This window comes from Ranitomeya imitator, chromosome 3 (assembly GCF_032444005.1).
Source record: "Ranitomeya imitator isolate aRanImi1 chromosome 3, aRanImi1.pri, whole genome shotgun sequence".
Taxonomy (NCBI): domain Eukaryota; kingdom Metazoa; phylum Chordata; class Amphibia; order Anura; family Dendrobatidae; genus Ranitomeya; species Ranitomeya imitator.
The window spans coordinates 736,444,366-736,588,544 of record NC_091284.1 but is presented as its reverse complement, the minus strand read 5'-3'; the positions used below and the strand labels follow the sequence as shown (position 1 = coordinate 736,588,544).

At 44.5% G+C, this 144,179-nt stretch overlaps 1 protein-coding gene across 2 annotated transcripts; it reads left to right on the top strand.

Moving 5' to 3' along the window:
• The first annotated feature begins 41,016 nt into the window (after positions 1–41,016).
• LIMA1 (LIM domain and actin binding 1) lies at positions 41,017–115,601 on the top strand. Of its 2 annotated transcripts, XM_069758836.1 has the most exons (11): positions 41,019–41,156; positions 48,125–48,250; positions 71,066–71,111; positions 89,898–90,296; positions 96,493–96,586; positions 97,951–98,108; positions 108,130–108,231; positions 108,330–108,384; positions 109,099–109,202; positions 111,094–111,227; positions 112,591–115,601. In XM_069758836.1, the coding sequence occupies exons 2-11, from the start codon at positions 48,135–48,137 to the stop codon at positions 113,558–113,560; spliced, it is 2,178 nt and encodes a 725-aa protein (XP_069614937.1). In that variant the 5' UTR covers positions 41,019–41,156; positions 48,125–48,134; the 3' UTR covers positions 113,561–115,601. The 2 variants fall into 2 exon arrangements, with proteins under 2 accessions (XP_069614938.1, XP_069614937.1); XM_069758837.1 differs by lacking the exon at positions 89,898–90,296 and having other exon boundaries at positions 41,017–41,156.
• The last annotated feature ends 28,578 nt before the right edge of the window (positions 115,602–144,179 follow it).

The window sequence follows — 144,179 nt, the reverse complement described above, 5'->3', positions numbered from 1 at the left end:
AGAATGGTTGTAGATGACGAGGAAAAAGCTAACATATTAAACACCTTCTTCTCCATGGTATTCACGGTGGAAAATGAAATGCTAGGTGAAATCCCAAGAAACAATGAAAACCCTATATTAAGGGTCACCAATCCAACCCAAGAAGAGGTGCGAAACCGGCTAAATAAGATTAAAATAGATAAATCTCCGGGTCCGGATGGCATACACCCACGAGTACTAAGAGAACTAAGTAATGTAATAGATAAACCATTATTTCTTATTTTTAGGGACTCTATAGCGACGGGGTCTGTTCAAAAAGGGCTCTAAAAGTGAACCTGGAAATTATAGGCCAGTAAGTCTAACCTCTATTGTTGGTAAAATATTTGAAGGGTTTCTGAAGGATGTTATTCTGGATTATCCTGCAGACTGTGAGCCCTCGCGGGCAGGGTCCTCCCTCCTTATGTACTCGTGTGCCTTGTTATCTGCTCATGTTTAATGTATTTGTCTATATTTGCCCCGTATTCACATGTAAAGCGCCATGGAATAAATGGCGCTATAAAAATGTATAATAATAATAATAATAAAATAATTATCTCAATGAGAATAACTGTTTAACTCCATATCAGCATGGGTTTATGAGAAATTGCTCCTGTCAAACTAATCTAATCAGTTTTTATGAAGAGGTAAGCTATAGGCTGGACCACGGTGAGTCATTGGACGTGGTATATCTCGATTTTTCCAAAGCGTTTGATACCGTGCCGCACAAGAGGTTGGTACACAAAATGAGAATGCTTGGTCTGGGGGAAAATGTGTGTAAATGGGTTAGTAACTGGCTTAGTGATAGAAAGCAGAGAGTGGTTATAAATGTTATAGTCTCTAACTGGGTCGCTGTGACCAGTGGGGTACCACAGGGGTCGGTATTGGGACCTGTTCTCTTCAACATATTCATTAATGATCTGGTAGAAGGTTTACACAGTAAAATATCGATATTTGCAGATGATACAAAACTATGTAAAGCAGTTAATACAAGAGAAGATAGTATTCTGCTACAGATGGATCTGGATAAGTTGGAAACTTGGGCTGAAAGGTGGCAGATGAGGTTTAACAATGATAAATGTAAGGTTATACACATGGGAAGAAGGAATCAATATCACCATTACACACTGAACGGGAAACCACTGGGTAAATCTGACAGGGAGAAGGACTTGGGGATCCTAGTTAATGATAAACTTACCTGGAGCAGCCAGTGCCAGGCAGCAGCTGCCAAGGCAAACAGGATCATGGGGTGCATTAAAAGAGGTCTGGATACACATGATGAGAGCATTATACTGCCTCTGTACAAATCCCTAGTTAGACCGCACATGGAGTACTGTGTCCAGTTTTGGGCACCGGTGCTCAGGAAGGATATAATGGAACTAGAGAGAGTACAAAGGAGGCAACAACATTAATAAAGGGGATGGGAGAACTACAATACCTAGATAGATTAGCGAAATTAGGATTATTTAGTCTAGAAAAAAGACGACTGAGGGGCGATCTGAGGGGCGATCTAATAACCATGTATAAGTATATAAGGGGACAATACAAATATCTTGCTGAGGATCTGTTTATACCAAGGAAGGTGACGGGCACAAGAAGGCATTCTTTGCGTCTGGAGGAGAGACGGTTTTTCCACCAACATAGAAGAGGATTCTTTACTGTTAGGGCAGTGAGAATCTGGAATTGCTTGCCTGAGGAGGTGGTGATGGTGAAATCAGTCGAGGGGTTCAAGAGAGGCCTGGATGTCTTCCTGGAGCAGAACAATATTGTATCATACAATTATTAGGTTCTGTAGAAGGACGTAGATCTGGGGATTTATTATGATGGAATATAGGCTGAACTGGATGGACAAATGTCTTTTTTCGGCCTTACTAACCATGTTACTATGTTACTATTCTAAATTGTAAGTTGGGGTGCAGTACCACATGTGAGCCCAGACTACACACCTATCCAATTGTTCTGGAATCCTGGGTATTAACAGGTAATTGGCGGTTTTATTGAGGCAAGTGAGTAGGCAAAGATATCGTGAGTATAGTTAGCACATATTACACAGCGCCACACTGCTCAGCACAAGGGTCTCAGCCTCCTGGCTGATTGTTTGTGGGCTTCTTTGAATGTTTCTCCTCTTTCTGGTTATGCTTATCCACATATTTAAGTAAAGTAATTTCGGAGGTTGAACTGGTGTTAGAGTCATTATTTTCGTTCGTGGTTTCTCTGTGTCCTGGGGAGCCAGCTCAGTACAAGGCTTACGGTATTACATGGTGGCCATTTAGTATTAGGGTCGACAATGGGGCATATGGATAATGGTTGTTTTCATGAGATAACCCCTTTTGTGGAAATTGCAGTTGACCAAATAAGCTGGCATCTTTTACTTTTCCATGCCCACCTGTCCAGTGATGTCCAACTAGTGGCCTTGTGCCAAAATGAAACCTTCATATTTCTGATGTGTGATAAAGTTGTATGATGCATCTACATTTCCCATGATAATGATTAGACATAATGCTCTACATGTTGAGTGATCTACCAGCTACAGTCGAAACCAGATACTGGGAGATCGTTGATTAAGTCCATTGCAATATGCTTCCATGGTGCAGAAGGCACAAGGAAAGGAAGTAATCAACCAGAGGGAAGCTGTTTCAGGGTTTTGTTCTGGGCACAAGAGGGACAGGCAGAGACAAAATCTACAATATTCTTGCTCATGGTAGGCCACCAATGTCAGGAGATGAGAAGACCCATTTTCTTCTGCCCAGCATGGCCAGCCACCTTAGACAAGTGACCCTACAGAAGAACCCGCTTTCTATCGGGTTCAGCCACATATGTCTTACCAGAAGGGAGCCAAGACAAATCCAACGAAGCAACCACAATAATTTTGGATGGCTTAATGATGTGTTGGGGCTCCTCCTGCTGATCAGACCTGTGCGTAGGTAGAATAGGATTTAATCCTGTTGGTTCTTCTGGAGGAAAACCTCCTGTTATAGATCAGAGATGGAGGAAACCTGAGAACCAGCGGATTCCATGGCTGTGCAAACTGTAATGGGCTAGGTGGAGGAACCAGTGCACTATGATTCGAAGAGAGCCTCTAGGGGCATGATTATGTGACTCCCCAATTCCAACCTCAGATGCACGATACCGTGATCCGAAGATGGATGAGGGAAGCGGGACCAGGTGCTACACCAGAACTGACCTCTGGTAGAAGGCAGCTGATCTCCAAGGGACACGAGGTAGGAAAGACCCGGAATGGTAGGCAGGCCTGGTCTTGAACTAGTTAAATGGACTGAATAAAAACAAACTTTTTGGTGTGTGTGTGTTTTTTTTTTATTGGTGGGGGTTCTGCTTCTTTTCTTTCCATGGTCAAATTTGGAGCTCGTTTTCAGGCAGAAAAGCCTTGTGTTGCTTTTCTTTTTACTGAAACACACAAAAAAGTATGAGAACATGGAAATAAAAAGTACAATGTGCCCTATAGAGGTGTTTTCCGCTTTTTCAAAAATAATTTTAAGTGTTTTTTTCATGTAGATTTTGAAGCAGAATCCTCTGTGTGAACACATACTATTGATTTCAATAGGGAAGCTCACATACAGCTCACACCGCTGTTTTTTTCATGTGTATTTTTAAGCATGGAATAAAACCTAAAACTAAATCCAAAGTTGCATATTTTGTACTTCATTTAATAATTGATTCACTTAGGGGGTAAGTTTGAATCCTGTTTTTCGAGAGTCACAAACTTGTCGCCAAAGCATGATGTGATCCAATGCTATGCAGAAAATGCTATGATAGTTTAATTCAATTCTAATGATCAATGAACATGCTCAAATAAGGTGATATCCGAGCATGCTCAGGTCATAACAGAGTGACGTTGACGTGCTTGAATAATGTGTCCGAGTCCCTGCTCCTGCTTGTCTCATGGCTATTCAACAGCCACAACACATACATGGATTGCCTATTTGTTTGGCAATCCCTTCAAGTGTTGCTGCTGTCGAACAGCCATTCGACATGCTGTCGCTTGGACTCGAACATATTAGTCTAGCATGCCGAAGACACTCGGTTAGCACCCTAGCATTCTCAGATAACACCTCGGCAGAGCAGTGGGTCACAGGAGGCAAGAGCCGGCTGCTGCGGCTAAAGCCTGTGCCCGCTGCTAAAGAGAAATGAATATGCATTGCGCTGGCAATGAATATTCATTTCTCTTATCGTGCACACAGTTACAGCCGCAGCAGGTGGCTCCTGCAGCTGCTGGGCTATCACGGGAGCGCGCTACTTAAGAATTATGAATATTCACATCTCTCCACTCCCATAGGCGTGGAGAGAGGTGAATATTCATTATCTTAATGAGTGGGGACACATGATCGCTCAGCCGCAGGAGCTGCTGGCACTGGAACAGGATGCTGCGAGGGCGCGATGGAAATGTAAGTTGTATTTTTTTTTATGCTTTTCTCATGGGGGCCATGCATACAAGGATACTGATGAGGAGCCATGCATACCAGGACAGGGATGAGGAGCCATGCATGCAAGGCTAGGGATAAGGAGCCATGCAGACAAGGATGGGGATAAGGAGCCATGCAGACAAGGATGAGCATAAGGAGCCATGCAGACATGGATAAGGAGCCATGCAGACAAGAATGGGGATGAGGAGCCATGCATACAAGGATGGGGATAAGGAGCCGTGCAGACCAGGATAGGGATGAGGGGCCATGCATACAAGGATGGGCATAAGGAGCCATGCAGACAAGGATGGGGATAAGGAGCCATGCATTCCAGGATAGAGATAAGGAGCCATGCATTCAAGATGAGGATAAGGAGCCATGCAGACAAGGATGGGGATAAGGAGCCATGCTGACAAGGATGGAGATAAGGAGCCATGCATACAAGGATGGGGATAAGGAGCCATGCAGACAAGGATGGGGATGTGGGGACAATGCATGCCCGGCTTATACTTGCGTCAATAAGTTTTCCCAGTTTTCCGTGGCAAAATTAGGTGCCTTGGCTTATACTCGTGTCGGTTTATATGCAAGATTATTCAGTATTTCACTTTGTCTATAATGTAGCTTATGGAAGAGTGGTTTTTTCATGTAGATTTTGAAGCAGAATCCTCTGTGTGAACACATACTATTGATTTCAATAGGGAAGCTCACATACAGCTCACACTGCTGTTTTTTCATGTGTATTTTTAAGCATGGAATAAAACCTAAAACTGAATCCAAAGTTGCTTATTTTGTACTTCATTTAATAATTGATTCACTTAGGGGGTAAGTTTGAATCCTGTTTTTCGAGAGTCACAAACTTGTCGCCAAAGCATGATGTGATCCATTGCTATGCAGAAAATGCTATGATAGTTTAATTCAATTCTAATGATCAATGAACATGCTCAAATAAGGTGATATCCGAGCATGCTCGGGTCATAACAGAGTGACGTTGACGTGCTTGAATAATGTGTCCGAGTCCCTGCTCCTGCTTGTCTCATGGCTATTTAACAGCCACAACACATACATGGATTGCCTATTTGTTTGGCAATCCCTTCAAGTGTTGCTGCTGTCGAACAGCCGTTCGACATGCTGTCGCTTGGACTCGAACATATTAGTCTAGCATGCCGAAGACACTCGGTTAGCACCCTAGCATTCTCAGATAACACCTCGGCAGAGCAGTGGGTCACAGGAGGCAAGAGCCGGCTGCTGCGGCTAAAGCCTGTGCCCGCTGCTAAAGAGAAATGAATATGCATTGCGCTGGCAATGAATATTCATTTCTCTTATCGTGCACACAGTTACAGCTGCAGCAGGCGGCTCCTGCAGCTGCTGGGCTATCACGGGAGCGCGCTACTTAAGAATTACGAATATTCACATCTCTCCACTCCCATAGGCGTGCAGAGAGGTGAATATTCATTATCTTAATGAGTGGGGACACATGATCGCTCAGCCGCAGGAGCTGCTGGCACTGGAACAGGATGCTGCGAGGGCGCGATGGGAATGTAAGTTGTATTTTTTTTATGCTTTTCTCATGGGGGCCATGCATACAAGGATACTGATGAGGAGCCATGCATACCAGGACAGGGATGAGGAGCCATGCATGCAAGGATAGGGATAAGGAGCCATGCAGACAAGGATGGGGATAAGGAGCCATGCAGACAAGGATGAGCATAAGGAGCCATGCAGATATGGATAAGGAGCCATGCTGACAAGAATGGGGATAAGGAGCCATGCAGACCAGGATAGGGCTGAGGGGCCATGAATGCAAGGATGGGCATAAAGAGCCATGCAGGCAAGGATGGGGATAAGGAGCCATGCATACCATGATAGGGATAACGAGCCATGCATACCAGGATAGAGATAAGGAGCCATGCATTCAAGATGAGGATAAGGAGCCATGCAGACAAGGATGGGGATAAGGAGCCATGCATACCAGGATAGGGATAACGAGCCATGCATACCAGGATAGGGATAATGAGCCATGCATTCAAGATGAGGATAAGGAGCCATGCAGACAAGGATGGGGATAAGGAGCCATGCATACCAGGATAGGGATAACGAGCCATGCATACCAGGATAGGGATAATGAGCCATGCATTCAAGATGAGGATAAGGAGCCATGCAGACAAGGATGGGGATAAGGAGCCATGCTGACAAGGATGGGGATAACGAGCCATGCATACAAGGATGGGGATAAGGAGCCATGCAGGCAAGGATGGAGATGCGGGGACAGTGCATGCCCAGCTTATACATGCGTCAATAAGTTTCCCAGTTTTTTGTGGCAAAATTAGGTGCATCGGCTTATACTCGTGTCGGTTTATACATAAGATTATTCAGTATTTCACTTTATCTATAATGTAGCTTATGGAAGAGTAGAAACATTTACTTATTTTAGAGATTTGTCTTGTTGGTCAATTGAATCATAGCTTATATTACAATATTTAATTTCCCTGTCTGTAGATTATCCTAGGAAATTTAATTTAACTACTTTTTATGTATTTATAGTAAATCTTTTTTTTCAGACTGAATCTCCTTGAAGTACATAAATATAATTATAGGATCATTTATTACAAGATCGCTCAATCTAATTTACTATACTGATGAGAATAATTTGTTTTGTCTGACATAATGTTTGTGGAGCTCATGTATATAATATATCTGTTTTTCTTAAATTATAGTGTTGACTTACAAACAACTCATTTATTAGACAGAAAGCACATCAACAAGGTTAGAGGAAATCTATCTGCCATTGGTTTTGAGAATCCTAAACCACTACTATGCATAATGGTTAGAGAGACAGCTTAGGAATTATCTATATATGGCCACCCTTGTTATCTAAACCTGATAGACATCTCTTTGCAGGGAACAATGGATGAGCATCAGTGAGGTGACAATGGGAGGTGATTCTACCTAAAATAATTGCCCAGTGGACACTTGCAAAATAATTTGCATACATTTTTAATATATTCTTTATAACTGCATACAAATATTTCCAAAGCTTCGTTTAGGAAGCTGTGGAGACCATCATGCTATATTGATCATATTTGTTTATATGTGGGCATTATTACTTTTATGGGCTTGCTGAAAAATAAGAAGGAATCAAAATTGATAAAAACATTGCTAGAAACAAGCTTAGATGGAATGAAAGACTTATTACGGAGTGTCAAGATGGAAAACTCGAACATGGGACTGCTACTCAACACAAAGAAGATAAATATCTACTACTGTCGGGTTCGACTGGGACACATTTGAGATGGACAGTGACGAAGTTGTAGGACTTCAACCTACTTGGATCGATAATCTCTCAAAATGCAGTGACAACACTAGAAGTCAATAGGAGAATAGCTTTGGGCAAATCAACAATGAAGTCACTGGACATGGTCTTCAATTCAAGGAACATGTCACTGGCAATAAAGAAACGGCTCGTACATAGTTTGGTATTTTCTGTTGTAACATATGGATGTGAAACCTGGACGATAAAGAAACAAGACAGAAGACGAATCGAGAACAAACAAATCAATTTTGGAACAAATCAAGCCAGACATGTGACTTGAAGCAAGGATCACCAAGTCTACTTTGGACACATCAACGAAGACAGCAATCACTGTAGAAGGACATCATGGTCGGAAGAATAGAAGGAAAAAGGCTAAGAGGAAAACCAGCAACCCGATTACTTGATACTATTAAGATAACAGAAGAGAAGATCCTGGTGGACCTATTTACGTTTTCACAAGATTGTTCTTCTTACAGATTGTTAATCTATAAAGTCGCTATAGCTCAAGATCAAGCTGAAGGCCTTTTTAAAAAAGGGCATTATTAATTTTCACAGGGCCACTGGGGGAATATACCTTTTAAAGTGACAATTTGAACATTACTACCTTTTATTGGGACATATGTTTACTTTAAAGGGAATCTGTCACCCCATTTTAGGCCTATAAGCTAAACCCACCACCATCAGAAGCTTATCTACAGCATTCTATAATGCTGTAGATAAGCCCCCAGTGTAACCTGAAAGATAAGAAAAACAAGTTAGATTATACTCACCTAGGGGCGGTTCTGGTGTGGTCCGGTCTGATGGGCGTCGCGGTCTGGGTCCGATGCCTCCCATCTTCATACGATGACGTCCTCTTCTTTGCTTCCTGTCTCGGCTCCTGCACAGGCGTACTTTGTCTGCCCTGTTCAGGGCAGAGCAAAGTACTGCAGTGCGCAGGCACTGGGCCTCTCTGACCTTTCCCGGCCCCTGCAAGTACGCATGCGCAGGAGCCGCAACAGGAAGCAAAGAAGAGGACATCATCGTATGACAATAGGAGGCGCCGAACCCGGACCGCGACGCCCATCAGACCGGACCACACTGGGACCGCCCCTGGATGAGTATAATCTAACTTGTTTTTTTAATCTTGGAACAGTTTAGCGCAGTTTAGTCACTATGCGGATGTATGGTGACATTGTTGGTAATATTGGTCTTTGTGTAGTGTATTGTTCTGTAGAGGGATGGCAATAATATGTATTCCCTGTTTAGTTGTAAATGTAGAGGTCATTGCATAATTTTATTTGTTGGGCCTTGCACAGTGGTAATTTTAGGGACATTGGTGTTTGTTTAGTGTGGTTTTAATACGTCGCTAATATTTAGTTATTGTATAGCAGCAACGGGGGAATACAATAGCTATATCGGTATAGATTTGTTTTTAAGTGACGGGAGTGCTCATATGTGGCAACAGATATGTTGGCGCTTGGTCCCTTGATCTTTTAATACTCTATCAACGCCCCTGCATGTCACCCCTGTAGCCCTAGCTTTAGATGCAATGCCCCAATGCAACGCTGCAATTTCAGTGTTAGGCGGCACATGTCGTCGTGTAGGCCCAGCCTAAATGTTGCATAAATATATGGTATGCAGTACAATTCTGCCTTCTGATGTGTAAAGAGGATTTATAAATAATGAGTAAAGCAAGCTTTATGTTAATTGCTTTTTAAGGCTGGGTGAGAACAGCTGTTTTATACATGAGCCAGAGGCAACTGATGACAAAGGTTTCTGCACTGGCACAAATTTCATAGCCACATTAAAAAAAATCCAGCTCTGGCACAAATGTAGTATGGCGCGGCACTCGTCTCCTTTCACGCCCCGGCAAAAGTGTGGGTCCTGGCTGGGTGTGTAGACTCATAGTGTGAAGGCATCATGTCCATGCAGGCCACATGTAATGGAGGTGTGGGCTGGCCAGGACCTCTGTTTTACAGTTCAATGAGGGAGACTTCCGTTCCAACCCAAGCTCTTTACTGGGTGATAACTTAGTATGGATTATACACAAGCGATAGCGGGTACAAAGTCTTATGGACATTTCCTTTACAGCATCTCTCAATATTCTTCCCCTGTAGTTTACTCTAGGGCTAGTGAGGCACACTGTTTCATCTTACTCCGCCACAACCCAGCTTTAATGCTATAGTCCTGATCAGCATGTCTCCTTACTTGCTTGTTCCACATCCGATTTCTTCCACTACTGGCACCCTGGAACCACTGAACTGAGGAACCCTAGTACTTTGCACTCAGTCTGTTACCTTCTGCGTTACAAACTTCAGGGTACGTAACTCAGCATCTCGTCAGTAACTTCTCTTCAGGATCACACTATTCTTTGCCCTTAGTCTCCTCTCACTTGGGGTCACCCTTTCATACAGCTCTGCTCGCTTTACTCTCCAAACCATATCTAACTAACTAATAAGAACTCTGTCGCTTTCCTTAGCACTGAGACCCTCCCACTATGAGCTAGTCCCAAACACTAACTCTATCTATGTATCCATGGCCAGCATTATTCATAGGTATGATTTCATTATGACGGATTCTTATCAGGCACAATTTTGGAAGGTCTCTTTCCAGGCACATTACTAAGAAGTCATGTGGTTGTTATCAGGGCGTAAATGCCAGCACATTATCATTTTGTATTTACACTTATTCCTCATAGGAATTAAAGCACCACTCTAATTTTTTTTTTTTTTAGTTCAGCATTGGAGTGGTATCACTAATCAATGTTCCCTGCCCTAATAATATATAAATCAGCCACCATCCTCAGCTGTTCTGGGCGCAGCTCTGGTCCTGATCAGTCATCTTATGACCACACCTTCTGCCTGACTGGAAGTCAGAGGTAACACTCATAGACTCTCAATGTAAGTCTGTAAGACCCTACTTTTGGCTCTCATATACGTACATACTTGTACATTTGCAACATATTTTTGTACCATAAACACTTTAATGAATGTTCGCCTAAATGCAATCTTATGTGTAATTGCTAATTTCACATGTCCAGTTTTTATGTATGTTGAATTAGGCTAGGTTCACATTGCGTCAAGTACATGGCGTCAAACGGATGCGTTAAACGCATGTACAGAAACGGAGCAAAAATATGTGAAATTCGTCGTCACGGTAACGCTAGCGTTAACGCATGTGATCGCGTTTTTTCATTTTGATGTCCGTTTACGAAGTATCCGTTTGTCTGCGTTTGTCACTGTCAATAAAGTTGTTCTTTTTTTTTTGTTGGTAAATATTGGATAGAATATTTCTATTTTATATTTACCACTGGCAGTTGTGGCGACGACAGACGGCTAGGGACCTTTTTTCTTTTTTTGTCCTCCTTGTGCCACAACCTATTGTGTATGTAAAATGTAAAAAAAAATATTTTAACATTAAATAATGTTAACATTCATTCTACGGCAAAACACTCTGTCACGTGCAGGAGACTTTGTGTGAGTGGGATATTTTAATGGCCGAAGTCACATTTCCTGTCACATGACCACATGTGACCACCTTCAAAAGCTATTAAAACGTGTGGTTCTATTTGGAAATTTTTCATGATTTGCGTCTGACTGCGTTTGCCATAGCCTTCTATGGCAGAATGAACGCTTCCGTTAGTAGTGCGTTAGCTTGGCCGGACCCGAAAACGCTGCAAGCCGCGTTGAAGGTCCGTCAGAAAAAAAACGTTATGTGACAAACGCATACCAATTTAGGGATGCGTCACGATGCGTCAGACAATGCAAGTCTATGGGCGCGTTAGTATGTGCGTTACATTGCGTTTTTACTACTTAAAAACGAGTCCGTTAGACGGACACACCTAGCGCAATGTGAACCCAGCCTTAAAGATGATCCGCAGCTGAAGACACCAACAAGTGCAACTCTCGACAGACGTCCAAAACCATCTTGATTACATCAGAGACAGATAACAGTCTTGTTTGGAGTCTATTATGGCTGTTGATGTCCAAAACATTTCTCAGCAGTTCAAAAAAAATCTACCAGTGTCTATGTGAATCTGAAAGTTGCCCATACAAGCATTGATCTGGCTGCCTCGGCTTTTACCTTTTTTGTTGACAATGACACATATGACAAATAGAGGGCAGTTCAGACATGTCTCCACTCCCTTGTCAGAGCACAATAGAAACTGTAATTCGGGAACCTAATTCATACCTTCCATCTCATTAACATGATGTTTAAGTGGTTAAGTATCTGGCAACCAAGTCTCCAAATGAGGGATATCGGTACAGAAGTAACTGACAGAGAAAGTGGAGGTTCAATCATTTACTTGTTTGTCATCAGCAATTGAAAGGTAAAAGCACAAGTCAGAACCTGAAGTGACTTACATAGTAAATTGGCAGCAAATGTTGAGTTCTACATCATTCACCTCTCTCATAAATAGCAACCAACAAGAGGGAGGGTGATACAAAAATATGAAAAAGTTTTAGGAAGGTGTGGAAAAACTTTTTGCACATAGGGCTAAGAAGTAACAGTCAGGTAGCTGCTACCAACTCGTTCTAATGTTTCGGCCCATGGCAGGGCTCAGATAGGAAAGATTTTTAGTGCTCAACTTTGGCTACTATACATGGTGGATTCCATATTGAATATTCAGATCCCCGGATGTCCTAAACAACCAAAGCACCCAATCAGGTGATCCCATTTTGGAAACTAGACCTAATCTAAGGGTCTGTTGAACATTATGTACCCATAGGGGCTTCACACAGTTTTATAATATTTGGATGTGAAAGGAAAAAAATACTTATTTTTCAGTAAAAAGTAGGTTTAGCCCCAAATTTGTAATTTTCACAAAGGGTAACAGAAGAAAATGGACCCCAGAATTTATTATGTAATTCTTCCTGAATGCAGAGATACCCCATGCAGGGCCGTATTTAGAGTTTCTGCTGCCCTAGGCACTTTTAGTGCTGCCTCCCCCATTGTTGAGTATGACACTATCGGCAGTGACTTTGGCAAAAATTGCTGATGTGAAAGTCGCCTTTTGCAGCAGATCCGGCAGTTTTTCTGCATCTGCCGCATAACGGATCACTTACGGCAATACTGCGTTCGGCCTCATTCATTCCCTATGGGACTTGGGGACATGTGCGGCACTTGCTGTTTTGCCGCGGTACTTGCAGCAATGGGAAAAAACGCTGCCAGCAGTATTTTTGTCTCACCGCAAGTGCAAAACCACAAGTGCCGCACATGACCGCAAGTAGCCATCACTACCTGTCCCTGCATTTTGCTAGCTCATCCCTAACCATTCCTCCCTGACCTAAAACTACACTATAAAGCTTTATAAAAACAGTATATTAAAGGGAGTCTGTCACCCCAAAAATCGTATATGAGATAAGGCCACCAGCATCAGGGGCTTATCTACAGCATTCTGCAATGCTGTAGATAAGCCCCGATGTATCCTGAAAGTTAAGAAAAACTGGTTAGGTTATACTCACCCAGGGGCGGTCCCGGTCCGGTTCGGGTCCGATGGGCGTCGCGGTTCGGTCTGGTGCCTCCTATCTTTATATGATGACGTTCTCTTCTGGTCTTCACGCCGCGGCTCCGGCGCAGGCGTACTTTGTCTGCCCTGTTGAGGGGAGAGCAAAGTACTGCAGTGCGCAGGTGCCGGGAAAGGTCAGAGAGCCCCAGAGCCTGTGCACTGCAGTACTTTGCTCTGCCCTCAACAGGGAATATACGTACGCTTGTGCCGGAGTAGGAAGACAAGAAGAGGACGTCTTCGTATGAAGATAGGAGGCGCTGGACCCGGACCGCGACACCCATCGGACTGGACCGCAGCAGAACCGCCCCTGGGTGAGTAAAATCTAACCTCTTTTTCTCATCTCTCAGGTTACATCAGGGGCTTATCTACAGCACTACAGAATGCATTGCAGAATGCTGTAGATAAGCCCCTGATGCCGGTGGCCTTATCTCATATACGATTTTTGGGGTGACAGGTTCCCTTTAACTGCCATATTCCTATGATAATGAGGCTCCAGGATACGGCGTAGACTGAGAAAGGCAGTCTCCGGGTCTCCATTCTTTCTGTGCACACCCTCAGTCCCTGCCTCACTGCCTGTGCTGCACTGTGCACAGACCTCCCCCCACCGGACCCGGTAATCACCGCTCACAGTAGCATACCGGCAGAGGTGTATGTCGGTATTCTGGCACCCGGGGAAATAATTCATTTTGGCGCCCCCCAGCACATATGCGATTTGCACACTTAGTCATGTACACATGAGCCGCTCTCTCTAATGCTCTCAATGTTCAGTGAAAAACAGAGAAGCGGGAAGAGAAGCTCGATGTTACAGAACCACAAGTATGAAAATCGCATGTGTGTGAAGTGTCCATGTGATGACTACTGGAACCTGCAGAGATGAATCCTGACATCGCAGCTTCTGAATTCTCACAACTCATGCACTGCACACTTTTAGGATTCTCCCTGGCCGGTGAACAGTCATGTCAGCACAAGCATGTGATTTGTATACGTCTGACCACATTCCGACTAGACGTGCCCGGCCTCGCTCAGTTCATTTTCATAGAGTGAGGCCACACATGTCTAGTCAGCACATGACTGCATGTATGTAAATCGCCAGCACGAGAGAATCCTGACAGCGTGCAGTTCGCACTGTGAGAAGTCAGAAGTCTGCAGTCACAAAGAATGACTGCAGACTCATCACAAACCTGGACATCCCCTTTAATGCTGCTAACATAAATAAAAACATGAGAGTTAGTTAGTATCACAAATAACATTTACATCCAGGTACCTTATAGATGACGTCGCCTCTGGAGTCATTCTTCTTTTCTTTATCTTGTCCAGACCCCAGGATGAGTTTTCTCATCCACAGCTCGTCTCTGCAGATTTCCATCTTCTCCGCTCTTTTGCAGAAAATCTCCACGATGCCCTTAAATATACAAGTGTCATTATAATGCTCTTGTATAAAAAATTGCCCCTCACTATATTGTCTGCACAAAATATGACCCCACATTGTCCCTCTTATGGTACATGCTCTTCACACTGACCTCTCCTTTCCATACCGACCCCCTCTTCACACTGTCCTCTCACAATGTGTCCCCCCTATTGGGCCCAGTATTTATACTGTACTCTCTCATCACACTCCCCCTCCTTGGTATACTGTCCGCTCCTGGCTGTGCCCTTACACTGTCCCTCCATGCTACGCCCCCACTACTCAGTTTCTATTCTGTGCCCACACAATTTTCTCCCCCATATTGTCTCCCCACACTATTCTCCTCCCTCCTCATACTGTCTCCTCTCACATCCCCCTGTTCAACATACTGTCTCCTCATATATTTAACCCTTCACTTTCTATACTGCCTGCTCACCTGACTCCCCATACTGTCTGCACATATCCCATCACCCTCACTCCCTCCCCGTACTCTGTCCACATACATTTTTCACATCGCTACCCATACTGTGTCCGCATACATTCCCCCGTTCGCTCCCCATACTGTTTCCTCATACATGCCCCCATTACCCCAGCACTGTTTCCCCATCTACCACTTTGCTCTTCATTTTGTGCCCTTAAACCTCACCCCACACATTAAGCACCCCCATCTCCACTCCAATTCTCCCCACACATAATAAATTCCCCCCTCCCGTGCACTTAATCTTCAGTGTCTTCTGCTCCACTGGGGCACTTACCACCAGTGTTTGCCTCTGCAGCGCAAGTGAGCGACGTCAGCAGCGTGATCACATGATCTGATCACGCTGCTCACGTTGCACTGACCCGGCAGTCAGAGCCTCAATTGTACTCACTTCTGTAAGATGCGAGTACAATTGTTACCTGGACAGGGGCGAACACTGACAGCTTGGGGCCCCTGTGCAAGAACTGTGCCTGGTACCGCTCATTAAGGTCATGAATATGCGTCCATATTCATCACCTCAATGAGCGGTACCATGTGAATGCTGAGAACAGGACGAACTGCCAGCGCTGAGACCATGGGAGCTGCAGGCACTGCTGGAGGAGGGTAAGCATGGGCGGGTGGGGGGGGGAGGTGAGCGGGCGGTTGATCCCAGGCCATGTGGTTGTACACTAATGTTTTAGTACCTGGTGGGTTTTGGAAGGGAAGGAGTTCGGTTTGGCTTTTGCTATGCAGATTTTGTTTGAATAGATTGTGGATGCCATTAACCGAGCCCATGAGGTGCCAGATCAGAGTAACCCCATTTTTGATACACAATTTCTCCCGAATGCAGTGACACACCCAAATTTCATCAGAAACTACTGTTTAGCCATCAAACGGCAGGGCTTAGATGGAATGAACGCTATTTGTCTTATGGAGAGCAAATTTAGCTGAAATAGTTTGCAGGTGTCATTTACAGAGCCCATGAAGTGGCAGAATAGATGAAAGCCCCCAAATATGACCCCATATTCGAAATCACGCCTGCCTATGGATTCATCTGGGGCTGCAGTTACTTTTTTGGCCCCACACGTGTTTTTACTCTGCAAAATTCACTCCATGCTATTTTCGGGAAAATTGCAAATATGCCCGCTTAGTGCCCATACATTGTGCACAGATTGTGCTTCTGGCGACAAGCACCTCGTAAATTGTTAAGTGGCCTCTTCCCGCTACAGTAATGTCAAACATGTCTGTGCTTACTGTGGATTAGGCACAGAGTGTTGCTCAGGGGGAGAGGGACATTTTGTTTTGGGAGCACAGATTTCACTGGATTGTATTTTGGGAAAAAAGACCATTTCGCTTTTCCAGAGCTTTTTTCCTAACAGTAATGCGAAACCCCCCCCTACATTTTAATTAATAGATGATATCCCTAATTTAGGGCTAGTTTTTGCAGGATAAGTTGATGTTTTTACAGGTAACATATTGGGATACATGACTGTAATGACACGGGGATAGTGTCACTGGGGTTAAGGTCAGGGGCGCTATTCGGGAACGTGAGCTAATACGCACAGAGTGAGAAGACCGAGATGTGTAGAGCGCACAGGACCTGAGCTAGGCTGGTCACGTGGCCACAGGAGCGGAGCTAAGCCGGTCACATGACCACAGCGGTGGAGCTACCCCACGTTCGGACAGAGAGCCGACCATGGTGCGGAGAACATTGAATAAACAGAATACCGTAGTCAAAGCAAAGCCAAGGGTCAGAAGCCAGACAAGTATGAGGTAACCAGGGGCAAGACAGACGAGTAAACAGGGATGAGCCAAGGGGTCAGAAAACCAGGAGGGACAAAGCAGTACCAAGGGGGAAGACAGAGACAGTAGTAAAGGGACAAACCGGGTCATACACAGCAAAAATCACACGCAGAGGAACAGCGATAACTGATGAGTAATCTGGGTCAGCAATCTCTAACCAAGTAAACAGAAGTATCACCGACACTGGACCCAGGAACTACCAGCATTAAATAGCCACCCCAGAACCAAAGAGAGGCGGACAAACTTAACCCTGACCTAACCAGGATGGAGCCAGAACCGCCTGAGTCATGACAATAACATTCTCTTTATCACTTTCAGTATAAGGCTCGATTCACATTTATCTGTGCAATACACTGTGCACTTATGTTGGCGTTTCTGTATATATTTCCAAAAAATGCGATTCAGAGAAAAGCCGTGACAGAACAATTCACTATAATGAACAGTTCATGCATTGGCTTAGCATCCAGCTTCTTAGATTTTTAGCAAAGCCACACAATCCAGGGGGTATATACACCTCCACACACACACAGAACCATGTGTGAGATAAGCAGGTCCCATTTTACCATGTTAACCACACACAGGGGGTGGAGATCTGGTGAGCAGCAGTCCATCCTTAACACATCAACTGCCTCGTAGTACTATGTGTACTAGAGAATTACTTCAGGTTTATATCACAGAGGACATTTACCTCTGTGATACATATCTCCCATCCACTATGTGTCTGGCAGCCACCTTACAGGGAATTTAAAATTTTTGGGTTGCTTTGCTTTTCAATTAGATTTTTCATATGCAGAAAGAAGAAAAACTAGCAATTTAGTTCTTGTTTTTATTTTTTTTTATGTCGTCCAGTATGGGGTAAAAGTGATAAGACGTTGTTCTCTAGGTCAGTACGGTTACAGTGTTACCAGATTTATATTTTTTTATGCTCTTCTGGTTTTGCACAATAAAACAATATTTTATTTTAAAAAATGTATAAAAATAATTTGCGTTTGCGTTGCCCTATTCAGATAGCTGTAACTATTATATTTTTTCGCTGACAAAGCCATATGAGGACTTTTTTTGAAGGGCAAGTTGACATTTTCAGTGATACCATTTTGCTTACACATGACTTTCTGGTTGATTTTTATACCATTTTTTGTGTGTCAATATGATGAAAAAGCTACATTTTTAGTTTTTTTTTTACTGTGTACGCTGTAGGGGATAACTAACGTGACAGTTTTATTACTTGAGTCCTTCCGTATGGAGTAATGACAATTATGTTTCCTTTTTGTTTTAATTATTTTTGATTTTACACTAAATTTTTGTTTTGAGTAACAAAACAACTTTTTTGGGGGCCTTTTTTTATTTCACACATTTTATTGAACTTTACTTTTTTACTAAGCTGCACTGTGAGACTTCAATACTTTTAACTTTGATTGTTTGCCTTATGCACTGCAATGCATGAGACATGTCAGTTTCACAGTGACATAGGCGATTAAACCTTGCGTAGACCTCAGGTTGCGATAGCAAATATTGGCACACGTAACTGCAATTATGGGGTGCCAATAGGGTTAAAGAGGGAGTACTCTCCCTCTTTTAACCATTTAGATGACACCGTCATGATTCAGTGACATCTTAGGGTGCTTTCACATTGCGTACACTAATGGTGCCGACTGAGTGGACGGACACTCAGATGCCCCAATTACTTGTTTATACAGGAGCTATTGACTTATTCCTCAGCGGCATAAAAAAGTGGTTCTGAGGAATAAGGCCCATAATGACTGTCACTAAAGACATATCAGCGGTATTTAAAACTGCATGTGATACAAAAACCTAACTTAATGTGTGGTCACCTTGGCTGACTTTAGACTGTGAATGCTTTGGTCCATGACCTTTCTTTTCTACTGGTGTTGGAGCTTTTCTGGGAAGTGTCTGAATGCTGCGGATAATCATCACATGCATCTGCGGCGCCCCAGGGTCCTGGTCGTTGCAGTAATGTCGCTTTCCTCCCGGGGAGAGTGATGCTACGTTCAGAGGCAAGGAAGGATAACTGCATCCAGGTATCACAAACATGCGACACATTTCACACTCCAGACCATCGGGGGGAGCTTCTGATCCTAAAAGGATAGGAACACTCCGGCGCTCCCAGGGGAATACACTAGAAAGCTGCTGGTGCCTAGACAGCTACTGTGCTGAATCTGTCATGTGGCAGAAAAAGAAATGTAAATGAATTAGGACACCGCGCTAACCAGATGTACAAACTTACAATGGGCACGTATAATCAGAGGAGTGGATAGACATGTAACTGTGTTATGACCTAGTGGTTAGGACAAGAATGGACCTGATGGTTAAGAGCACACGGAAAGACCTGATAGTTACAAATAATACAGGACGAGCTCTGAGACGTGGGAACTCTGCTGACCGCAATCCCTAATCCTATCACACACACTAGAAATAGCCGTGGATTGCTCCTAACGCTCCCTATGCAACTCGACACAGCCTAAGGAACTAGCTAGCCCTGAAGATAGAAAAATAAAGCCTACCTTGCCTCAGAGAAATTCCCCAAAGGAAAAGGCAGCCCCCCACATATAATGACTGTGAGTAAAGATGAAAATACAAACACAGAGATGAAGTAGATTTAGCAAAGTGAGGCCCGACTTACTGAACAGACTGAGGATAGGAAAGGTAACTTTGCGGTCAGCACAAAAAACTACAAAAAGACCACGCAGAGGACGCAAAAGACCCTCCGCACCGACTCACGGTGCGGAGGCGCTCCCTCTGCGTCCCAGAGCTTCCAGCAAGCAAGACAAAAATCAAAATAGCAAGCTGGACAGAAAAAGAGCAAACTACAGAAAAACAAGCAGGAACTTAGCTTCTGCTGGGAAGACAGGTCACAAGAACGATCCAGGAGTGAACTAGACCAATACTGGAACATTGAAAGGTGGCATGGAGCAATGATCTAAGTGGAGTTAAATAGAGCAGCAAGCTAACGAATTAACCTCGTCACCTGTGGAAGGAAACTCAGAAGCCGCAGCCCCACTCACAACCAACAGAGGAAGCCCATGGACAGAACCAGCCGAAGTACCATTCATGACCACAGGAGGGAGCTTGACAACAGAATTCACAACAGTACCCCCCCCTTGAGGAGGGGTCACCGAACCCTCACCAGAGCCCCCAGGCCGACCAGGACGAGCCAAATGAAAGGCACGAACCAGATCGGCAGCATGAACATCGGAGGCAAAGACCCAGGAATTATCTTCCTGACCATAACCCTTCCACTTGACCAGGTACTGGAGTTTCCATCTCGAAATACGAGAATCCAAAATCTTCTCCACCACATACTCCAACTCCCCCTCAACCAACACCGGGGCAGGAGGATCAACGGATGGAACCACAGGCGCCACGTATCTCCGCAACAACGACCTATGGAATACATTATGGATGGCAAAAGAAGCTGGAAGGGTCAAACGAAACGACACAGGATTGAGAACCTCAGAAATCTTATACGGACCAATGAAACGAGGCTTAAACTTAGGAGAGGAAACCTTCATAGGAACATATCGAGACGACAACCAAACCAAATCCCCAACACGAAGTCGGGGACCCACACAGCGCCGGCGGTTAGCGAAACGTTGAGCCTTCTCCTGGGACAATGTTAAATTGTCCACCACATGAGTCCAAATCTGCTGCAACCTATCCACCACAGTATCTACACCAGGACAGTCCGAAGACTCAACCTGCCCTGAAGAGAAACGAGGATGGAAACCAGAATTGCAGAAAAACGGCGAAACCAAAGTAGCCGAGCTGGCCCGATTATTAAGGACGAACTCAGCCAAAGGCAAAAAGGACACCCAATCATCCTGATCAGCAGAAACAAAGCATCTCAGATATGTTTCCAAAGTCTGATTAGTTCATTCGGTTTGGCCATTAGTCTGAGGATGGAAAGCCGAGGAAAAAGACAAATCAATGCCCATCCTAGCACAAAAGGCTCGCCAAAACCTCGAAACAAACTGGGAACCTCTGTCAGAAACGATGTTCTCTGGAATGCCATGTAAACGAACCACATGCTGGAAAAACAATGGCACCAAATCAGAGGAGGAAGGCAATTTAGACAAGGGTACCAAATGGACCATCTTAGAGAAGCGATCACAAACCACCCAAATGACCGACATCTTTTGAGAGACAGGGAGATCCGAAATAAAATCCATAGAGATATGCGTCCAGGGCCTCTTCGGGACCGGCAAGGGCAAAAGCAACCCACTGGCAGGAGAACAGCAGGGCTTAGCCCGAGCACAAGTCCCACAGGACTGCACAAAAGAACGCACATCCCGCGACAAAGACGGCCACCAAAAGGATCTAGCCACCAAATCTCTGGTACCAAAGATTCCAGGATGACCAGCCAACACCGAACAATGAACCTCAGAGATAACTCTACTAGTCCATTTATCAGGGACAAACAGTTTCTCCGCTGGGCAACGGTCAGGTCTATCAGCCTGAAATTTTTGCAGCACCCGCCGCAAATCAGGTGTCACGCTCACGCCCTGACTGGTGGGCGTGAGCTCGGGGGTTTTGTGGCCCCACTGTGCCACAAACCAGACTACCCTGGAAGGGGCGTGACTATGACAGCTGCCTGGATTTTCACTGGAGCCTCTGATGGTGAGGACAGGCTTGTGCAGCAGGCAGCTGCCAGGTGCTACTCCAGGGTGGTGTCTGGCTGTGGCTGCTGATCCCACTTGGGAGACAGGAACACCTGGATTAGTTCGGGCATTAGGCAGGACTGGCAGAAGAGCACGGCTGGAACACAGACGAGTAGGCTGGCACGGCTGAGACAGGGCTGGCAGAGACACGGCAGAGAACTCAGAGCTGGCAGAGACACGGCAGGAAACAGGGCTGGCTAGGACAGCAGGAACACAGGACTGGAAGGCAGGGCAGGAACGGCAGGACTGGCAGGAACACAGGATTGGGAGGCACTGCAGAGAACACAGGACTGGAAGGCAGGGCAGGAACAGCAGGACTGGCAGGAACACAGGACTGGTTGATGTGGTGTATGAATCAGGCTGCACTCTGATGACAGCCAAGTGCAGTCCTATTGTGAGTGTGATGAAGGAACAGGTAGTGACCTGTACACACAGAAGATGCAGGTACGGAAACAAGCCAGAAGGAAAGGAGAATGAAGGAACAGGTAGAGCCAAGAGCGGAGATGCTGGAGGCGGAGCCAAGAGCGGGGATGCTGGAGGCGGAGCCAAGAGCGGAGACGCTGGAGGCGGAGCCAAGAGCGGAGACGCTGGAGGCGGAGCCAAGAGCGGAGACGCTGGAGGCAGAGCCAAGAGCGGAGACGCTGGAGGCGGAGCCAAGAGCGGAGACGGAGCCAAGTGCAGAAATGCAGGAGGCGGAGCCAGGTAGAACCGCAAAGAGCGGAGCCACAGAGCAAAGCCACAGAGCGTGGAGCAAGGTCAGAGTGCAGAGCTGAGAGCAAAGCCACAGAGTGTAAAGCAAGGTCAGAGTGCAGAGTCAAAGTAAGGTCGCAGAGAGCGCAGCCGAAAGCGGAGAAAAGCAAGACACAGAGAATGCACAGCAGAAAAGGCAAACCAAGACAGAGATATAAACAGACACCGGAATAGGACTAGACTAAGACAGAGTCAGGAACGAGACAAGACACAGAGACATAGATACAAGCCAGGGTATGATGCCCCTCTGGGTGGCAGACATAGGCCAGGGTACGAAGCCCCGCTGGGTGGCTACACAAGACAGAGACCAGGGTACAACGCCCCCCTGGGTGGCAGACAAGAGAGAGTAACCGAGACAGGACCTGGCACCCCAGCAGCTAAGAACTGACTGAGGGAGTAAGTTGCACAGGCCCAGACCACAGGGTGGAGCTGCACTATATACAGGAGGCCTGTTGGTAATTGGTCAGTAACTGATTAGACAGATGCACCTGATTCCTATAAAAACCAGAGAGTTCAGGCGCCGGCCCCCTATACACATAGCCATGAAGCATGGACAGAGCAGAGACACAGAACACGGAGCTGGCAAGAAACAGAAACCACATCATGGCCTGGAGCAGTGGGTAAGATTGTGTAAGAGATGTGAGGCCATGCTGTGATGCCAGCAGAGTTGTTACATCAGGGGAGATGGCAGACAAAATTACCCCCTCTTTGAGAATACCCGCCGGCTCAGGAACACCCGGAGAGTCGGGCACAAAACTCCTTGACAGGGCATCAGCCTTCACATTCTTAGGGCCTGGAAGGTACGAAACCACAAAATCAAAGCGGGAGAAAAATAACGACCAACGAGCCTGTCTAGGATTCAACCATTTGGCAGACCCGAGATAAGTCAAATTCTTGTGATCCGTCAAGACCACCACGCGATGCTTGGCTCCTTCAAGCCAATGACGCCACTCCTCGAATGCCCACTTCATGGCCAACAACTCTCGATTGCCAACATCATAATTGCGCTCAGCAGGCGAAAACTTTCTAGAAAAGAAGGCACATGGTTTCATCACCGAGCCATCTGAACTTCTTTGCGACAAAACAGCCCCTGCTCCAATCTCAGAAGCATCAACCTCGACCTGAAACGGGAGCGAAACATCTGGCTGGCACAACACAGGGGCAGAAGAAAAACGACGCTTCAACTCCTGAAAAGCTTCCACAGCAGCAGAAGACCAATTGACCACATCAGCACCCTTCTTGGTCAAATCGGTCAACGGTTTAGCAACACTAGAAAAATTACTGATGAAGCGACGATAAAAATTAGCAAAGCCCAGGAATTTTTGCAGGCTCTTCACAGATGTCGGCTGAGTCCAATCATAAATGGCCTGGACTTTAACAGGGTCCATCTCGATAGTAGAAGGGGAAAAAATGAACCCCAAAAATGAAACCTTCTGAACTCCAAAGAGACACTTTGACCCCTTCACAAACAAAGAATTCGCACGAAGGACCTGGAACACCATTCTGACCTGCTTCACGTGAGACTTCCAATCATCCGAAAAGACCAAAATATCATCCAAATATACCATCAGGAATTTATCCAGGTACTCTCGGAAGATGTCATGCATAAAGGACTGAAATACTGATGGAGCATTGGAAAGCCCGAATAGCATAACCAGGTACTCAAAATGGCCCTCGGGCGTATTAATTGCTGTATTCCATTCATCGCCCTGTTTAATACGCACAAGATTATACGCACCACGAAGATCTATCTTGGTGAACCAACAAGCCCCCTTAATCCAAGCAAATAAATCAGACAGCAGCGGCAAAGGATACTGAAATTTGACTGGGATCTTATTAAGAAGGCGGTAATCAATACAAGGTCTCAAAGAACCATCCTTCTTGGCCACAAAAAAGAACCCTGCTCCCAATGGTGACGACGATGGGTGAATATGACCCTTCTCCAAGGATTCCTTTACATAACTCCGCATAGCGGCGTGCTCTGGCACAGATAAATTGAACAGTCGGCCCTTAGGAAACTTACTACCAGGAATCAAATTGATAGCACAATCGCAATCCCTATGAGGAGGTAGGGCACTGGATTTGGGCTCATCAAATACATCCCGATAATCCGACAAAAACTCCGGAACTTCAGAAGGGGTGGATGACGAAATAGACAAAAATGGAACATCACCATGTACCCCCTGACAACCCCAGCTGGACACAGACATTGATTTCCAATCCAATACTGGATTATTGACCTGTAGCCATGGCAACCCCAAAACGACCACATCATGCAGATTATGCAACACCAAAAAGCGAATATCCTCCTGATGTGCAGGAGCCATGCACATGGTCAATTGGGTCCAGTACTGAGGCTTATTCTTGGCCAAAGGCGTAGCATCAATTCCTCTCAATGGAATAGGATACTGCAAGGGCTCCAAGAAAAAACCACAGCGCCTAGCAAACTCCAAGTCCATCAAATTCAGGGCAGCGCCTGAATCCACAAATGCCATAACAGAATAGGATGACAAAGAGCAAATCAGAGTAACGGACAAAAGAAATTTCTACTGTACCGTACCAATGGTGGCAGACCTAGCGAAACGCTTAGTGCGCTTAGGACAATCGGAGATAGCATGAGTGGAATCACCACAGTAAAAACACAGCCCATTCCGACGTCTGTGTTCTTGCCGTTCAGCTCTGGTCAAAGTCCTATCACATTGCATAGGCTCAGATCTATGCTCAGATAATACCGCCAAATGGTGCACAGCTTTACGCTCACGCAAGCGTCGATCGATCTGAATGGCCAAAGACATAGACTCATTCAGACCAGCAGGCATGGGAAATCCCACCATGACATCCTTAAGGGCTTCAGAGAGACCCTTTCTGAAAATTGCTGCCAGGGCACATTCATTCCACTGAGTGAGTACAGACCACTTCCTAAACTTCTGACAATATATCTCTACCTCATCCTGACCCTGACACAGAGCCAGCAAGATTTTCTCTGCCTGATCCACTGAATTTGGTTCATCATAAAGCAATCCGAGCGCCAGAAAAAACACATCAACATCATGCAATGCCGGATCTCCTGGCGCAAGGGAAAATGCCCAGTCTTGAGGGTCGCCACGTAACAAAGAAATAATGATTTTCACTTGTTGAACAGGGTCACCTGAGGAGCGAGGTTTCAAAGCAAGAAACAATTTACAATTATTTTTGAAATTCAGAAACTTAGATCTATCCCCAAAAAACAAATCAGGAATTGGAATCCTAGGCTCTAACATCGGATTCTGAACCACAAAATCTTGAATGTTTTGTACCCTTGCAGTGAGATTATTCATACAAGAGGACAGACCTTGAATGTCCATATCTACACCTGTATCCTGAACCATCCAGAGGTAAAGGGGAAAAGAGAGACAAAACACACTGCAAAGAAAAAAAAATGGTCTCAGAACTTCTCTTATCCCTCTATTGAGATGCATTAATACTTTGGGCCACCTGTACTGTTATGACCTGGTGGTTAGGACAAGAATGGACCTGGTGGTTAAGAGCACACGGAAAGACCTGATAGTTACAAATAATACAGGACGAGCTCTGAGACGTGGGAACTCTGCTGACCGCAATCCCTAATCCTATCACACACTAGAAATAGCAGTGGATTGCTCCTAACGCTCCCTATGCAACTTGACACAGCCTAAGGAACTAGCTAGCCCTGAAGATAGAAAAATAAAGCCTACCTTGCCTCAGAGAAATTCCCCAAAGGAAAAGGCAGCCCCCCACATATAATGACTGTGAGTAAAGATGAAAATACAAACACAGAGATGAAGTAGATTTAGCAAAGTGAGGCCCGACTTACTGAACAGACTGAGGATAGGAAAGGTAACTTTGCGGTCAGCACAAAAAACTACAAAAAGACCACGCAGAGAGCGCAAAAGACCCTCCGCACCGACTCACGGTGCGGAGGCGCTCCCTCTGCGTCCCAGAGCTTCCAGCAAGCAAGACAAAAATCAAAATAGCAAGCTGGACAGAAAAATAGCAAACTACAGAAAAACAAGCAGGAACTTAGCTTCTGCTGGGAAGACAGGTCACAAGAACGATCCAGGAGTGAACTAGACCAATACTGGAACATTGACAGGTGGCATGGAGCAATGATCTAAGTGGAGTTAAATAGAGCAGCCAGCTAACGAATCAACCTCGTCACCTGTGGAAGGAAACTCAGAAGCCGCAGCCCCACTCACAACCAACAGAGGAAGCCCATGGACAGAACCAGCCGAAGTACCATTCATGACCACAGGAGGGAGCTTGACAACAGAATTCACAACATAACTGAACAAGAACTGTTAATAGATGGTGACCAGCAGTGGAGGCAGCCAGTGTTGGAATGGCCGCAAACAGTGCGGAGCTTCTGATCCTATTTACTAGGTGACTCCCCATATATATATAACTGGTAGTCTGTAGGGAAAGTTAGTTAGTTCCAGACACCCGTCTGTGGAGGACAGAGGGTCCACGGAGCTGTGCATGCCCTCAGAGCTGCAGCTCCCAGAAAGACATTTTGAAGGCAGAATTGTATTGCAGTGAGCATGAAGGAAGGCAAAGAAAAGGAGAGGATACCAGAAGGGGACCAGCCCCGAACAGGCTGACTCCTTCTGAGGCGCAGAACACCGATAGGTGGAACACCGAGGTAGTAAGGACCTCTACGCCTTACTTCAGAGACCGGCAGGACAGCTAATTGCATGTTACCTGTCTGCACCTACACCCAGGAGGCACGGTGACACCCCACAGAGCCAGGTTATCTAAGAGACCCTATAAACAGGCTCAAGTCACCAGTCATATGGGTTTTGTCCTATCCTATACGGGGGACAGAGAGAGACACACCACATCTGTGAGGACCTTATTTGAAGCTTATGCAGTAAGGGACTACACCACTACAGTGCAAGGGAAGGCTATTTATTTCCACCTGGACAAGGGGACTCTGGACTTGCCTCCAAACCGACTGGACTCTGCCTGCCCTGTGATCTGGTGCCCTGGACTGTGGATGCTGTAGTCTTCAGTAAAGGTAAACAAACTGCAACCTTGTGTCCTCGTTCTTCACTGCGCCATTCACCATCTACATACTCGGAAGCCCTGTGGATACACTTCACCTGTGGGAAGGTATACCATCTAGCTGCCATAACATCACCCCAGCGTCGGTCACCCTGACCGAATACTACAGGTGGCATCACGAACATAAACATTATCCCTTTAAAGACCTTTCCCTTTTACACGGACGTCCCAGGGCCACGGACCGGGTCAGCCACTGTGACATCCCCCCCCCCCCCCCGTGAACCGCAGGACTCAGTACCAAGTAACCCCTTGCCCTGACGGTGCGCACCACATCCATATCAGATATGAAGTACAGCAGTCTGCAATGACTGATACCTACAAGACAGGTAAACACAGGTCTCCTGGACAAACAATATGGTCACTTTAAATCAGTGCTGCCATTTGCTCAGCTGAGATAGTGACGCCCTATCTGTACTTATATCCTGACTGTACACAATCAGTGCTAGCAGCAGCATTGTGGCTGCCCGCCTCACATTGTGTATGGTCATAATGAGCCCTTCACGCTGGACCCGACAATTGTTCTAGCACAAGAGCCAATGAAAGGGAAATAATGTTATAAAACAATGCCCCCTCATTAACCTTTAAAGCACTTTAGTTAACTATGGGTGCACAGACAAACGCATTATTCATTTACAAGGATGGTATCTATTTAACCTCACATATTGAGATGTGAAAAATGTACATACTTCCAGATGTTTCCTCTTATTACACATTCGTCACAGTAACTATTTACAGACATTTAGGCTGTGCCTACATACATTATTCAGTCTCTATAGTACCGCATAGGACTGTGATTCTCAAAATGTCAGACACCCATCAGTTTTTGGTAACGTGCCCCCTAGTTGTTGGTGAGGTGCCCCACAGTTGTGGGTGATGCGCCTCCTAGTTGTTGGTCAGGCGCCCACTAGTTGTTTGTGAAGGATCCCTAGTTGTTAGTGAGTCTCCCCCTAGTTGTTGATGAGGTGCCCCATAGTTGTTTTTGGTGTGATGCCGACTAGTTGATGGTGAGCCGCACCCTAGGTGTTGGTGAGGAGGCGCAGCCATGTTAGTAAGGCGCTCTCTATTTGTTAGTGAGGCGCCCCCCCAATTGATTGGATTCACCCCCTAGTTGATGATGAAGTGCCCACTAGTTGAAGGTGAGGAACCTCCTAGTTCTTAGTGAGGTTCCCCCTTAGCTGTTGGTGAGGAGGTGCTCCCATGTTAGTAAAGTGCTTCCTATTTGTTAGTGAGGTGCCCCCTAGTTGAAGGTGAGCCCCAGTTGTTGGTGAGGCGTAGCCCTCTAAAAGGGCTAAAGTTAAAGATGATAAATATCCTTTGTATTTAGGCAAAACATATATATATATATATATATATATATATATATATATATATATATATACACATTATATATTTTCATCTTTTACATTTTAAAAATTACAAAAAGGAAAATGGACTGATGCAAAATATTGGGCACCCTGCATGGATAGTACCTAGTACCTCACCTTTTTGCAAGTACCACAGCTTGTAAACGCTTTTTGTAGCCAGACAAGAGTCTTTCATTTTTCGCTTGAAGGATTTTCATCCATTATTCCGTGGAAAATTCTTCCAGTTCTGTGAGATTCCTGGGTCGTCTTTCATTCACTGCTATTTTGAGGTCCATCCACAGATTTTCAATGATGTTCAGGTCAGGGGACTGTGGGGGCCATTGTAAAACCTTCAGCTTGCCCCTTTTGAGGTATATTGTAGATTTTGAGGTGTGTTTAGGATTATTATCCATTTGTAGAAGCCATCCTCTTTTCAACTTCAGATTTTTTACAGATGGTGTTATGTTTACATCAAGAATTTGTTGAAATTTCATTGAATCCATTTTTCCCTCTACCGGGGAAATGTTCCCCTTGTCATTGGCTGCAACACAACCCCAAAGCATGATTGATCCACCCCACATACCTTTGAACATTGTGGCCCCATATATTTTTTTTTTCCTAACCTAGAAAAGGAAATGTTTCACCTTTAACTTTAGGACTTTTAAAGATCATTTAATCTTCAACTTGCTTTTGACCAGGGGTGCCAAAACGTTTACAGGCCAATGTATACTGTTTTCAGGGCTATGTGGGGGCCATTATACTAATTGTTGGACTAAAGTGCAAAATTACTTTGAAGGGTTGCAAAGTTGTGAGACATGCTCCTCTGTGATCCCGCCAAATCAGGGGCCCTTGATGCGAGGGGCCCATTTCTACCTCCAAAGCAGGTGGAATTGTGCATTATGATGAGCTATTGGACTGCAAAGGGCCCATAAACTGTTCTAGCACAGGGGACACATTATGTCCACTCCTGGTAATATTATATTGGATGTAGAAGACAAAAATACATTGAAATACATTTTTCACTTTGGTATGGACTTCCACTACACATGGTGAGGCTCAGGGACCACCTAGTTTTGTTTGGTGGAGTCATGGGCGTTTTACTTGTCTGGTGAAGCAGCAGAAAAAAAAACTGCCGTAGAGATACAGCAAAAATTAAGAGACCACTGCAAAATGTTCAGGTTGTCTGAGTCTAATTTTTCTCTTTATAGGTATGTTTTTGAGTAAAATGTAAATTGTTCTTTTAGTCTATAAACTCCTGACAACATGTCTCCGAATTTCCAAGCAGTACATGTTGTATTTCTTTTTCTGACAAAGAAAAATGGTCAAAATTAAAAAAAAATCCCAGTGCTTTCAGACCTCAAATAATGCAAAGAAAGCAAATTCATAATCATTTAGAAACCACAATACTAATGTTTTAACTCGGGAAGAGTTCAGAAATCAATATTTTGTGGAATAACCATGATTTTTAATCACAGCTTTCATGCGTCTTGGCATGCTTTCCACCAGTCTTTCACACTACTTCTGGCACAAAAAGTTAAGCAATTCTTCTTTGTTTGATGACTTGTGACTATCCATCATCCTCTTGATTATATTCCAGAGGTTTTCAATGGGGTTCAGGTCTGGAGATGTGGCTGCCCATGACAGGGTTTTGATGTGATGGTCTCTTAATATTTTGCCAGAGATGTATATTGAAATCAACAGCTCCAGTAAAAAGACTGTATTCATGGCAGGACATAAAAATCTCGAGCCATCAAGTACAGTCACAGCCCACAGCTGGCATATACCTGCGATAGCGGTCAGCCAGTGACTACTGATCCCAATGGTCTGGCAGCCACCAACGGGCAGGGCTGCCACTAGAAATTTCGGGGCCCCATACTGGCAAAATTTTCGGGGCCCCCTTGAAACTCCGCCCAGGCTCCACCCCAGCCCCGCCTCCAGGCTCCACCCCACGAACTGTCCACAGTCCCACCACTCTCTCTTGGAAAATCTCCACTTCTCACCTATCACACATTAACAGTTCCCATCACCAGATCACACATATAGCAGGCAGCTTTTGTTTTGGCCAAAAGATTTTTTAAGCCGCCACCACAACAAGGTAGACACTTTTGGCCGGGCCCTACTCTACTGTAACCTACTAAATATTTGTTAAAATATGCAATACAATTTAGGTATATTTTTATTTATTTTTCAATTTTTAAAATGACCTATAATACTACATACAAGGAACAAATACCACAGCACTATGACCAGATGACATATTACCACCACAGTGATCGAGTAATATAAAATACAAGGAACAAATACCGCTACACCATGACCAGACCGCATATTACCTCCACATCATGACCAGACCACATATTACCAACAATGACTGAATACTACAATACTGATCAGTAATACAAAAAAAACCCACAATACTATCACCATCAGTGCCATTATGCACAGGAGATCTGTAATTAGTAAGCAGTGTCTGTGTACAGGTAATACAGTGATCACTGGTGACATTACACACAGGAGCTCTGTATATAATGTATAGATAATACAGTGATCACTGGTGACATTGTACACAGGACCTCTGTATATAGTATACAGTGTATAGTGTAAGTGTATAGGTAACACTGACTCACCAGTGACGTCTCTAGGTGAAGTCCTTCATCTTTCATCCAGCACAGACCGCCATCACTTTATCCAGCCAGGACTCGTCTCTGCAGGAAATAAAACAGTTATCTCGAGTTCCGCTTGTAGAACACATTACTTAATTTTCCCAACTTCTACATTACACCACATGAAGAAGGCAACATAGTATCACTCTACACAGTAACAGGACCGCCCCCCCATTTAAAACAGTATACTCAAAAAATAAAATAAATACATCACTGCAATAATAATATCCCTTAATTAGCCCCTATGGTAATATTCGCCATCCTGGCCACCGTGTGTCTCATTTCAGGCTCCAGCCATATGTTCTCTCATCCTGCCCTCATGAGTATCCATTCTACCCCATATGATCTCCCCATCCTGCCCCATCTGTCTCCATCGTATCCATCCTGCCCCATCTGTTTCCAATCCTGCACCATCTCTGTCCAGCACTCTGCCCCATCTCTGTCCAGCACTCTGCCCCATCTCTGTCCAGCACTCTGCCCCATCTCTGTCCAGCACTCTGCCCCATCTCTGTCCAGCACTCTGCCCCGTGTCCAGCTTTCTGCCCCCCATGTGTCCAGCTTTCTGCCCCCCCCCCGTGTCCAGCTTTCTGCCCCGCCCCCCCCCTGTCCAGCTTTCTGCCCCCCCCCGTGTCCAGCATTCTGCCCCCCCCGTGTCCAGCTTTCTGCCCCCCCCGTGTCCAGATTTACTGCCCCCTCTGTGTCCAGATTTACTGCCCCCTCTGTGTCCAGATTTACTGCCCCCTCTGTGTCCAGATTTACTGCCCCCTCTGTGTCCAGATTTACTGCCCCCTCTGTGTCCAGATTTACTGCCCCCTCTGTGTCCAGATTTACTGCCCCCTCTGTGTCCAGATTTACTGCCCCCTCTGTGTCCAGATTTACTGCCCCTCTCTGTGTCCAGATTTACTGCCCCCTCTGTGTCCATATTTACTGCCCTCTCTGTGTCCAGATTTACTGCCCCGTGTCCAGCTTTACTGCCCCCTGTGTCCAGCTTTACTGCCCCCTGTGTCCAGCTTTACTGCCCCCTGTGTCCAGCCTTCTGCCCCCGTGTCCAGCCTTCTGCCCCCCGTGTCCAGCTGCCTTCTGCCCCCTCTGTGTCCAGCTGCCTTCTGCCCCCCTGTGTCCAGCTGCCTTCTGCCCCCCTGTGTCCAGCTGCCTTCTGCCCCCTCTGTGTCCAGCTGCCTTCTGCCCCCGTGTCCAGCTGCCTTCTGCCCCCCTGTGTCCAGCTGCCTTCTGCTCCCTCTGTGTCCAGCTGCCTTCTGCCCCCTCTGTGTCCAGCTGCCTTCTGCCCCCTCTGTGTCCAGCTGCCTTCTGCCCCCTCTGTGTCCAGCTGCCTTCTGCCCCGTGTCCAGCTGCCTTCTGCCCCCTCTGTGTCCAGCTGCCTTCTGCCCCCTCTGTGTCCAGCTGCCTTCTGCCCCCCTGTGTCCAGCTGCCTTCTGCCCCCTCTGTGTCCAGCTGCCTTCTGCCCCCTCTGTGTCCAGCTGCCTTCTGCCCCCCTGTGTCCAGCTGCCTTCTGCCCCCTCTGTGTCCAGCTGCCTTCTGCCCCCCTGTGTCCAGCTGCCTTCTGCCCCCTCTGTGTCCAGCTGCCTTCTGCCCCCGTGTCCAGCTGCCTTCTGCCCCCTCTGTGTCCAGCTGCCTTCTGCCCCCCTGTGTCCAGCTGCCTTCTGCCCCCTCTGTGTCCAGCTGCCTTCTGCCCCCTCTGTGTCCAGCTGCCTTCTGCCCCCTCTGTGTCCAGCTGCCTTCTGCCCCCTCTGTGTCCAGCTGCCTTCTGCCCCCCTGTGTCCAGCTGCCTTCTGCCCCCCTGTGTCCAGCTGCCTTCTGCCCCCTCTGTGTCCAGCTGCCTTCTGCCCCCGTGTCCAGCTGCCTTCTGCCCCCTCTGTGTCCAGCTGCCTTCTGCCCCCGTGTCCAGCTGCCTTCTGCCCCCTCTGTGTCCAGCTGCCTTCTGCCCCCCTGTGTCCAGCTGCCTTCTGCCCCCTCTGTGTCCAGCTGCCTTCTGCCCCCTCTGTGTCCAGCTGCCTTCTGCCCCCTCTGTGTCCAGCTGCCTTCTGCCCCCTCTGTGTCCAGCTGCCTTCTGCCCCCCTGTGTCCAGCTGCCTTCTGCCCCCCTGTGTCCAGCTGCCTTCTGCCCCCTCTGTGTCCAGCTGCCTTCTGCCCCCTCTGTGTCCAGCTGCCTTCTGCCCCCTCTGTGTCCAGCTGCCTTCTGCCCCCTCTGTGTCCAGCTGCCTTCTGCCCCCTCTGTGTCCAGCTGCCTTCTGCCCCCCTGTGTCCAGCTGCCTTCTGCCCCCTCTGTGTCCAGCTGCCTTCTGCCCCCCTGTGTCCAGCTGCCTTCTGCCCCCTCTGTGTCCAGCCTTCTGCCCAAACCTCCCCCCCCCCCCCCCCGATCGCCGCTCTCCGCTCTTAATAGAAAAAAAAAAAGTTCTACTTACCTGCCGCGCTCCTGATCTCTCCACGCAGCTGCACTGTGCACTCGCCGGCGACTGAAAATGACGTCAGACGCCGGCGACCTGCACGCTGCGGCTGGCGGCTGTGTTAGCTATTGACGTGCGGGCGCGGGCCCGCATGTCAATAGCGTACAGCTGCAGCGCCGGCCGCCGCTAAGGGCCCGGTTCAGCCTGCGGCTGCCGGTAGGGGCCCGGTGAGCAGGTAAGAGGGGGCCCGATGCGGGCCCCCTCTGCTCACCGGGCCCCTTACGCCAGTCACGGCTGTAATGCCCTGATGGCGGCCCTGCCAACGGGCGATGGGTGAGGCAAGTACTTAAAGTGGAGTCAAAGGTATCGAGTTTCTATTCTTGTTTTATGCCTACTGCTCCACTGAGTATTCCGATGTTCATTTTTTTACAGATCTGCCATACAGTTCTAGACATATGATCCGTTTTAATTTTTTATTGTCTTTACAAGGCCACAGGATTCCTCAGGGGCATGTCCTTAGGCTGCTCTGCATAATCACCCCGTGAACACCATGAAATTAGTAGAAAATAAAAAGGTTCATATCCCTGGAACCACATGGCGGATTTCCAAAAAACAACAGAATACTTAGGGGAGCGTCGAGAATAAAATAAGAGCAAAAATTGGTCACTTTTGATCTGGTGACAGGTCCTCTTTAAAGTGTATCTGCCACCAGACTACATACATTATTAAAGAGAGCTTTCGACTTTTGAGGTAAGTACACCAGTTTCATCAGGCCTATTTAATAACTAGATGGGGGCCCAATTCTAACGCATCGGGTATTCTAGAATATGTATGTATGTATGTATGTATGTATATAGCAGCCACATAGTATATAGTACAGGCTACATACCAAACAGTATCTAACGCAGCCCACGCAGTATATAACATTGCCCACGTAGCATTGCCCATGTAGTATATAGCAGCCACGTAGTATATAACACTGCCCACGTAGTATATAGCATAGCCCAAGTAGTATATAGCACAGCCCACGCAATATATAACACTGGCCACGTAGTATATAGCACAGCCCATGTAGTATATAACACAGGCCATACAGTATATAACACTGCCCACGTAATATATAGCACAGCCCACGCAGTATATAACACAGCCCACATAGTATATAACACAGCCCACGCAGTATCTAACACTGGCCACATAGTATATAGAAGCCACGCAGTATATAACACAGCCCACGTAGTATATAGCAGTGTGGTCACTATATCCCTGTTAAAAAATAATTAAAATAAAAAATAGTTCTATACTCACCTGCCGGCGTCCAGCGAAGCTGTGTCGATGAGCGCGCGCGCGGCTGCTGCCAGCTTCCGTTCCCAGCGATGCATTGCGAAATTACCCAGATGACTTAGCGTCATAGGCAGCATCAATAGGAAAAAGTTGGTCACACAGGGTTAATAGCAGCATTAACGGAGTGCGTTACCCTCGGCATAACACGGTCCGTTCTGTCATTAACCCTGTGTGAGCGCTGAGAGGAGGGGAGTATGGAGCGGGCGCCGGGCACTGACTGGACGGGAGTAGGGAGGGACTAATTCTTGGCCGGACTGTGCCCGTCACTGATTGGTCGCGGCAGCCAGGACTGGCAGCTGGCGAGACCAATCAGCGACGCGGGATTTCCGTGACGGAAGTTGCAGACAGACAGACGGAAGTTCCCCGTAGACAATTATATATTTAGATATAGCCAGTTTGTATTATGAAATCTGGTTTAACACCCCTAAAGACTGGGAGATTTTTCTTTTTTGTGCTTGTTTTTTTTCTTCTCTGTCTCTCTATAACGTTATTGAATGATACTATTCATTTTACCAACTAATGTACTGAAAAATAGGTACAAAAATCCAAAGGTAGAGTAATGGGGACCTCCACCCCACAATCCTGCAACTGCTTTTTTGGGGGTTTCATTTTTACGGCGTTGTATCAAACGGACCTGGTAACGATTCTCCGTGTCGGTACGATTACAGCTATAACAAATGTATAGTTTATTTTATATTGTTTCTAAAACCTGTAACTTTTTTTTAATTTTTCTGTCAGTTGAACTGTGCACGGGCTCCTCTTCTGCACATTGAATTGATGTTTTATTGTTTTGGGGTACATATAGCATTTTGGTAAGATTTTTATTGCATTTTATTGGGGAACTGTGGCATTTGGATTTTTTTTTTACCTGCTCAGATCTCACTAGTTGGGATAAATATTTTTATATTTTTATTAATTCACGTGATTATGCATGCGACAGTACCAAATGTATTACTTTTTTCTCCATTTTGTCATTTTCAATTTTGAAAAAAAAAATTAAATTCTTTTTTTTTTTTTAAATCTTTTTAAATGATTTTTACATTTTTAATTAGTCCCCTTAAGAGACTCGAACCTGTGATTGCTTGATGTCCTGTACGATGCATTGTAATACAATGGGATTGTAGTATATTGTGAAATCACTGGTCTCCTGTGACATTCAGGGTATGTGCACACGCTGCGGATTCTCTGCGGATCCGCAGCGTTTTTTGCAGTGCAGAAACGCTGTGGATCCGCAATTGATTTACGTACAGTACAATGTAAATCAATGAGAAAAAAAAATGCTGTGCACACCTTGCGGAAAATCCGCTGCGGAAACGCTGCGGTTTAAAAGAAGTAGCATGTCACTTCTTTTTTGCGAATCTGCAGCGTTTTTGTACCCATTCCATTATAGAAAACCGCAGGGGTAAAAAACGCAGCAAATCCACAGAAAAAAACTCACAAAAAACGCTGCAGAACCGCACAAAAAACGCGACAAATCCGCAGGTGCGTTTTCTGCCAGGAGAGGCAGAATCCGCACCAGAAATTCCTAAGGCTAATCCGCAAAGTGTGCACATAGCCTCAGTCCAAAGGCTCGCTCACATCAGCAAATAAATCGGAGAAGTGCAATCCGATAAAAAATCGGTTTCAACTTGGCCCAGTGTTATTGTATGTGGCAGTGCACTTCTGAGATTCTGATTCGGCTTGAGAAAATAAATGGAGCATGCTGCGAATGGTTGCTGGAATCGGATCGCAAGCGCCCATGCAAGTCTATGGGTGCATGTGAAACAGAGCAGTTTGCTGAGTGCAGTTCAATTCCCGTGGACACCGGAAATACGAGAGGATCAGAGCAATGACACTCTGCTCTCACTCGCAGCATATCATTAGTATATCGCATCGGATGCTATACGCTAGTGTGACTTCATTCTTAGGCTGAGATTCATAGATTCATATCAATGGCTATCAGAACTGACGACCGCCATGTTGAAGCTTCTTGAATGCTGCCCTCACTTGAAAATTGGCATTGAAGGAGTTAAACTGATGCGATCTGAGCCTGGTGGCACTATATTTGCGCCATATGCTCCGTGTATGGACTGCACAACCTGAACCAGCCAGAGGTTTCCAGACCCAAACTAAGCTTCTGTTTGGAGACTTTTGGGAGGAGTTAGGGTATGTTCACATTAGGTTTTTATTTCTGACTTTTTGCAGCAAATCCAAAACGAAGAAAAAAAAAAAAACACATCGGAAAGCACAAAATGCCCAAAAGAATGGCCCTGTATTTCTGTGGAAAAACAAGTCGCTGTTCACACGGTCCGGACGTCACAACTGCCAAGCGGTAAAAGAAGTGAAGTCGCTCTCCAGGTGTATTCTGCTAGGAAGAGGCACGATACAAGTCAGTGGGAACACATGGCATCTTCCTGAGCATCTTGTTACTGTATTTTTGCTGCAAAAACACCTAAAAAAACAGGTTTAAAAAAAATTATAATGTTTTAAACACTGGGGGTTAAGTAGAAAAAAGTGCTCAAGAAACAACAAAAAAAAAACACTAAAAAAAAACACTTTATGGGAAAAAACCTTTGACCTTTCCTGAATCGAGTGGAAAAAATCATACTTCTGCTCTGAAAACGTTCAAAAGCTTCAGTGTGAACAGACCCTTAGGCAGCCGTCACACGTCCTGATATTTCCTGTACTGGAAAAGCCTGTTTCCAAAGCTATCCGTGTCTGTGCGTTACATACGTGTGACATCCGTGTGTCTCATCAATGTGTCACACCGGCGCCTGGGAAAAGCAGTACAGCTCCCAGGAGTCGGGTGCTGAAGGCAGCTCTTATCAGCGAGACCAGGCAACAATGGTGGGAGTTGTATTCAGCACCTGCTGTGTAAAATAAATAATAATAAAAAAAATGGCGTGGGCTCCCGCGTAATGTTCATAACCAGCCGAAGGAAAGCCGACCGCTGGGGGCTAATGTTAATAATCTGGGAAAGAGGACAATATCCCAAAAGGTTCCCAGGCTATTAATAACAGCTCACAGCTGTTTGCTTATCCTTTACCGGTTAGTTTACGGGGACCCCAGAAAAAAAAATTAGGAGGACCCCCCCTAACATTTTAACCAGCAAAGGCTAAACAGACTGTTGTGGGCTGACATTAACAGCCCGGGAAGGGGCCAGGGATATTGGCCCTCCTCCAAGGCTAAGAACATCAGCCCTCAGTCGCCCCAGAAATGGTGCCTCCGTTAGGCTGGGTTCACATTGCGTTAATGCAGCCCGTTCAACACTTGCGTTAATGGGCTGCTGTTAACGCAAGTGCCGAAATGTGATCGCGCTAGCGCAGATAAATCTATCAGATGCTCTATCTACGCTAGCGGTGACGGACCCGGAAACGCTGCAGCCCGCGTCCCAGGGTCCGTCACTCAATGACGGCACATCACTTGTGCCCCGTTATGGGCGTGCGCTAGCGATGCGCCCGAATTAGAGCTCAATGGCGGCGTTAATGGACTTCCAGAACGCAATGTGAACCTAGCCTAAGATGTTGCATCGTATCACTACTTAGCCACACAATGCAAATGTAGCAGAGCTGGACAAATGGATTGTTCTCGGACAGGTCAGGAATATGGTGTTGTATTATTTTAAATGTTACAGTATTAAATGGGAAAAAGAGGGTGGGGTGTGTTTATTTCAAATAATATACCGCTTTCGTCTATACACACCGGTCTATACACGCCGGTCTCTTCTCTACACCCTGGTCTATACACCCCGGTCTCTTCTCTACACCCCGGTCTCGTCTATAAACACCGGTCTCTTCTCTACACACCAGTCAATACACGCCGGTCTCTTCTCTACACGCCGGTCTCTTCTCTACACCCTGGTCTCTTCTCTACACCCCGGTCTCGTCTATAAACACCGGTCTCTTCTCTACACACCGGTCAATACACGCCGGTCTCTTCTCTACACGCCGGTCTCTTCTCTACACCCCGGTCTATACACCCCGGTCTCTTCTCTACACCCCGGTCTTGTCTATACACGCCGGTCTATACACACCGGTCTCTTCTCTACACACCAGTCAATACACGCCGGTCTCTTCTATACACGCCGGTCTCTTCTATACACTCCGGTCTCTTCTATACACGCCGGTCTCTTCTATACACGCCGGTCTCTTCTCTACACCCCGGTCTATACACCCCGGTCTCTTCTCTACACCCCGGTCTCGTCTATACACGCCGGTCTATACACACCGGTCTCTTCTCTACACACCGGTCAATACACGCCGGTCTCTTCTATACACGCCGGTCTCTTCTATACACTCCGGTCTCTTCTATACACGCCGGTCTCTTCTATACACGCCGGTCTCTTCTATACACGCCGGTCTCTTCTATACACGCCGGTCTCTTCTATACACTCCGGTCTCTTCTATACACTCCGGTCTCTTCTATACACGCCGGTCTCTTCTATACACGCCGGTCTCTTCTATACACGCCGGTCTCTTCTATACACTCCGGTCTCTTCTATACACTCCGGTCTCTTCTATACACGCCGGTCTCTTCTATACACGCCGGTCTCTTCTATACACTCCGGTCTCTTCTATACACTCCGGTCTCTTCTATACACGCCGGTCTCTTCTATACACGCCGGTCTCTTCTATACACGCCGGTCTCTTCTATACACGCCGGTCTCTTCTATACACTCCGGTCTCTTCTATACACGCCGGTCTCTTCTATACACGCCGGTCTCTTCTATACACGCCGGTCTCTTCTATACACGCCGGTCTCTTCTATACACGCCGGTCTCTTCTATACACGCCGGTCTCTTCTATACACACCGGTCTATACACGCCGGTCTCTTCTATACACGCCGGTCTCTTCTATACACTCCGGTCTCTTCTATACACGCCGGTCTCTTCTATACACGCCGGTCTCTTCTATACACGCCGGTCTATACACGCCGGTCTCTTCTATACACGCCGGTATCTTCTATACACTCCGGTCTCTTCTATACACGCCGGTCTCTTCTATACACGCCGGTCTCTTCTATACACGCCGGTCTCTTCTATACACGCCGGTCTCTTCTATACACGCCGCTTTCTTCTATACACGCCGGTCTCTTCTATACACGCCGGTCTCTTCTATACACGCCGGTCTCTTCTATACACACCGGCCTCGTCTATACACACCGGTCTCTTCTATGCACTCCGGTCTCTTCTATGCACGCCGGTCTCTTCTATACACGCCGGTCTCTTCTATACACGCCGGTCTCTTCTATACACGCCGGTCTCTTCTATACACGCCGGTCTCTTCTATACACGCCGGTCTATACACACCGGCCTCGTCTATACACACCGGTCTCTTCTATACACGCCGGCCTCTTCTATGCACGCCGGTCTCTTCTATACACGCCGGTCTCTTCTATACACGCCGGTCTCTTCTATACACGCCAGTCTCTTCTATAGACACCGGTCTCTTCTATGCACGCCGGTCTCTACACGCCGGTCTCTTCTATACACGCCGGTCTCTTCTATACACACCGGCCTCTTCTATACACGCCGGTCTCTACACGCCGGTCTCTTCTATACACGCCGGCCTCGTCTATACACGCCGGTCTCTTCTATACACGCCGGTCTCTTCTATACACGCCGGTCTCTTCTATACACGCCGGTCTCTTCTATACACGCCGGTCTCTTCTATACACGCCGGCCTCGTCTATACACACCGGCCTCTTCTATACACGCCGGTCTCTACACGCCGGTCAATACAAGGCGCGGAGTCACTGAGGCGCTCCCTCCCTGCTCCTGAGCTGCGTTGCCCGCCGCATCCTCTACAGTCCCGCTGATCTCCTGTAGGCGGCGCTGTGTCTCTCCGGCAGTATATGAGGCGCTGGCGCCGGTGACGTCGCAGTGTAGGCGGTCGGTGCAGGTGCTGAGCTGTGCGGGGCCGGAGCAGGTGCGGGGATCTCGGTGTTAGAGCTCACAGCCTCTACGGTGACTACACATCAGCGGGGCAGAGGAAGAGTGCTGGGAGCCGGCTGTCTGAGGTGAGCGGCGGCGACATGTTGTGATTCCTCACATAGGAGCTGGTGTTAACGGCGAAAGGTGGACGGTTATTGGTGACTTTCCACCTGTTTTCCTTCCCCTTTGCTGACTGGGTGTTGTGGGACTTGTAGTCCTACCAGTGGCCACTGAGTCCTCAGTCTGTACTATTTTTATGGTTCTTGTATTTGTTACATAAGTACATGTGGAATAACTGGTGCATGTGACCTGAGCCTTATCTGTCTGGAATATTTCAGAAATATGCGCTGTCTCTCTTTCTCTAGTCCAGGTGTGTTGTATGGTGTAATGTTGTTTTTGGGTGGGAGGAACATTCTTCCCAGGCCCCCAAAGCTGATTTTCTGGGAATAGAGGGAAGCTGTACCTGCCCCCAGGTGAGCAGAGCGGGCGCTGAGGCTGTGATGGCGGCTCCTGGCACATCTGGCATCCATCGGCCTCATGTGTGCGACTTATAACCCATCCTGATGATGATGATGATGATGCATGTCATTACTGTAAATATATAAATGGCCGCCATGGTGTGCGGTTTACCCATAGACTTGTAGCTATTCACATGGACTGACGTGTGGGGAACTACTCCACCCAGCAGCCACTTTCACTTATAGATAACTGGGTGTAAATGCGCCAGGCCTGAAGATCTGCGCCATGCCCCAATGGCTTCCATTGCCTTGGACAAGAGGCCGATCAGTGCACGGTGTGACCTGCGCCGCACGGTGTAATCCTAGCAGGTGGGATGGCGGTAACCTGAGAGCCGCTGTCCTGCCGCACCTGTATCCGATCACTAGTATCTGCTGTCTCCAGGAGGCTCCCTGTAAGACAATGGAGAATATTGCTGTAATATTACACATCTCATCCAGGCAATTATTTTCTGAGCATTTCCATTGGTTACAGATTTACAATGTTTTTTTTTTTTTTTTTGTCTGTTTAGGGAATCTGCGCACAGGTTCTTCTTTTTTGTTATATTTTACGTTTTGCTGTGGATCTGTTACAAAATCTTCCTAAAAAAACGCTTCTTATTTCTATGGGTGCAGGTTCACGTGGAGATTTTTATTTTTTTAATTTTCTTGTTCCCTTTGAAGAAGTCTCGAAAAATTGCCAAGAAAAAAAAACCTCTCCAAACTAGGCAGTGTCCAATCAGAGGGCTGCAGAAAACGCTTCTGGAAAGAGACTCATCAAAACCACTTTGGGGGGGGAAAAGAAGCTACAGTACTTTAAAAAAAAAAAAAAAATAAAAAAAAAAAAATCCCGGAGTGGTTACTTCTTGACAGAAAAAAAGCAAAAAGTTTTTTTTTTTCAACGCTAACCTCCGTGTGCATGTGCCCTTAGCTTTTTTTTTTTTGACTGACCCTACACTTGTGTGATTATAACTGTACAAACATTTCTTTGGCCTGTTCTAAACATATGCGTGAGAATCCTAAATGCTCATTCCCACCTGAGATTTTTGGGTTGCATTAACCCCTGGACAGCGTTATTCCGCTTTTGGCCAGGAACCTCTCAGATGGGAATAACCCAATAACCGGTTTCACTCCTCCTCATGCAGACGTCCTCAGATCTCGGTCCGATCTTGGCCAGCAATGCACTGACTGACCGCTTCTTATATTTCTGTTTTGCTGTCACGCTCGGATCGGGACTCCCTCTGCCAGTCCATACATTGTGGTCCGTGATTGGGCTGAGGTCCATGGATGTGTCCATGAGAGCCTATATTGGGTACTGTAGTAACCCCTATAAAGTGGGGCTGTATAACCTTTTATGGGCCAGGTCAGATTGGTTCAATCTTATGGGCCACAATGAAACCCCACAACATGGATATCTAATAGGTGTTGATTAGTTTTAGGAATCTCACCGATCAGGAGGATGGAACTCCTCTTCTATCGCATCTAAAAAAGGAAGTGTCCACAGATTCATCTTCCGCCTTTGTAGTTTTTGAGACCCTAGATCAGTCGAGTACTTCCCTTCTCCCTTGATCTACAATGATTGTGGTCACACTCTTGCACGGCTACTTCTTTGCTTCCTCTGCTCCTTACCTATGATGATGGCATGGCCACATAGTGCTCCATTAATGCTATCCAGTGCTAACTGACCATCCTCAACAGGTAAAATGCATATGAGCGGCCACCAGACACTGTCTGGCATGTCTGTGACCAGCTTGTTGAGGGCTGCACAGAAAGGCATTGATGGCCATGTGGCCCATGGGGTACAGGTCGTGCACCCCTAATCTAGAAACTGATACCACTGACTCACAACAACTCCACTTTTGGTGGTATCCTTGGCTCCGGACAGTTTATCCTGTGCAGACATGACCAGATTCATGAGTAGAGGGGGCTTCTTCCATAGCTAAGCCAACCCTCTTCTTTGTCCATCCATCAGCTGTGACAGAGAAAGGTGTTGAGCAATCCGATGATGAAATGTGGCAGTCAGCCGGCCCTCCGCACACATAGCCCTGATGTGCCCGCACAGGAAATGCCGCCCTATGTCAGCACGGGACTGGATTGGAGGTGGATACCCACCACCTCCGTAATGCTATAACACATCATGGCTTGGGATTTTGTTGTTTTTTTTTTTTTTTTTCCCCTCACAAATTTCAAACATACCTCATTATGAAATTATAGCTATACATTGGTAGTGGTATGGTCCTATAGGCCTCAGTGGTCACCATATTACAACGGATTGAAGCTTGTACAGATATGTACACTGCCACGCCTATCAGGCTTTATACTGTGTCTCGGAATAAAAGTTGGGGTGCTTTCACATTGCGCTTATCTTCACGTTTGGCGGGGGGGTCCTGTCGGGGCTTGCGTCTGAACCTCCCCCGCAAAATGGGATTTGGATGCATGCACTGACGGGGCCATAGACTGTAATGGTGCCATCGGGCATACATCCGAACCCTCCCCCCTGCAGAACGGTTTTCAGACGTGTATGCCGACAGGGCCATAGACTGTAATGGTGCAGACAGAACAAATGGCCTCATTGATATTTTGGATCAGACTTTCATTAGTGATTTTTCTTGCATGAAAAAACCGTACAAATAAACGTCAAAGCTGTTCCTATACATTAGTGTTAATTACGGACTGTACACTGATGCTCTGTGACTTGCACTCACCATTTACTTGTGTGGGTGATTTTGATTTGTGACTTGTCGTAAAAGCACAATGGCCATTAAAGTGACTGGGACATGTGAATAGCCTCATAGACCATAAAGGGAGCATGTCAAATCTGGGGGAAAGTCTGAATGAGGCATAAGGCTGCTCTTGGCAACTATCACGTCAGCTTTGCCCACAGCATCACTTACGGCTTATCACTCAAAATAATGACTAATTTGTGATAAGTTGGAAATTTCCCAGTCCTTTTATGAACTGTCCTTTTTGTTTGTTGCTTTTTTTTTTTTTAATTAGGAACTCATGCAGGCTGAGAAGGATGTAATATGGTGACATCCTATATACCTGTTCACATTTTCAGTTCCTTTTTAATTTTGTGTAGAAAGAAGCACCTTTTCTAATTGCCGAGTTCCTCTTTGTGTCCTCCCCCCCCCCCCCCCTCCCTTACAGGATACTGTGTCTTCCCAGGATCTCTAACATGGAAAATGTTAATATATTCAAATTGGTTTCTTGAAAGGTTGAGGACCTGTATCTGATTTTATTTCTCGTAGCTTTTCCTTTGCTTGTATAGGAGGAAACCTTCTTAAGATGTGCAGTGCTCCATCATGGAGTTAACAGCAGGCTAGTACGCTGATGACAAATCGTGCAGGAATGAGGGCAGCGATCCTACATAATGCTTATTGTGGTCACCGGGCGGTGACAAGTTTGTCTGGTTTTTAACACTGCAGGTAATATTTCACCCGTATGTATATTTAGTTACTCGGTATTTCGCCTGCTCCGGTGATGGCTTCTTCATGTATTCGGGTCATTTGTACTTGTGACCGAGGCATCTGTCTCTTGTCCCGACGTCTGCTGCGGAAAGTGATACTTGTATTACTCATGGCTTCTCATAAGTTTTCTAGAGCAAGTTTGTTTTATGGGAGTTCATGGGTGTGTCTGAGGTTTGGTATTGATTAGAGGAAGAATAAGGTCTTATTATGAGTGATATCTGGAGTCTGTGTGATGGGGATTTTGAAATTCAACATTTCAGTCTTTTAGTTCCCAACATCTTTGTGGAAAAATCTGGCGTCCCCCCTCCAGTACGCATAGGATCGCAGGCTGATCCTTCAGGTCAGTTGTGATTTCTGTAAAGTTAGGCTAGTGTATACAAGCATAATCTGTCCGTATGTACCATGGTGGCATTGGCACATGGCCAATTCTTCCTCATGGACTGATGGTTTGCGTGGAAAAAAAACGGACTATTTGGGAGTGTGCACATGTTTCAGATTTGTCATTATTATTTTTAAATTTTTTTTTTCTTTACTCCTTTTTTCTAACCAGAATATTGCATGCAATGTAAAGACACGTCCTGCACACAGAGCCAGACATATCCGCATTATTCAGAGACAACTGACCCGTTTTCCAGTCTCCGAACACTGCCAAAGTGCTGCTTCGTGTAAATTTTAATGTTCCCTTTTGCAAATCTCTGCGAGTGGTTCTATGATACTTTCATCATGAGTGTCTTTACCTGTTCCATGGTGACTTCAGAAATTCATTATTAAGATTTTGTAACAGTCAAGGGCATCAGACCGACCATTGCTGGTAACTTACACATAAGGCCGGGTGCACACGATCCGGAAGAGGCAGCACTTTGGACGCAGCACATGTTCGTTGTGTCCGAAGCGCTGCGGGCTAATAAATGCAGGTAAATCAACAAGTGATCACTGAACCGTGCGGATTCACAGTGTTCAAAACATTCTGTTCTTGAAATTTCTCTTGCGGAGACTCTAGAAACTGACATGCTGCATTCTTGATAGGTGAGCTGCATGTCCGTCTCCACAAGTAATCTGCAGTTGTCTGTGGACACATAATGGACATGGCATTTTTTTAGCAGTCCCATCTACTATGTTGTAACAACATCTGGACGCTGCGGGTTTGACCAAGCATAAGTACGCAGTGTTCAACCTGCAGCAATTGCTGATCATGGGCACATACCCTCACACCAGTGGTAACCGTCAAGTGGCATATGAAAATGGTGCGTATTCTTAATGAATGCTGCCCCCCCATTTTGAAAGCTATTTGTGAGGTTTCTGATGTCACACAGTGTGGTGCCCTAGCCATAATATTTATAGTGGCCTGTATCACAAGAAGAACAACAAATTATGTATGTTTGTTTTTGTTTTTTATTAATATATTATACTAACTTTTTTTATTTATTTTATTAGTGGCTTCTCCAAATTAAACACACAAAATGTCACTTTCACTCTGCAATCTCAGGATCATTCATCCATAACTGGAATCTCCTATAAGGGCAAACATTTACAAACTGGGTTTTCTCATGCTAGCCTGATACAAGTAATCACGAGGGGTGCTTGAGCTATTACATCACTTTCTGGGCCGCTTCGGGTTTTGTGCATGTAAGATATGGATAGGTTTGGAAGAGGTCACTGCCTTGCACAAAAGGGAAAAGCATACAGAAACTGTGTAGATACGTTGATGACCTAAAGTCATCAAGGCTGATGATTTTTCTCACTGGTGTTGAGGGTGTGTAGGAGACAAATGCTCCTGATTCATTAAGAGCTGCTTCATGAATCGGGAGCGTTTGAGGAGTGTTGTGTGTCTCCCTGCGCCATGCCAGAAATTTTAATCCAGATGGAGGAAGATTTCTGGCATAATTGATGACACAACCAGTCATGATTTACACAAGCTGCGGTGTTATACCGATTTTTGACAGGAGAATTTAGTGTGAAAAAAGCCAAAGTTGCATTTCCAAATTGCGCAAAATTTTTTTTGACTTTTCTAAGAAACTTACACCAGACCTCTGGTGAAACTTCTCTTATGCATTGGGGCCATTGAGTGTCACTAGAGATGGAGGTAATGGCATTGTTAGAAATCTTAGTTAAGGAACATTGGCTGCACTTTCTGGACATGGCAGACAGAAGGAGCGGTCACCGGCTGGCAGCAGGTCAGCACCCCTCAAATGACTGCAAAAGACCTGCAATGTGATTTTTGGTGGCTCTAGGTGCGGAGGTCTTGCTGTGCAAACTGAAGCCTCAGTCAGATGTCCGTGAATCGCGTACTTGTCCTATCCATCGCTCTCACTGAAAACATACCCATTAAAGTCTATGGAGCTGTTCATGTGTCTGCTTTTGATCAAAGTCGTGTATCTAATTCTGTGTTCATGATTAACCTTCTAATGGATGGGAGAAGTTTCTGCCTGGTTTTTGTCTTGGGAAGGAATGGGGGATGGGGTACTGTTGTGACCTAAAGTGGTTTACAGATCCAGTTGGAAGTGGAGTTTCTCTTGGGGTATGTGTCCACGTTCAGGCATCAGGAATTGGTCAGGATTTTATGCAGGTAAAATCCTGACCAAATCTGCACCTGAGGTCACTGGCAGGTCACCAGCGCTGTCCTTGTGGTGTTTCTGCAATGTAAGGACATGCTGCGTTCTTAAGACGCGCCGCATGTGCGTTTTCGCGGGTATACCGCATGCGTCTCTTAATGCATAGTGGAGACGGGATTTCATGAAATCCCCTCCACCATGCTGTAACATCTGGACGCTGCGGCTCAACGCAGCGTCTAAAACGCAGCGTTTTCTGAACGTGGAAACATAACCTAATGGTTTAAACCATGACCTTGTAAAGGCTGTGCCTATAGGCTTTTGATATGTAATCCTGGTATCTGTTAATTTTCTGCTGGAAATGAGTTTGCAAGTGTCTGGCCTCACCCACCAGGGCTGCCAGTCCATTGTGCAAGACTGTTCCAGGCGCCTCGCGTCATCTATAAATAAATAACTTGCAGAAATCGCAGTCAGCACAAATTTCTGCTGTGTTACTTTGACTCGTTCTGCAAGATTAATAATAATCTTTATTTGACCCTAGGTTTCTTAACATGGACACTTCTGGGTTTAAAAGGGGTCAGTGGGCCTCCCAGTCCCTCCGAGTAACAGCGAGAGAGCTGTCTCTTGTCAAGCCGAAGAATGCTGCTATAATGGAGCGGTTCTCAAAGTAAGTTTTACTACTTTATACACTGTAGAATTTTATATGTACAGCAGAGTGAATTGCCGCAAACTCTTGATTAGATGTGCAAGTTTTCCAGCTATTGTGCTGCACATAGCTACAGAGGGGAGCTTTCTGTGGGTTCGCCAATGTTCCCTTTATTTGATTTATTGTGAACCACTGACCTTTCTGAATCGTCAAACACTTTCTGCTGGTTCACATTGAATAGAAGGGCTGAATCCTCATGAATAATAATAAAGTTCATTAAATGGCTGCTTCCGTTACATACAGTCTACAGTAATCTATAGGATTTGCCATTCTTTCTCTACCTTGGTCTTGAGTTGGAGCACCATTCCTCTTCCCTCGTACAGCTTTTATTTTTAAAATCTGAATGTCGCATTATCCTAACTAGATATGATTGCTTCTTATGTATTAGTAGCATTCAATGCAGTTAAAACCCATGCTGGCTGACACACTTCACCTTTGTAGCGGTGGGGAGCAGTCACCGAGCTTCCTAATTTGTCTAGCAATATTTTCTTTTTGTGAGCAGCCCCGTGTGAACAAAAGATGTGCACCCGTTGGTACATTTTGTTCTGAGCCCAGAAAATTGTATTGATTGATCTGTGCACATTTATTATAAAAAATTGATACTATAAGAAATAAACACTTTAAACAAGTGCAGATCTACTTACAAGTAGCTGTTTGTCCTTGTTTAATGGCCTGGATCTAAAGGGACTAATAATATTGAGCTCATACACCGTTCATTCAGAAGCTGTCAGCTTCAGTGGTATTTAGGGCAATGGGTGGGTTTTGACTTATCCGCACCCCAATCGGCAGCATTTTGTAGACTATAACATGCATTACTGTGCAAAAGTTTAAAGCAGGTGTGGAAAGAATGCTTTTAAAACAAAAGTGTATAGTGTTAATGGTTTGTATTTCATTAATTACTAAGAATAAAGTGAACTACAGAGAAATCTGAATCAAATCAATATTGGGTGTGACCACCATTTGCCTTCAAAATGGCATCATTTTTTCTAGATACACTTGCTCACAGTTTTTGAAGGAATTCTGCAAATAGGTTGTTCCAAACATTTTGGAGAGTTAACAGATCTTCTACACTGCTCCAAAAATAAAGGTAACACTAAAATCCCACATCCTAGATATCACTGAATGAAATATTCCAGTTGTAAATCTTTATTCATTACATATTGGATTGTGTTAAGCACAATAAAACAAAAAAATGATCAACTTAAATCACAACTAATATCTCACGGAGGTTTGGAGTTGGAATGATGCTCAAAATCAAAGTGGAAAATGAAGTTAGAGGCTGATCCAACTTCAGTGGAAATACCTCAAGACATGGAGATGATGCTCAGTAGTGTGTGTGGCCTCCACATGCCTGTATGACCTGCCTACAGGGAGCATGCTCCTGATGAGGCGGCGGATGGTCTCCTGAGGGATCTCCTCCCAGTCCTGGACTAAAGCATACGACAACTCTTGGACAGTCTGGTGTTACGTTGGTGGATGGTGCGAGACATGATGTCCCAGATGTGTTCAATCGGATTCAGATCTGAGGAATGGGTGGGCCAGTCCATAGCTTCAATGCCTTCACCTTGCAGGAACTGTTGACACTCCAGCCACATGAGGTCTGGCATTGTCCTGCGTTAAGAGGAACCCAGAACCAACAGCACCAGCACAGGCTACCTTTGGCAAGCACATGGAGGGCTGTGCAGCCCTCCACACCATTACTGACCCACTGCCAAACCAGTCATGCTGAAGGATGTTGCAGGCAGCAGATCGCTCTCCACGGCGTCTCCAGACTCTGTCAAGTCTGTCACACGTGCTCAGTGTGAACCTGCTTTCAACTGTGAAGAGCACAGGGCACCAATGGCAAATTTGCCAATCCTGGTGTTCTGTGGCAAATGCCAGGCATCCTGCATGGTGTTGGGCTGTGAGCACAACCCCATCTGTGGACGTCGGGCACTCAGACCATCCTCATGGAGTCGGTTTCTAACGATTTGTGCAGACACATGCACATTTGTGGCCTGCTGGAGGTCATTTTGCAGGGCTCTGGAAGTGTTCCTCCTTGCACAAAGGCTGAGGCAGCTGTCCTGCTGCTGGGTTGTTGCCCCTGTTATGATCAGGTGACCTTGGAGCAGCATAAACTTTCACTGGAGTAGGTGGTAACTATACTGACAGCAAACCCTGATCTTAACACCGCAACTAGAAGTAGCCGTGGGGTGTACCTAACAAATCCTAGACACCTCGACACAGCTGGAGGACTAAATACTCCTATAGATGGAAATAGGAATTCTACCTTGCCTCAGAGCAGAACCCCAAAGGATAGGCAGCCCCCCACAAATAATGACTGTGAGTAGTAGAGGAAAAGACACACGCAGGCAGGAAACAGGATTTAGCAAAAGAGGCCACACTAGCTAAAATAGGAAAGGAGAGGACAGGATACTAAGCGGTCAGTATTAAAATCCTTCCAAAAATATCCACAGCAGAAAATATAAAAACTCCACCATATAACTAAAGATGTGGAGCGTAAATCTGCAACTCCAGAGAATCCAACAAGACTGAGAAAACACTGACACAGTCTAAGCTGGACAAGAGAAAACAAATAAATAGCACAGAATGTAAGCACACAGCTTGTGTGTCACAGAAAAAGAAACAGACACTTATCTTTGCTGAATTGGCAGCTAAGCAGGAGAAGCCTGACAAAGATCCAACACTTCCCAAGAAACATTGACAACTGGCAAGGACTAATGAGTCCTGCAAACCTAAATACCCCAGTCAGAATTGCAATCAACAGATACACCTGTCCAAGACTGCAGCCAAGGGACAACTGCATTACCACCTACAACCACCGGAGGGAGCCCAAAAGCAGAATTCACAACATGCCCCCCCTCCACGTCTCCTGGTGTACTGGCCTGTCTCCTGGTAGCGCCTATGGATGCTACGCTGACAGACACGGCGATGAAAACTAAATTTCCGAGAACTAAAAAATACTCTGAGGACATCTTAGCGTGCTCGAGAAATCTCGAGTAACGAGTATATTCGCTCAACACTACTTATCACCTATAAAGTAAAGGTATGGCCATAATGGCGCCATTACACTGATTTTAAATTGATACCATTTGAAGGAATGCGATCAGTGGTTCATGTTTTAATAATGGTTTTAAGTTTTCTGCTGATGACATAATCTGTGCATCGGGGAGGGTTGGGTCTTCTGCTCCGGCCCCTCCACCTGCCTCCTGTGTTTCTACAAGTCACTAATTATTCAGTGACCTGCCTCAGTTTTGACATTTTTCGCCACTGCCATAATTGGGTTGGTGGTGCGTACGCAGTGTGAGATTCCACGTCTGGTCTTTGGGTTTTCAATAAAATGTAACCGGAGTCTGCGCATGCGCCAATATCAATCTCTCTCCTCCGACTTCTATCTGCACATGTGCTGACTGTGTACCATTTTATTGAAAACTTGAAGACAAGACGTGGAATCTCACACCGTGCACACGCTGCCCACCCAATGATGGCTGCGGAGGGAGGAGACACTCATTATTGTACCGCTCTCCATCTTTGTTGACAAATTGTTACAGGCAAACATTTCACATTTTGACTCCAGTCCAGGGCTACTGCTGCCATCTTCCTTCACCCCAGTTCCTATGTTTTCGTGTATAGTTGAATCTCCTGTATGGTTTTTGGCTGCAATTTTTAATGAAGACCACATCTGGCAGATGGTGTGCCTGAGTCTGAATGATATCTTCCTGTGCAGAAGATGTCTACAAGTGCAATCACCTCACACTTTTGAGAGGATGTAGGCTTGATGGTTTTTCATCTTCTGCACTAAGCTTTCTTGACTGACAGTCCTCAACATTGTCCATTTCTTGGTATCTCCAGTGCTGGAAAATAGAGGCAGGTACTGGTTCATTATTATCCAATACCTTCAGGAAGAAGTCTTATTGGCTCCAGATGTGTTCTGCAACAGGGCAACAACCCCAAACATACAGCCAATGTCATTAAGAACCATCTTCAGTGTAAAGAAGAACTAGGTGTTCAGGGTGTTATGATATGCCCACTACAGAGTCCTGATCTCTAAACTATCTTGGATTTCATTAAGTTACAGCATATCTGTGCTTATTTCTCTAAGATGTCTGGAATGACCTACCAGCCAGTTCCTTTAACCCCTCTGTGACCTTAGACGTACTATCCCGTCGAGGTGCCCTGGGCTTATCTGACCCTGGACGGGATAGTACGTCATAGCCGATCGGCCGCGCTCACGGGGGGAGCGCGGCCGATCGCGGCCGGGTGTCAGCTGCTTATCGCAGCTGACATCCGGCACTATGTGCCAGGAGCGGTCACGGACCGCCCCCGGCACATTAACCCCTGGCACACCGCGATCAAAGATGATCGCGATGTGCCGGCGGTGCAGGGAAGCACCGCGCAGGGAGGGGGCTCCCTGCGGGCTTCCCTGAGCCCCCCGCAGCAACGCGATGTGATCGCGTTGCTGCGAGGGTCTCCTCACCTCCCTCCCTGCTCGAGCCCCGGATCCAAGATGGCCGCGGATCCGGGTCCTGCAGGGAGGGAGGTGGCTTCACAGAGCCTGCTCAGAGCAGGCACTGTGAAGCCTGCAGCGCTGCAAGTCAGATCAGTGATCTGACAGAGTGCTGTGCAAACTGTCAGATCACTGATCTGTGATGTCCCCCCCTGGGACAAAGTAAAAAAATAAAAAAAAATATTCCAAAATAATGAAAAAAAAAAAAAAATATTATTCCCATAAATACATTTCTTCATCTAAATAAAAAAAAAAACCAATAAAAGTACACATATTTAGTATCGCCGCGTCCATAACGACCCGACCTATAAAACTGTCCCACTAGTTAACCCCTTCAGTAAACACCGTAAGAAAAAAAAAAAGAGGCAAAAAACAACGCTTTATTATCATACCGCCGAACAAAAAGTGGAATAACACGCGATCAAAAGGACAGATATAAATAACCATGGTACCGCTGAAAGCGTCATATTGTCCCGCAAAAAAAGAGCCGCCATACAGCATCATCAGCAAAAAAATAAAAAAGTTATAGTCCTGAGAATAAAGCGATGCAAAAATAATTATTTTTTCTGTAAAATAGTTTTTATCGTATAAAAGCACCAAACCATAAAAAAATGATATAAATGAGGTATCGCTGTAATCGTACTGACCCGAAGAATAAAACTGCTTTATCAATTTTACCAAACGCGGAACGGTATAAACGCCTCCCCCAATAGAAATTCATGAATAGCTGGCTTTTGGTCATTCTTCCTCACAAAAATCGGAATAAAAAGCGATAAAAAAATGTCACGTGCCCAAAAATGTTTTCAATAAAAACGTCAACTCGTCCCGCAAAAAACAAGACCTCACATGACTCTGTGGACCAAAATATGGAAAAATTATAGCTCTCAAAATGTGGTATTGCAAAAAATATTTTTTGCAATAAAAAGGGTCTTTCAGTGTGTGACGGCTGCCAATCATAAAAATCCGCTAAAAAACTCGCTATAAAAGTAAATCAAACCCCCCTTCATCACCCCCTTAGTTAGGGAAAAATAAAAAAAAATGTATTTATTTCCATTTTCCCATTAGGGCTAGGGCTAGGGTTAGGGTTAGGGCTAGGGTTAGGGCTAGGGTTAGGGCTAGGGTTAGGGTTAGGGCTAGGGTTAGGGCTAGGGTTAGGGCTAGGGTTAGGGCTAGGGTTGGGGCTACAGTTAGGGTTGGGGCTAAAGTTAGGGTTAGGGTTTAGATTACATTTACAGTTGGGAATAGGGTTGGGATTAGGGTTAGGGGTGTGTCAGGGTTAGAGGTGTGGTTAGGGTTACCGTTGGAATTAGGGTTAGGGGTGTGTTTAGATTAGGGTTTCAGTTATAATTGGGGGGTTTCCACTGTTTCGGCACATCAGGGGCTCTCCAAACACGACATGGCGTCCGATCTCAATTCCAGCCAATTCTGCGTTGAAAAAGTAAAACAGTGCTCCTTCCCTTCCGAGCTCTCCTGTGTGCCCAAACAGGGGTTTACCCCAACATATGGGGTATCAGCGTACTCAGGACAAATTGGACAACAACTTTTGTGGACCAATTTCTCCTGTTACCCTTGGGAAAATACAAAACTGGGGGCTAAAAAATAATTTTTGTGGGAAAACAAAAAGATTTTTTTATTTTCACGGCTCTGCGTTATAAACTGTAGTGAAACACTTGGGGGTTCAAAGTTCTCACAACACATCTAGATAAGTTCATTGAGGGGTCTAGTTTCCAATATGGGGTCACTTGTGGGGGGTTTCTACTGTTTAGGTACATTAGGGGCTCTGCAAACGCAATGTGACGCCTGCAGACCAATCCATCTAAGTCTGCATTCCAAATGGTGCTCCTTCCCTTCCGAGCCCTCCCTTGCGCCCAAACGGTGGTTCCCCCCCACATATCGGGTATCAGCGTACTCAGGACAAATTGGACAACAACATTTAGGGTCCAATTTCTCCTGCTAACCTTGGAAAAATACAAAACTGGGGGCTAAAATATAATTTTTGTGGAAAAAAAATATTTTTTATTTGCATGGCTCTGCGTTATAAACTGTAGTGAAATACTTGGGGGTTCAAAGCTCTCACAACACATCAAGATGAGTTCCTTAGGGGGTCTACTTTCCAAAATGGTGTCACTTGTGGGGGGTTTCTACTGTTTAGGTACATTAGGGGCTCTGCAAACGCAATGTGACGCCTGCAGACCATTCCATCTAAGTCTGCATTCCAAATGGCGCTCCTTCCCTTCCGAACCCTCCCATGCGCCCAAACGGTGGTTCCCCCCCACATATGGGGTATCAGCGTACTCAGGACAAATTGGACAACAACTTTTTGGGTCCAATTTCTCCTGTTACCCTTGGTAAAATAAAACAAATTGGAGCTGAAGTAAATTTTTTGTGTAAAAAAGTTAAATGTTCATTTTTATTTAAACATTCCAAAAATTCCTATTAAACACCTGAAGGGTTAATAAACTTCTTGAATGTGGTTTTGAGCACCTTGAGGGGTGCAGTTTTTAGAATGGTGTCACACTTGGGCATTTTCTATCATATAGACCCCTCAAAATGACTTCAAATGAGACGTGGTCGCTAAAAAAAAATGGTGTTGTAAAAATGAGAAATTGCTGGTCAACTTTTAACCCTTATAACTCCCTAACAACAAAAAAAATTGGTTCCAAAATTATGCTGATGTAAAGGAGACATGTGGGAAATGTTACTTATTAAGTATTTTGTGTGACATATCTCTGTGATTTAATTGCATAAAAATTCAAAGTTTGAAAATTGCGAAATTTTCAAAATTTTCGTCAAATTTCCGTTTTTTTCACAAATAAACGCAGGTACTATCAAAGAAATTTTACCACTATCATGAAGTACAATATGTCACGAGAAAACAATGTCAGAATCACCAGGATCCGTTGAAGCGTTTCGGAGTTATAACCTCATAAAGGGACAGTGGTCAGAATTGTAAAAATTGGCCTGGTCATTAACGTGCAAACCACCCTTGGGGGTAAAGGGGTTAAAAACTGTTTGCAAGTGTACTTGGAAGACTTGATGCTGTTTTTATGAATGTAAAAGGCGGTCACACCAAATGTTAATTTGATACATGGAGTTCTCTTGTTCATTCACTTTGTGTTTATTTTTATCAATTAACAATCACTTCTATTTTTCTAAACATTCTTACTTTGCAGTATTTTGTTTCCACACACATTCCTTAGGATATGTGCACCCGATAAGTAAACGCTCTGGGTTGGACGCTGCATACTTTCAGAGTCCAGATGTTACAGCATAGTGGATGGATTTCTTGAAATCCCATCATCTCTATTATGGATGCACAGACGCCCGCAGCTCAACTACAGAGACTGACATGCGGCATGTCTTTCCAGACCGCAGCATGTCAATTTCTCCTTCGGAGACATGGTTCAATGAACACATGCGGATTCACCTGCGTTTAATTGCCGGCAGCGCTTTGGACGCAGCAGATGTGTTGGGTCAAAAGCGCTGCCAATTCTTGAACATGTGCACCTACCCTAAAAATTTCTGCCCAGTACAGCACAACAAATCTTTAGAAATGCTAGTTGCCCATTCATCAGCATTTGACCCCAGCATCTGAATACATTTGTCCCATTGCTCCATGATTTATAATTTGCATGTGAGGATGTGGGTTACCTACTCGGCTCTAATGTTGGCATTTGAGCTGTGTAATTATTGAGATCAGAAGGCCACTGTAGTGGAAGCTGTATATTTAGTGCCGAGAAAGGTGTTGGCTCCAGTCATATGTAATCAGAAAATCTTTACCCCTTTAGTAAGGGGAGGCTTTCTTGGCAGTGACGAGATCCATTGCTTGGCCTGTGACTTGTGATGCTACAAATCTGCGCACAGGAGAATATTCACTATATGTCAGCACCATGAAGTACATCTGCTTATAGCATGTGTGATTCTGTTACCGATAAGGAAAGTTTGTCCTCCTGTTCTAGTACGTAGAGGCAGGTAGTATCTTGCCTTAAACACCCTTGGGAAAATTAGTCAGGTTCCTCTTGAGAAATCAACGATTCTTTCCCGGTATGTAAGAAGCTGCACCTATTTCTATTGTCAGATACTTATGTTACCGGTGGGTAAAGGAATTGGTTTAGGAACCAGAAAATCTAAAGCTTTAGTGAGACTTGTCAGCCATTCTGTGGTAGCCATCTAGGGTAACATATTGGCACGTCTAAAATCCCCCGCACCCACTTGGTTATTCTGACCTCGTATGTGGTACTGTTTCCGAGTACACCAGGAGATTCCATATTGACCCTTACCAAGTGTTTAACATTCACTGTAAAATGATCACCTATGACATTCCTGTGTTGGCCACACATAATTTATGTGGCCGCTTACCTACTGCATATTTATTCTACCCCTATTACTGTTTTACTTGTCTAGCTAATACTGGTTATAAGCTAACATTACAGAAGTTAATTATTCTCTGACTTTCTCGCTATGGTTGCCTATTGCAAACTTTATAATGTGCAAAATATCTTAAGGGAGGTAAAGACAGATTTTCGTAGAGAATTGTGATAGGACATTACTGAAACTTAATGTCCCGTTTAGACTAGCCAGTAATCTGTGGACACTAAAGGTACCGTCACATTTAGCGACGCTGCAGCGATCTAGACAACGATCCCGATCGCTGCAGCGTCGCTGGAGAGCTGTCACACAGACAGCTCTCCAGCGACCAACTATGCGAAGTCCCCTGGTAACCAGGGTAAACATCGGGTTAATAAGCGCAGGGCCGCGCTTAGTAACCCGATGTTTTCCCTGGTTACCAGCGTAAACGTAAAAAAAAAAAACACTACTTGCTTACATTCCGGTGTCTGTCCCCCGGTGCTGTGCTTCTCTGACCTGACTGTGAGCGCCAGCCGGAAAGCACAGCGGTGACGTCACCGCTGTGCTCTGCTTTCCGGCCGGCGCTTACAGTGCAGAGAAGCACAGCGCCGGAGGACAGACAGCGGAAGGTAAGTATGTAGTGTGTTTTTTTTTTTTTTTTTTTTTTTTTACATTTATGCTGGTAACCAGGGTAAACATCGGGTTATCAAGCACGGCCCTGCGCTTAGTAACCCCATGTTTACCCTGGTTACCAGTGAAGACATCGCTGAATCGGTGTCACACATGCCGATTCAGCTATGTCAGCGGGAGATCCAGCGACGAAATAAAGTTCTGGACTTTCTGCTCCGACCAACGATGGCACAGCAGGATCCTGATCGCTGCTGCCTGTCAAACACAATGATATCGCTAGCCAGGACGCTGCAACGTCATGGATCGCTAGCGATATCGTTCATTGTGACGGTACCTTTAGCCGTCAGTCCATCTAAATAGGCCGTTTACCTAAAATGTTCATTCTTTGGGTGTAATTATTAGGGTGACACAAACCATTAGCAGAACGTTGGCCTGTGTTTTTTTTTTTTTTTAATCAGATGTGCTGCCAATAATGACACTGAGCCGATTTTACAGTACATGGTCAGGGTCACACTTGCGAGTGTTACGAGAAACTCTCTTCAATATCCGGCTCTGCCGCTGGCACTCGGGACCGGAGCGTGCGGCTGTTTGTATTTCTGTGCAGCTGGACACTCCGGTCTCGGGTGCCGGTGGCAGTGCCGGGACATGATGTGAGACTCGTGCGAGTTTCTCGCATTGAACTCACAAGTGTGAACCCCGGCCTATCATTTGCACTCACACTTGGTTTCCTAATTTATAGGGTACATTGCCACAACTATACTACACGGTGCTGCTGACAGGCAAAAAGACACAATTGAGGCCTTAGTCTGGAGATTGAGGGTCTATGAGGAAGTTTAACACCTGGAGCACTTTCTTGAAGACCATACTTCAAATGCCGACTCTAGAAAAAAAAAATTGTACCTGTGTAATTTTTTCCAGTTTGGCAAAAGAGGAAAATTAAAAGCTTCCCCTAAACTTTGTAATGTTAGACACATACAGCACACTAACGTAGGTGTGCTGAACATGTTATACACTCCCCTATAGACTTGTATTGGCCCTTGTCATCCGTACTGCCGGTACAAATTTGACATTTCTCCGTATGGTGTGCACAGTAGCATAGGTTATAATGGGTGTGTTTAAAAAAAAAAAAAAAAAAAAAAAAAAAAACTTTGCTGTGGAGGAATCCTTTAAGGGCAGTCTCACACATCCAGATAATTCCGGTACCGGAATTATCCGTGTCCCCCTACGTTTCTGTGGCACATCAGTGTGACACACGTGCGGCACATGTGTGCCCACTGGGTGCCACTTGCACCGTGCTGGGTACCACACGTACCAGCATCTGGTGCTGAAGCCCCAGTCATATCTTCCCTGCAGCAGCGTTTGCTGTAGAGAAGATATGAATAATTGTGTATAAAATAAAGATCTATGTGCCCCCCCCCCCCCCCCCCCCCCCGCTGGCCGCTCATTTACAGTAATTAATATGCGGCTCCACCCTTATGGGAGGTAGAGCCGCATATTCATGACTGTAATCGGCGGCCCCACGTTACCGCTGATAGAGTAGAAGATGCGGCCAGAACAGGAAGCAGCGCCGGCGAGGGAGCCGGGTGAGTATTTTCAGAACAGCAGGGGGGGGGGGGCGCACAGGGGGTGGGAGGCACATAGATCTTTATTTTAAACACAATTATTCATATTTTCTCTACAGCAAACGCTGCTGCAGGGACGATATGAATCGCGGCTTCAGCACCAGTGGGGGGGACAGCGCTTAATGTAGCGCTGTCTCCTGCACTGCACACGGACAACGCCATTGACTTTAATGGGTCCGTGTAATACGTGCGCTCCCACGAACACTGACATGTCTGTGTTTGGCACACGGAGATACGGTCCGCAAAAAATCAATGACCTCTGCACAGATGCATTGATTTTAATGCGTCTACGTGTGTCAGTGGCTCCGGTACGTGAGGAAACTGTCACCTCACGTGCCGGAGCCACTGACGTGTGAAACCGGCCTAAAGAGGAGTGACAGAAGCTTGGTTATGGTCTTCCAGAAACTGTCCATGGAAACCTTACCCCTTAGACCTCATTCAAGAGCCTCTCACCTAGCCAAATTGGTTCTCATGCTTTGTAGTGGCAAGGGCCAACAGCCCGAAACACCGTGTCTGCGAATTGAGATGCTGATTTGGCTTTTATCCCAAGTCGTATTACAAGACTTGTTAGGGTATGTGCACACAATGCGGATTTTGCTGCGGATCTGCAGCGTTTCCGCAGCAGTTTCCCATGAGTTTACAGTTCCATGTAAACCTGTGGGAAACCAAAAACGCTGTGCACATGCTGCAGAAAAACGTGTGGAAACGCAGCAGTTTACATTCCGCAGCATGTCACTTTCTGCAGATTCCACAGCGGGGTTACAGCTGCCCCTATGGAAAACCGCAGTTGTAAAACTGCAATAAATCTGCAGCAAAAACAGTGTTTTTGCTCTGCAGATTTATCAAATCTGCTGCAGAAAAATCCGCAGTGGCCAAGAATATGTGTGCACATACCCTAAAAGGGTTGATTGTGACTTGTAGGATCACTACTTCCAACAGGTGGCGCTATAGAGTAGAAGTCCTCTTTTTCTCTGTAGAGGCAATTCGCATATGGAATGTGTGGAATTACTACTTTGCTCCTTTTTGCAATACAATGTCTTATTCCAGGAAAAAGGTCATTTGCGCACAAAATAAAACATAGGGGTTGTCAACAACACAGACAACCCTTCTCAATCACTAGATTCTTCACATATAAAATAAGTATACTGTTGCGTTTTGCCAGCTTTTTTTTTTTTTTTTTATTAACCCCTTAATCCCATATGACGTACTATCCCGTCGAGGTGGGGTGGGCCTTAATTCCCACCGACGGGATAGTACATCCTAACGATCGGCCGCGCTCACGGAGGGGATCGCGGCCGGGTGTCAGCTGCCTATCGCAGCTGACATCCGGCACTATGTGCCAGGAGCGGTCACGGACCTCTCCTGGCACATTAACCCCCGGCACACCGCGATCAAACATGATCGCGATGTGCCGGCGGTACAGGGAAGCATCGTGCAGGGAGGGGGCTCCCTGCGTGCTTCCCTGAGACTATCGGTACAAGACAATGTGCTCACCTTGTACCGAGCGTCTTCTCCCTGCAGTCCCCGGATCCAAAATGGCCACGGGGCTGCATCTGGGTCCTGCAGGGAGTACTTCCAGGTCAGGAGCAGGCTGCAGCTCTAATCCTGCACGGCTGTTTGTCAGATCACCAATCTGACAGAGTGATGTGCACACTGTCAGATCAGTGATCTGTGATGTCCCCCCCCCCTCCCCCCCCCCCCCCCCCCCCCCCCCCCGCCGGGACAAAGTGTAAGAATAAAAATAAAAAAATCCTAAATAAAGAAAAAAAAATAAAAAATTATTCCCATAAATACATTTCTTTATAAAAAAAAGAAACAATAAAAGTACACATTTAGTATCGCCGTGTCCGTAACGACCCAACCTATAAAACTGTCCCACTAGTTAACCCCTTAAGTGCACCGTAAGAAAAAAAAACCCGAACAAAAAGTGGAATAACACGCGATCAAAAAGACGGATATAAATAACCATGGTCCCGCAAAAAACGAGCCACCATATAGCATCATAACCAAAAAAATAAGTTCTAGTCCTCAGAATAAAGCAATGCCAAAATAATTATTTTTTCTATAAAAGAGCTTTTAACGTATAAAAGCGCCAAAACATAAAAAAAAATGATATTGCTGTAATCGTACTGACCCGAAGAATAAAACTGCTTTATCAATTTTACCAAACGCGGAACGGTATAAACGCCTCCCCCAAAAGAAATTCATGAATAGCTGGTCTTTGGTCATTCTGCCTCACAATAATCGGAATAAAAAGCGATCAAAAACTGTCACGTGTCCGAAAATGTTACCAATAAAAACGTCAACTCGTCCTGTAAAAAACAAGACCTCACATGACTCTGTGGACCAAAATATGGAAAAATTATAGGTCTCAAAATGTGGAGACGCAAAAACTTTTTTGCTATAAAAAGCGTCTTTTAGTGTGTGACGGCTGCCAATCATAAAAATCCGATATAAAAAACGCTATAAAAGTAAATCCAACCCCCCCTTCATCACCCCCTTAGTTAGGCTAGGTTCACATTGCGTTAATGGGTTAACGCTAATGGACAGCGTTGCACAGCAAAAATGTCGCAATTAACGCCGTGCAACGGGTCCGTTAGCGCACTCATTGACAGCAATGTGATTTTCGGGTGTAGCGCATCGCTAGTGCGTGCCATTTTCGTCTCGCGCTAGCAAGATGCCTTTCTTTTGTGGCGCACCTCCGACGCTGCTTGCAGCGTCCGCGGCGCGCCCGAGGTCCGATCCCCGATCTGCCAGAGCGGGCACGTTAACGCGACCACTAAACGCGACACCTAAAAAGACATTGCGTTAGGGCAATCCGTTTAGCGCTCCTTTCCTTCCGAGCTCTGCCATGCGCCCAAACAGTGGTTTACCCCCACATATGGGGCATCAGCATACTCAGGACAGATTGTACAACAACTTTTGGCGTCCATTTTATCCTGTTACCCTTGGTAAAATAAAACAAATTGGTGCTGAAATTTTGTGTCAAAAAAAGTTAAATATTCATTTTTACTTAAACATTCCAAAAATTCCTGTGCAACACCTGAAGGGTTAATAAACTTCTTGAATGTGGTTTTGAGCACCTTGAGGGGTGCAGTTTTTAGAAAATACCCAAGTGTGACACCATTCTGACACCATTTTATCATATAGACCCCTCAAAATGACAATGAGATGTGGTCCCTAAAAAAAAAAAAAAAAAAAAATGGTGTTGTAAAAATGAGAAATTGCTGGTCAACTTTTAACCCTTATAACTCCCTAACAAAAAAAAATTTGGTTCCAAAATTGTGCTGATGTAAAGTAAGACATGTGGGAAATGTTACTTAAGTATTTTGCGTGACATATCTGATTTAAGGGCATAAAAATTCAAAGTTGGAAAATTGCGAAATTTTCGCCAAATTTCTGTTTTTTCACAAACTCCAGTTATATCGAATAAATTTTACCACTAACATGAAGTACAATATGTCACGAGAAAACAATGTCAGAATCACTGGGATCTGTTGAAGCGTTCGAGTTAGAACCTCATAAAGGGACAGTGGTCAGAACTGTAAAAATTGGCCCAGTCATTAACGTGCAAACCACCCTCGGGGCTTAAGGGGTTAAACTATTGATGCTGCCTATGCAGCATCAATTAGTAAAAAGATATAATGTTAAAAATAAAATATAAACCCTTGATATGCTCACCTTCTGGCGTCCCTCACAGCCTTCCCGATGCTCCTGTTCCCAGTAATGCATTGCGAGAATGACCTGTGACGTAGCTGCCTCGCGAGACTGCTACGTCGTATGGTCATTTCGCAAGGCATTACTGGGAACAGGAGCATCGGGAAGGGACGCCAGAAGGTGAGAATATCAAGGTTTTATATTTTATTTTTAACATATCTTTTTACTATTGCACAGACGAGGTTGTGTGTGTCAAAAGTTTGGACACACCTCATTTAAAGATTATTCTGTATTTTCATGACTATGAAAATTGTACATTCACACTGAAGGCATCAAGACTATGAATTAACACATGTGGAGTTATATACGGTACTTAAATTCAGTAGTTTCACACTTTTTTTGTTATGTCTTTTATTCTAGGTTCTTCAAAGTAGCCACCTTTTGCTTTGACTGCTTGATACTCTTGGCATTCTCTTGATGAGCTTCAAGAGGTAGTCACCGGGAATGGTTTTCACTTCACAGGTGTGCCCTGTCAGGTTTAATAAGTGGAATTTCGTGCCTTATAAATGGTGTTGGGACCATCAGTTGTGTTGTGCAGAAGTCTGGTGGATACACAGCTGATGGTCCTACTGAATAGACTGTTAGCTGCTTTTTTTCTAGCCATAATACAAATTTTAAGTAAAGAAAAACGAGTGGCCACCATTACTTTAAGAAATGAGGGTCTGTCAGTCCGAAAAATTGGGCAAACTTTGAAAGTGTCCCCAAGTGCAGTGGCAAAAACCATCAAGCGCTACAAAGAAACCGGCTCGCATGAGGACCGCCCCAGGAAAGGAAGACCAAGAGTCACCTCTGCTTCTGAGGATAAGTTTATCCGAGTCACCAGCCTCAGAAATCGCAGGTTAACAGCAGCTCAGATTAGAGACCAGGTCAATGGCGCACAGAGTTCTAGCAGCAGGCCTTCATGGTAAAATAGCTGTAAGGAAACCACCAGGACAGGCAATAAGCAGAAGAGACTTGTTTGGGCTAAAGAACACATGGATTGGACATTAGAGCAGTGGAAATCTGTGCTTTGGTCTGATGAGTCCAAATTTGAGATCTTTGGTCCCATGCACCATGTTTTTGTGTGACGCAGAAAAGGTGAATGGATGGACTTTACATGCCTGGTTCCCACCGTGAAGCATGGAGGAGGTGTGATGGTGCTTTGCTGGTGACACTGTTGGGGATTTATTCAAAACTGAAGGTATACTGAACCAGCATGGCTACCACAGCATCTTGCAGCAGCATGCTATTCCATCCGGTTTGCGTTTAGTTGGACCATTTATTTTTCAACAGGACAATGACCCCAAACACACCACCAGGCTGTGTAAGGGCTATTTGAACAAGGAGAGCGATGGGGTGCTATGCCAGATGACCTGGCCTCTACAGTCACCAGACCTGAACCCAATCGAGATGGTTTGGGGTGAACTGGACCGCAGAGTGAAGGCAAAAGGGCCAACAAGTGCTAAGCATCTCTGGGAACTCCTTCAAGATTGTTGGAAGACCATTCCCTGTGATAACCTGTTGAAGCTCATCAAGAGAATGCCAAGAGAGTGCAAAGCAGTCATCAAAGCAAAAGGTCGCTACTTTGAAGAACCTAGAATATGACATAATAAAGTGTAAAACAACTGAAGTTAAGTATATACTCGAGTATAAGCCGACCCCCTTAATTTTGCCACAAAAAACTGGGAAAACTTATTGACTCGAGTATAAGCCTAGGGTAGGAAATGCAGCAGCTACCAGTGAATTTCAAAAATAGATGCTCTGCACCGTTCATTATGGCCCCATAGATGCTTCACATAAAGCTGTGCCATATGGAATACTCTGCACCGTTCATTATGGCCCCATAGAAAGCTGTGCCCCATATATAATGCTCTGCACTGTTCATTATTGCCCCATATAAAGCTGTCCAATATATAATGCTGCTGCTGCAATAAAAAAAAAAAAACACTCACTCACTCACCCTCACCTCTCTTGCTCAGGACGCCAGCGCTTTCAATATTTGCTTGCTCCTTGTGCGGCTCCGTCTCCAGCACTGACTCTCAGCAGAGGGCGCGCACTGACCGCGTCACCGCGCCCTCTAAGCTGAGCGTCACTGCCAGAGGACGCTGGAGACTGAGCTGCACCGGAGCGAGGAGCAGGTAAATATCGCGCAGCGCTCGCCTCCCCGTATACTTGCCTGCTCCCGGCGCGGTCCCTGCTTCTCCCAGCGCTGAATCTTCTTCCTGTATTGAGCGGTCAGTTACCGCTTATTTTCAGTCATGAATATGCGGCTCCACCTCCATGGGAGGTGGAGCTGCATATTCATGACTAATGAGCGGTACCATGTGACTGCTCAATACAGGAAGAAGATGCAGCGCAGGAAAGTATCACTAGACAGCCCCTGCTCCCCCTCCCGACCCCCGGGTATGACTCGAATATAAGCCAAGAGGGGGACTTCACCCTAAAAAAAGGCTGAAAATCTCGGTGTGTATATATATATATATATATATATATATATATATATATATATATATATATATATATATATATATATCGGTATATACGGTAATTCCACATGTGTTAATTCATAGTCTTGATGCCTTCAGTGTGAATGTACAATTTCCACACTCATGAAAATACAGAATAATCTTTAAATGAGGTGTTAAACTTTTAACACACACACACACACACACACACACACACACACACACACACACACACACACACACACACACACACACACACACACACACACACACACACACACACACCTCGTCTGTGCAATAGAAAAAAGATATAATGTTAAAAATAAAATATAAAACCTTGATATTCTCACCTTCTGGTGTCCCTCACAGCCTTCCCGATGCTCCTGTTCCCAGTAATGCCTTGCGAAATGACCATACGACGTAGCAGTCTCGCGAGGCAGCTACGTCATCACAGGTCATTCTCGCAATGCATTACTGGGAACAGGAGCATCGGGAAGGCTGTGAGGGACGTCAGAAGGTGAGAATATCAAGGTTTTATATTTTATTTTTAACGTTATATCTTTTTACTATTGATGCTGCATAGGCAGCATCAATAGTTTAATAAATTTTTTTTTAAAAAAGCGCAAGCGAGAGAATTTCCCTGTCCGGAAATTCTTCCAGGCATGCTTAGTTTCATAAGATGGAACCAGTCGCTGGATTCCTACTTTAGACGCAGCGACGGATCCTGCATCCATAGGCTTCCATTACAGCCAATGACGGACGGTGAAGGTTTCGTCGCTGTGCAATTTTCTGACGTGCACAAAAAAAAGTTGCTCTGTGCGTTGTCTCCGACCGACGGACAGCGTTTTTTGTTTTTTTTAACAACGGATCCAGTGCACGACGATGAAACAGAAGGCCATCCGACACTAATTCAAGTTTATGAAAGAGAGAAAAAAAAACCACACACACGGATCCAGCAGAAACATTTGCTGGATCCTTTTTTTTCCTCTCCCACAAAACGACGCATTGTGACGGAAAAAGAAAGACGGAAGTGTGAAAGAGACCTAACAAACATGTGCAGTTGTAGCTCTGCTCATAGAGCAGTCAGATCCGCAGTACTGCCCTCCCCAAACACCGGCTGCCTGGGAGACTGAAGCAGAAATAGTGTTAAGGCCCCTTCACATTAAGCGACGCTGCAGCGATACTGACAACGATCCGGATCGCTGCAGCGTCGCTGTTTGGTCGCTGGAGAGCTGTCACACAGACCGCTCTCCAGCGACCAACGATGCTGGTAACCAGGGTAAACATCGGGTAACTAAGCGCAGGGCCGCACTTAGTAACCCGATGTTTACCCTGGTTACCATCCTAAAAGTAAAAAAAACAAACACTACATACTTACCTACCGCTGTCTGTCCCCGGCGCTGCGCTCTGCTTCTCTGCTCTCCTCCTGTACTGTCTGTGTGAGCACAGCGGCCGGAAAGCAGAGCGGTGACGTCACCGCTCTGCTTTCTGGCTGACCGACGCTCACAGCCAGTACAAGAGGAGCGCAGAGAAGCAGAGCGCCGGGGACAGACCTGTTGGAAGTGGTGATCCTACAAGTCACAATCAACCCTTTTAGGGTATGTGCACACATATTCTTGGCCACTGCGGATTTTTCTGCAGCAGATTTGATAAATCTGCAGAGCAAAAACACTGTTTTTGCTGCAGATTTATTGCTGTTTTACAACTGCGGTTTTCCATAGGGGCAGCTGTAACCCCGCTGTGGAATCTGCAGAAAGTGACATGCTGCGGAATGTAAACTGCTGCGTTTCCACACGTTTTTCTGCAGCATGTGCACAGCGTTTTTGGTTTCCCATAGGTTTACATGGAACTGTAAACTCATGGGAAACTGCTGCGGAAACGCTGCAGATCCGCAGCAAAATCCGCATTGTGTGCACATACCCTAACAAGTCTTGTAATACGACTTAGGATAAAAGCCAAATCAGCATCTCAATTCGCAGACACGGTGTTTCGGGCTGTTGGCCCTTGCCACTACAAAGCATGAGAACCAATTTGGCTAGGTGAGAGGCTCTTGAATGAGGTCTAAGGGGTAAGGTTTCCATGGACAGTTTCTGGAAGACCATAACCAAGCTTGTCACTCCTCTTTAAAAAAAAAAAAAAAAAAAAATTCTTTGATGCTGTGGAGGAATCCTTTAACCACACCCATTATAACCTATGCTACTGTGCACACCATACGGAGAAATGTCAAATTTGTACCGGCAGTACGGATGACAAGGGCCAATACAAGAAAATACAGAATTTAGGTGTGTCCAAACTTTTGGTGTGTATGTATGTAGATAGATATATTATATATCTATCTAGATAATATATCTATCTAGATAATATATCTATCTAGATAATATATCTATCTAGATAATATATCTATCTAGATAATATATCTATCTAGATAATATATCTATCTAGATAATATATCTATCTAGATAATATATCTATCTAGATAATATATCTATCTAGATAATATATCTATCTAGATAATATATCTATCTAGATAATATATCTATCTAGATAATATATCTATCTAGATAATATATCTATCTAGATAATATATCTATCTAGATAATATATCTATCTAGATAATATATCTATCTAGATAATATATCTATCTAGATAATATATCTATCTAGATAATATATCTATCTAGATAATATATCTATCTAGATAATATATCTATCTAGATAATATATCTATCTAGATAATATATCTATCTAGATAATATATCTATCTAGATAATATATCTATCTAGATAATATATCTATCTAGATAATATATCTATCTAGATAATATATCTATCTAGATAATATATCTATCTAGATATATGTATGTGTATATGTTACGATTTTTTTTGAGCACATGGATCCATTGTATGTCCATATGTCGGTTTTGCAAGCCTGCGAGGAAAATCTCGCAGTACGGATTACATACGGAGGATGCCATGCGCAAAATACGCTGACACACCCTGCCTACGGAGGAGATACGGACCACTATTTTGGGGACTTTTCAGCGTATTACGGACCGTATTGTCTAACGCCGAATGTGACGCTGGCCTTAAGGTGATGGGCCTATTTAAAGTGTGTTTTGGGCACGCTTAAAACTTGTCAATTTATCGGATTGTCCAGGGTAGTTCATCTTGGGCCCCTTTCACACATCAGTTTTTTGCCGTCAGTCACAATCCGTTGGTTTGACGGATCTGTCAGATTGTGAAAAACTAATGCGACTGATTCGTTTATTCGAATCCGGCTAAAGTCAGAGCATGCTCCAGTGTATAAAAAAAAAATAAAAAAAAAAAAAATCTGCCGCCGGATTGTCAGTTGACGGAACTGGCGCCATAGGCTTCCAAAAGAGAAAACGATTCTTCGACATGCACAAAAACGTCACTTTGTCGTCTCCGGCCGCCAGACAAACCATATTCGCCGGATCCGGTGAACAACGGATGAAACGTGAGGCAATCTGTCGCTAATTCAAGTCTATGAGGAAAAAACGCCGGAATTGTGGGTTGTTGTGTTTTTTTTTTTTTTTTTTTTTTTTGTTTTTTTTTTTGTCCCCCCCCCAAATTCAATGGATTGCAACTCATGGCAAAAAACTGTGTGAAAGGGGCCTTAGAGAACTGGTGCAGCATGACAAGTCCTGGAGTAGGAGTTTCAAATCATAGATGTTGGTCTAAGCTCATTAGTGCAGCAAAGGGCGCAGACAGATTAGGAAAGATGTAGGATAGTGCAGAACTTTGGAGGGCTTTGTAGCTGAGAAGTTTATATTGTACTCTGTAGTGAATGGACAGCTGGTGCAATGGCTGGCACAGGCTGGAGGTATCAGTATAGCAGCTGAACAGAAATGAGCCTAGTTGCTGCATGTAGATTAGAGATGGGAAAACATAAGAGGAAGATCATTTATTACAGTAGTCCAGATGAGAATTAATATGAATAAATTTTTGCAGAATAAAGGTTAAGATGACGTTAAATTCTAGAAATGGTTTTGAGGTGCAGATAAGAGCAATAGTGTTATCCTTGCATGCTTGGGTGTTATCAGAGAATCTTGGGTGTCCTCGTTTAATATATTCCCAGCTGCTGCATGTTCTGTGGCGGTAGACCTCACGCTCGCTCATCACTATCCAACTGATTGGATACAGGGAGTTAAGTAAAGTTCTAAGTCAAATAAAACCCCAAGACAGCAAATGTACTGATTGGGAGCGATGTTGGGGCAATATCAAGTGTAAGTAGATTAGTAGCAGGATGACACACAAGGAGTTAACTTTTTAACAGCTTCTGTTTCAAAAATAGGGATGATATCATGTAGAAGACAGCGGGCGATCACTTGTATTTTGTAGTAATGGTGATTTCAGGAGAAGATGGTGTAGTTGGGTGTCCTCAACATATAGATGTACAAACAGCAGCAGATTTGGTTTTCAGTACCAATAGGGGCAGTATATAGAGAAGGCACCCCAACAAAGAAAAGCCAGCAAATAATTCAGAAAAGGGGGTGTGGGGCATCAGCGAGGTAGGAGGAAAACCAAGCGTGGTGATCCAGTGTTAAATTCTGCAGAGATCCCGGAGTAGTGACCACTTTTGTAATTTGCTGTTGGTACGGTAAATCCTTAGACTTCAGGCTAGTTTGTGTAGTGTAAAGAGTAGACCTAAAAAATAACAATTTTAGTCTAAACATAACAGAAAATTGACTGTTGGGGAAAAGAGTGAAACAGGGAGGAGGACAGGGGATCCTAGTTAATGATAAACTTACCTGGAGCAGCCAGTGCCAGGCAGCAGCTGCCAAGGCAAACAGGATCATGGGGTGCATTAAAAGAGGTCTGGATACACATGATGAGAGCATTATACTGCCTCTGTACAAATCCCTAGTTAGACCGCACATGGAGTACTGTGTCCAGTTTTGGGCACCGGTGCTCAGGAAGGATATAATGGAACTAGAGAGAGTACAAAGGAGGGCAACAAAATTAATAAAGGGGATGGGAGAACTACAATACCCAGATAGATTAGCGAAATTAGGATTATTTAGTCTAGAAAAAAGACGACTGAGGGGCGATCTAATAACCATGTATAAGTATATAAGGGGACAATACAAATATCTCGCTGAGGATCTGTTTATACCAAGGAAGGTGACGGGCACAAGGGGGCATTCTTTGCGTCTGGAGGAGAGAAGGTTTTTCCACCAACATAGAAGAGGATTCTTTACTGTTAGGGCAGTGAGAATCTGGAATTGCTTGCCTGAGGAGGTGGTGATGGCGAACTCAGTCGAGGGGTTCAAGAGAGGCCTGGATGTCTTCCTGGAGCAGAACAATATTGTATCATACAATTATTAGGTTCTGTAGAAGGACGTAGATCTGGGTATTTATTATGATGGAATATAGGCTGAACTGGATGGACAAATGTCTTTTTTCGGCCTTACTAACTATGTTACTATGTTACTATGTTACTATTATTTCAGTTAATCGGAGCATATACTTGTTTCTCTTCTCCCTCAGATACCAGAAAGCAGCTGAGGAAGCCAACCAGGATAAGAAGAAAACTGTAAGTAACCTTCTGTCCGTGCATATTAGCAGGTGTGCTACTGATCTGTCATGGATCCATTCTTACAGCTTGTGACTCCTGCCACTGAAACAACTCTGCACTTGAGATTGAGGACTATGGCCTTTCCACCTTGTGAATCAAATTCCATCTTTTTTTTTTTTTTTTTTTTATTTACTTACTTTACAGCCATCCACATGTAAATTATAATATGCATCATTTTCTGGAAAGACACTCGCTCTTGAGTCACAAAGGATCACGAATGCCTTTAGAGGGAACCTGTCATCTGATTCCTGCAGCCCAAGCATGTGCATGCAGTCTGGCAGCACCTTTGTGGCCAGCTATGTGTTTCTATGAAAATCGTTGTCATTTCAGAGAGCATGGCTAGAATATCTATCCGGAGAAAAGACTAGTCTGTCTTTCCCAGCGCCACTGCAGGTGATCGACAGATCTCTCATAGCGAGAATTTGTCAAATGCCCCTTGTGGCGCTGGATCTTCTAACCATATATTCTCTGAAACATCAGTGTAAAAAAAGAAAAAAAATGCATAGCTGTAATCAAGCAGCCATGCTCTGGGTAATGCAGCTTGAATCAGATGAATCAGTTCCCTTTAAAGGTGACGCTGCCATCCTTTCTATAAACTTTATCATACTATCAGATCAACCTTCACTTCTTGGCGCTGACCTGCAATTCCAAACGCAGCCCATGGTTGGGTGTATACCAAGGTCAGAAGTATTTATTTTATGTTTTAGGATCACTTTTGGCCTATTATTGTCAACGACTACACAAAGTATTTAGACTGAAATAGTTCAGTGGAAAAGCTGTAAACATTCCAATTAATGTCCATAGGCTTCATTAGCCCTTTGTGCAGGTGTATTGGAAGAATGTAATAGACAATATTTTATATAGCACTGTTCAGAGACTATTGGTACTCTGAGTATTGAATGAAAAATGTAAAAGTATCTGCTGGAGACCTCCATTTAATTTATCAAACTGCATCTATAAACCTGATGTCAATACAGGATAAGTAAAGATGCCCATACTCGATAGCTGTGCCATGCTCAAGCACCATGAGCTCTTAGGTGTGTGGCCAACAGAATGAACAGAATAATAGATCAGGCATGTTGCAATTCATCATGTCTGGCTTTCTTTCTTCCCATCATCTACTGACCGCTACTCCCGTACTTATTAAACCAATTTAACACATCAGTTTTTTAGAACTGAGCACAGATCTCCTGAACAGACTCCTACATATGAGGCCATCTGGACTGGCCACTAAGTACAAGTGCGTGGTGCACCCTTGGTGTGGCCAGACACTGAAGTGCACCTGCCCACCTATCTCCAATCATAACCACACACACTCACACTCAATCAGGGGCTTATCTACAGCATTCTGTATCCTGAAAGATGAGAAAGAGGTTAGATGACTCACCCAGGTGTGGTCCTGGTACAATGCTGTCGTGGTCCGGGACCTCCCATCTTCTTACAGTGACGTCCTCTTCTTGCATTCACACTCCGCCGCAGCATAAAGACAAGAGGACGTCATCGTCAGAAGATGGGAGGCCCCAGACCGGACCGCGACTCCCATCGGACGGGACCGCACCTGGATGAGTATAATCTAACATTGTTTTTCTTATCTATCAGGTTACATCGGGGGCTTATCTACAGCATTACAGAATGCTGAAGATAAGCCCCTGATGCTGGTGGGCTTAGCTCACTTTCGATTTTGGTGGTGACAGGTTCCCTTTTAAATGGAAGGTGCCGTGATATTAATTTTTGCATTAATAATTATTGATTTATATAATCAATAATTTTTAATACAAAACTAAATGAACTACTTTCATAGCTTTTTATTAGCTTTTACTTTTGCCACTGGAGGCTGTCATTTTCGTTAGTGGCGGCGTAAGTGTCTGGGTACGACACTTGCACACCTCACTTATGGCAGCCATGGGCATGAGAGGCTGCATTCGGACACCAACTGCATCTTACATTGAGGCCACTCCTTCTGCCTCTTACCTGTGGCCCGGGCATGCCCTGCCCCTCATGGACCATCACACTGCACTCCTGAAATACTGTGCTGCTGTCTCCCTTCTCCCTCCACCATATATCTCCCAGAATCCTTGCTGCCTGGCATCTTCTGTCTACTTGTCAGTATAACTTCGCAGTCACCAACAAATCGGCTGCCTCTTTCACACTTCAGTCTTTTGGCGTCAGTTTGAATCTGCCGTTTTCTTTAAATAGCGGATCCGCCATTGTTTTTTTTTTTTTTTTTTTTTTTGGCGGATCTGCTATTTTCCTATAGACTTGCATTAGCGACGGATTGTGGCGGATGGTCGTCCGTTCCATCCGCCATGTGACGGATCCGTCGAGATTTGGCGGACGTCATCTAGACATAAAGGCACGGATGATTGACCTCGTGGAGACCAAAACATCCAACACCGCGGAGACACCATCACGTGTTTCTCAACGGAGTGATCCAGAACACTGCCCCCAAAAATGCAAATGCATGTTTCCTACTCCACACTGATGAGGGGCAAAAACCCCGAAACAGCTGTCTGTGGATGGATACCATGCTTGGCATAGGTGGTTTTCCTTTATTGGATGCTTCCCTTCCCTTGGTTGTTCCTTCCCGGGGAAAGGCCTGGCTATTGACTGCCTGTGTTGAGAAACACGTCATCTAGACATAGACTGACATTGTAACGTTTTTTGTCTCCGCCAAAATGGTGGTTCTCGACGGATCCGTCGCGTCAGCCATTCCATAGAATGGGCGACGGATCCGTCGCGACCGTCATTTTGGCGGATCAGTCGCCCCAATCCGCTTTTTCAATTGCGCATGCTCCAAAAAAGATACTTTTCCCAGACAACCCCTAAGTAACGGATCCGTCAAAACGGATCCGTTAGAACAGTTTTCTTAACAATTGTGACGGATCCGTCGATCCGTCACTATGTCAGAGCAGACTGACGCCAAACAACTGAAGTGTGAAAGAAGCCTTAGCAAACACCTAGAAGGGGAGGAGATGAATAACATCACACACGTGTGAGCAGACTTGGCCCATAATTACTGCAGTGCGTTAATGTGACCTAGTTGTACACTAGGTTTTTGTCAAATTTCAGTAGCTGCTCCCCCTAGTGGAAATGCCATACCTCTTAAAATTATTTTTCATATTTTACTAAACTATAAACAAATGATGTGTGTATGTACACACACACACACACACACACACACACACACACACACACACACACACACACACACACACACACACACACACACACACACATTGTGTGTATATATCTATCTCATTAATTTCTTCCCAATTGCAGAAGAACTTTTTTTTTTTTTTTTTTTTTTTGCTGGCACCTTCCATTTAAATCTTTGGCCACACCAAGGGTGTACATAGCATCTGTCCTTGGTTTGGACAATTGATCTGTGCTGACAGATGCCTCTTACACTTCACTTTCCACACTCAAACCATGGATGACTGCCTTGTGATGGTTGACCGATCACACTGAAATCTGCAAGATTTACTGACTTTGTTCTTTTATATGGCTACCTTAGCTCCCTTGATTTTGGAAGCCTTAGGCAATGTGAATTAAACTGTACTAAATGTATCTTGGAACCCTTTTTTAATATTCAATTAGTTTGTCTAAGTCCTCTCTTTTCTATTAGCTTTCTAACCATTCACTGAGTATGTGTTGTCCCCCCATTCTTTATTTTTTATACAGATGTTCCCTGACCTGCCAAGGAAGTACAGTACAGACCAAAAGTTTGGACACACCTTCTCATTTAAAGATCTTGCTGTATTTTCATGACTGACAATTGTACATTCACACTGAAGGCATCAAAACTATGAATTAACACATGTGGAATTATATACTTAACAAAAATGTGTGAAACAACCGAAAATATGTTTTGTATTCTAGGTTCTTCAAAGTAGCCACCTTTTTGCTTTGATTACTGCTTTGCACACTCTTGGCATTCTCTCGATGAGCTTCAAGAGGTAGTCGCCAGGAATGGTTTTCACTTCACAGGTGTGCCCTGTCAGGTTTAATAAGTGGGATTTCGTGCCTTTATAAATGGTGTTGGGACCATCAGTTGTGTTGTGCAGATGTCTGGTGGATACACAGCTGATATTCCTACTGAATAGACTGTTAGAATTTGTATTATGGCAAGAAAAAAGCAGCTAAAGTAATGATGGCCACTCGTTTTTCTTTACATTAGAAATGAAGGTCAGTCATTCTGAAAAATTGGGCAAACTTTGAAAGTGTCCCCAAGTGCAGTGGCAAAAACCATCAAGCGCTACAAAGAAACTGGCTCACATGAGGACCGCCCCAGGAAAGGAAGACCAAGAGTCACCTCTGCTTCTGAGGATAAGTTTATCCGAGTCACCAGCCTCAGAAATCGCAGGTTAACAGCAGCTCAGATTAGAGACCAGGTCAATGGCGCACAGAGTTCTAGCAGCAGGCCTTCATGGTAAAATAGCTGCAAGGAAACCACCAGGACAGGCAACAAGCAGAAGAGACTTGTTTGGGCTAAAGAACGCATGGAATGGACATTAGACCAGTGGAAATCTGTGCTTTGGTCTGAGTCCAAATTTGAGATCTTTGGTTCCAACCACCGTGTCTTTGTGCTGTGAGGTGAACGGATGGACTCTACATGCCTGGTTCCCACCGTGAAGCATGGAGGAAGAGGTGTGATGGTGCAGGGGTGCTTTGTTGGGGATTTATTCAAAATTGAATGCATACTGAACCAGCATGGCTACCACAGCATCTTGCAGCAGCACGCTCTTCCATCCGGTTTGCGTTTAGTTGGACCATCATTTTATTTTTCAACAGGACAATGACCTCAAACACGCCTCCAGGCTGTGTAAGGGCTATTTGACCAAGAAGGAGAGTGATGGGGTGCTACACCAGATGACCTGGCCTCCAGTCACCAGACTTAAACCCAATCGAGATGGTTTGGGGTGAGCTGGACCGCAGAGTGAAGGCAAAAGGGCCAACGAGTGCTAAGCATCTCTGGGAACTCCTTCAAGATTGTTGGAAGACCATTCCCGGTGACTACCTTTTGAAGCTCATCAAGAGAATGCCAAGAGTGTGCAAAGCAGTCCTCTAAGCAAAAGGTGGCTACTTTGAAGAACCTAGAATATAAGACATAATTTCAGTTGTTTCACACTTTTTTTAAGTATATAATTCCACATGTGTTAATTCATAGTTCTGATGCCTTCAGTGTGAATGTACAATTTTCATAGTCATGAAAATACAGAAAAATCTTTAAATGAGAAGGTGTCCAAACTTTTGGTCTGTACTGTATATTGACTGCAATTGAGTCCAAACCTAGCTGTTCTATTTTAGTATCTAGTGGTGAGTGACTGTACTCGTGTGCTAAGTGCTCTTTGGCGTGATTGAAAAATGTTCGATTTCCCTGCGGCTACATGTCATGGTGCTGTCAGACACCCGCAACACATGCAGAGATTGCCTAACCGCAGCATAACATGCAGCCACAGGGACTCTTATCGTATTTTTCGAGCACTCCAGCATGCTCACGAATCACTACTTGCATCTAATGAGCGTGTGCAGAGAACATTGTGAAGTGAGGGGGAGCAGGGGACCTGTGACATCACCTATTACTGGTGGATCTTATCAGCCGAGTATAGAGGTGTAACGTGTCATTGTAAAGGTACCTTCACACATAACGATATCGTTGCTTTTTGTGACGTAGCAACGATATCGTTAAGGAAATCGTTGTGTGACAGCGACCAACGATCAGGCCCCTGCTGGGAGATCGTTGGTCGCTGAACAAAGTCCAGAACTTTATTTCGTCGCTGGATCGGCGTGTGTGACACCGATCCAGCGATGTCTTCACTGGTAACTAGGGTAAACATCGGGTAACTAAGCGCAGGGCCGCGCTTAGTAACCCATTGTTTACCCTGGTTACCAGCGTAAAAGTGAAAAAAAACAAACGCTACATACTTACCTACCGCTGTCTGTCCCCGGCGCTGTGCTCTGCACTCCTCCTGTACTGGCTGTGAGCGTCGGTCAGCCGGAAAGCAGAGCGGTGACGTCACCGCTCTGCTTTCCGGCCGCTGTGCTCAGCCAGTACAGGAGGAGTGCAGAGAAGCTGAGCGCCGGGGACAGACAGCGGTAGGTAAGTATGTAGTGTTTGTTTTTTTTACTTTTACGCTGGTAACCAGGGTAAACATCGGGTTACTAAGCGCAGCCCTGCGCTTAGTAACCCGATGTTTACCCTGGTTACCCGGGGACTTCGGGATCGTTGGTCGCTGGAGAGCTGTCTGTGTGACAGCTCTCCAGCGACCAAACAGCGACGCTGCAGCGATCCGGATCGTTGTCGGTATCGCTGCAGCGTCGCTTAGTGTGAAGGGGCCTTAATGCTGCCTGTGATAACACCAGATCCACCATTCACAATGGGCGTTATTATAGTCTAACCTACTTCTAGATACTGTATATTAGATAAAAATATAGATGAATACACTTAAGACAAAAATTTAGTGACCAGTCCCAAAATGTATTTATTTACTTTATTTATTTTTTCTTTGATTTTGTAACTTTTTGCGGCAACTGGAAATGTTTCAAAATGGCCCAGTGAGTGTGAATTTTTTTTTTTCTTTTTTTTCCACTACACATTTCGTGATGATAAATTTAGGTGAATATTTTTATAAAGGTTTTCAGAAATCTTCCAGTCTTTAGAAACTAGAAATTTTGAAACTTTGATTTATCCCTTTAATCCAGCTGGTCATACCATGCAATATACTTTAATATTTCCTTCATCTTCTTTACATCCACACCATCAGTAAATGCTTTTATTTTGTTTAGATGTTGGAAGCTTTAAAATTGTAGCAGTAATTCTTTCTCCTCCCCCCAAGGAAATTTAGAAAACACTTTTAAGAACCTATTCAGTTTAGAAGTGTCTTTGGGAACATAAGCATGTTTTTCGATTTGTATGACGCTCCCCAAATTTTAAGGAGAACATTTTATTTATTTATTTTTTAATAAAATGGTGGTGCTTCTTATCAATGCGTCTTATTGCTTACCGGGGGTGGGTGGTGGCTGCTGTGAAGTGGGGTCCCTGCTGGAGGAGGCAGGAGTAGGGTGATGTTGTAGGCTGGGATGAAGGGGTGTCCGGCAGTGCCAGTAGCATAGCTACTGGGGGGGCAGCGGGGCCATCGCCCTGGGCCCCGCGCTCTGAGGGGGCCCACTCGGAGCTACGCTACTGTAACTGCCTGCGCGCGCCGATAGTTACATTCTGCGGCAGAGCAGGGAGAATCTGTCTCCCTGCTCTGCTGCTATGAGGCGGGGGGCTCCCGGTGCCGTCATCGCAAGGTCAGCTGTACCGGCATCTAGCCGATGCAGCTGACCGCGGTGATGGGAGAAGGAGCGCAGCGCTCCTTCCCTCATTATCCCCCACATAGTCTGACAGCGGGCGCGATGACGCTGACGACCGCTGTCAGGAGATGAGCGGGATTAGGGAGCACCGCTGGAACAAGGAGGAAGAAAGGTGAGTATTTATTGTTTTTGTTTTTTTTTATTTATTTATATTTTTTTTTAATGGAAGTGCTGCCTTATATACAGGATCTGCCTATGGGGGTGGTGCTGCTTTATACTACAGGATCTGCCTATGGGGGTGTGCTGCCTTATACTTAATGATCTGCCTATCCTAATGGAGGGGGGTGCTGTCTTATACTGCAGGGTATGCCTATGGTGGTGCCTCGTATTATATTGAGGACTATCTGGCACATTATACTATATGGAGGTTATCTATGGGGGCCATCATACAGTGTGGAGATTACAGTGAAGGGGCCATTATACAGTGTTGGAGCCATCAAACAGTTTGGAGGCTACTAAAGGGTCAGTATACTGTGTATAAGAGCATCATGCTGTGTATAGGGGAGCTGTACAAGGGGAGAGACTAGGGATATTATGAAATGTAAAGTGGGCACTTATTGTTATAGGGCAACTCTGGTTACTGTGACTCTTAGAGGGGCACACAGGACATTTACTTTCTAGGGGGCAAAATGTGGGCTCTGTTTTCTAGGACACTTGCACCCGGCATTACTATACAGGTCCTTCTCAAAAAATTAGCATATAGTGTTAAATTTCATTATTTACCATAATGTAATGATTACAATTAAACTTTCATATATTATAGATTCATTATCCACCAACTGAAATTTGTCAGGTCTTTTATTGTTTTAATACTGATGATTTTGGCATACAACTCCTGATAACCCAAAAAACCTGTCTCAATAAATTAGCATATCAAGAAAAGGTTCTCTAAACGACCTATTACCCTAATCTTCTGAATCAACTAATTAACTCTAAACACATGCAAAAGATACCTGAGGCTTTTATAAACTCCCTGCCTGGTTCATTACTCAAAACCCCCATCATGGGTAAGACTAGCGACCTGACAGATGTCAAGAAGGCCATCATTGACACCCTCAAGCAAGAGGGTAAGACCCAGAAAGAAATTTCTCAACAAATAGGCTGTTCCCAGAGTGCTGTATCAAGGCACCTCAATGGTAAGTCTGTTGGAAGGAAACAATGTGGCAGAAAACGCTGTACAACGAGAAGAGGAGACCGGGCCCTGAGGAAGATTGTGGAGAAGGACCGATTCCAGACCTTGGGGAACCTGAGGAAGCAGTGGACTGAGTCTGGTGTGGAAACATCCAGAGCCACCGTGCACAGGCGTGTGCAGGAAATGGGCTACAGGTGCCGCATTCCCCAGGTAAAGCCACTTTTGAGCTACAGAGAAGCAGCACTGGACTGTTGCTAAGTGGTCCCAAGTACTTTTTTCTGATGAAAGCAAATTTTGCATGTCATTCGGAAATCAAGGTGCCAGAGTCTGGAGGAAGACTGGGGAGAAGGAAATGCCAAAATGCCTGAAGTCCAGTGTCAAGTACCCACAGTCAGTGATGGTGTGGGGTGCCATGTCAGCTGCTGGTGTTGGTCCACTGTGTTTCATCAAGGGCAGGGTCAATGCAGCTAGCTATCAGGAGATTTTGGAGCACTTCATGCTTCCATCGGCTGAAATGCTTTATGGAGATGAAGATTTCATTTTTCAGCACGACCTGGCACCTGCTCACAGTGCCAAAACCACTGGTAAATGGTTTACTGACCATGGTATTACTGTGCTCAATTGGCCTGCCAACTCTCCTGACCTGAACCCCATAGAGAATCTGTGGGATATTGTGAAGAGAAAGTTGAGAGACGCAAGACCCAACACTCTGGATGAGCTTAAGGCCGCTATTGATGCATCCTGGGCCTCCATAACATCTCAGCAGTGTCACAGGCTGATTGCCTCCATGCCACGCCGCATTGAAGCAGTCATTTCTGCCAAAGGATTCCCGACCAAGTATTGAGTGCATAACTGAACATTATTATTTGTTGGTTTTTTTGTTTGTTATTAAAAAACACTTTTATTTGATTGGATGGGTGAAATATGCTAATTTATTGAGACAGGTTTTTTGGGTTATCAGGAGTTGTATGCCAAAATCATCAGTATTAAAACAATAAAAGACCTGACAAATTTCAGTTGGTGGATAATGAATCTATAATATATGAAAGTTTAATTGTAATCATTACATTATGGTAAATAATGAAATTTAACACTATATGCTAATTTTTTGAGAAGGACCTGTATTATAGAGGGGTGCTTTAGAACTTAGAGGGTACAGAGAACCACAAAGTAGGTGCAGTAATAGACACACATATGGCAGCAGCGTCTCAGTATTGGGGTATCAGGTGCAGTAATAGGGACACATACGGCAGCAGCGTCTCAGTGTTGGGGTATCAGCAGGATGAGGAGTTTGTGCAGGTTGGGAATAGATGGTGATGGGGCTGGAATGTGAGAAGTGAATCGTGTCTTTGTTGTATACTCTGCAGGTGAGTCGTTGCTGGAAGAAGTTGTCATGTCGGTCTGGGCCAGATGGAAAAGTGAACTATTCCATCAGAAATGACGTCAGCGGTAAGTCATTATCTATAACTGTGCTGTGATCTCTTAAAGGGAACCTGTCACCCCGAAAATCGCGGGTGAGGTAATCCCACCGGCATCAGGGGCTTATCTGCAGCATTCTGTAATGCTGCAGATAAGCCCCCGATGTTACCTGAAAAAGGAGAAAAAGACGTTAGATTATACTCACCCAGGGGCGGTCCCGCTGCTGGTCAGGTCGGATGGGCGTCTCCGGTCCACTGCGGCGCCTCCTATCTTCTTTCCATGACGTCCTCTTCTGATCTTCAGCCACGGCTCCGGCGCAGGCGTACTTTGCTCTGCCCTGTTGAGGGCATAGGATAGTACTGCAGTGCGCAGGCGCCGGGCCTCCGACCTTTCCGGCGCCTGCGCACTGCAGTACTATCCTCTGCCCTCAACAGGGCAGAGCAAAGTACGCCTGCGCCGGAGCCGTGGCTGAAGATCAGAAAGGAGGCGCCGCAGCGGACCGGAGACGCCCATCCGACCTGACCAGCAGTGGGACCGCCCCTGGGTGAGTATAATCGAACGTCTTTTTCTCCTTTTTCAGGTAACATCGGGGGCTTATCTGCAACATTACAGAATGCTGCAGATAAGCCCCTGATGCCGGTGGGATTACCTTACCCGCGATTTTCGGGGTGACAGGTTCCCTTTAAATGTTCTGTAGGGCTGATATTTCACTGAACATATGGCGGTATTATCCATGTAGATCTTTATGTAGAGATTCTGTTCAGTAACAGCGCGGTCATCTGTTGAGGTTCTCCTCCAGAATTAGGGCGCGTCACCCAGTTGTTACCTGGCTAGGGGCCCACTCAGAAGCTTTGCCCCGTCCCCCCCGTCCCCCCCCCCCCCCCCAACCAAAACCCTAGCTACGTTTCTGGGCATTGCTGCTGGTGTATGGCGCTGCTGCCCGGTGCTCTGTGGGTGTCTCCGGCAGTGCTGCTGTGGGTGCCCGGCTCTTCTGCCTGGTGCTCTGCTGGTGTCTCTGGTGCTGCCGGGGCTCTGCTGACATTTTGTGAAATGCCAGTCTGCAGCACAGATGAGGTATATCTGCATTGTAAGATGCATCCCCATTTCCCAATCCCCCCCCCCCTCCCCCCAAAAAAAAAATTGGGGGGGGGGAAAAAGTGCATCTTACAAAGCGAAAAAAGGGTATATTGAGAGAGGGGGGAAAAAAAGATACCATTTTAAAAACTGCACCCTTCAACATATTCCTAAATGCCATCAGGTAGTTTTTTAACCCTTCAGATATTTTTCAGGAATTAACGCAAAGTGGCATGACGGAAGAAAAATGTTTTCACCGCCTAAATATTGCTGACTTTTAAACAAGTCCGTTTAGCTGGCAGACCCGAAGGCTGTCAGGATCACACAATCATGATCTCGGGGTTAAAGAGGAAGCCCCCACACTGTTAACCATCTCAATGCTGTAGTTACTATTGACCATCTAAGGGGATTAACCCTTTCACGACATGCGCAGTAATAGTACGGCGCATGTCGTGTCTCCCCCTTTGATGTGGGCTCAGGCGGTGAGCCCACATCAGTCGCGACATGTCATCTGTTTTGTACAGCTGACATGTGCGCGCAATAGGGGCGGGTGAAATCGCTATTCACCCGCCGCTATTAACCTGTTAAATGCCGCTGTCAAATGCAGACAGCGGCATTTAACCGGCGCTTCCGGGCGGACGGAAATGTCATCGCCGACCCCCGTCACATGATCGGGGGTCGGCGATGCATCAGGAAGGTAACCATAGAGGTCCTTGAGACCTCTATGGTTACTGATGCAGGCCTGCTGTGAGCGCCCCCCTGTGGTCGGCGCTCACAGCACACCTGCATTTCTGCTACATAGCAGCGATCTGATGATCGCTGCAATGTAGCAGAGCCGATCAGGCTATGCCAGCTTCTAGCCTCCCATGGAGGCTATTGAAGCATGGCACAAGTTAAAAAAAAAAAAAAAAAAAAAAAAATGTTTTTAAAAATATGAAAAAAATATAAATCACCCCCCTTTCGCCCCATCCTAAATAAAACAATTTAAAAAAAAAAAACCTACACGTATTTGGTATCGCCACGTTCAGAATCGCCCGATCTATCAAAAAAAAAGCATAAACCTGATTGCTAAACAGCGTAGTGAGAAAAAAAATCCAAAACGCCAGAATTACGTTTTTGGTTTTTTTTGGTCGCCTCGACATTGCATTATTATTATTATTATTTTTTATTATTATTATACATTTTTATAGCGCCATTTATTCCATGGCGCTTTACATGTGAATACGGGGCAAATATAGACAAATACATTAAACATGAGCAGATAACAAGGCACACGAGTACATAAGGAGGGAGGACCCTGCCCGCGAGGGCTCACAGTCTGCAGGGGGTGGGTGAGGATACAGTAGGAGAGGGAAGAGCTGGCTGTGCGGCTGTTCAGTAGGTTGAGGATCACTGCAGGCTGTAGGCTTGTCGGAAGAGATGAGTCTTCAGGTTCTTTTTGAAGGTTTCTATGGTAGGCGCAAGTCTGATGTGTTGGGGTAGAGAGTTCCAGAGTATGGGGGAAGCACGGGAGAAGTCTTGGATGCGGTTATGGGAAGAAGAGATGAGAGGGGAGTAGAGAAGGAGGTCTTGGGAGGATCGGAGGTCGCGTGTAGGTAGGTACCGGGAGACCATGTCACAGATGTATGGAGGAGACAGGTTGTGGATGGCTTTGTATGTCAGTGTGAGGGTTTTGAACTGGAGTCTCTGGGCGATAGGAAGCCAGTGAAGGGCTTGACACAGGGGAGAGGCTGGGGAATAGCGGGGGGACAGGTGGATTAGTCGGGCAGCAGAGTGTAGGATGGATTGGAGTGGTGCCAGAGTGCTAGAGGGGAGTCCAGAGAGTAGGAGGTTGCAGTAGTCGAGGCGGGAGATGATAAGGGCATGCACTAGCGTTTTTGCAGTGTTGCGGTCAAGGAAAGCACGGATCCGGGAAATATTTTTGAGTTTGAGACGACAGGAGGAGGCAAGGGCTTGGATATGTGGCTTGAAAGAGAGGGCAGAGTCGAGGATCACCCCGAGGCACCGGGCGTGTGGGACTGGGGATAGTGAGCAGCCATTGACATTGATGGATAGGTCTGGTGGAGGGGTAGAGTGAGATGGGGGAAAGATGATGAATTCTGTTTTGTCCATGGGGGGGGGGGGGGGCGGCGACATTCTTGGCTTGGCTGAAGCCTTTTCCAACCTTTTATGGCTTGTCTTATGCAAAAGGACTTAGTTACGTCTACCCATCCCAATAATTGAAAGAAAAATGCTAGCCCCGATAATTTCCGTTGTGCCGAGGTGCCCGACGCCCCATCTCCTCTCATCCGCATTAGAAAATCAGTCGTCACCGCGCTTCGTGCTTGATCGCATTTATCGACTGGCCTACCCCGCATTAGTGAGCACCACTCCTCCCAAGCCTTACCATACACCTGCCAGGTAGCTGGCGAAACGGAGGCCCGGATTAAGGGCATCAATGATTGGCCACTGTATCCCACAGGGACAGTGGACACAGGATACCCAGGGGTTGCGCGTTGGGCTGCTGGATTCTGAAAGCCTGCCAATTGGAAAATAACAATGGGTTAATGATATTCTCGTCAACCTCCGCCACCACGGTGGCTCTACACCAAATATTGTTTTCTAGGCATATCAGTGCGAGCCGTCGCAAGAGAGCGAGTATGGGCAAGGATGAAGACGACATGTGATTTAGACTCCTCGCTGTTTTCACATTTTTAGTTTGGAAACGAATGTTCATGTTCCTCAACAGATCGGCCCATATCTCCAACGCTGCTACTACCGCAAACCATTCCCATAGGGCTGGGTCTTGCCCCCACTTTGTTGTCGTCCATCTTTCTGGCCAACCAGATTTGCACCATTGGTTTTTATAGATTGCTGCGAAACCCTCCTTTTTGTTCCACCCTATTGCATTAAAATGCAATAACGGGTGATCAAAAACTTATCTGCACCGAAATGGTATCCTTAAAAACGTCAGCTCGGCACGCAAAAAATAAGCCCTCACCTGACCCCAGATCATGAAAAATGGAGACACTACGGGTATCGGAAAATGGCACTTTTTTTTTCTTTTCTTTTTTTTAAGCAAAGTTTGGAATTTTTTTTCACCACTTGGATAAAAATAACCTAGACATGTTAGATGTCTATGAACTCGTAATGACCTAGAGAATCACAGTTGCAGGTTAGTTTTACCATTTAATGAACCTAGCAAAAAAAGCCAAACAAACAAGTGTGGGATTGCACTTTTTTGCAATTTCACTGCACTTGGAATTTTTTTTCCTGTTTTTTTTTTTATAGTAAAAGACATGGTAAAACCAATGGTGTCGTTCAAAAGTACAACTCGTCCCGCAAAAAATAAGCCCTCGCATGACCAGATTGACGGAAAAATAAAAAAGTTATGGCTCTGGGAAGGAGGGAAGTGAAAAATGAAAACGAAAAAGGGCCGCGACTTGAAGGGGTTAAACCGCCATGATTTGTGCCGACACTGACCGTAACTGGTGCAGCATGGTATAGTGTAGTTCTGCTGCGTTTTCACCCTGCCCCCCCCTTCAGGCCAGGGTGCTATTCCCTCACATCTTGGTCCAGTGTTAAATTTTATTGATGATTACGAAGGGGTTCATGTACATAGAGTACACCAATTCATCAAGTCAAAGATCTATTTTTGTTCATTATATTTGCCTGTCTTTAATGTATTTTCAGGATTCAATTAGACGTAAATCAAATTTTCGGATTTGGTAAAGAAATTCTTAAACTATGTGCACACGCTGCGGATCTGCAGCTGTGGGTCCGCAGCGGTTTCCCATACGTTTCCAGAACTATGTAAACCTATGGGAAACAAAATCCACAGCGCACATGATGCGGTAAAAACCATGCGGAAACGCAGCGGTCTACAATCCGCAGCATGTCAATTCTTTGTGCGGATTCCGCTGCGGGTTCACACCTGCTCCAATAGAAAACTGCAGGTGTAAACCCGCAGCGGAATCCGCACTAGAAACCACGATAAATCTGCAGGAAAAACCGCAGCGGTTTTGCACTGCGTTTTTCCCAAATCCACAATGTGTGCACATACCCTTAAAATCCATGTCCCGAGTGGCCCCATAATCCCTCAAAGTGCTAATCGGGCCTAAGACGTGCTTGGCAATGTATGTAGTTGGTATTGTGGAGTCTGACGGACCTGCTGTGAGTGTATCCTTGGTGTATGGTTTTAGAAATGCGCTCTCTAATATGACTAGATCCATAAACTGGATACCACAGCACTGTGGTCAATTGATTATGGGTGGGTTTGTCAATGCATTGCTGATGGTTTCCAATAACCTTCTGAATTTTTAATACAGCTGGTGTAGCAACCCTGGAGCTACTATTTGGGAAGACAAAAAATGGGCAAAGTTGCTTAATTTGTGTAAATTGTACATGTGGTTTCAGGCCTAGCCCGCACCCATGAAGTCTGGTGGTGGGGGCTAGAGATGAGTGGGTTGATCTGTTGGACTCTGGTCCAGCATCCAGTTCAGTGGTACCTAGCAGCGAGACAGGAGGCCCTCGACGCTTTACCTTCTGACATGCCTGGCGTGACATCGTTTTATTTGCTTGTGTGGCACCATTAATTCCACAGCGCTGTACAGACCTCATCACTGTCCCCATTGGGGCTGTCACACTATTTATCATTATGTCTTTAGAGTGTGGGAAGAAACCCTTTCAAACACGGGGAGAACATACAAACTCCTTGCAGATGTTGATCTTGGTGCTACCCACTGAGCCATGTTATCTGTGATTTGATGCATAGATGTCGTTGCTCATCTGTAGTGGTGGCACATGTGAAAGCCTAACTGTCGGCTTTCCTTATTGCAGTCACCTGCATATGTGGGTCACGCCCAAAAGTATCCAGTAATATGGAGCGTGAGACTTTGATTCTGTTCAGTATCATTACTTACCAGAGACATTAAAATCTAGCCTCTAAGTTCTCGTTTGGTGGCTTAGAATTGCTAGCTATCGTGTGACTGACAATCAAAATGAGGGTAACGGCAAGATAATGGTAAATGTACGAGGGCAGATTTCTTTCTATAATGAGCACTGATGAACTGTATAATAGTGGACCACCATGCATTTAAAAAGGAACTGTTATGAAATTATTTTTTTTTGTTTCCCCCCCCCTCCCGTGCTGTACATGCCTGTCATCATGAACCTGGTGGTGTTTCTGGTCCTTCTCTTCTGCATTTTGAGCCATCGTGCCTGCTTCCCTTCCCTGTATAGATATCTAGTCTTTTTATCCAGGTGAAGGTGGTCCTCAACTTTTTTCCTATAAGGGTTGTCTTGATGACCACGCATGGTTGGCTATAAAGATTTATATCTGAACAGTGGGGCCATATCAAGAAGTCGGGGACAAAAATACACACCATTATTAAAAGAACAGCTACATTTATAACAAGTACATTTTCTTTGTGACCACTGACAGGTCCACAAAAGGCCTGTTCACACATGTGGGCAGAACAATCCGTTTTTTTTTTTGTTTTGTTTACCTTTAGTGTGTATAATTTATTGGCCGACACAACTTATTTACGGTAGTTGGGTAACCGGTGGTATGGATTACAACAGCTTATGGACGTCCACTAGCTGGATGATCAATAGCCTACACACTCTTACACCCTCTTGTTGGGTAATAGACTTTATGAATGGAAGAGATGAGGGGTCAGCCATGGCTGAGACGATGAGAGCCCACCCTAAGTCTATAGGGCCACTGTAGATGTGGTGGGATGTACAGCCTCCAGTATGAGGCCTTAGTAAATGCCCCTTATGGGGTGTCCTGCATGTAATTCCTGGTTAATGCCCTTTTTTAGTTGTACTATTACAATGGCTGCTAGCCATCAATATAAGCTTCTGGATTCCTGGTAGTTTCCCAGTCTGACATATAATGAGGACTGTGGAAAACCCCTGTATGATACATGTCAGGAACTTTCTGTTTTATCTCTTCTGAGAAATAGACCTTTCATCAGTAAGTCAGCGTTGCCCCCAGAGCTGCTGAAAGCTAGGGGAGGCCATTGTACTGTCGTCTGGTCTCTGACTAATCACATGACGTTATCACTGAGGCGGTCTGGTGAGGAGAGGTGACCGACATACCAGGGGTGGACGGCGGGGTACCAGTAAGAGGACAGTGAGCCGTAATCCTGCCGAGACAGATTGCTTTAGAAGTGGCGTTTTTTTCTTCTTCTCTGATAACGACTTGGGTGAATAAGATTTTCCTCTTCTAGGAATGCTGACCTTTTTAAGTCTGGGTTCGTTGATTTAATCAATGTTTAAAGAAGGGGGGGGGGGAAATTAACCCGCAAAGACTCAAATCTTGAGCCAGATCATGGTCTTAGATGCCAGGATCAGCTGGGCCCTAGTGTGTGTCATGCCACATCATATCAGGCTGGCTGCTATGTCCATAAATTATGCACTTAAAAAAAAAAAAAAAAATGAAAATAAAATGGGAACGGAGCTCAAAGCTGCCCTCAAATTTTAAACCAACTCTTTCTGATATTTGTATATGCATTTTCTAGTTCTAGATGTTGCATCATAAATTGCGTATAACGGGCAGATCCGTGCCTGCTTTCCCCGTGACCTGTTCTGGGGCTGCTATTGATGCGGTTCTACACAGGCATCAATGAGTTTCTCTTGGGCCCTTTCTCCCCAAACTCCAAGCAGGATTTTACCAATTTAGCGCAGATGGGGATCCCCTCTGTGTTCTACATTGGGTAGAGGTGCAGCTGGAGTCTTCCGGTTGTGCTGCTACGCTTTGCTTGCAATGGCTGTGGTTACAGTCTGGTTAAATCTCCTTTTTGGTGAGGTTTTTTTTCTCTCTGGAAGCATGGTGCTGTCTCTTTGCCATGTAATAAGGTGAGAGACTTAGAGGTGATTAGCAGATATATCCGGATTGTAACCCTAAGTCTATAAAGCCTTGGCAGTCTGTCACTGCAGCTACACTCTTGGATGCTCCTCTGGGCAGAGGCCGCAGTCATGCAGCGAAAGCAGGTATACCGTCTCTTGTCATAATTGTTGGGGTGGGTTAGAGCATGCCCCCAAGTCTTTTTATTTATTAATTTTTCTTCCATTTTTGTTCAGTGCCCATTGGTTTCTAGTGCTGTAGCCTAGGCAGTCATCTCTTGCCTACATCATGGCGGCTTATTTACCTTTCTTATTGGCTCCTTCTTTGAATTTCTGCTTTGATCAAGTGGTTTAATTGCCCCTTATGCTTATCATATGCATGTCTAAATTAAAGCTGCCCTTTCCTGCCACAGAACCATAATCTTTTCTTGATTTACACTTGTTACCAAATTGTTACAAGTATTTTTATGTTTCAATAGTAAATGTTTCTGTTGTCAACATAAATAAAACTGCAAGAGTATAAAAAGCAACTTCATTTATTATTTTTTTTTTTTTTTTTTTTTTTTTCTTTCCCATTTCATCTCATGGCTTCTTCCTTGTTACATGAGTCACTTTCTCATGATTTTTTTTTTTTGCCTTGTTCTTCCCATCTGCTGGCCCATATAAGGATATCCTCCTTTTTTTTTTTTTTTTTTTTTTTTTTTTACTTTCCTTAAACTTCCTGCCCAATCTTTCCTCCGCCTCTTATTCCCCCTGGGCTTTAAATGCTTTTTCTTTCTTTCCCTTTTTTTTTTTTTTTCTACATGTGGCATAGACCAAAATTTTCTGAGCAGCTGTCTGGATGTGGATCTGCTATTTGTTGCAGCCTTTTTTTTTTTTTTTCCTGACTAAGACAGCCACTTCCTTACTCACCCACTTTATGTCCTCTCTAGAACACAGAAACTCTTCCGTCCTCTTTTAATCGAGGCTCCCTGAGCGTGTTGAGGAAGAAGTGGGAGATCCCTGGTCCTGTTGCTCGGACAGAAATTAAGCACAGTAGCAGTTTTGCCATAAGGCAGAGAGTCAGCAGTCCTAGGACTGAAACGGTCCCCACTGACCACTCGGAGGTCTCGACTTCCAAGACCCGCTCTCCGGTGAAGGAACAAAGCCGCTTCCGCTATCCCAGTGCCTCAGAACTTCGTTCTTCCTCCACTGAGGTTGTAAGCATGGAACAAGACTTGGAGACTGCTAAGCTGGACACTCCCGAGCCTTCTCCTAAGATTGAGAAGTTTAATGTCCCTTTAAACAGCCTGAAGTTGATGTTTGAGAAGGGTGACGCTGCCAACCATAAGGTAAGATGGGAGCAGATTGTAATAACGATGCTTCTAGGGCATTTAATGTGATTCCCCTCATCTGAACCATTGCTTTGCAGTTGCCATTGTGACAGATGGGCTGGAGGTCCCTCCATTCCATGTACTGGCGTTCTGATCAGTCAACGCTTGTCTGTACTTGCCAAACTTTTCTGTGAGCTTTTACAGCTGTCCAAGGCTGAACAGAAACGCAAGTTTTTCTTCTAAATCATCTGCCTGGCAACACAGGTCACTATTCTTCTTCTGAAAGCCACGTTCTGTTGAACTACAACCCCCAGTATAATTCCTGCAGTGTCTGACTTTCAGCAGAAGTGACCGCTGCTTATGAATCCCCATCCTCCCCCACCCATCTCTTGTGGTTTCTGTAGCTGCTCCAAGGAGATTACTCATGCTGTAAAACATCCATGTCTGCGGTAAACTTCCACCTGATGGGAATACGGACATGTCAGCACTTTGGGTATGAATCGGCGTCCATGAGCCGCCTGTGACCAGGAAACAGCCCATGTGTGAGCTCGCTGTTCTTCTCCTGTGTCTTTAAACCACTTTATATGGATAAGATGAATATATTGTGTTATACATAGCTCTATAATTTGTTTTATGAACCCTAAAGTCGTTTGTCATGTGGCTAACAAAGGTCGGCAACTGTTTGGGGCAAAATTGGGATGAAGTGAGACTACAGTGTAGATCTTGGGAGTGGTCGTCCAGCTTTCGCAGACTCCACAGTGATAATTTCTAATAATGCATGCTTTGTTTAGGGTATGTGCTCACGATCAGGAACTGCTGCGGGCTTGATGATGCGTATTTATGCAGCATCAAACCCGCAGTTGCCAGATATTGAAGCATAGTAGATGGATTTCTAGAAATCCCATGTCCACTATTCGTGCACGTATCGCCTGCATAGACTGACATGCAGCTCGTCTATTAAGACAGCAGCATATCCATGTAATGACATGAAATGACATCAGTAGAATATATTGAAAGTGGTAAATCTGCTTAGTTCAGTGAACACATGCGGGTTCACCTGCATACAATAGACTGCAGGGCTTTGGACGCAACGAACATGCGCTGCTAGTTTTCGGATTGTGGGCATCAGGCCTTACTAGATAACTAGATAAACTGTTAAACTGTAAAGAGCTGCGGAATATGTTGGCGCTATATAAATACTATTATTATTATTATTATTATTATTTATCTGTAAGTTTGGTTTGAGTAGGGCAATTCCAGTCCTGCAGCCCCTATAACTTTTATTCTCTTGGTGGGTTCCTTCAGTCCTTTGTTCAGCCTATTAAAGGACGTTAAAATCAGATGATTTTGTTGAGTTGAAATGAATCCTGCTGGCTGCAGTGTTCAGCGGTGGGCAATGAAATTTTCACAAATGAGCAACTGCGACTATTCTAGAGGGGGCAAACCTAGAAGCTGACCTTGATTGTGATAATCATTCCTGGAGATGCCATTCGGACCCTGAGCCCAGGTTTATCACAATAATCATTCTTTGGATGCTGCAGGCCATAATTTACTTTGGTCTGTTTATGGAAATCCAGAAAGTCTGCCCTCATGATCCCCCTCAAAGTTTTGATCTCCTGTGCTAAGAAAAGCCTGTAACATGCACGCATATAATAGCAATAAGGCTATGTTAGCACATTGCATCATTTTTACAGTTTTTTTTTTTTTTTTAATGCAAATTTTAAGCTTTTCCTACCTGAGCACATTCAGGCTGTGGTCAGTTGAGACAAAACACAAGAAAAAAAAAAAAACTAACATGCTCATACTGTGTAGTTGGCAAAATAACATGGGGTACTCAACATTACTTTAGTTGAAAAAGTGTGAAGGCCATCACAGGATGATTTTTTTTTTTTTTTTTTTTCTCTCTCTCTCCAAGCCTGAATTGGAAAACTGCAGCTTTTGTTGTGTTGTTTTTTTTTTAAATCTTCAGGATTTCAATTCATTTGTTTTTTTCTTTTTTTTATTTAACCCACACAAATTTTAGTGCAAAAAAGCCACAGCCATGCTTTTTGTGGAAAGATCTGCAGTCGGGCCTGGGATTCTGCTGTACAATGGACCATGCTGACTAAACCTGTAATCTTCCCTTGGGTATTGCACTCCTTTCATGTTAAAGTGAAAATGAAACTTTGGTCTTTTTCCCCTTTAAATCATGCAGGAGTCTAAGTGATAAAGCAGATGTGGAGCGGTCATAGGGTAAGCTGGCATTGCCCATTCCCAGCATGCCTGCCTTCTGATAAGAGTCCTTGCAGGATAATGATCACTCTGGGTGTGGCGGCCTCTGCCTGGCAGGAAATGTAACCCATTGACTAGTTATGTGCAGGCCTTTGTCCAGCCGTGGTCTGTGCCCTCCTTGTGGCCTTCTCTTCCTATCCTCTGTCTCTGGTTACAGTGCCTAGAGCTGCTATATATGAGGTCATGGACTGTAAATCCCCCACCCTGGGTTTAACAGCAGGCATCTGAGCAGCCCTGGCGATGCTTAACACTTTGTGTTCTGCAACACTGGTTCATTGTTTCTTCAGAAGTGTGAATAGAGCAGTATAATGGCGCGGTGTACATGACAACACCGCCTCGGTTTTTATATGACAAGGTGCAATTATGTGATTTCTGAAATGAAGGTATAAACAATACCTGGAGCAGCTATGCATTTCCTCAATTTGCAGTGAATGGCCCTCAGCTGGGGTCCAGCAGTTTGGCTAGTCTGGAGTGAGAAGTGGCCACTTGGGCCAAGTTCACACCTCATTTGGAGATGCAGGTGCCTGTCTACAGGGGCTTTTATACAGCAGATGTGTGCCAGAGGCTAGTTTTTTATTGTGTATGCCTTAAAGGGTATCTGACATGAGGTTTTTGCCAACTACTCTGACAGCAACATGCTGTAAGGACTGGAACCCGGATTTCCAGTAATGTCACTTGCTGGACTGCTTGCTTCAATTTTGATCAATCTGCTGTTCTATAAACAGATTATCGTTAGAGGACTAGTATACTTTCTGCCATGTAGTCCTCCATATTCGTGAGATCTGTATAACCCCACCCACACCACTTAATGGGAGCTTTTTGCCTATGCACAGTGTACCCTGAGAGCAGCCAATCTGTGATGTGAGAGGGGTTAAACAGAGCTTGGCATTAAGAGAACTGGTAGCTCTGCAGCAGATAAGATATTATCACACAGCCCAGTAAGTTCCACATTACTGAAATCTGGGCCTATGTAACTCTGCTTTCAATTACATATCGAAGACTTGGTGACCTATTCTGTCAAGGGGAATCGCAGATTCCACCGTTGCCTCCACTCATCAAGGCAATTTCGGTAACTGGATGAGGCCACAGATGCCTCCACTACTATGCTGGTTATTGGGGTAACGCTGAGTCAGCGTATGGCATATACACATAGAATATATAAAGATTAGTGATGAGCGAGTGTACTCGTTGCTCTGGTGGTCTCCCGAGTATTTGTAAGTGCTCGGACATTTAGTTTTTGTTGATGCAGCTGCATGATTTAGGCTAGGTTCACATTGCGTTAGTGCAATCCGTTTAGCGTAGATGCCCGATCTGCGCTAGTGAAGAACGGACCCTGAACGCTGCAAGCGAAAATAACGGGACATCGCTGACACATGCCAAAAAAGGCATTTTTTTTCTTCAACATATTTCCTCTAAAGAGGGTTTATTGGGCTTGAGTATTGATGACCTAGGTCTTGAGATATTTGTAGTGCCTTTTACGGCCTCCACCCAATCTAGGGAGCCACTGGTGCAATGTTGTTTCCTGTGTTTCTGTACCTTCAATCAGCTGATTGAGGTGAAGGGAGGGTTGGAGAGCTGGGGGAGTCAGACCTCTATTCAATTTAATAGATCTGTTAATATAAGAAGTTCAAAAAAACCTGTGGAATGTGTGGTCTCCAGGACTAGAAATTATGAAAAGCCATGTGGTCCAGACCTAACGCCACCCCCTCACTTTTATATAATTTTGGGATAATGTCATCCTTAGTATCCAGCTGACAACTGCATTTTGCCGTCTGTCAGAATTACTAATGCTTTATTAAATGGCTGAGTCTGCTTTTATCTCCCATATTTGGAATGTCGTCTTTGCTAACTTAGCCATCCAGAGTACATTTTTTTTTCCTCTTAGGTTTTGCAGCAACACACCTGTCATGATATTCTCACTATTCAATATACCTGGCAAACCTACATTCTAGATACAAGTTATCGCTGGAGTGTGCTTGTGTCCTGTGGAATGTAGGAATCCCTCCACATACACTTCATGACTTTACCTGCACTGATCCCAAGTTACGACCGGTGTTCTAGCCCAGAGCTGCACTCACAATTCTGCTTGTTGGAGCAGACGAGCTTGACGGTCTGTTCATCGGAGAAATCCCTAGCTGTGAGAATTGGCTTTTCTACGTCAGATGGTGTATTTTTTATGAGACTTTCACTCTGTAGGCTGCAGAATTGACCGTGCAGATCTGCGCCATTACACAAGATGTGAAAAAAGTAAAACACTGGGTTTACTTAGTTCTGTAATTGGAGCTTCAGGTTTCAAAATGTGTTAAATTATAAAGCATTTGCAATCTACTTTGTTTGTGTTTGTTTTTTTTTTTGTTTTTTTTAAAGCTCCATAACACCCCATTCATCTTGTGCCCTCCTCCCATCAGTTTATATCCTCTTGATTGCCATTTCATTATACAGCACTGTGTAGTTACAATTGCTCATTTTGTCTTTCTATCCAGCTATTTTTCTGTTCTCCATGTAGAATTGGGATGTCTCATTTGCCTGCATGAATCATTCCCCACTTCACCTCCTGACCCTGCTGCTCCACACCACCTCCATTGACACTTGCAGTGACTGATGAGTCATGCAGGTAAAATGGACTTCCTGTTTCTACTTAGGGCTTAAAAGGATTCAGCTAGTCTGTTATGTGATGACCTAGACCTAATGGAAAAGGGTAGAATTGTCTCTATAATATGATGACTTCAATATATGGAGTACGGTATATACACTTGAGTGCTTCATTAATGGGGTTTTTCCATTTTAATTAGATCTTTGAATAAGATCTTCCACATTTTGGATGTGTTTATAAAGATTACCTCAGCACAGGATTATTATTATTATTTTTATTTTTTTTTTTTTTTTAAATGTGCCCCTGCTGTGTACTGTGTAATGACCGTGACTGATCATGTAGGGACATGGTCTGATCATACCACAGCTCCTGGGCAGGGGAGGGAGGTAAAGGGGGATACAGACAGGACAGCACAGGAGGGAAAATTATTCTTTTTGTGAGGTAAAACCTGTTTTTATTCAATGTTGTACCTCAAAGAATAAGCTGTAATTTCTACATACTCTTTTGCATCCTCACATGCCAGTACACAGCAGGAACATATTTAGAAGATTATCTCAGCACAGGAACATTATTTTTTTTAAATGCATCTTATTGTTAAATCTATTTCAAAGATCTATTAATTAAAATGTTGATCGTTAACTTGGTTTTTGGGAAAACATTTTTTTAAAGTCTGTGAGGACCCAAATATAGATCCCTTTCCTTCATCCAACCAGACTACAACTCTGCCAATTATGTGATTGGTTTTTGGGCCCCCAATTTTGGAGTAGAAGTACACTGTACTCAAACGTCATACTTTTTAAAATCGATGTCCAAATCTGCCAATATGTCAGAGTTCTTTTTAAGTTATCTTCCATCAATATAAGAAAACTATTTAGTAGCTGTGCTTTCCTGCCCTTATTTTTTTTTTGTCTTTCTTTGAACACCATAGCGTAGTCTGCTTATATCAACCCAAGACTACTGTGGTGTACATCGCTCAATTCAGTCTTATATTCGTACACAGTGTGTGTGTGTGTGTGTGTGTGTGTGTGTGATATCGCATATTTTTTTCCCCTAGACCTTAACAGAATATATTTTTTATTTCCCTCAACACAGCTGATGGCGAGGGGGCTCTGTAATGGGGAAAACATTGAAGGGCACCCAGTAGTAGTTATAGACTCTTCATGCTATAAATTGCCAACTCTGAGGTTAAACTTAGTGATTGTTATGTGATTGTTACAGAATGATCAGTGACCTACTTTAGCAATGGGATTACTTCTTTAACATAGTGTTTAGTGTTTTTTTTATTTGGTGTCTGTCTCTATTTTAATGGTTGTTTTGTTTTTTTTTTTCTTTCTCATCATTGATTTAAAGCATCCTCAACGTGAACCAGGGAAGATAAATGTTGGGAGGTTGAATGCTGAAAACCTCACTAATGAAGATGCCGACTCCTGCTTCTCAGAGAAAAGTAAATTTTCAAGTATTTTCTTAATTTTAGCTGTTTTGATATGTGCATGCATCCTAATACGAATAAGGAATCTTTTGGAATGGTGTTTTTTTTTTTTTGTTTTTTTTTTTGTTTTATAAATCAAATTCAGATCCTGTCTTTCTTGTAATCATGGCCCAGAGGAATACAGGCCCTCGCTTGTATAATTTTATTTTTTTTTTTGTCGTCAGTGTGAGATAAATTGCTCAGCGTGTGTGGTGTTTGTTTGTTTTTTCTTCTCCCCTCTGATATTTAATTTATTGCTGTGGCTCTGACCTCTTGGACCTGTGGCATGACTTATCCATATGGGTGGCAGTGCCTCACGCCACACTCAGTCATGTGCAATTTGGTAAGCTACTATAATGAAAGGCAATCAGGCTTCTGAAGAGGGGGGGGGGATTTATCTGACTGTTATTTGTAGGCAAATAGCTTCTTAACTGTCTGTTTCTGAAGCACAGCTATGGGGCAAGCCATATTCTCCCTGCAGCCATTCTTTTTACAGTCATACTACTATTAAGTTTTTTGCATTCCTGGAAGTGCAAGGGGCTGTAAGTTACAGCTCGCTACAGTGAGTGCACTGCCATCACTCAGGCACACTCACTGACCGCCTGCTGTGCTCACACATACTGCAGAGCAGGCGTGCACTGAGCCATGGGGGTGATTACAGTGCACTCCTTGTGTAGCCTGCTGTGCTCACACATACTACAGAGCAGGCGTGCACTGAGCCATGGGGGTGATTACAGTGCACTCACTGTATAGCAAGCGATGACCATTACCGCCCCCTGCACCTCTTCGCTTCTAGTGAACAGCATTTTAACTGTATTTTGCTGCGTTATCTGCAGATAAATGGTGTCTTTTTGGACGTGTCCGGTTCCCTTTTAGAGAACAGATGTTGTGTGTTTTGTAACCATTTAATTTTCTGGTTTTGTTTTTTAATTGCCTTTTTTTTTTTTTTTTGACAAGTATTCAAGAGCCCGTGTCGTTAATGTACAGCGTTGTCAAGAATTGTTACTTTTTTATTTTTTTTTAACTAAGAATATCGTTAGCACTTTATGAAAATGGGGAGTGTGTGTGGTTTGGAACAGAGCACCAGGGAAGGACAATCTTGGTTAACATTGTTAGGATATCAATTGGGCAGTTTGATTCTTATTTACAGCTGCCTTTTTTTTTTTTTTTTTTTTTTTTTTTTTTTAGAATGTAGATGCCATGCCTCTTTGTGCCAATTTCTGTTATGGTTGCATACCCACCTATGTTCTGCCACTCCATAAGGTCTAATTGGCATATTTTGAACAGTCTAGCCATTAGATGAGGTTGTAACTTTTTTTTTCTCTTGCCTTGATGTTCAGGTCCTTCATCAGTTGGTTCTCCTGATGGCAGTCCCAGTAAACTCATCTCTCAGAAAAGTCAGGAAATCTCTCATGTCTTGGAAACCACCTCTCTTAAGGACAGAATGGCGAAATACCAAGCTGCCCTGAGCAAACAGGTCAAGCCCGCCTCTCCTACGGTAAATCTTCATGCGCTTTCCCTTTTTGATTTCTAAAATGCAAATTGTAGCAATGAAACCTTTCTTGGCCAGAGCAAAGTACCCTTTTCACTTCCAGTTTGAGAAATGGTGGACCAGATGATTGACGCAGAATGAATAGTGCTGACACCTGTCCGCTCCAGTAACGCCACTCACACTTCTCTATTAGAGACATTGAATTGACTGCACGTGGTATACCCCATGTTTGCAAATTATGTAAAGGGAACCTGTCTACACAGATACCATCTACAATTACTCCAACTGACCCATACCCACTTCTGGACTAACACTTGGAGGATTTTGCCTAAATGTACTGGAGCGTTAGAAAGATGCCACTTTTCAATTGACTGAATGCCTTGCTGGTCACACGATGCAGTATACATACCTAATCAGAGCACCACATGAGGACCCCCACAGGCTGCCCCAGGGTTCTAGTGTTAAAGGGAATCGGTCACCTCATTTTTCGCCTATAAGCTAAGGCCATCGCCATCAGGGGCTTATCTACAGCATTCTGTAATGCATTCTGTAATGCTGTAGATAAGCCCCTGATGTAACTTGAAAGATGATAAAAACAAGTTTAGATTATACTCATCCAGGGGCGGTCCCTGTCCGGTCCAATGGGTGTCCCTTTCCAGGTCCAGCGCCTCCCATCTTCATATGATGACGTCCTCTTCTTTGCTTCCTGTCGTGGCTCCGGCGCAGGCGTACTTTCTCTGGCCTGTTGAGAGCAGAGCAAAGTACTGCAGTGCGCAGGCACCGGGCCTCTGACCTTTCCTGGCGCCTGTGACGCCCATCGGACTGGACTGCACTGGGACCGCCCCTGGGTGAGTATAATCTAACTTGTTTTTCTTATCTTTCAGGTTACATTGGGGGCTTATCGAATTCTATAGATAAGCCCCTGATGGCAGTGGCCTTAGCTCATAGGCAAAAATAGGATGACAGATTTCCTTTAACTCAAAAGGTTAATAGTAGTGTATTTTTTTTTTTTAATTGATGGGTTCCTTTTTAAGAAGTGGCTAAAATGGACCTTGTCAGAAGACTAGACAGGACATCATGAGGCTAGTACTGTGCATCGTGTGACCAGCAGGGCATTTTCATTCAAGTGGAAAGTGGCATCTTTCTAACGCTCCAATACATTTAGGCAAAATCCTCTAAGTGTTAAGGTACCGTCACACTAGACGATATCGCTAGCGATCCGTGACGTTGCAGCGTCCTCGCTAGCGATATCGTCCAGTGTGACAGGCAGCAGCGATCAGGCCCCTGCTGTGCTGTCGCTGGTCGGGGAAGAAAGTCCAGAACTTTATTTGGTCGCTGGACTCCCTGTAGACATCGCTGAATCGGCGTGTGTGACACCGATTCAGCGATGTCTTCACTGGTAACCAGGGTAAACATCGGGTTACTAAGCGCAGGGCCGCGCTTAGTAACCCGATGTTTACCCTGGTTACCATCGTTAAAGTAAAAAAAACAACCGCTACATACTTACCTACCGCTGTCTGTCCCCGGCGCTTTGCTTCTCTGCTCTGGCTGTGAGCACAGCGGCCGGAAAGCAGAGCGGTGACGTCACCGCTCTGCTTTCCGGCTGCCCGGCGCTCACAGCCAGACCAGAGAAGCAGAGCGCCGAGGACAGACAGCGGTAGGTAAGTATGTAGCGGTTGTTTTTTTACTTTTAGGATGGTAACCAGGGTAAACATAGGGTTACTAAGCGCGGCCCTGCACTTAGAAACCCGATGTTTACCCTCGTTACCGGGGACCTCGGGATCGTTGGTCGCTGGAGAGCTTTCTGTGTGACAGCTCTCCAGCGACCAAACAGCGACGCTGCAGCGATCCGGATCGTTGTCGGTATCGCTGCAGCGTCGCTTAGTGTGACGGTACCTTTAGTCCAGAAGTGGGTAAGGGTCAGTTGGAGTAATTGTAGATGGTATCTGTGTACCCTCTCGTCTATCCTGTGGCATTTCACTTTATATAAAGAGACTTTGTGGTGTCGATCTACTGGAAAACTACACGTTCTGTTACTGATGGAAACTTAAGACGGTCTGATAATGGAAAAACAAGCTGAAACTATTTGTGGAATGAGAAGCCGTTCACTCAGTATCCAGGTGGACATTTTATGCTTTAACCCCTATCTGACCTCGGGCGGGATAGTACGTCCGAGGTCAGATCCCCTGCTTTGATGCAGGGCTCCGCGGTGAGCCCGCATCAGTCGGGACATGTCGGCTGTTTTGAACAGCTGACATTTGCCCGTAATAGGCGTGGGCAGAATCACGATCTGCCCGCACCTATTAACTAGTTAAATGCCGCTGTCAAATGCAGACAGCGGCATTTAACTACCGCTTCCGGCCGGGCGGCCGGAAATGACGTCATCGCCGACCCCCGTCACATGATCGGGGGTCGGCGATGCGTCTCCATTGTAACCATAGAGGTCCTTGAGACCTCTATGGTTACTGATCGCCGGTGGCTGTGAGCGCCACCCTGTGGTCGGCGCTCACAGCACACCTCCATTTCTGCTACATAGCAGCGATCAGCAGATCGCTGCTATGTAGCAGAGGCGATCGAGTTGTGCCTGCTTCTAGCCTCCCATGGAGGCTATTGAAGCATGGCAAAAGTAAAAAAAAAAAAAAATTGAAAAAAATGTGAAAAAAATAAAAAAATAAAGTTGAAATCACCCCCCTTTCGCCCCAATCAAAATAAATCCATATAAAATCTACGCATATTTTGTATCGCCGCGCTCAGAATCACCCGATCTATCAACTAAAAAAAAAAAGCGTTAACCTGATCGCTAAACAGCGTACCGGTAAAAAAATTCCAACCGCCAGAATTACGTTTTTTTGTCGCCGCAACATTGCATTAAAATGCAATACCGGGCGATCAAAAGAACGTATCTGCACCGAAATGCTATCATTAAAAACGTCATCTCGGCACGCAAAAAAATAAGCCCTCACCTGACCCCAGATCATGAAAAATGGAGACGCTACGGGTGTTTTTTTTTTTTTTTTTTTTTTTTTTAGCAAGGTTTGGAATTTTTTTTCACCACTTAGGTAAAAAAAGGAACCTAGTCATGTTTGGTGTCTATGAACTCGTAATGACCTGGAGAATCATAATGTCAGGTCATTTTTAGCATTTAGTGAACCTAGCAAAAAAGCCAAACAAAAAACAAGTGTGTGATTGCACTTTTTTTGCAATTTCACCGCACTTGGAATTTTTTTCCCGTTTTCTAGTACACGACATGCTAAAACCAATGATGTCGTTCAAAAGTACAACTCGTCCCGCAAAAAATAAGCCCTCACATGGCCAAATTGCCGGAAAAATAAAAAAGTTATGGCTCTGGGAAGGAGGGGAGCGAAAAACGAACACGGAAAAACGAAAAATCCCAAGGTCATGAAGGGGTTAATATTCCTAGGTAATTTAAAGGCTATGGACAGCTTTGACTTGAAAAAAGTTATTTTTCATATTTTTAGTGCTGCCCACACTTCTTTGCACGCAGAATAATCGTTAATGCGATCAGTGTGTTCAGAATGTTTTCAGCACCACCTCTGCTGTTTTACACTGGACAACGGCAAATGGGGGGAAAATCGATTTAAGTCCTTTCTCACGTCAGTGTCTCCAGTATGTGTGGTGACAGTTTTCACATGTGTCGAAGTCACTGACACACGTAGAACCATTCAAATGAACAGTGTGTCCGATAGCTAATACTAGAGGGATAGCTAATACTAGAGAAGAGAGAAAGAAGATTCAAAAAGATAAAAATAAACTGGAGCAGTGGGCAGCAACTAACAGTGGTTTTTAACAAGGAAAAATGCAAAGTACCACTTCTGGGCAATAAAAATGAAAAAAGCATATACAGAATGGGAGGAATAGGGCTAATCAACAGCACATGTGAAAAAGACTTGGGTATACTAATAGATCAGACTGAACATGAGTCAACAGTGTGATGCAGCAGAAAAAAAAGCCAAATGCAATTTTGGGATGTATTAACAGAAGCATACAGTCTAGATCACGCAAAGTCATTATTGCCCTCTACTTCTCTCTGGTCAGACCTCATCTGGAATAGTGTCTCCAGTTTTGGGCACCACATATTAAAGGGAACCTGTCACCTGAATTTGGCGGGACTGGTTTTGGGTCATATGGTTGGAGTTTTCGGGTGTTTGATTCACCCTTTCCTTACCCGCTGGCTGCATGCTGGCTGCAATATTGGATTGAAGTTCATTCTCTGTCCTCCATAGTACACGCCTGCACAAGGCAAGATTGCTTTGTGCAGGTGTGTACTATGGAGGACAGAGAATGAACTTCAATCCAATATTGCAGCCAGCATGCAGCCAGCGGGTAAGGAAAGGGTGAATCAAACACCCGAAAACTCCGCCCATATGACCCAAAACCAGTCCCGCCAAATTCAGGTGACAGAGTCCCTTTAAAGACATCAACAAACTGGAGCAAGTTCAGAGAAGAGCGACCAGAATGGTGACCGGTCTGCAAATCAAGTCCTATGAGGAACGGTTACAGGATTTGGGAATGTTTAGCTTGCAAAAAAAAATACCAAGAGGAGACTTAATAGCGGACTACAAATATCTCATGGGCTGTCACGTTGTAGAAGGATCATCATTATTCTCATTTGCACAAGGAAAGACTAGAAGCAATGGGATGAAACTGAATGGGAGGAGACACAGATTAGATATTAGCAAAAACGTTTTGACAGGGTGATCAATGAGTGGAACAGGCTGCCACGAGAGGTGGTGAGTTCTCCTTCCATGGAAGTCTTCAGAGGCTGGACAGACATCTATATGGGATGATTTAGTGAATCCTGCTTTGAACAGGGGGTTGGACCAGATGACCCAGGAGGTCCCTTCTAACTACCATTCTATGATTCTAACTCACAGCTGGGGCTGCAACCCTCAGCTGTCAGCTTCTGCAAGGTTCGTTATCAAGAATGGAGGGGTTCCCATGCTTTAGTTTTTGTTTTTTTGTTTTTAAGAATCAAATGTCAAAAACCGGCTTGTAGTTGCCCCCCTATTTTTGACAACCAACCTTGCTAAAGCTCACAGTAAGGGGCCATGGATATTGAATGCGCCAATTCTGGCGCTTTGCCCAGCTCTTTCCACTTGCCCTGTAGCAGTTCGTATTTGTGGGGTTGATGTCACCTTTGTATTGTCCGGTGACATCAAGCCCACAGCTTAGTAATGGAGAGGCAACAAGAAGACACCTTTCCATTACTAATCCTATAATTATATGTTAGACACAGCCAGAATAAAATCCTTTATTTGAAAAAATGACACTCCTTTTAATAATCTAACTTAAACTTAAACCATACTTACTGCAACGCCTAATTCCCTGTAGCCCTTGATCTCCTGTAATAAAAATAAAATAAAAAAAACATGCCATACCTGTCCGTCGTTGTAATCCATGTCTGGGGGCTAAATAGTTTTCAACCTGAATGGTGCCAAGATGCGACCGTCCTGGCTGAAAATCACTGGTGAATGAGATGCTGGGAGCGCGATAACCTCAGGACCGTGGGAAAATGCCAGTGAAGTTTGCATCCAAATATCATAAAGAGCTGACATCCAGCCTGTATTACTAGACCAGACAAATCTTATCTGGGGACTGCTTTTTTAATAAGATTGCATTAGAAAAGTTTCTGTCTTGCACTTTATTTCCTGTGTTTTTTTTTTTTCCCTTTGGTCTCTTATCTACACTCTGAGACTGTGGATGCTTTCCCCTCTGTTGTAATTTAAGAGTGGGGCAGAGCTGTAAATCCCACCAAGGGCAGGAGCTCTGATTGATTTATAACATAGATGCAAAATCACTAGGCTAGGTTCAGAATACTGTTAGAATAGTTTTAATGACGACTATTTAGGAAGTTGCTCAAAGCTGAACCTGTCACACTATTCATGCTGCCCAAATCACAGGCAGCGTAAATCTGAACCTGGCTCAATTGCAGTCAGGTATGGTGTTCTCCCCCCACACCACTTTTCTGAATGTCTCTGGTGTTTTCAGAGAAGACCTACAGAACCCGTCAAGTGTGGACTCTGTGGTTCATGCATTGGTAATTCTTCATGTTGGAATGTGCACACTGTAGATTTCAGAGTGAAGGCAGTTAAATTGTGAATTAACACATGGAAATGAGGAGAAACGAAACGTGTGAAACAAAAGCAGAACCTGTTCAAACCTTAAATGCCTCAAGATGCCTCTATTTACTGACGGCTTGACATTTTAGGTACCATCTGCCATGTCTGTGAGACATAAAGGTGAGTGGGATGGTATGCACATGTGTGGTGCCCACCGTGGAGCAAGAGGTAGTATTGTGGGGGGTACTCTGCTAATGACACTTTGTGCCTTGAATTAGCATGGCTACCACAGCATTAAGCAATGCCATCCTAACTGGTTTGTATTTAGTCAGACCATCATTTGTGTTGCGGCATACAATGACGGTGAACACCTTCTGGCTGGGCAAGGGCTATGTGACAAAGGCGTGAGATGGAGTGTTGTGCGGATGACATGACCATCACAATCGCCCATTAGATGGTGTGGGATGAGCTGGACCGCAGAGTGACCGCAAAGTAGCGAGCAAGTACTCAGGACCTCTGGTGGCTCCTTAAAGACTGTTGGAAGCCATTCAAAGTTAAAACCTGATGTAGCTGCAATGGGGGATGTGAGGGTATGTTTCCACGTGGCGTATTTGCTGCTTATTGGACACTGCGTACAGCCGCAGCGTCCAATCCGGAGTGTCCAGATGTTACAGCATAGTGGAGGGGATTTTTTTTTTAAATCTTATATCCACTATGCATACAATAACGCAGGTAGCAAACCTGTGTATACGCACATGAGGCTTGTCTTTATAGACCGCAGCATGTCCATTTATCTTGCGGAGACCCACAGTCCCTGCAAGATAAATGGCACCGCTCTATGTATAGGATGTGGTGATTCCACATGTGTTCAATGAACACATGTGGGATCGCCGCATGTACAAAAGTGGGTAGCGCTTTCGGCGGAGCAGGGATCCGCTGCTTTCTAAGCGCTGCCAGTACGCCATGTGGAAACATAGCCTAAAGCTGTCATCAGAGTAAGAGGTAGAGCAAATGTGAATTTATTTAAAACTGCTCGTCTGTGACCTTATTTTTGAAAATGTCAGTCTGAAGGGATCAAAACTAGGATGTGCACATTCCAAAAAAGAACAAGGAAAACCATTGCATTAACAGATATCCAAACTTTTAACCAGTACTATAGTTTGAAGAGCCGACTGGGAACCATAGGGAGAGTACTCCAGTGCCGGCTTCTCCCTGCTCTGCTCCTGGTGACTGATGAGAGAGACCTGTCCATCAACCATCAGGGTTGGGGGAACCTCCTCAAACTTGGGATGTAGGATTTTCTCTGAAAATCTAGTTAACATATCTGGCTGCAATCACATAGCCAGGCTGATCCATACTGTACCGGGTTTGGGTGGCATGAGCTGATTGTGAAGTGATGGGTTCCCTTTTTAGCTTTGCATTTAAAAAGCCGTATATATCTGCAAAGGTGCTCACCGCCTTTAACACTGGAATTCCTGATAAACAATAAAACATTTTACTATGGATGAGAGGTTTTACACTATTCTTTCCTATTCAAGTGGAGAAGTATAAGGTTTTTTTGTTTTTTCCTTTTTGAGAATGTCTGGCGAGATATCATGACCTTGGACTTCTGCATACATCGTTTTTCTGCAATTCCAATTTGGTTAAAGAATCTGTGTGCCGTTTAGATTTCCTACACTGCGCAGTGAGGTCTCTGGGGGATGGCCAACATGGGTACCTTGTGTCTAAGCGGGGGTTTTTCTTTTTAATTTGCAAATTTTCCTGCAGTGGCCGCTACAGGGAAATGTATGGCTGCCACTTTGATCAGCGGATCACCTGGTATGATGATGTTACTTATGCCTGATCGATGGCAGAGCATTTACAGAGCTTATTATAACTTGCTGCAATGTCTGTAAAATTACTTGACACATCATTGCTTTCTCAAAACTGAGATTATTTAATACATACATACACACACACACACACACACACACACACACACATTGTATTTTTTTTAATATCCTCTTTTTTTTTTTTTTTTTGCTTTTAAAAAGGGTGGGGGATGGTAAAGTGGACTCCACTGGAAATGAACTATTTCACAGCATGTCCTGCTAGATTCTGTTACTGCATTCTGTGACATTCAGCTCTGAGCCGCTGACAATAAATCTTCTGATTTATACATTGCCAAATGCGAAAGGAAAATTCTCCCAGCAAACTGCTCATGACAGGCGGCAGCTCATCCTGTGCTCCTGGCCATCTGCAGATCCAACTAAACACACGGGAACTATTTTATTACGTGTATGTATGGTGCAGCTTCTGCTGCGATGCTTCTTATACAGGAAATTGCCATAATAGAGGGCATGTGTTCTGTCATTCCCGGTGTAGGGCTGGGTATAGGCCTCATCTGATCACTAATTAGTGACTCACCAGGACCTGGAGCCCAGCAATTTCCTCTGTATTCTTTGCCTGCAGATCTCACTGTTGTTTGTTCCTAGTAAGGACTTGTGGAGCAGAGAAACCGGTCTGACCACTTCTGCTGGAGTGACTGCCATCTCCTCTTAACCCCTCAGCCATATCTAGACTCTGCTTCAAGTTCAATAGATTGATTGTGTTCCTTCCTATATACCACGTATCATTCTGCTTTGCTGGGTGTCTGCATTGCCCTGTATTACATGGCTCTACCTCACATTACTGGTTATTGAAAATGGAGATTTGGTAATGGGTGTAATTTTTGGATCTTAAAAGATCCGCCCGATGTTGGAAAGACCAGTAATGGATACAATAGCGTTGTCTGACAGATGACTTGATACTTTCAGTGAAGAAATCTGTGCGGGTTTTTTTTTTTTTTTCCCCCCTTCAATTACCACTCGAAGTTTTCTACCAATTGGATTTTGATGCAAGGGCTGGACTGTCACTGGGCCTTCACCGTCCCCCCATTAGTGATTTGCGGCCTCTTTGCCCGCCTCTGATCTTTTAATGATGGGACACTCCTCTTTTGTGATCTGCCTCCTCCTATAGTGAACAGTTAGAGGAACTAGATCACAATACAGTTCTGATGGGTGTATTGGGTGCAGATATGGATTCATAATACAGATAATGTGGAGTCAAGCCCATTAGTGATTTTCGTGTATGATGGCTGTCGGTGGAATGCCTGCTCAGCCCACAGCTATCTTTTCCTCTTCCTCTTCTTTCCTTTGTGGGCAGCTGTTTTTTTTTTTTTTGTTTGTTTTTGTGGTGACCTTCTCTCTTTCCTCCCTCCACCTCCATTAGATTAGACTCCCTCATGGGGTGAGTTATATACCACAGAAACGGACATTAAATTACAACAGGCCAAAAGTGTTCCCCCCCCCCCCCCCCCTCCCCAATGTCGGGAGGCCCCATGGACGTTAGTTGGTTGGCCGATATCTGCAGTGATGCTGGAACCATAGAGACAATAAGTAAGCCCAACCATCCATATATTGCACTGGTTCCACATTTTGCAACTCTATTCTTGACATAAGGGAGCTGCCATGGTCCAGCTCAAGGAGAAGGAATATTTGTAAAGCGCCAGTCGCTGTAAATTTCTAGGCAAAATGTCAAAAATTGCTAAATATTTTAAAGTTAGACGTCCACTTTCCACCCGTTGGTCATCGTCTGAATTGCCCTTCTCTCCTGCCCCCTAGGCACACGCTTGAATTGGCTGAACTTGCAGTTTTATTTTAATGAAGATTGGGCAATAAGGTGTCTTATCTACTCCCCTGAGGATAAATTTTGGGGGATGTCAATTAGTCATCACATATTGATTTGCGTTTAGCCTTTCGTGTTGCCCCAGACAGTTCTGGGTATGGAAGCGTGTCTACACAGATATTCCAAGGAAATACGAAGTGAACCCTCCGTTCTGCGTTATCATTATCTTCAGCATATTGGGTTGACTGTGGTTTTAATTCTCCTGGTTGTTTGTTAAAAAGGTTAATTCTCTATTTCTGCAGAATGACGTGAAGGCAATCTGGAATGACATTAAGTCAGAGCAAAAGGAAAATGTCCCTCCTAGTCCAGCAGCTCGCTCCAGCTCTTCTGCTGACAGTGACAAGGTAAGGAGGGAATGTTCGTATGCTTGTCTTCGTCTTGACAGTGGCTATTAATTTGTGTGTAAAATTTATGTTTATATTGTGTTTTTGATAACTTGTAGAGATCAGTAAGTGAGAACAGTCCTTCTACACCCCGAAGTCTGGCAGACAGCAATGGTAGGTTGTGAAGATTATATATTATATAATTTTTTTTTTTTTGGCTGGTTAAAGACGGTATGTCTATACCCAAACCAGGAGTGGCTCCTAAACACAGAACGAGTGTAAATCTTTCAACCATAGATTTTGTCGATTTTGGTTTTGACATTGAAACACTGATGCAAAATACTGACTTGTGAATAAGCCCTTAAGCTGTACCCCACAACCGTAGGACAAACGCTACTGTCCAGCCTATAATATATTCAAGCCCTTTCTGTTGTTGCCATATTTTTAGGTGATGAGACCACTTCCATAACTATCTGGAGCCAAAATTTCCCAGAGCTGCCAAATGAATAATTTCTAAAAATTTTATTAAATAAAATGGCTTTTTTTTTAATTTTCTGCATAGCTGTAAAGAAATTGTCCACAACTACTGAACTTATAATATTCTAGAGCTGCTAAGCAAAAATGTACAAAATTGAAAAATCAGATTTTTGGCTAAATATACTGCTCTGAGCCTATGAAACAGTCTAACCATACGGTCAGGCTTCATACAGTTTTTGGAGCTGCTCCCCTTTCAGCAGCCAGTTTCCACCACCACATTTAACAAAAGTAATTTGCTGAAGCCTATTTGGCCCCAATAACAATGGCTGCTGGAGTTTATGTACAACTGGAATTTGTGTGTTTTTTTGGGTGGCATGATGCATTTGATAAAGTGAATGTCGGAATTTGCAGGAAAACCCGAGGAGGAGGTCCAGAGACCAAGCAGTTCTCCTGGTTATAGCCCACAAACAAGAGCATTGAACCAGCTGGAGACCACTCCACCCAAAGCTACAAAGGTAAATGGCTAGCTGTAATGTGGGTGATTAGGGCACACTCCTCTTATCACATTATTTCTAATATCTACCTTGAGATTGAGATGTTGTACTACGTGAATGCAGTGTTAAAAATGTAAGTTGAAGAATTTCTGGGTTTTCGGTGTAGTTTCTACACCAATCTGGAGTGCCAGATATGATGCGTGAATCATATAGATGGCCAGTCTTACAGGATATATGTAATAATATTGTGTAGATAAGAAAACCAGACCTTCTCTACTGTATGTTACTGCATACATTAAAGGGCTTGTTCTGTGAATACAACTCATCACCTATCCATCGGCTATGTTGGGACTTGTTGATGAGTGCTGGTCCAACCGCTGCAACCCGCATAGATCCTGGTCAGGGCTCATTCAGACAAGTGTATTAAACGTCTGTATGCAAAACTGATAGCATATGGACAGCACACTGACAATGCTAGTCTGTGATGGGTCACAAAAGTTTTTACACACTGACACACACCCACTATTTTGCATGCAGACCATTGTGTGTGTATATAATGGACGATTGTGCACAAGCTTGTGTGAACCCAGCCTTAGTACAGAGCTGCAGCGCACGTGTTGGACCAGCCCTCCAGTCATTCCTTATGGAGCTGTTGCGCTCTGCTCTGCTTCTGTTTCATAAAGAATGAATGCAGGGGTTGAACCTTCCGCTCCATTTTGTAACTGGACATCTCTAATTGGCAGCGGTGGGACGCACACTGAATCTGCGGTTAGATGACAACTTTTCACTGAACATGGTTAAGTACCGTACTTTTTGCCCATTTTCCAGTTGTCGTCTTGCTGCTCCAGCATCGGTAGCTGCTGTACTGGGATGTCAGTAACTTGCATTAGCAGAACGTCTCCAACATTACAGGGACTAGGCTTTTCTCACACATTGGAGTGTAGAGATGTGGTCACCCGGCATTGCTCTCTGTTGGTAGTCAGCCACCCCAGATCATTTGGGCTCTGAGAAATCTGATACTCAATGGATTATTCATTATGGAGTCTGAATGACCTTAATAAATTATGATGGGGAGCACCAGTTTTGTTACTCGGGGGTTTTTTTTCTGCAGATTCTCCTGAATTTGACTTTATGCTATTTGGCTACATTTATGTAACAGCTCTTTAGTCTGGATTGTTGCCAGCTTTAAAGAGGGCTACAAATGGTAAGCAGCGGTCATGATCAGTATCTGATATGGGGAAGTATGTAACTTTTTGGAATTGCAGAATGGATAAGAAATAAATGCTGTGGCTACATTGTTCTTGGTTCTAATGGTTGCTGATCAGCTTTTGCTTCCTGTAAACCAGAAACTATTTGATGGCTTCTTATTTCTCTCTTCCAGCTTCTCTCTCCTGACTCCTATCGCTCCTGTCCTCCTCTTCCCCTGTAGTCTGACCTCTGCAGCCTCCACCTTCTTTAGGCCTTGTCTTCTTCCAAGCTGCAGTGGCATAGGCAGCGCGTACACCCTTCTCTGTACGTGACTTTTACATGCTGTGTTCTTGCACCCCCCCATACAGTTCTGTGAGGCCTGGGTCATAATTAATTCAGGAGTCACATGAGAATGCTTTGTTGACTGCATGCTACTGCCCAAGCATAGAAGGCTATAGAAGGGGCTATGGGGGGCTCTGAGATCAGTGCACAGCGCTTCCCTGGATTCATTATAAAGTCTCGCTTTTTATGGGGGGTGGGGGGCTTCCATTTGGCATGGATTTGCACAGTTTTGCTCATTTGGCATGTGTCCCATTCCTGCTACTCCTTTTCATGCTTCTTTTTGCATTTTCCCATCTGTTTGCAGTAGTGAGTGGCAAACTAGCGCTTTGTGTATTTACAATCTGTTGACTTAAGAGTTTGCTTTTTTTTGTACTTTGTACAGAAGTTTCAGCCACCTCCAAGAGAGATCTGCTTCGGGTGTCAGAAGACGGTTTACCCTATGGAACGTCTCTTTGCCAACCAGCAAGTCTATCACAACAGCTGCTTCCGCTGTCATTACTGCTCTACAAAGCTCAGGTAGATGACGCTTCCAGTGCAGGCTATTGGACTGGTTTTAGGTTACTGTATACACACTTTTGTCCTTGTGTGAACCTGGCAAGGCCGAACATTCTGCTCCCGAGAAGACTGAACACGAGTGCATCTTGCATGGAACTGCAGCACAAATATTTCTTTATTTACCTGTCTGTCATGTTCGGATTAGTATAGTCATTCCATAATGGAAAAATAAATGTTAAGGGTGTATGAGATTTATTTATTTTTGTCCCACTTGTGTGTATAATCTTTTTTTTTTTTTTTTTTTTTTTTTTTCTGGCTTTACCCTGATTTTTCCTCTACAGTGGTTTATCTAATCTGTAATGGAGTGGTTTCTTCCTTCATTTCAAACGTCGAGACTAGCTCCATATCTCGGGCATTGGTCAAAAGAAAGCTGGTAAAAGAAAAACTTCTCGTGACAATGCATTGCATGTCTTTCACTTAAAAAAAAAAAAAAAAAAAAAAAAAAAAATGCACTGAATTAATTTGCTTTGCCAGCAAACAGATTACCGTCTTGGCAACATCACAATACTTTTTATTTTTTTTTCTTATTTTTTCTGGAATGGTCAGTGATGCACTTTGCAAAAGTTCTGCTTGTGATAAATGCCTTTTTAAATGTTTTTATAAATACTTGTTAGATAATGCACACATAGCGTTTGACCCTACAATCCATAGCTCCATTGCAGTTTGTCCAAAACCATGCAAAACGGCATTCAGGCATATGAGGCCACTTACCATACTGATGCAGGCGAAGTGTGTGTGTTTGTACTCTGTCATACATCATACGGCTGATAATGGTGTACGACATGGCACACTAGGACTCCGTCTGTCTTCATCTTTTAGAGTCAATGGACCTCGTCAGCGCATACACTTGAATAATGTTTTGTGGGGGTTCAGACCATAGCCCCGATGGAGCCACTGAACGTAGAGTCCAACTTTAATGTGAACCCAGCCTTGTCTCTATATGGTACTCAAATATAATTTATTTATTTTTTTCAAACCCTAACCCTCTCATTGTCATACCCTTGTACCCATGTGCCACATTACAATGGTTGGTGATGCTTTGGACCAGTACAAATGACCTGATAAACTCCTTGGGTATTATTTGTGCCTACTACAGATCTATAGTTAGCATATACTTTTTCCTGTTTTTCATAAGAACAGGAATTAATTTATACATGGAATATTTTGCTTGATGTTTTAGACTGTAACGTTGGGATCCTATTAATGGGAAGTCAAACTTTATTAACCGTATGGCATGACCAGTTGCTTGAGTGGAGCACTTGCATGTTTTGATGCTGGAAATACATTTCATTTTTTGATTGTTTGTTTTCTTTTCATCCATCAGTCTTGGAAACTACGCCTCATTGCATGGAAATGCTTATTGCAAGCCACACTTCAACCAACTCTTTAAATCCAAAGGGAACTACGATGAGGGTTTTGGGCACAAACCGCATAAAGAACTGTGGGAAATTAAAAAAGATGATGCTGAAAACGAGAATCTTGCCCAGCAGAGTAATACCACTGAAGACCCTGGCAGCCCTGTTGTAGAAGAGGCACCAATCGCTAAAGTTGGTGTCTTGGCTGCTTCTATGGAGGCTATATCTGCTAGTAATGCACATCAGCGAGAAAAACAAGTTGAAACCAAAAAGCTGAAAATTGCTTGGCCACCACCAATGGGATTGCCAAACTCTGGTAATCCTTTGGAGGAGAACATTAAAGTGTTCAAGCCAAAATGGCCACCAAGTGATGAGCTTATAAAAACTGAAAATGAGGAAGATTCTGACCTTAAGAAGCTAAGGAGAAGTTCATCACTCAGAGAGCGCAGCCGTCCATTTATGCTCAGTGTAGCAAAACCAGTAGTTTCCACTAGCCCGAAAGAACCAGGAAATTCATCTGCATTGTCACCAGTATTACGAAAGCGTGATTCCCTAAAACTTTGGGATGACACGGAAGGAGTACACGATAAGAAACCAGAGGATGAAAAGGCCAAACCTGTCCCCGAGCATGATGACACATTGCCCGTAACCACTAAAGCCAAGGATGAATCCCCTTCAAAAACTGAAGACCAGAGCTTCTTTAAAAATGGGGACCATTCTGAAATGGAGGTTTCCAAACAGCAACTCTCCCCTGAGGAATCTACTCATTCTGCACACTCGAGCACCGAAGATCTAGTAATGCCCAAGGAGCTTTCTTCAGCTCTGAATCGAAGATCTCAAGACAACGGTTACTTTGAGGGAGAAGATGTGGAAGAACTGAGCGTAGAAGAGCAGATCAAGAGAAATCGTTATTATGATGACGATGACGACGATTATTAATCGGTCATCTTGGGGAAAGCTTTTTGCTGTACATGGCTAAGCCTTAATTCTCTCTAGTTAAACTGATTTCATGTTGTATCTAGTGTAAAGTCCCATTTTAACTCTCGCTCCTCCACTCCCATGTTAAGGCAGTAATATTTAATGTTCTTTGATAACTAAAATGTATAAGATGCTGTGATTGCGTTAGATTATGATCCCCAGTTTTCTCATGGAAATCAATATCTTAATCTTTAGAAGACCAACATGACCTAGAGATATAAAGCACTTTGTAGTACAGTTAAATTTTCCCCATCAACAAATCTGCCTTCATGCTGCCAATGGCAAATCCCTGATTGCGATCATTTACTTAATGACAGCTGTTGCCAATTTTCCATGGGCACCCCAGGTAGAACACCCTGCTGCAATACCAGCTAACGTAAAGTCTGTCTTTTTTTTTTTTTTTTTTTTTTTTTTGAGGGGGGTTTATATTGGTAAAAAAAACATGTTTCTTATGGTTCTATTAGCAAATATTTGCATTTCCCATTAATTCTACTGATTCTCTTCCAAAAACACTTTGTTCCTCAAAAAAAAAAGTGTGACCAGGGAGCAGTAACACCTATTTGTCAATCTCTTAAAAGGGTGTGTCGCTACAGTGTAAACACTACAATGAGTGCTGATGGTGTCGTTCTGTGGGGGCAAGTCTCTTCAATAGAATAGTAACCCCAATTGTTACCCCAAAACGGCACAACAGTTAGAAGAGCTGTTCAGACTTGTTTAATGGGAATACAAGTATTTACTTGTATTGTGTAGCCATCAGCATGACTTGGCCAACTTTGACTTTACTTTTTTTTTAATATAAGTTTTGCCCAGGTCACTACAGTAATGCAGCCCATCTGTGTGCGCTGTTGTATTGTAGCATTCTACATTAGCTTGGTGCTATCTAGCACAGCAGTATGAAGCCTATGTGGGGGGAAGATCACATCCTAAGGAAAACCCACTTTTGTTTTGCACAGCTGGAACTGCGTAAACGGTGATATTTTATGTGTCGAGAACTTTCAAGTACTGGAAATTTTTTTTACATAGTTCTGCAATATATATGCTTTTATAAAGGCAACAACCTTCATCGTAGTCGCCTGCCTCTCAGTTGTAGGTGCATGTTTTTTTTTTGTTGTTGTTTCCTACACTTTTCAGGTGCAATACATGTTTTTAATTTTTGTGAAAACGTTCCCATTTTTAGAAATCGCGTAGTGAACTGGAAGAAGTCGACCAAAGTCCTAATGCAAGTAGAGCCTCTAGTTATGGTTGGCTAGGTCAGACAGTCAGCCCTCTCTGAATCAAAAGTGCAATGTGCTGCTTCTATAAAGAAATGGCAACGAGGTTAATGTGCTTAAATCTTAGCACATTGGATTTGGGGCTTGAGCTGAAACAGTAATTGTAAGAATGCCACCTGCTCATTCTTATGGGAAGGGCACCTTGTTGGTTTTTATGGCCAGATTCCTTGGTACTGTTTCGCTGCACAAGAATGCGGCCTCTGGTGTTTCTCCATCAGGGCACTTTCCAATGGGACCACACTTTGTATTGCATTTTGCACAGGAAGCAAATATCCAAACTATGCAATATACATAATACTTGTACATTCCGGGTTTGCTACTAATGAATGTATCGGCATCGCTTCAGACCTTCTGAACATGAACATTTTTAGCTCTTTTTGTTTTGTGGCTTTGGCAGTACAAGTGTAAAATCCATTTGTAATCTGTTAATTTCTATATATTTTTTTTTCTCCACGAGCACTACAAGGTGTAATTAGAGGAAGTGGCATAATCTCTTGTTCATAAACACTACAGCATAGTAGTGTTCAGTGTGGATGAGATTTGGTTTTAGATGGTGGATTTTTGTGGCTGATTTATACCCTTTTCATAAAAATGAGTTTGTTTTTCTAATACAAGGTGCAGCTTTCCCAGACTTTATGAATGAGTTGTGATAAGTTGGTACTTTTATTTTTTAAAAAGTTGTAATATATTTGCTTCCCAACCAATCTGACAATAAAGAGATTTTTATTCAAGCTGGTTGTTTGTTTTCATTAAATTTTTTTTGTCCATTACGTTGCGTTAAGATCAAAGGGGTTATCTGGGATTTTTGAGTTTTGTTTTTTTTTGTTTTGCTTTATTCCTTATGGGGCTAAGAACCTACAGACAGGTAGTTTCACTACCTGCCCGGTGTCAATCTCTGGCAGCGATTCTGCTGTTTCATTTGACCGCCTGAATACAAAGCAGCTCTTCTTCTGTTGTTCTGTCACTGCTGATATAATGGTTGACAGCCATCTCCCCACAGTTAAGCATCTTGGTTGTCAGTCAGCATAACCTCAGCAGTGAAAGAAGCTGCTCTGTCGATAAGATTACTGAAGCCGCAGGGGCAGAAGAGGCAGGTAGTTGAGGGAAAAAACAAAGTCCAGAATAATGTCTTTTTAAGGCATGACCTAAATTCAGATGTAGTCTATTAGCCAGGAATTGTTTATAGCAATCAATTGTATGCTAGTGTATACCCATTTCCTCTTTGAACTTATTTATATTGTACTCCTTTGACATGGCTTAGGAGGGTTGATCCTGATTCCCTTTAAACACCATTTATATCAGGGGTCTCAAACTGCATTCCTCGAGGGCCTCAGACCATGCGTGTTTTCAAGATTGATTCCAGCACCTTGTGCAATGCAAAGATATTCTGTGCAGGTGATTTAAATTGGCACCTGTGCAATACAAGGAAATCCTGAAAACATGACCTGTTTGCGGCCCTTGAGGAACGCAGTTTGAGACCTCTGGTCTATATGGACATGCAGGTCATAGAAAGCTAAATAAATTCATACCGGGATATCTGCAATCAATGCCTGTTTCCAGGTAAAACTGCTCATTCACCTATTAAGAAAATGTGGATAAGAGCTATGGGCTGGACACATCTCCAAGAATATGCCTCCAGAGCTTATTTTAAACAAGAGGGTATTTAAAATCTTTACAAACCTCTACTGTATAAACCTACAGAAAAAGTACTGAAACAGACCTCAAGATATGAACAAAAATATCAAATTTTATTGAGACATATATTTAAAAGAGACCACCATTGATGGTGCACAAAAACCAGTCATAAAAGACACCATAGACCTGAGGTATGTATCATACATAATTTTCAAAGCCTCCTATATAGTCTACACCGATCGTGCCATAGTCTGTGGCGCCAATAAGGTCTGCTCTAACAGTACCCGCCGATAGTGAGACAAAAAAGATGGCATAGTAAAACAAAACAAAACAGTACCTCCCTTACCTCAGGTCTAATGGTGCCACGTCCCCTACGCGCGTTTCGGCTGCGTCCGCCTTCTTCCGGGGGAGTGGCAACATCAGATACCCGACCAATTAAATAGTGGATCCCACCCAATCAACATACGTATACTAGACGTCATGTGTCCGCCTACCATAGAGCGGCGCATGCTCCGTACCGCCGTCCCACAGCCCGAGTCCCCCGCGGCGTCATCAGGCAAGCACGCCCACATAAACGCCAAACAGGCGATCACGTGCACGCCAAGCCCGATATAGACACCCACGGACAACGCGAGGCCAGCGACGCGGAACGCGCATGCGCACAGGAGCGGACACAGACAATCCCCCCGCTTGCATGAATAATCCATTAACCCTTCATTACTGGCTAAAACCCGAAACTCCCATAGACCACAACGGTACGAAGGACACTATTCATAAGGAGCAACCACAACCCAGTCACTCAACACAAATAAGTAAACATATACAGCACCAGTTAATACCAATGCATCCAATGGTGAATATATCAAATATAAATACATAAAATGAGTACACAGTAATCACTGAAATACACAGATAAACACCGTGAACATCCATGTGCATTCAATACAACCATAATAGATATACATATATCTCCATACTATACAATCTACATAGACATAATACAAGGTGCATTTAATGAACATATCATCCAATATTCGTCCAACTTGAATTCCTTTCGAGGTGAGCCAGCATGGACATGCATATGAATATACATAAGTGAAGTGCATATAGTGAGAATATCTTCCCCTTTTTTTTTTTCCTCCAAATTGAATCCCTTTCCAAGTAGGCCAGCAATAAGCGTACAAAGCGGAGGCTAGAAAATAACATAACATATTAAAAACCTTAAAAAAACACAACATTAAAATCAGATGAACCACAACACACATATTAAAAAGTAGCCATACTAAAGAAAAGGCGCAAAGCTTAATGTTTCATTTAAACCATCTGGTTTCAATGTCCGAAGTTCCCAAATCCAACGGGATTCTTTTTGGGCCAGGGCTCTGCTGACATTACCCCCCCGTGGATTCACGGGAATACAATCTATCCCCTTCACCCTCAAACCTGAAGGATCACTATCATGAAATAGTTTAAAGTGCCTGGGGACACTTTTCAAAAGATCCAGGTTCTCTTCCTGTTTTCCAGCAAGAATGTCCCTTACATGCTCCCTAATTCGTATCTTCAGAGCCCTGGTGGTCAATCCTACATAGATTTTACTACATGTACAATACGCATAGTACACCACAGCAGTGGTAGTACACGTTATTGTATGTGTGATGTTAAATTTCCGTCCATCTGAAGACACGAATTCGGTTGCAGTGTCCACATTCGGGCACGCCACACATTTCCCGCATGGTTTACAACCCCATGGGGGCCTAGTTTGTCTCTGTGACCCAAATATTGGCCGTACTTCCGGGACATACAAGCTCCTAACCAACGTGTCCCTCAGGTTTTTAGATCTCCTTGCAGTGAGAGATGGTTTCTCCGGCAAGTACTGTTTAAGTACCGGATCTGCTAGTAAAATGGGCCAGTGTTTGGCTACACACTCCCAGAGTTTTGTCCATTGCGAGTTATAGGTCGTCACCAACCTTACCTGATTTGTAACCGTTTTTTTCTTTGATGAATAAAGAAGCTGATGGCGATCCGCATTTCTCGCACGGTTGTATGCTCTTTTGATGCTTCTCCGGCTATATCCCCTCTCCAGGAATCTCCCCCTCATCTCCAGTGCACGTTCTTCAAAGGCCTCCATAGTGGAACAGATTCTCCTTATCCGAAGGAATTGACCATATGGAACTGCATTGATTACATGAGAGGGGTGAGAGGAGCTGGCATGTAAAACAGAATTAACCGCAGTATCCTTACGGAAGGCATCGGAGACCAAAAGACCATTAGCGTCCCTCCTGACCAAGACATCAAGGAACTCAATCTGTTCAAAGCTGTGTCTGTATGTCAAATGAATATTGTACTTATTATTGTTTAAACATTGAAAGAAAGTTTTAAGTTCAGATGATGTACCACGCCAGATCATAAAGATGTCATCGATGTAGCGGGTCCAAAAAATGACCCGCTCCATCGATGTACCCTGGTCTGACGTGAATAGATCCCTCTCCCACAGCCCCAGGAACACATTTGCATACGAGGGCGCACAAGCCGCCCCCATTGCAGTGCCCTGGAGCTGCAGGTAGAGGGATCCGTTAAAAATAAAAAAATTGTGCGTCAAAAGAAATTGAAGCAGACACACTAAGAAGTCGATCTCCTCCCTCGAAAAATTAGTCATGGTCAAGAAATGAAAGACCGCCCCCAAGCCATCGTGGTGCCTGATGTTAGTGTAAAGCGACTCAACATCGCAAGTCACTAAAAGCATGTCCTCCTCAATATGTACTGCATCTATCTTTTTCAAGAAATCAGATGTATCACGAGTATATGAGGGTATGGCTTCCACCAATGGCTTGAGGAACATGTCTATGTATCTCCCGATGCCCTCCGTAAGACTGCCTATCCCGGAGATGATGGGCCTCCCCGGAGGGTTTTTCTGATTTTTATGCACCTTTGGCAATAGGTACAGAGTCGGGATACGTGGGTCTTTAATTAATAAACTCTCCCTCACCTTCTCTGTTATAATGCCTCCCACCTCTGCTTTCTCAAGGATCTTACGTAATTCCTCTTTATATGAGGCAAGAGGGTTAAACGTTAATTTTTTTTATAGCAAATCGGATCTCTCAACATCCGATACACCTCTGCCTTATATAAATTAGTAGGCCAAATTACAACATTCCCTCCCTTGTCCGCAGGTTTTACCAAGATATCCTTCTGTTTGTTCAGGGATTGTATCGCTCGATGTTCATTCTTAGTTAAATTATCCCGCCAGACTATAGGTGGAATCCCTTCAAGTTCTTTTGTTACTAACTGGATAAATATGTCCACATTTGGACATAGGGACAAGGGAGGGAATTTCTTAGATTTGGGGCGGAGTAATGGAGGTACCTTACCTAAAGATGGTCTAATGTGCTCCTCTGCCAGCTCCTCCAAATCCCTCAATGCAGCTTGCTCCTCAGGAAAGTGAGACCCTTAGATAGTACAGATAATTCCTCCACACTCAATTCAATCAACCTATCAGATCATGAATTGAGTGTGGAGGAATTATCTGTACTATCTAAGGGTCTCACTTTCTCGCCTAGCACGCGGCTTGACACCTTCACGGTGATCAAGGATTTGCATGTGTTCGGGAGATCGTTATTGTTCAAAAAATGGCACCATAGTGAGGAGATTCAGAAGTTATTCCCTTTACCTGAGGAGCAAGCTGCATTGAGGGATTTAGAGGAGCTGGCAGAGGAGCACATTAGACCATCTTTAGGTAAGGTACCTCCATTACTCCGCCCCAAATCTAAGAAATTCCCTCCCTTGTCCCTATGTCCAAATGTGGACATATTTATCCAGTTAGTAACAAAAGAACTTGAAGGGATTCCACCTATAGTCTGGCGGGATAATTTAACTAAGAATGAACATCGAGCGATACAATCCCTGAACAAACAGAAGGATATCTTGGTAAAACCTGCGGACAAGGGAGGGAATGTTGTAATTTGGCCTACTAATTTATATGAGGCAGAGGTGTATCGGATGTTGAGAGATCCGATTTGCTATAAAAAAATTAACGTTTAACCCTCTTGCCTCATATAAAGAGGAATTACGTAAGATCCTTGAGAAAGCAGAGGTGGGAGGCATTATAACAGAGAAGGTGAGGGAGAGTTTATTAATTAAAGACCCACGTATCCCGACTCTGTACCTATTGCCAAAGGTGCATAAAAATCAGAAAAACCCTCCGGGGAGGCCCATCATCTCCGGGATAGGCAGTCTTACGGAGGGCATCGGGAGATACATAGACATGTTCCTCAAGCCATTGGTGGAAGCCATACCCTCATATACTCGTGATACATCTGATTTCTTGAAAAAGATAGATGCAGTACATATTGAGGAGGACATGCTTTTAGTGACTTGCGATGTTGAGTCGCTTTACACTAACATCAGGCACCACGATGGCTTGGGGGCGGTCTTTCATTTCTTGACCATGACTAATTTTTCGAGGGAGGAGATCGACTTCTTAGTGTGTCTGCTTCAATTTCTTTTGACGCACAATTTTTTTATTTTTAACGGATCCCTCTACCTGCAGCTCCAGGGCACTGCAATGGGGGCGGCTTGTGCGCCCTCGTATGCAAATGTGTTCCTGGGGCTGTGGGAGAGGGATCTATTCACGTCAGACCAGGGTACATCGATGGAGCGGGTCATTTTTTGGACCCGCTACATCGATGACATCTTTATGATCTGGCGTGGTACATCATCTGAACTTAAAACTTTCTTTCAATGTTTAAACAATAATAAGTACAATATTCATTTGACATACAGACACAGCTTTGAACAGATTGAGTTCCTTGATGTCTTGGTCAGGAGGGACGCTAATGGTCTTTTGGTCTCCGATGCCTTCCGTAAGGATACTGCGGTTAATTCTGTTTTACATGCCAGCTCCTCTCACCCCTCTCATGTAATCAATGCAGTTCCATATGGTCAATTCCTTCGGATAAGGAGAATCTGTTCCACTATGGAGGCCTTTGAAGAACGTGCACTGGAGATGAGGGGGAGATTCCTGGAGAGGGGATATAGCCGGAGAAGCATCAAAAGAGCATACAACCGTGCGAGAAATGCGGATCGCCATCAGCTTCTTTATTCATCAAAGAAAAAAACGGTTACAAATCAGGTAAGGTTGGTGACGACCTATAACTCGCAATGGACAAAACTCTGGGAGTGTGTAGCCAAACACTGGCCCATTTTACTAGCAGATCCGGTACTTAAACAGTACTTGCCGGAGAAACCATCTCTCACTGCAAGGAGATCTAAAAACCTGAGGGACACGTTGGTTAGGAGCTTGTATGTCCCGGAAGTACGGCCAATATTTGGGTCACAGAGACAAACTAGGCCCCCATGGGGTTGTAAACCATGCGGGAAATGTGTGGCGTGCCCGAATGTGGACACTGCAACCGAATTCGTGTCTTCAGATGGACGGAAATTTAACATCACACATACAATAACGTGTACTACCACTGCTGTGGTGTACTATGCGTATTGTACATGTAGTAAAATCTATGTAGGATTGACCACCAGGGCTCTGAAGATACGAATTAGGGAGCATGTAAGGGACATTCTTGCTGGAAAACAGGAAGAGAACCTGGATCTTTTGAAAAGTGTCCCCAGGCACTTTAAACTATTTCATGATAGTGATCCTTCAGGTTTGAGGGTGAAGGGGATAGATTGTATTCCCGTGAATCCACGGGGGGGTAATGTCAGCAGAGCCCTGGCCCAAAAAGAATCCCGTTGGATTTGGGAACTTCGGACATTGAAACCAGATGGTTTAAATGAAACATTAAGCTTTGCGCCTTTTCTTTAGTATGGCTACTTTTTAATATGTGTGTTGTGGTTCATCTGATTTTAATGTTGTGTTTTTTTAAGGTTTTTAATATGTTATGTTATTTTCTAGCCTCCGCTTTGTACGCTTATTGCTGGCCTACTTGGAAAGGGATTCAATTTGGAGGAAAAAAAAAAAGGGGAAGATATTCTCACTATATGCACTTCACTTATGTATATTCATATGCATGTCCATGCTGGCTCACCTCGAAAGGAATTCAAGTTGGACGAATATTGGATGATATGTTCATTAAATGCACCTTGTATTATGTCTATGTAGATTGTATAGTATGGAGATATATGTATATCTATTATGGTTGTATTGAATGCACATGGATGTTCACGGTGTTTATCTGTGTATTTCAGTGATTACTGTGTACTCATTTTATGTATTTATATTTGATATATTCACCATTGGATGCATTGGTATTAACTGGTGCTGTATATGTTTACTTATTTGTGTTGAGTGACTGGGTTGTGGTTGCTCCTTATGAATAGTGTCCTTCGTACCGTTGTGGTCTATGGGAGTTTCGGGTTTTAGCCAGTAATGAAGGGTTAATGGATTATTCATGCAAGCGGGGGGATTGTCTGTGTCCGCTCCTGTGCGCATGCGCGTTCCGCGTCGCTGGCCTCGCGTTGTCCGTGGGTGTCTATATCGGGCTTGGCGTGCACGTGATCGCCTGTTTGGCGTTTATGTGGGCGTGCTTGCCTGATGACGCCGCGGGGGACTCGGGCTGTGGGACGGCGGTACGGAGCATGCGCCGCTCTATGGTAGGCGGACACATGACGTCTAGTATACGTATGTTGATTGGGTGGGATCCACTATTTAATTGGTCGGGTATCTGATGTTGCCACTCCCCCGGAAGAAGGCGGACGCAGCCGAAACGCGCGTAGGGGACGTGGCACCATTAGACCTGAGGTAAGGGAGGTACTGTTTTGTTTTGTTTTACTATGCCATCTTTTTTGTCTCACTATCGGCGGGTACTGTTAGAGCAGACCTTATTGGCGCCACAGACTATGGCACGATCGGTGTAGACTATATAGGAGGCTTTGAAAATTATGTATGATACATACCTCAGGTCTATGGTGTCTTTTATGACTGGTTTTTGTGCACCATCAATGGTGGTCTCTTTTAAATATGTCTCAATAAAATTTGATATTTTTGTTCATATCTTGAGGTCTGTTTCAGTACTTTTTCTGTAGGTTTATATAATTGTGTGTACGGGACCGTTATGGTGGTGATATCTCCTAACGGACACAGGGGTTGATGTTGTGAACACCTGTGTTTTTTGTTTGCCTGTGTTTGGTAAAACCTCTACTGTGCCTGACTACAACGAACACTGCTTGAGCCATAGGCAAACACAACTAGTGTTGGAGAGAGATATATCTGCAATGCCAAGAGCACTGAGAGGAGAACTACAACTGCTGATGTGTTTGTAATGAGTTCTGCTATCCCGCCCCTCCCCCCACACTTGTTGCTTGGGAACTTAACTATGGCACAGCAAAGCCGTCATTAAAGTGCAACTGAAGCTATAGATGTTTGTAATGAGACAAAGATCAGTTCTGCTGAGTATAATTACCTGTCATTACCCATCTCACACTGGTAACTCATCCTCCTTTCATGTAAAATGAGCTCTGGAGGCAGATTCTCTGAGATCTACAGTACAGACCAAAAGTTTGGACACACCTTCTCATTTAAAGATTTTTCTGTATTTTCATGACTATGAAAATTGTAAATTCACACTGAAGGTATCAAAACTATGAATTAACACATGTGGAATTATATACTTAACAAAGTGTGAAACAACTAAAAATGTCTTATATTCTAGGTTCTTCAAAGTAGCCACCTTTTTTGCATTGACTGCTTTGCACACTCATGGCGTTCTCTTGATGAGCTTCAAGAGGTAGTCACCGGGAATGGTCTTCACTTCACAGGTGTGCCCTGTCAGGTTTAATAAGTGGGATTTCTTGCCTTTATAAATGGGGTTGGGACCATCAGTTGTGTTGTGCAGAAGTCTGGTGGATACACAGCTGATAGTCCTACTGAATAGACTGTTAGCTGCTTTTTTTCTTGCCATAATAAAAATTCTAAGTAAAGAAAAACGAGTGGCCATCATTATTTTAAGAAATGAAGGTCAGTCCGAAAAATTGGTAAAACTTTGAAAGTGTCCCCAAGTGCAGTTGCAAAAACCATCAGGCACTATAAAGATACTGGCTCGCATGAGGACCGCCCCAGGAAAGGAAGACCAAGAGTCACCTCTGCTTCTGAGGATAAGTTTATCCAAGTCACCAGCCTCAGAAATCGCAGATTAACAGCAGCTCAGATTAGAGACCAGGTCAATGCCACACAGAGTTCTAGCAGCAGACACATCTCTACAACAACTGTTAAGAGGAGACTTTGTGCAGCAGGCCTTCATGGTAAAATAGCTGCTAGGAAACCACTGCTAAGGACAGGCAACAAGCAGAAGAGACTTGTTTGGGCTAAAGAACACAAGGAATGGACATTAGACCAGTGGAAATCTGTGCTTTGGTCTGATGAGTCCAAATTTGAGATCTTTGGTTCCAACCACCATGTCTGTGCGACGCAGAAAAGGTGAACGGATGGACTCTACATGCCTGGTTCCCACCGTGAAGCATGGAGGAGGAGGTGTGATGGTGCATTGCTGGTGACACTTTTGGGGATTTATTCAAAAGGCATACTGAACCAGCATGGCTACAACAGCATCTTGCAGCAGCATGCTACAACTGCATCTTGCAGCAGCATGCTATTCCATCCGGTTTGCGTTTAGTTGGACCATCATTTATTTTTCAACAGGATAATGAGCCCAAACACACCTCCAGGCTGTGTAAGGGCTATTTGACCAAGAAGGCGAGTCATGGGGTGCTACGCCAGATGACCTGGCCTCCAGTCACCAGACCTGAACCCAATCGAGATGGTTTGGGGTGAGCTGGACTGCAGAGTGAAGGTAAAAGTGCCAACAAGTGCTAAACATCTCTGGGAACTCCTTCAGGATTGTTGGACGACCATTCCCGGTGACTACCTCTTGAAGCTCATCAAGAGAATGTCAAGTGTGCAAAGCAGTCATCAAAGCAAAAGGTGGCTAGTTTGAAGAACCTAGAATATAAGACCTATTTCAGTAGTTTCACACTTTTTTAAGTATATAATTCCACATGTGTTAATTCATAGTTTGATGCCTTCAGTGTGAATGTACAATTTTCATAGTCGTGAAACTACAGAAAAATCTTTAAATGAGGTGTGCCCAAACTTTTGGTCTGTACTGTATGTCCGGCCCGTAGAGCTCAACAGCTTGCTTTGCTTCAACTTGCTTGCTTCAACTTGCTTTGCTTCAACTTGCTTCAACTTGCTTTGACCTGCATGCCCATGTACACCACTAAGGAGGGTTGATCCTACTAATATTTATTTATATAGCACCAACATATTCCGCAGTGCTTTACAGTTTAACAGTTTCAAACAAAACAGTCATAAGTAACAACGTTAACAATACAATAATTAAAGCGAAATAAGATGACACTGCTCGTGAGAGCTTACAATCTACAATGAGGAGGGGCAGATACAAATTACAGGTGTGTATTTACAGTGATGTATTTACAATGATGGTCCAGCCATCTTCAGGGAGTGGGGGGGAAGATGGTGAATGGGCTACACACAAACATAAAATGACTTTGATTAGGAAACGTGATAGGTCGCTCTGAACAAATGTGTTTTGAGGGAGCGCCTAAAACTATGCAAATTGTGGATGGTCCTAACATCTTGGGGTAGAGCATTCCAGAGGATTGGCGCAGCACGGGAGAAGTCTTGGAGTCAGGAGTGGGAGGAAGGATTAGTGCAGCAGTTAGTCGAAAGTCATTTGCAGAGCACAGAGGTCGATTAGGCCGATAGACAGAAATGAGGGAGGAGATGTAAGGGGGTGCTGCACTGTGAAGAGCTTTGTGGGCAAGAACAAGTATCTTAAATGGATTCTATAATTAATGGGCAGCCAGTGTAATGACTAGCGAAGAGCGGACGCATCCGAGTAACGATTAGCTTGATGGACAACCCTGGCTGCTGCTTTAGGATAGACTGGAGAGGGGAAAGTCGAGTATGGGGGAGGCCAATTAACAGAGCGTTGCAGTAGTCCAGGCGGGAGTGGATCAGGGCGATAGTGAGGATTTTTGTTTTTTCCATAGTGAGAAAAGGGTGAATTCTAGAGATGTTCTTTAGGTGTAAGTGGCACGAGCGGGCAAGAGATTGTATATGGTATGTGAAGGAAAGATTGGTGTCAAACATAACACCCAGACAGGGCGCCTGCTGCCAAGGTGTTTATTTTGATGCCACCCACTGAGAGGGAAATGTCAGGTTTAGGGAGGTTAGTAGATGGTGGGAGCAGAAGAAGTTCAGTTTTGGAGAGGTTGAGTTTCAGATAGAGAGCCGACATGTCGGAGACTGCAGACAGATGCCCTGCAAGGAGATGGTTTATCTGGTCTTAAGAAAAGCCAACCGTAGGAAAGGGCTCTGCATAAAAAGGCATGTGTAGCATTAAGGGTTGTACCGCTTGAGTTATCAGTTCGAGAATTTTCTGAAGATGTTGGGAAATGAAGTTATGATCCAATGATCCAACTTGAGGCACCTGAGTGATGAAGATTTCAGTGGGTCTCAATATACACTTGGCACCAAAACAAGTGAATAAGTAGGCCAGAGGCATATAACGTGAAGTCCCTGGGCTTTGGTGCAGTATTCTTGCTGAACACCAATTCAAATAATGTAAGATATTGATGTCACTTCCCCCCCCCCCCTTCCCCCTTGTAACTTCAAGCGATGCACTGACTAAGGCCGGGTTCACGCTTGCGTTTGACGTCTGCGTATAGCTGCGTACTTCCGTTAAGCTCCTTCCGCATGCGTTCTGCGTACCTATCTTAAACATTGGGTACGTAGGGACATGCATTGTAGGCGGATGCATCCACATGCAGCGTTTTGAAGTGCCCGCCGAATGCAACATGTTGCATTTTTTGCGGTTGGCGGGCACGTCAAAACGCCGCATCCACAGGTGAAGCTTAGTCCCCAGGGCTCCCGATGTAGTTGGTAAAGGATGATGGGTGGTAGGGTGCAGAAAGGAATTGCAAGACACAGGTTTTGCAGTCTCTTTACCTTTTACTGATGCATTCACGGTCCAAGCCATAGGTTACAGGTTATCTTGGGATCCAGGCAGCCTGGAAGCTATTTGGAGTCCCCTTATCCAGGTGGGGTTGGAAGCCTTCCTTACTGCTCTGAAGCGTGAGTCCCTTGCTACCTGAGGCTTCTCACTAGGTCCTCTCTCTGTCCTAAAAGTAGGACAGTACCCGCATGGCAGGCAACATGAGCCTTTTTACAGATGTCCCTACTTGAGGCGACTCCGGGCTCTATATGCTATCGTGCCTTCGGGTGTAGTTGTGGACATGAAACTTGAAATCTCCTGCCCTCCGAGGCTGTGTGGGACTGTATGCCCCACAGCAGAAACCGGAGTCCCGGTGTCCGGTTCCTGCACTTCAGCATGGAGGGAGCTCAGTTGCAGCTCCCCTCCAGCTCCTCACTTCTCCGTAGCTCCTTCTCACCTCACACTCTTTACAGGCTCACTACTAACTGACTACTCCCTCACTCCTCCCCCAGCCAGAATATATATAGGGAAGCTCCCCTAAAACTGGATCTAGAGCTCCCCCTTCTGGCCTCGAGTCAAAGTGTTTGAATGTACATGTTACCTGTTAAAGGGATCATTCTCACTTCCAAGCATGGCATTACCCTCCCCTGGAGACAGGAAATACCACTGTGGTGCCCGGATTCCTTGGCTACCATCTGTGATTCTTTTTTTTTTTTTTTTAAAGAACCACAAATACTGACATTAAATTATACATGCCATAAGAAGAAAAGTATTCATTTCCAAACCTACTATGGGGTTGGTAATGGGACATCTTATAGACTACTCCATTACTGACCTCTAGGCTTGATATCATCTGACAATAGAAAGGAGACGTCAATCAACCCTATTGCCCCACTAGCCACCAACATAGGGCAAGTGGGAAGAGCGAAGCCAAGTGCAAGACTTGGCACATGTTACGGCGGGTCTGAGGGCTGATGTTGGTAGCTTGGGGGGGGGGCAATATACATGGCCCCTTTTTGGGTCCCTGTAAATTCACCAGGAAAGCCTATGCATACATAATAGCCTGGGAACCTTTTATGGGGCATTGTCCTTGTCCCAGATTAGCAGATGGAAAGCCCATGGTTGGGGGCTGATGTTAATTATAAAATTTGTGCAAAAGCCCATGCAGTGGCTTTTTTTTTTCCTTTTTTCCCTTTTATTTCTTTATTTTACACAGCTGCTGCTGAAAACAACTATCATTGTCCCCTGGTTGCTCTGATCGCAGGGCGAGCAGGAGATGATGATGAGAGCTGCCTTCAGCGCCTGCGAACAGCGCAAACTGTACCGCTTTTCCCAGGCACTGGTACATGTCACACAGATGTCACATCCATCCATACTTACGGATTGTCACACGGATCTCACCAGTACTGATTTTTTTTTTTTCCCTGTACAGGAATCACCAGGACATGTGAAGGAGGCCTTACTGTGGGTTTTCTTTTTAAAATCTTCTCAAAGTTGCTGATTTAACACAACTTTTAAAAAGAAAAAAAAAATCTGCAAGGATTTTACACCTGTATATCAGGCATATCTAGTAACTACTGTCTGTAGTACCTGAATTTTATTTCATGAGTCCCCTTCCCCACACGGTTATTAGACAAGGACTATTATGTTTGGGGCATCTGTGTGTCCCCTGCACAATGAACAGGAAGGGTAGATCTAAAATGACTTGGGGGAATTGGAGCCTCCAGTGCTCTTAGTCCATTCATGATCGTCACATGTTTTTTTCGGGGGGATGCATCAAAGGGAAGCTAAAATGAAGCATTTCTTGTAAGTAGACAAGTGCTGGCCTTGTTCCCGAGGACAACGGCCTCGCTTCCTTTCATTGCAGGGTAATTGCTCTGCCATCATTAGTCAGATCCACATAAGCAGCTGATCTGTTTGTTTTTGCTCTGGAACAGAGGAGTCGATGTTTGGTAATTTTTGCCTCTATCTTACTGGGGGATATCTTACCCTGTTTACTCATTTTAATGCAGTTTGATATGTCTGTAATAGTGATGAGCGAATGTACTCGTTGCTTGGGTGACCTCCGAATATTTGACTGCTCAGAGATTTAGTTTTCATGGTGGCAGCTGAATGATTTACAGCTACTAGCCAGGCTGAGTACATGTGGAGGTTGCCTGGTTGCTAGGGAATCTTCACATGTAATCAAGCAGACTAGTAGCTGTAAATCATTCAGCTGCCGTGATGAAAACTAAATCTCCGAGCAGTCATAAATACTCGGAGGTCACCCGAGCGTGCTGGGGAAAACCCGAGCAATGAGTACACTCGCTCATCACTAGTTTGTAACGCTTTACAAACTCCCCTATTCAGCCGAATAATCATCTTCAGCATCGGAGACCCCCTCCATGCTGTGTTGCGTCTATTATACTGTAATTCAGAGTGACCACCACTTGTGTCCAGAGTCCTTACAGAGGTCACCCATGTTTCATACAATTCTAAAGTGTCATACCTAGGGGGTGGCGAAACACCTGAGGGGGGTCCCTTCATTATGTACCAATGTTTCTAGCTATGGTGGTATACTTTGATTATAGTGGCGCACTAAATGGAAAATGGTGCTACTGGCAAATATTCTTGCCCTCTGACTACCCGATCACGTAAGTGCTCACTTTACCCCTCAAAGTCCTGTGCGCATTCTGCCAAGACTGACTTCTTGAGGATGCTGAAGTCGCGCGGTAGGCCCCAGGCCTATAGCGACTTACTGCCTAGAGTACAGGGAGGTGGGGCAAGGAGACCATGGCTCTCGGTTAAACACTTCAGTACAGTTGTATTTGCATGCTGTGCGCACCAATACGGCTGAGGCAGTTGGCCCCACTGACTCGCATTCCTTGGTGGTTATTATTTATAATTATTAGTTATGCTACTGATGCTGTAGGAAGCGGCTTCTGGAGCAATACTTGCACAGGTGCGACTGACAGAACCCTACAAAGCTGAAGGGGTTGTGCGCTCTACACAATGTTGAGCGAGACTCTACCCATCATCTCAAAGCTCTAGATGACGCATTTAAAGTTGTCTCATGTTCTTTAATATGTAAAAATTGCAGCAAAATGCTTCCAAAAAGAACTAAAATTTTACATTAAAAATCATTTTACGTTCTCGATAATGGAAGGGTTTGTAATTGTTTTCTGGGTTTCGAGGGTGTTGACCACTACTGAAGACTAACAGGAGTGACCAAAGGTGCAGCACTTACAAGCAGTTTCCGATGGAGCTTGTAGGTGCTGCTCTGAAGTCTGCTTCTGATCCCGGCCATCTTTGGTGTCGCTGTTCTGCTCACATGCTGTAAAGACAGAGTTGACTAAGCTTGCAGCATAGGACCGTGCACAGATTGGGCCAGTGGTGGGGCGATGCTGGAGTATGCTGCCCCCAGCAGGCAGGAGGTGCTTCTACAGCAGAAAGTAAACCAGGATTGTCCCACAGGGTTAATAGAAGCATTACACAGAATCCAGGGCAATCAATGGATTGTACATGGGTGTGCGGAGTTCTGATCTCACAATAACAAAGACTCCTCTGACGTCCCCACTGAAATAAAATTATGGTCTGAATGCAGGTGTGAGAAGGTTACTGGGTCCAGAAGGCAAAAATGTGTCTGAGGGATTAAACTAGCCATTGTCTCAATTTGATTTCTGTGATCAGTGGGGTAACCAACAGAGTTTCATCAGTTTTTCTCAGCTGAAATAAAAAAAAAATGGAAGTATCACAAGCTTCTCCTATCAAGTAGTCCATGAAAGAACATACCGAAAATGTCTGGTAGCTTTGTGGTGTCCTTTATAATGGACCCATCAACTTTAATTGCAGACTGTGCTCCAACATTCAGATCGATATCAAACAGGACTGATCCCCCCCCAGAAAGGTGAATATTTAAGATGACAATGTAGCCAGGTTTGGCATCACCAGTATTGCTGCTTGGTCAGAGATGAAGCACTCCTACAGTGAAGTGAATGTGGAACTCTGCCAAATAAATAGCTGTGGTGTGACAAGTAAGCCATAAGCTGCTTATCCTAGGCCATCCGGCCTGGTCTGAACAGCAGAGAGGTGGGGGGAATCTTAGCCTTTATATATGTAGATTGTTTATATAATATGTCTAAAGTGTAAATTGCAGATTTGTATCCTCAATGCAATACTGCCCCCTTCTGGGCAAAATGGTCAACAATCTGCTCATTATAATTAAATAAACCAAAGTAGGTTTGAAGAATCTTTTAGAGAAAAGTAAAGTTTTGAAAAAAGATATTTAATAAAGACCAAACCTGCTGGAGAGAAGAAAGGGTTTAATGCAGCACAATATTTGTGTGTTTGTTTTGTTTTTTTTTTCTTCCTTGCCTGAATAATTTATTACACAATGTTTGGCTCCATTAAGGCTGAGTCATCCCCATGTAATAATTACTTGACATGGGCAGGAAACAATGGGGTTTGGAACAATAGCTTGAGGGCGCAACCTAAGGATAAAAAAAATTCAAGTGAACCTGATACTGTGTGCATGATTCCCAAGCAATAACGATCTCTGCACCACATTAAAATGAATTCCCATATGTGTCAGTGATGAACATGACAACAGAGGTGCTATAAAGGTGGCCATGTACAGATAATTAGCAGCGGAATCTTCATAAGCTCCTGCCAACAATCTGCTCACTGCTCACTTCACCCGACTGCAAAGGTCTGAGGAAGAAAGGGTTGTTGAATTTCAATATGCCTGATACTCTTATTGTTAGTGCTAGACATAAACATCTAAAAAAAAAAAAAAAAAAAAGGTTCGGCGTTTCATCCAGACGCTCTTTCGTTTTGTTTATACGCTGTACAATATCTTCAGAAATAAATGGAAATGTACCAAAGTTATATCCTTTTTAACCCCTTAACGACTGCCGATACGCCTCTTAACGGCGGCAGTTAAGGGTACTTATTCATCAGCGCCGCTTTTTAACGGCACTGAGAAATAAGGGTATAGCGCCCCCCAGCGCCTGGACTGGTCTCGCTAATGGGAACAATGTTGTCAGAGTATTACTCCACTTTTACAGACTGACAATAAACCATTCAAATCTGAAGATCAAATGAATTTAAAGGGAAAAAATGCTAGGAAACTTTTTTTTCCTGTATAATGACTTGTATATATTGCAAAATTAAGAAGAGAACAATAAGCCTCCTCCACCCCTTAATAGCCGGGCCATCTCTCACTGTTTCCCCATCTCCTATGACTACAGTAGATGACATAGTAGAGTAGAGGGGGAAATAAAATGACACCCACCTGTAGTCACCTCATGACAGCCTGTTCCAATCATGGATCACCCTCCCGGTGAAAGTTTTTTTTTTTCTAATATCTAATCTGTATCTTCTTCCTTTCATTTTCATTCCACTGTTTCTCGTGTTTCCATGTGCAAATGAGAATAATGATGATCCCTCTACACTGCGACAGCCCTTCAGATATGTGTAGCCAGCCAGCTATTTAGTCTATTAGGGTATATTCTCACGATCCGTAAATGCTGCTGGATGAGTGCTGCATACATACGCAGCAGCCAGATGTTACAGCCTAGTGGATGGGATTTGAAGAAATCCCATCTCCACTGTGGGTGCATCGGCTGCTGCAGCTTCCCTGCAGAGATAAACATGCGGTCCGTCTTTCCAGACCGTAGCATGTGTATTTATCTTGGAGACGCTCAGTCTCTGCAAGATAAATGTCCCCATACAATGTACTGGGTGTGGTGATTCTGCACGGTTCAATGAACACATGCGGAATCAGATGTGTTCAAAAGCCAGCAGTGCCTTGGACAGAGCGGCCATGTGCTGCGTCCAAAGCGCTGCCAGTTCCTGACTGTGGGAACATACCCCTAGCCTTCTTTTTTGTAAGCTAAACATTCTCAGATCCTCTAACCATTCCTCGTAGAATGTACAGTACTTTGCAGTCCGCTCACCATCCTGGTAGCTCTTCTCTGAACTTGCTCCAGTTTTTCAATGTCCTTTTTTTTTTTTTAAATGTGATGCCCAGAACTGGACACAGTATTCCTGATACGGCCTGACCAAGGAGGGGTAGGGGGATAATTGCTTCATGTGATATACTCTATGCTTCTCTTAATACATCCCAGAACTGTGTTTGCACTTTTTTTGCTGCAGATCGCACTGTTGACTCTTGCTGTCTATGATCTATTAGTATACCTAAGTTTTTTTCACACATGCTGTTGCTTAGTTCTATTCCTACCATTCTGTAGATGGTAATTTTTGTTTTTCTTGCCCAGATGTAGAATCTTGCAATTTCTCCGTTAAATACCATTTTATTAGTCGCTGTCCGTTGTTCAAGCTTATCTAGATCCTTCTGAATCCTTTCTCTGTTTTCTCTAGTGTTAGATACCGTATATACTTGAGTCTAAGCTGACCCAAGTATAACCCGAGACCCCTAATTTTGCCACAAAAATTGGGAAAACTTGATGACTCGAGTATAAGCCTAGGGTGGGAAATGCAGCGGCTACCGGTAAATGTCAAAAATAGGTACCAATAAAAGTAAAATTAATTGAGACATCAGTAGGTTAAGTGTTTTTGAATATCCATATTGAATCAGGAGTCCCATATAATGCTCCATACATTTCATGATGGGCCCCATATAATGCTCCATACAGTTTATGATGGGGCCCATAAGATGCTCCATATTAAAATATGCCCCATACAATGCTGCACAAATTCTGATTATGGCCCCATAAGATGCTCCATACAGACATTTGCCCCATATAATGCTGCACAAATGCTGATTATGGTCCCATAAAATGCTGCACAAATGCTGCATATGGCCCCATAAGAGGCTCCACAGAGATATTTGCCCCATATGCACTGACTGTTCAGGCAGAGGGCGGCGCGCACTAATCGCGTCATTGCGCCCTCTGACCTTAGCGTCACTGCAGAGGACGCGGAAGACGGAGAGGCGCCGATGGAGGAACGTGGGACAGCTGAATATGCCCCCGTTATACTCACATGCTCCTGGCGCGGTCCCTGCAGGTCCCTGGTTCTCCGGGCGCTGACAGCTTCTTCCTTTATTGAGCGGTCACATGGTACCGCTCATTACAGTAATGAATATGCGGCTCCACACCTATGGGAGTGGAGTCGGGTCCATATTCATTACTGTAATGAGCGGTACCATGTGACCGCTCAATACAGGAAGAAGCTGTCAGCGCCCGGAGAACCAGGGACCGCGCCAGGAGCATGTGAGTATTATTAGACAGCTGCCGCTCCCCCTTCCCTGCTGACCCCTGGGAATGACTCAAGTATAAGCCGAGAGGGGCAATTTCAGCCTAAAAAAATGGGCTGAAATTCCTGGCTTATATACGGTATGTCTTCTAGCTTTGCGTCGTCTGCAAATTTGATTAGTTTACTTTCAGTTCCCTTATCTCGATCATATTTTAAAAAATATTGAACAACACTGGGGCCAGGACAGAGCCTTGTGGTACCCCACTTAAAACACTCTTCCAATTGGATATGTGTTATGGCTGGCAATCAGGCAACACAGCGTGCAGTAATCAGCGCACATACAGAGATCTGGCAATAACCAAAAACAATAGGACGAGCTCTGAGACGTGGAATCTCTGTAGACTGCAGTACCTGAACTATCCTCACACAACTGTAAGCAGCAGTGGATTGCGCCTAACCACTACCTATGCAACTCGGCACTGCCTGAGGAGCTGACTAGCCTGAAGATAGAAATACAAGCCTGACTTACCTCAGAGAAATACCCCAAAGGAATAGGCAGCCCCCCACATATAATGACTGTTAGCAAGATGAAAAGACAAACGTAGGAATGAAATAGATTCAGCAAAGTGAGGCCCGATATTCTAGACAGAGCGAGGATAGCAAAGAGAACTATGCAGTCTACAAAAAACCCTAAAACGAAAACCACGCAAAGGGGCAAAAAGACCCACCGTGCCGAACTAACAGCACGGCGGTGCACCCCTTTGCTTCTCAGAGCTTCCAGCAAAAGTTAATAGCAAGCTGGACAGAAAAAACAGAAAACAAACTAGAAGCACTTATCTAGCAGAGCAGCAGGCCCAAGGAAAGATGCAGTAGCTCAGATCCAACACTGGAACATTGACAAGGAGCAAGGAAGACAGACTCAGGTGGAGCTAAATAGCAAGGCAGCCAACGAGCTCACCAAAACACCTGAGGGAGGAAGCCCAGAGACTGCAATACCACTTGTGACCACAGAAGTGAACTCAGCCACAGAATTCACAACAGTACCCCCCCCTTGAGGAGGGGTCACCGAACCCTCACCAGAACCCCCAGGCCGACCAGGATGAGCCACGTGAAAGGCACGAACAAGATCTGGGGCATGGACATCAGAGGCAAAAACCCAGGAATTATCTTCCTGAGCATAACCCTTCCATTTGACCAGATACTGGAGTTTCCGTCTAGAGACACGAGAATCCAAAATCTTCTCCACAATATACTCCAACTCCCCCTCCACCAAAACAGGGGCAGGAGGCTCCACAGATGGAACCATAGGTGCCACGTATCTCCTCAACAACGACCTATGGAATACATTATGTATGGAAAAGGAGTCTGGGAGGGTCAGACGAAAAGACACCGGATTGAGAATCTCAGAAATCCTATACGGACCAATAAAACGAGGTTTAAATTTAGGAGAGGAAACCTTCATAGGTATATGACGAGAAGATAACCAAACCAGATCCCCAACACGAAGTCGGGGTCCCACACGGCGTCTGCGATTAGCGAAAAGCTGAGCCTTCTCCTGGGACAAGGTCAAATTGTCCACTACCTGAGTCCAGATCTGCTGCAACCTGTCCACCACATAATCCACACCAGGACAGTCCGAAGACTCAACCTGTCCTGAAGAGAAACGAGGATGGAACCCAGAATTGCAGAAAAATGGAGAGACCAAGGTAGCCGAGCTGGCCCGATTATTAAGGGCGAACTCAGCCAACGGCAAAAATGACACCCAATCATCCTGGTCAGCGGAAACAAAACATCTCAGATATGTTTCCAAGGTCTGATTGGTTCGTTCGGTCTGGCCATTAGTCTGAGGATGGAAGGCCGAGGAAAAAGATAGGTCAATGCCCATCCTACCACAAAAGGCTCGCCAGAACCTCGAGACAAACTGGGAACCTCTGTCAGAAACAATATTCTCAGGAATGCCATGTAAACGAACCACATGCTGGAAGAACAAAGGCACCAAATCAGAGGAGGAAGGCAATTTAACCAAGGGCACCAGATGGACCATTTTAGAAAAGCGATCACAGACCACCCAAATGACCGACATTCTCTGAGAAACGGGAAGGTCAGAAATGAAATCCATCGAAATATGTGTCCAAGGCCTCTTCGGGACCGGCAAGGGCAAAAGCAACCCACTGGCACGTGAACAGCAGGGCTTAGCCCTAGCACAAATTCCACAGGACTGCACAAAAGCACGCACATCCCGTGACAGAGATGGCCACCAGAAGGATCTAGCAACCAACTCCCTGGTACCAAAGATTCCTGGATGACCGGCCAGCACCGAACAATGAAGTTCAGAGATAACTCTACTAGTCCACCTATCAGGGACGAACAGTTTCTCGGCCGGACAACGATCAGGTTTATTAGCCTGAAATTTCTGCAACACTCTCCGCAAATCAGGGGAGATGGCAGACACAATGACTCCTTCCTTGAGGATACTCGCCGGCTCAGATAACCCCGGAGAGTCGGGCACAAAACTCCTAGACAGAGCATCCGCCTTCACATTTTTAGAGCCCGGAAGGTATGAAATCACAAAATCAAAACGAGCAAAAAATAACGACCAACGGGCCTGTCTAGGATTCAAGCGCTTGGCAGACTCAAGATAAGTAAGGTTCTTATGATCAGTCAAAACCACCACGCGATGCTTAGCACCCTCAAGCCAATGACGCCACTCCTCGAATGCCCACTTCATGGCCAGCAACTCTCGGTTGCCCACATCATAATTACGCTCAGCAGCAGAAAATTTCCTGGAAAAGAAAGCACATGGTTTGAACACTGAGCAACCAGAACCTCTCTGTGACAAAACCGCCCCTGCACCAATCTCAGAAGCATCAACCTCGACCTGGAACGGAAGAGAAACATCAGGTTGACACAACACAGGGGCACAGCAAAAACGACGCTTCAACTCCTGAAAAGCTTCCACGGCAGCAGAAGACCAATTAACCAAATCAGCACCCTTCTTGGTCAAATCGGTCAATGGTCTGGCAATGCTAGAAAAATTACAGATGAAGCGACGATAAAAATTAGCAAAGCCCAGGAATTTCTGCAGACTTTTTAGAGATGTCGGCTGAGTCCAATCCTGGATGGCCTGAACCTTAACCGGATCCATCTCGATAGTAGAAGGGGAAAAGATGAACCCCAAAAATGAAACTTTCTGCACACCGAAGAGACACTTTGATCCCTTCACGAACAAGGAATTAGCACGCAGTACCTGGAAAACCATTCTGACTTGCTTCACATGAGACTCCCAATCATCTGAGAAGATCAAAATGTCATCCAAGTAAACAATCAAGAATTTATCCAGATACTCACGGAAAATGTCATGCATAAAAGACTGAAAAACAGATGGAGCATTGGCAAGTCCGAACGGCATCACCAGATACTCAAAATGACCCTCGGGCGTATTAAATGCCGTTTTCCATTCATCTCCCTGCCTGATTCTCACCAGATTATACGCACCACGAAGATCAATCTTAGTAAACCAACTAGCCCCCTTAATCCGAGCAAACAAGTCAGAAATCAATGGCAAGGGATACTGAAACTTAACAGTGATCTTATTAAGAAGGCGGTAATCAATACACGGTCTTAGCGAACCGTCCTTCTTGGCTACAAAAAAGAACCCTGCTCCCAATGGTGACGACGATGGGCGAATATGTCCCTTCTCCAGGGACTCCTTCACATAACTGCGCATAGCGGTGTGTTCAGGTACGGACAAATTAAATAAACGACCCTTAGGGAATTTACTACCAGGAATCAAATCGATAGCACAATCACAATTCCTATGCGGAGGTAGGGCATCAGACTTGGACTCTTCAAATACATCCTGAAAGTCCGACAAGAACTCTGGGATGTCAGAAGGAATGGATGACGAAATAGACAAAAATGGAACATCACCATGTACTCCCTGACAACCCCAGCTGGTTACCGACATAGAGTTCCAATCCAATACTGGATTATGGGTTTGTAGCCATGGCAACCCCAACACGACCACATCATGCAAATTATGCAGTACCAAAAAGCGAATAACTTCCTGATGTGCAGGAGCCATGCACATGGTCAGCTGGGCCCAGTACTGAGGCTTATTCTTGGCCAAAGGTGTAGCATCAATTCCTCTCAACGGAATAGGACACCGCAAAGGCTCCAAGAAAAATCCACAACGTTTAGCATAATCCAAATCCATCAGATTCAGGGCAGCGCCTGAATCCACAAACGCCATGACAGAATATGATGACAAAGAGCACATTAAGGTAATGGACAAAAGGAATTTGGACTGTACAGTACCAATAACGGCAGAGCTATCGAACCGCCTAGTGCGTTTAGGACAATTAGAAATAGCATGAGTAGAATCACCACAATAGAAACACAGTCTGTTCAGACGTCTGTGTTCGTGCCGTTCTACTTTAGTCATAGTCCTGTCGCACTGCATAGGCTCAGGCTTACTCTCAGACAATACCGCCAGATGGTGCACAGATTTACGCTCGCGCAAGCGACGACCGATCTGAATGGCCAAGGACATAGACTCATTCAAACCAGCAGGCATAGGAAATCCCACCATTACATCCTTAAGAGCTTCAGAGAGACCCTTTCTGAACAAAGCCGCTAGTGCAGATTCATTCCACAGAGTAAGTACTGACCATTTCCTAAATTTCTGGCAATATACTTCTACATCATCCTGACCCTGGCATAAAGCCAGCAGATTTTTCTCAGCTTGATCCACTGAATTAGGCTCATCGTAAAGCAATCCCAGCGCCTGGAAAAATGCATCAACATTACTCAATGCAGAATCTCCTGGTGCAAGAGAAAACGCCCAGTCCTGTGGGTCGCCGCGCAAAAAAGAAATAATAATCAAAACCTGTTGAATAGGATTACCAGAAGAATGAGGTTTCAAGGCCAAAAATAGCTTACAATTATTTCTGAAGCTCAGGAACTTAGTTCTGTCACCAAAAAACAAATCAGGAATCGGAATTCTTGGTTCTGGCATCGATTTCTGATCAATAGTATCTTGAATCTTTTGTACATTTACAACGAGATTATCCATTGAGGAGCACAGAGCCTGAATATCCATGTCCACAGCTGTGTCCTGAAGCACTCTAATGTCTAGGGGAAAAAAAAGACTGAAGACAGAGCTAAGAAAAAAAAATGATGTCAGGATTTCTTTTTTCCCTCTATTGGAAATCATTGGTTGGCTCCTTGTACTGTTATGGCTGGCAATCAGGCAACACAGCGTGCAGTAATCAGCGCACATACAGAGATCTGGCAATAACCAAAAACAATAGGACGAGCTCTGAGACGTGGAATCTCTGTAGACTGCAGTACCTGAACTATCCTCACACAACTGTAAGCAGCAGTGGATTGCGCCTAACCACTACCTATGCAACTCGGCACTGCCTGAGGAGCTGACTAGCCTGAAGATAGAAATACAAGCCTGACTTACCTCAGAGAAATACCCCAAAGGAATAGGCAGCCCCCCACATATAATGACTGTTAGCAAGATGAAAAGACAAACGTAGGAATGAAATAGATTCAGCAAAGTGAGGCCCGATATTCTAGACAGAGCGAGGATAGCAAAGAGAACTATGCAGTCTACAAAAAACCCTAAAACGAAAACCACGCAAAGGGGCAAAAAGACCCACCGTGCCGAACTAACAGCACGGCGGTGCACCCCTTTGCTTCTCAGAGCTTCCAGCAAAAGTTAATAGCAAGCTGGACAGAAAAAACAGAAAACAAACTAGAAGCACTTATCTAGCAGAGCAGCAGGCCCAAGGAAAGATGCAGTAGCTCAGATCCAACACTGGAACATTGACAAGGAGCAAGGAAGACAGACTCAGGTGGAGCTAAATAGCAAGGCAGCCAACGAGCTCACCAAAACACCTGAGGGAGGAAGCCCAGAGACTGCAATACCACTTGTGACCACAGAAGTGAACTCAGCCACAGAATTCACAACAGATATGCAACCATTTACTACCACTTTGAATACCATCACTGAGCCAGTTATGAATACACCTAAACGTAGCCTTGTCAATCCAATACTTAGAGATGGATAGATATATACAGTGGGGAAAAAAGTATTTAGTCAGCCACCAATTGTGCACGTTTTCCCATTGAAAAAGATGAGAGAGGCCTGTAATTGACATCATAGGTAGACCAAAACTATGAGAGTCAAAATTGAGAACATTTATTTTGCATATTATGGTGGAAAATAAGTATTTGGTCACCTAAAAACATGCAGTATTTCTGGCTCTCACAGACCTGTAACTTCTTTAAGAGGCTCCTCTGTCCTCCACTCATTACCTGTAGTAATGGCACCTGTTTGAGGTTATGGAAAGGTGTCTTTTATACTGAAAAGTTCAAACAGTCACACTCCAAACTCCACTATGGGAACAATAATAATAATGGAAGACATAAAAGGCCACTGTTAGTCTCCCTCGATCTGGGGCTCTCATCTCACCCTGTGAGGACAAAATGATCACAAGAACGGTGAACAAAAATACCAGAACCACACGGGGTACCTAGTGAATGACCTGCATAGAGCTGGGACCACCGTAACAAAGGCTACCATCCGTAACACACTACGCCACCAGAGTCTCAGATCCCGCAGTGTCAGACATATCCCCCTGCTTAAGTCAGTACATGCCGAGGTCCGTCTGAAGTTTTCTAGAAAGCATTTGGATTAACCAGAAGAGTATTGGGAGAATGTCATATGGTCTGAAGAAACCAAAGTAGAACTGTTTGGTCGAAACAAAACTCATCGTGAACACCATACCTACTGTGAAGCATGAGGGTGGCAACATCATGCTTTGGGCTGTGTCTCTGCAAAGGGACCAGGACGACTGATCCGTGTACATGGAAGAATGAATGGGGCCATGTATCGTGAGATTTTGAGTGCAAACCTCCTTCCATCAGCAAGGGCATTGAAACGGGGATGGGTCTTTCAGCATGATAATGATCCCAAGCACACAGCCAGGGCAACGAAAGAGTGGCTTAGTAAGATGCATATGAAGGTCCTGGAGTGGCCTAGCCAGTCTCCAGATCTCAACCCCATAGAAAACTTTTGGAGGGATTTGAAAGTCCTTGTTGCCAAGCGAAAAGCCAAAAACATCACTGTTCTAGAGGAGATCTGAATGGAGGAATGGGCCGACATACCACCAACAGTGTGTGCCAACCTTGTGAAGACTTATAGAAAACATTTGACCTCTGTCATTACCAACAAAGAATATATAACAAAATATTGATGAATTTTTGTTAATGACCAAATACTTATTTTCCACCATAATTTGCAAAATAAATCTTGCCAAATCAGACAAGGTGATTTTCTGGATTTGTTTTCTCATTTTGACTCTCATAGTTGTGGTCTACCTATGATGTCAATTACAGGCCTCTCTCATCTTTTTAAGTGGGAGAACCTGCACAGTTGGTGGCTGACTAAATACTTTTTTTTCCCCACTGCAAATGACCATCACCCTATCTGTGCCCTTCTTTCTGTTACTGACCAAAGACTATCATCTTCCATAAACCGAACCTTGCCCCTCTGTCTCCAAGGCTTCTCTCGTGCTGTAGTGTTCTGGAGTGCACAGCACCAAACGATCCGACTAATGCCCTGACCCTATGTTTTAGACAGGTCCATCACCTCAACTCACTAACCTAACTCTTCTGTTTCCTCCTTTTAAATGTTAATCATAATTTTCTCCTTCCTATTCATCTGTCTCCACACCCTCCATGCACCCAACAGTACACGGTAATTGCACGTAGTCAGATCGTGGCTGATGACCGGATTATGCAGCTTTATATGAAAACCCTTATTTGCTATGATTATGGCCGGACCATACACGACAGCACATTCTACCTATTGTGTCCCCCTCTTTCCTTTGGTCTTCATGTAACTGTTGAACTATGTGTTACTTTGCATCGTATTTATTATATGTACATGTTCCCGATTAATTTTAAAGCGCTCCGGAATATGTTGGCGCTACATAAAATTATTATTATTGAGACAAATCTTAAGGCAGAAAGACCCACAAACGGGCAACAACTGTTGTCTGCTGCAGTAGAGGCAAAGTATCACAAAGTAGGAACCCAGCAGAGAAAACAGTGATTTTATCAAAGTGACAGCAAGCAGCCCAGTAAGTGACAAATTATTGGAATCGGGGTCTCTGTCTCTACATTATGCAGCTCTCAGATGAAAAACGTGGTGCCAGATTCCTTTTACGGTATATTGATTTCTTTGCTTTATTCAGCATTCAGAAGTCAGTCGGTGTATAATGAATCCAATCGGGCCAAATGAGAGCAAATATTAAAAATAGAGATTCTTCCACGGATGTGTGGTCTCTGCTATAAATATCCCAGTATCCCAGGCCATTTTGCTGTCAGGCTTTGATAAAGTTAACTTTGGTTTATGGCTGGAAATACTGTGAACAAAAGGTCTTGAAATCTTCTGCCTTCTGCAAATTATCCTGCAAAGATAGATTAGGATTAAAGTTCAGGATTAGCGTGCTGGCATGATGAGGACCTGAAATGGCATATGGCAGTAAGAAGAAATACATGTCGGCCTGGGAACCAGATTCACAGATAGTTAAATCCTTTAGGAAAATATAAGAATGTGATAATTATCTCTTATTTCCTGAATGCTCCAAATTCCTGCAGAAATATCGCTGCCTGTACCGGCCTGTAGGAAGAGCGGGTTTCTGGACTGTATCCGGGAGGAGTAACATTGCCGTCTGGGGAGCTATTATTACCATCCATTATATAACACCAGCACATTACGTAACCGTCTCATCAACTCCATCCTGCTTACATTTGTGATGCAGTTAAATATTTTCTATCTTGACTTAGTATCAACCCTTTGAGGTTGGGGAGAGTCTGACAATAATGTCTATCAATGGGATTTACTTTTATTAGTTTGATCATACTTGCCAACTTTTCTAAATTGGGGAAAAATAATTTGTTCACTACAATTTTTATTGGGATAAACACTTATTTACAGACTAGAAATACATTTTCAGCTTTATGCACAGCCCGTTCCTGCCCCTGAACGTACGTCTGGACCCCCACCACCCCCCAGTACGCCTTCGGAAAGGTTGATGTGGTGCCCAGTAGAGTTGTCAACTTTTCCAGGAATCCAGATCTCTTCTAATTCAGTAAATGATTCATGATGTTGTTTTTTTAAACCCCTTTTTTATTACATAGAAACATCCCTGTGTGTGGCCATGTTGAGCAGCAGGGCCGGTGTTAGGGGCAGGCAAACTAGGCATTTGCCTAGAGCCCCCATCACCTAAAGGGTCCATGCCTCCAGCCAATGATTATTTTTTATTTTCCTTGCATTTGTACTGCGCATGTATCAAAACTAACATGCACAGTACAAACGCAATCACCGAGAGTCAGCACAGCCACAAGAATGCATTAAAGGAAATATTGAGAGAAATGTCACAATTCTGGTCTCCAGGGGTTGTTGTAGTGCTACCTCTCTTTATGCTCATAGGAAAA

Bases quoted from the DNA above. Each gene is read 5' to 3' on its own strand.
- LIMA1 (XM_069758836.1), top strand. From the start codon at position 48,135: ATGGACACTTCTGGGTTTAAAAGGGGTCAGTGGGCCTCCCAGTCCCTC. The intron at 96,587-97,950 runs GTAAATTTTCAA...CTTGATGTTCAG, and splicing joins CTCCTGCTTCTCAGAGAAAA to GTCCTTCATCAGTTGGTTCT. The intron at 98,109-108,129 runs GTAAATCTTCAT...CTATTTCTGCAG, and splicing joins TCAAGCCCGCCTCTCCTACG to AATGACGTGAAGGCAATCTG.